This window comes from Bufo bufo, chromosome 5 (assembly GCF_905171765.1).
Source record: "Bufo bufo chromosome 5, aBufBuf1.1, whole genome shotgun sequence".
Taxonomy (NCBI): Eukaryota; Metazoa; Chordata; class Amphibia; order Anura; family Bufonidae; genus Bufo; species Bufo bufo.
Window position 1 is genome coordinate 66988384 of NC_053393.1, and position 143596 is coordinate 67131979.

At 45.0% G+C, this 143596-nt stretch overlaps 1 protein-coding gene across 1 annotated transcript; it reads left to right on the forward strand.

Moving 5' to 3' along the window:
* The first annotated feature begins 8601 nt into the window (after positions 1-8601).
* Positions 8602-93096, forward strand: COLEC10 (collectin subfamily member 10). The gene is made up of 7 exons (XM_040433051.1): positions 8602-8719; positions 43494-43660; positions 52995-53066; positions 56706-56777; positions 64855-64908; positions 66422-66517; positions 92621-93096. Exons 2-7 carry the CDS (start codon positions 43531-43533, stop codon positions 93010-93012), a joined length of 816 nt encoding a protein of 271 aa, XP_040288985.1. The 5' UTR covers positions 8602-8719; positions 43494-43530; the 3' UTR covers positions 93013-93096.
* The last annotated feature ends 50500 nt before the right edge of the window (positions 93097-143596 follow it).

Below are 143596 nucleotides of genomic sequence, written 5' to 3' on the forward strand. Positions count from 1 at the left end.
GGGCCCTTACACTCACAGCTGCAGCAAACCTCTCCTTTTACCTGGGACAAAGTGCATATTGTACTTCGCCACATCTTTGGGCGATTTGCGCTTTGCACATTGTCCCATGGGGAAGGAGAGGTTTGTCCTATAAAGGTAAAAAAAAAAAAAAAAAATCACCGGTAAGCAAAAAATGTAACGTTCTGTTCAAAAAGTTAAATAAAGTTTATATGTTCCATTCAAATTTTATTATAAAGTTAATAAATTTATTGCGTTGCGGCCTGGTTTTTTCTTTTTTGTTTTGTTTTTTTTACCTTCCAGGTGGACCAACCGATCGACTAGCTGCAGCACTGATGTGCATTCTGACAGAAGCATTGCGCTGCTGTCAGATTACACAAAAGTCGGTGTATGCGGCGCTGCAAGACGAGATTTCTCCTCTGCAGTAAAAGATACGTTTGCCGAGGCATATGAGCTGAGGAGGCTGCGGTGTTCATATACTTTAGCAAACACTTTGTATATAAAAAAAATCAAAAAAAATCCCGGCAATGATTTATTCATTCACATCGATTGATGTGAATGGAGAAATCTGGTTTGCCAGGGCATACGGGCTAAGTGGGTTTGGATGTTGGGCGGAGCTCCTATGTCCTGGCAGACGCCTTTCCCCTCCTATTTTTTTTTGGCAGAGATTTTTTCATCCACATTGATCGATGCGAATGAAGAAATCTGTGCCGTTCATTTTTTCTTTCAGCCCAGAGGCTGAACGAAAAAAAAAAATCTCATTACCCTTATGCTCAATATAAGGAGAATAGCAGAAACTCCTAATGCTGGCCATACATGTAATGATTGCGGAGACCCTCAAATGCCAGGGCAGTACAAACACCCCACAAATGACCCCATTTTGGAAAGAAGACACCCCAAGGTATTCGCTGAGGGGCATATTGAGTCCATGAAAGATTGAAATTTTTGTTCCAAGTTAGCGGAAAGGGAGACTTTGTGAGAAAAAACTAAAAAAAATCTTCCGCTAACTTGTGCCCAAAAATAAAAAATTCTATGAACTCGCCATGCACCTCATTGAATACCTTGGGGTGTCTTATTTCCAAAATGGGGTCACATGTCGGTTATTTATACTGCCCTGGCATTTTAGGAGCCCTAAAGTGTGTGCATCTAGGCTGCAAAAAAGTGTCACACATCTGGTATCGCCGTACTCAGGAGAAGTTGGGGAATGTGTTTTGGGGTGTCATTTTACATATACCCATGCTGGGTGAGATAAATATCTTGATCAAATGCTAACTTTGTATAAAAAAATTGGAAAAGTTGTCTTTTGCCGAGATATTTCTCTCACCCAGCATAGGTATATGTAAAAAGACACCCCAAAACACATTGCCCAACTTCTCCTGAGTACGGCGATACCAGATGTGTGACACTTTTTTGTAGCCTAGGTGGGCAAAGGGGCCCACATTCCAAAGAGCACCTTTCGGATTTCACAGGGCATTTTTTACACATTTTGATTTCAAACTACTTCTCACACATTAGGGCCCCTAAAAGGCCAGGGCAGTATAACTACCCCACAAGTGACCCCATTTTGGAAAGAAGACACCCCAAGGTATTCCGTGAGGGGCATGGCGAGTTCCTAAAATTTTTTATTTTTTGTCACAAGTTAGCGGAAAATGATGATTTTTTCATATTTTTTCTTACAAAGTCTCATATTCCACTAACTTGTGACAAAAAATAAAAACTTCCATGAACTCACTATGCCCATCAGGAAATACCTTGGGGTGTCTTCTTTCCAAAATGGGGTCACTTGTGGGGTAGTTATACTGCCCTGGCATTTTAGGGGCACGAATGCTTGAGAAGTAGTTTGAAATCAAAATGTGTAAAATATGCCCTGTGAAATCCGAAAGGTGCTCTTTGGAATGTGGGCCCCTTTGCCCACCTAGGCTGCAAAAAAGTGTCACACATGTGGTATCGCCGTACTCAGAAGAAGTAGGGCAATGTGTTTTGGGGTGTCTTTTTACATATACCCATGCTGGGTGAGAGAAATATCTCGGCAAATGACAACTTTTCCCATTTTTTTATACAAAGTTTGCATTTTACCGAGATATTTATCTTACCCAGCATGGGTATATGTAAAATGACACCCCAAAACACATTGCCCAACTTCTCCTGAGTACGGCAATACCACATGTGTGACACTTTTTTGCAGCCCAGGTGGGCAAAGGGGCCCACATGCCAAAGAGCACCTTTAGGATTTCACAGGGCATTTTTTACACATTTTGATTTCAAACTACTTCTCACGCATTCGGGCCCCTAAAATGCCAGGGCAGTATAACTACCCCACAAGTGACCACATTTTGGAAAGAAGAGACCCCAAGGTATTTCGTGATGGGCATAGTGAGTTCATGGAAGCTTTTATTTTTTGTCACAAGTTAGTGGAATATGACTTTGTAAGGAAAAAAAAATAAAAACTCATCATTTTCCGCTAACTTGTGACAAAAAATAAAAAGCTCTATGAACTCACTATGCCCATCAGCGAATACCTTAGGGTGTCTACTTTCCGAAATGGGGTCATTTGTGGGGGTTTTCTACTGTCTGGGCATTGTAGAACCTCAGGAAACATGACAGGTGCTCAGAAAGTCAGAGCTGCTTCAAAAAGCGGAAATTCACATTTTTGTACCATAGTTTGTAAACGCTATAACTTTTACCCAAACCATTTTTTTTTTACCCAAACATTTTTTTTTATCAAAGACATGTAGAACAATAAATTTAGAGAAAAATTTATATATAGATGTTGTTTTTTTTAAAAAAAAATTACAACTGAAAGTGAAAAATATAATTTTTTTGCAAAAATTTCGTTAAATTTCGATTAATAACAAAAAAAGTAAAAATGTCAGCAGCAATGAAATACCACCAAATGAAAGCTCTATTAGTGAGAAAAAAAGGAGGTAAAATTAATTTAGGTGGTAAGTTGCATGACCGAGCAATAAACGGTGAAAATAGTGTAGTGCAGAAGTGTAAAAAGTGGCCTGGTCATTAAGGGTGTTTAAGCTGGGGGGGTGAGGTGGTTATCAAAATGCAAAGTGAATGAAAAAGAGAAATCTAAATCAGATCAATATTGGGTGTGACCACCCAGCATCAGTTGTTGCGGCAACTGAGGGGTTAATTGTGCGGATCACAGCCCCCTGTAAGAGATCGGGTGCTGCCAGGCAGGAGGGGGCACACCCTCCTCCCTCCCCAGTTTCAAATTCATTGGTGGCCAGTGCGGCCCCCCTCCCTCCCCTGTATTACTGTACATTCATTGGTGGCCAGTGGGCCCCCCCTCCCTCCCCTGTATTACTGTACATTCATTGGTGGCCAGTGGGCCCCCTCCTCCCTCCCCTGTATTACTGTACATTCATTGGTGGCCAGTGGGCCCCCCCTCCCTCCCCCAGTCATGTACACAGTTCGTAGTATATTCTAACTTGAAGCGTCCCCATCACTATGGGAACGCATCTGTGTTAGAATATACTGTCGGATATGAGTTTTTACGATCTAACTCAAATCCGATGGTATATTCTAACATAGAGGCGTTCCCATGGTGATGGGGACACTTCAAGTTAAAATATACCATCGGATTGGAGAAAACTCTGATCCGATGGTATAATAGGGACTCCTGACTTTACATTGAAAGTCAATGGGGACGGATCCGCTTGCAATTGCACCATATTGTGTCAATGTCAAATGGATCCGTCCCCATTGACTTGCATTGTAAATCAGGACGGATCCGTTTGGCTCCGCACGGCCAGGCGGACACCAAAACAACTTTTTCCTTCATGTTCGTGGATCCTCCAAAAATCAAGGAAGACCCACGGAAGAAAAAACGGACACGGATCACAGACCTACGGACCCCGTTTTTGCGGACCGCAAAAAAAAAAATGGTTGTGTGCATGAGGCCTAAGGCTGAGGTTTCCTCAGTTCTGTGTCAGCTCTCATGGTGTGTGTTGTCTTGTCCTGCTCCTTGTTTGTACTCACTCTCCCATGCTGCTGACCCATGGGATCCGTGTCTGTCTGTGCTCTGTGGGTTTCCTACTTGTTCATTCCCGTCCTCTTTCCTGTCTTTCTGTTATCTGTTCTGCCAGTTATGTTTTAGTTACCTTGTGTGTATTCATATGTCTCTGTTCAGCAAGCCCTTGCTGCACCTTTCTTTGCAGCAGAGTGCCATGGGCAAGGCCATGCAGTTTACTACTGGTGGAGCAAGTCCTTCTCTGGTCATTGTCACTCCTGTTTCCTTGCTATGTACTCCTGCTTGTGTTATTAGTTGCCCTGTTTGTATTTGCCTGTCTGTTATGTTTGCCTATGTGCCGTCGGTACCTTCTGGTACCTGTTGTCCATTTGTTTTTGCGGTCACTGTCTAGTTCACGCTCTGGAGTGGACCCTGGCAACTTCCTGCTGCAAAGTCTAACCCTACCATCTGGGGCCCTAGTGAATACCAGGAGTTGCTTAGTCACGCCCCTCTGGAGTATTACTAGACAGTGGCGCAGTGGGGGTTTTCTCCCACTGTGCTGACAGTACATAGAGCTCATGTTTTGTCTGTGCTGCCTTCCCTGGTTTTTGTTTGTGCAATAAACTCTTGTGTGTCTGTACCTGATTTCCATTTGTTTATTGCTTGACGACGCGGAGGTCTCTCCTGGGACCTCCAACGCGTGACAGAATGAACAAGTAAACTTTCACAGAGTTTTTGTGTTCTGTTTTCTGCTTATCTGTGGTGTGTGCTTTCTGTTTTTGTTTCCCTCTTCATGGTGCCTTTAGGTATCGGATTTAGTTGCCTTGGTGTACTGGCTGCGGTGTTTTCCGTGTATGCTGGTTGCCAGGGGCGACGTCCGGTCTAGCCTTTTAGCTTGCAGTTCTGCCTACGGCCGTGTTTTCCGTTATTCGCGCAGGTATCTGCTTCTGGTCCTCCGGAAGGGGGTGTCAGCATGTCTGACCAATTAGTCTTTGGCAGACATGTCATTCTCCAGAGGGGGAGGTATTGGCACGCTGCAGTCCACCTCGACATGTGAGGCCGTGTAGGCTGGCTGCATTCCTCTTGGCGTACTGGCTGCGTTTACCGTGTAGGCTGGTTGCTAGGGGCTGCCACTCCTGTTCCCTTGCGTGAACTCCTGCTTGTGTTTTTAGTTGCCTGCTTGTATTTGCCTGTTTGTTATGTTATATGTCTCTGTTCAGCAAGCCCTTGCTGCAGCATGCCTTGCTGCAGAGTGCTATGGGCAAGGCCACGCAGTATACCACTGGTGGAGCTAGTCCTTCTCTGCTCATTGCCACTCTTGTTCCCTTGCGTGAACTCCTGCTTGTATTTTTAGTTGCCTGTTTGTTTATGTTTGCCTATGTACCGTCGGTACCTTCTGGTACCTGTTGTCCATTTGCTCCTGTTTTCACTGTCTAGTTCACGCTCCAGAGTGGACCCTGGCAACTCCCTGCGGCAAAGCCTAACCCTACCATCTGGGGCCCTAGTGAATACCAGGAGTTGCTTAGTCAAGCCCCTCTGGAGTATTACTAGACAGTGGCACAGTGGGGGTTTTCCTCCCACTGTGCGGACGGTACATAGAGCTCTCAATTTCTCTGTGTTTCCCTTCTTGGAATCTGTTTGTGCAATATACTCTGTTGTGACTGTACCGTATTGCTGTATGTCTTTGCTTGACGACGCGGAGGTCTCTCCTGGGACCTCCAACTTGTGACATTATCATTTGCCACAACGCATTGTGATAACCTTCAGCATGACAGGAAGATGTGCATTAAGGAATTAAGGCATTAAGGAATTCAATGTATGGCTTGGTGAATGGTGAATGGTGTCTGAACCAAGGGTTTGGCTTTGTGTCTCATGTTAGCTCTCGTTGGAATGGAAAAGAACTGTACTAGAAAGATGGTTTGCCTCTTTCTCTCAAGGGAACGAATGTCCTCAGTGAACAGTTCAAAGTATTTGCTAAGGAGCATTTAAACTAGGAAAGTGGTAAAAGGGTGATAATTCAGCAGTCCGACTGCCCCCCGGAACAATGCCAGAAGATGCCAGTAGCACAGAGGTTAAGAAATGACAAGCTCAGTCTTGTCTACAAATGCTCGCAGTTTAGGGAATAAGATCAATGAACTTGAGTCTGTAATGGCATCTGAGAATATAGATTTAGTGGCTGTGACTGAGACATGGTTCAATGGGAGTAATGACTGGGATATAACAATACCAGGGTTCTCTCTATATCCCCCAGAAGAAGGCATCCTAGCTGAAACGCGCGTGGCTCTCCTGAGTTTGGACTGTCTTTATTATATGGGTACGCAATGTTATAGTGTGAGGCTCCTCTTTTCTTTTTTAGCTTATAGTTCTGCCGCATGATTCAGCTATGTCTTTTTTAGTGCAGGAATCGATCTTAGTGACTGTTTCTGATATCTTGATTGTATCTATCTAGATATGGTCACTCAATTGATTGATTTCTAGGGTGCATATATTTGTATGTGCGTGTCTTTGCATTGCTCCACTTTGGCACTAGTAGTTATTTTCATCTGCCCCTGAGGCGACATGCACATGCACATTCATGCATCCTTATGGGACTCTGTTACTATTCTTTATAATAGATGATAACATGCACACATGTACTTTTTTGCTGAGTTTAAGGCACAAGTCCCCTTTTCCCATGAGGGTCTGGGTCTGTGCGCTATACACATGTATGTCCTAATTTGATGCACAGGCAGTGGAGATACATGTGTATATATCAGCATAAATTGTGAATATTTGTGAATATTTGTGATATATGTGGAGAACTTTTTTGTATGTGAAACAGGTCCTATATATGTATATATATGTTACAAGCTTTGAGATATGCACTTGCACTTTCTCTAGCTATTTGTGAATCTTAGCTGAGGTATAGCTGAGCGTTGACCTCCTTGCCCCCTTCTTTGTATGTAATCATATTATGTCCCCTCAGGTGTAGTCCACCTTTTTATCTGATGTGATATATCACCCAATTAAATAATGATTTTTTATGTATTGCTTAATAAAGTATATGTATATTTTTTCTACTATACCCGTCTAGTCTCAGTTTATCCTTTGTTTGTGTATGCTTATGTACACTGAGTGGGTATCTCACTATATAGGGCACTTCCCATCACATAGGATCACTAAATAGTGAACGCAAATCTATGTGTTTTCTGTGACTGTTGTTTTCTAACTTCTCTCTATATAGGAAAGACAGAGAGGGCAAGAAAGGGGAGGGGTGGCCCTGTATGTGAAAGATAGCATAAAATCTAATTTAATACAAGTTAGCGAGACCAATTTAGAGTCAGTTTGGGTTACCTTGCAGCTTGATAATCATAAGGTAACTCGTCTTTGGGCTTGGACTCCCATATTGTTGAATGGATTAGGCAGTGGCTGAGGGACAGACAACAGAGGGTTGTAGTCAATGGAGTATATTCAGACCATGGTCTTGTTACCAGTGGGGTACCTCAGAGATCTGTTCTGGGACCCATATTGTTTAATATCTTTATCAGCAAAATTGCAGAAGGCCTCGATGGTAAGGTGTGTCTTTTTGCTGATGACACAAAGATTTGTAACAGGGTTGATGTTCCTGGAGGGATACACCAAATGGAAAAGGATTTAGGAAAACTATAGGAATGGTCAAAAATCTGGCAACTAAAATTGAATGTTGTTAAGTGCAAGATAATGCACCTGGGGCGTAAAAACCCAAGAGCAGAATATAAAATCAGTGATAGAGTCCTAACCTCAGTATCTGAGGAAAGGGATTTAGGGGTCATTATTTCAGAAGACTTAAAGGTAGGCAGACAATGTCATAGAGCAGCAGGAGATGCTAGCAGAATGCTTGGGTGTATAGGGAGAGGAATTACCAGTAGAAAGAGGGAGGTGCTCATGCCGCTCTACAGAGCATTAGTGAGTCCTCATTTGGAGTATTGTGCGCAGTACTGGAGACCATATCTCCAGAAGGATATTGATACTTTGGAGAGAGTTCAGAGAAGAGCTACTAAACTAGTACATGGATTGCAGGATAAAACTTACCAGGAAAGATTAAAGGACCTTAACATGTATAGCTTGGAAGAAAGACGAGACAGAGGGGATATGATAGAAACTTTTAAATACATAAAGAGAATCAACAAGGTAAAAGAGGAGAGAATATTTAAAAGAAGAAAAACTGCTACAAGAGGACATAGTTTAAATTAGAGGGGCAAAGGTTTAAAAGTAATATCAGGAAGTTTTACTTTACTGAGAGAGTAGTGGATTCATGGAATAGCCTTCCTGCAGAAGTGGTAGCTGCAAATACAGTGAAGGAGTTTAAGCATGCATGGGATAGGCATAAGGCCATCCTTCATATAAGATATCCATAGTATTCAGTATATTGGGCAGACTAGATGGGCCAAATGGTTCTTATCTGCCGACACATTCTATGTTTCTATAGCAAACGCATTACCTATTTTATGTAGGATTGCAAACCTACTGTATTGTCTTATGTGTGCTGAAAGAGTTAAATGACAAGCTCTTCTCTGCTATCTCTGGATGTTAAAAGCTCAGATGCTTCAGATGCTGAAATGGCTGAACTTTTTTTTCCCAAAAGAACAAATCTCTGCCAGACAATTTCTGCTTGTTTAACAAATGACTGCTCAGAGAAATGAAAGGAGCTCTTTTCCGATGTCTGGCAAGGAGAAAGGTGTCAACATTGCAGGGAGCAACCAGCTGAAGTTCACTGCCGGAGCTGACAGCAGACATCTGATGGTAAGTCTTCTAGAACTTCTCCAACTTTCAGAATGTTGCAGGATAAATAAGTATAACCTTGGTGTTATAACGAAGATACTCCGCTATATAACACCCTGTACATGCAGAAACATCCGAAACTCAGATCCGGGTATAGGAAAATACACACCTGTGACTACAGACTATTATGGGAAAGGGATAAGTACCTTATATTGTTGTTGTTGTGGAGCTAATGGGAAAGGGACCCATAGGGATCATGAACGTACCGACAGGTCATTGGTTTCAGATTAGTTCTGCATATGTGTCCACCTCTACTATTAATAAATGCAATCTTGTGATGTCCTTGCAAAACCCTTTACAGACTGTAGCTCACAAAACAACCACTGGGTGGCCACACATAGACATATAGGATAGACATTTTGTGACACAACATCGACAAATCGTATTGTTTTGAATAGCTGGTTATATCATGACACACATTTCGGGACATGACCAGCCAAGAGGAAAGGTAAGGAAGGACACAATATGAAAGTCTAGGCTACCAATGTGTGAATGGTGGAGGTCCAACTCCCAAGCACCTATCAGCAATGGGATGAGACCACATAATTTCCCTGAGAGCTGCAGGTGGTTCACTATAGCAACCTAAACAGCAGTTTCCATGTGACAGCTTAAAGGGAATGTGTCACCTTCACCTATATTTTATTTTACCAGTTAAATCCAGATATCTGGGCATTTTAATCCTGTCTGTAATGATAAGGAGGTGACTGCTGAGCAGTGATGTATAGTGCCTAATATTAGTCTCAATGACCAGTGCCAGAACTGTTGGATTTTAGGATTTTAAAAAAATATATAGATAGTGACATGGCAAATTAATGCAAAGGGCAGGGGTGTGGACTTTAGGCTAGTCCTAAGGGCATTTTTCTAGCGGTCCCCTGGTTTTCACCCTTTACCTGTATACAGATATCTGGCTTTCAGTGAAGGGGACCCACCAGGATGTTGCCTCTTGGAATAGTTTCAATGTGATTGACATCTCACCCATGGGGATCAGAGACCTCAGTGCAAAGCACCACGGGATTAGTCAATACTCATAGTCAGTAGACATACAGAGGTCAGGGAAGGCAGAGTTTGTGCAAGTCTGTGAAACTAATCCAATGGGTCAGTACGATAGACAGGCTAAGTTCAGGTCAGGTAGCAGAGTATCAGAGTCAGTTAACAGGAATAGGTTCAGTACATGGGAAGACAATTAGAACAGTACTCCTTCACTGATTAAACTAGTAAACTAGAAACCTAGCCTCAGGGAAGGAGTGAGAGGTTAGCCCAGCATTTACAGCAGAAGCTGATTAACAATTAGAAGCAGCCATGCAACTGCACAAAGAGCAAGTAGAAGAGGGTAGTGGTTAGGCTTTAGCAAATCGAGCTTCAGATCATAGATCCAAAGTCGATTCGTTCAAAAACTTCTATGTTAATACTGTTTCTGTACAGCATTAAAATGTATTGGCTCCATGGAGCCAAACTTTGTCTCACCCAAAGCCACACGAGACTTCAGTGAATGAATACGATATTCCTATCTGCGTATTTAAAAGCATTTTAAAATAGGTATCCAAATTGGGCTTTGGTACTGGCTGGTACCTCAGTACCAAAGTCCACTTCAGATTCCTATTTTAAAATGTTTTTAAATACCCAGATAGGAATATCGTATTCATTCACTGAAGTCTCGTGTGGCTTTGGGTAAGACAAAGTTTGGCCCCATGGAGCCAATACATTTTAAAGCTGTACAGAAACAGTATTAACACCGAAGTTTTTGAACGAATCGACTTCGGATCTATGATCTGAAGCTCGATTCACTCAAGCCTAGTAGTGGTGGTGACAGCAAAAATAGGAGTAGTCGTTCAGTGAATAATGTTTCTAATAGAAGTACCAGGGGGCAGGGATGGACATGGGCCACCATCAATTAAAAATAACATCACCAAAAATTCTTTAAAAATATGTTTAACATAAAAACTTGGGGGCATATTTGGACGCCGGTCTTAATAAACCCCTAAACTGGCCCTAATAAACCCCTAAACCTAAATCTAAATCTGCCGAAGCTATGAAGAGGCGCCGATTGATATCCTAAGGCTTGCTAGAAAATGTCTGTGAAGGATGTAGCTTGCTAGAAAACTCTTTTGAAGCTCTTATAATTGTACTGTAACTGTAATGAGCTACTCACTGTGTATCCATCATGTGCCCAGGAAAGATTTTTATTCCCTACAAATAAATAATAAAAGTTCCTATTAAAACACAGCAAGCAGAGAGAATTGATAGACAAAGAATAATCTTTATCTCCTAAAACTGGAATACCCCTTTAACGGTTTGTTATTAATTCAATTCCCTATTATACAAGTGATGTAAATGAAATGAAATTATATGAAAGTACAGTGACTCTTTAAGCTCTCAGTAATGCTGCAAAGTACAATGTAGGATTTGGTCTGGTATAAGCATCAGCTGAGCACTATGCACTCATGTCATCATGGATAATACAGAGCTGGGCATTGAGCTCCTTAAAATTCCTTTAATGTGCCGTGCGATAATCCAGAAAGTCTTATAATCTAGCATAGAATTGCAATTGAATGTAGAATTTCACAAGACCAAAAACAGAGTACTGAACAGAGATTGCCTATTAGAAAATTGATATTACTGAAGAAATTGAGGACAAGCCCAAAAGAGAGAACTGCTAGTGATCATACTGTAGGTCTAGCAGCTAAATTCCTCCATGGTCAACTGTTTTTGCTAGGGAAGCAGCAGCCACACATTTTTCCTGCAGCAGCCTCTAGTGGAGAAGTGTGGTATTACTTGGTGTCCATTCAAATGAGGTCTGAATTCCCCTGATGGTTCTCCACTGGCTAATAATGATTGACAGAGGTGGCTCAGAGCATGGGGCATATGTACAGCGGCTATCCTGATGGAACAACTTCTTTAAGGATGGGGCTGCATGGAGACATGAAGTTGCATGTACTTACATCAATGTAAAAACCCACTATGCAAATCCAATTATTCCTAATGAGGAAATGAATTACAAGCACCCTTGCAACCTATTGCAAAATTTCCGACTGTGTTGATGTCATTTTGTATACCCAGCCATAAAATTAAATTTATAGTGCGAGATTGTCAAGGCCTCGGTGTTGTGCGCTGTGACGTGTTTGTCGTACATGCCGGTTGCCAGGGGTAACGCGTGGTTGTCTGCATGTGTGTGCTTTGCTCCCCTTCTCCTGGTACCTCCTCGGTCTGGTGCTGGAGGGGTTAACTACCTTGCTGGGTGTTGTCACTAGGTACTTCTTATACCTGTGGCTTAAGGCCAGGAGTCAGTTGTACTCCAGCCTTGGTGTGTGCTGGAGTTATGCTCCTTGTCTGGATGTTCCATCTTCCAGTCTGAGGGCCACCTAGTGGGACATAGATGTTTCCAGCGATGTCTTCCTTATTTCTCCTCCTTTTTCCCCTACCTTCCCTGTTTTGGTGTTTGGTGAGGGTTTATGTTTTGGGTGTGGTGTCTTGTCTTGTTGTTGTTACATGTCTGGTCAGTTGGTGTTATATGTCCAGCATGTATGCAAGTCGTACCCTGTTTGTTACTTGACATTTTCCCTGTCTGTTGTGTCCTCCGGAAGAGGGTCTCATGGTTCCCCGGAGGGGAAACAAAAAGTCTAGTTTGTGAGCTGTTGCTGGAGTGCTGGTTCCTTGGTGTGTCAGTACGTACTGAGTCCGCTATGTTGTTCGGATTGCAGTAGGTTTGCATGGGTTCCAGTTCTCCTTGGTGTGTCTTCTGTTGTGCCGTCCAGCAGCTGCGGCAGGTAAGTTACCTTGTATTCTGGGTTTCTTGGTTCAGTGTTTTTTTCCACCACTAGATACTTACCTGCCATTCCACTTGGCTTTTCTCTGCAACTAGGCCGTTTGAGACTCCTATTCATCCGTGTCTTGGAAGAACAGGTCGTATCTCCCCTGCTCTTATGTGAGGGATTATCAGGGCGACTCAGGGTCCTAGGTATCCTGGGTATGAGCCGTCTTACCATCCAGGTCCGCTCATACGGTGAGGAGTTAGGGCGAGGATTAGGGACACTTTAGGAGGTGACCTGCTCCCTGATCCCGGCATCCTGGCCTAGCTGCTTCCCCGAATACCCATTATCGTACTCCCCACCGTGACACAGACTGTATTATAGTCCTTCTTTCTGAAAATTCTCTACCAACCCCAACCCAAGTGAGTGTGTGTGTGTATATATATACATACATATAAACAAAAAGGTAGGTGGGCCCGACATATTTTTGATCAATAATATGCGCTAAGAGCTTCTTCCGTAAGTATTGGCGTCATGTATTTGACCCTGTTCACACATTCACCTGTTCGCTCAGTCTTAGTGCATTTAGTGGTGTGCTGCTGCTTTATTTGTTTGCTGTATTTTTGCGGGGTAGCTTGCACCTGCGATTTGTCTCAGGAGGTGCTGTTCCGTTTTTTTGTTTATATGTATATTATAGAGAACTAGGCATCCTCTTTGGAACTTAGCACTCCCCGCCCATCCCCCACCCCTTGGTATTTTTAATCAGAGTAACAATGGAGCTGGACCCTCCGTGTTAGAGTAGGTCCCATCTGACAAGAAGCTACCTTGTCGTCTGGTAGGTCGGCCCGACATATTTTTGATCAATAATATGCGCTAAGAGCTTCTTCCGTAAGTATTGACGTCATGTATTTGACCCTATTCACACATTCACCTGTTCGCTCAGTCTTAGTGCATTTCAGGAGAAATAGAAGCGTAAGGTATTGCCTAAATGAGTGCCCTTTTGTAAAATGGCTGAATAGACTTGTGACGTGGCGCGGGCGACTGTTGCGGCGCACAGGCGCGCGTATGACGCGCGTGTTGGGCGCTAACACAGTCGATCGGACGTCACGACGCTGGGTCTCCGCCTATGGATGACGCATGGTGGTTATGTACTGCGTCACAAGGGGGGAAGGACTGACACATGCGCACTGAGGAGGAATAGACGCGGAAGAGTGGCGTGCCTCCATAGAAGTTAAGACGCCTTCTCCTTCTATTTCTATTTCTATACAGAAACCCCCAGCAAGGTATTACTGCACTTAAGTTTTTATTGCACTATGCACTTTATTTTATGCACTTGTATACACCTATTATTGTTATGAATTATCACGATCGGAAGTATGAATAAACACACTGAGTCCTCGGCATCTATCTTAACATGTGGAGTTAATTCTATGAATTGTAGCTTATCCGAGGAGGGGAGTGCACTGTTGTTTAATTGGTAACAATGTGGAGATGTATTTATACATGCACGTATGCACTTTATGTTCACCTGACTTAAGAAAGGTTCTGTGAGAGAACCGAAACGTTGTCAATTTTCGACATGTGTGAATAAAACTACACGTTTTTTACTTCAAGGAGTGCTGCGGATTTTCTTCTGTTGTTTCATCGTCCTGTATCGAGGGACCACCGCGGGCACCTTACAGCTATAGCTGCATGAGAAGGAGTGCTGCCTGACCTTTTCTATGGATCTATATATATATATATATATATATATATATATATTTATTTATATAGTGAGGAATAGAAGTATTTGAACACCATTCAATTTTGCAAGTTCTCCCACTTAGAAATCATGGAGGGGTCTGAAATTCACATAGTCGGTGCATTCCCACTCTGAAAGACAGAATAAAAAAAATATTCAGGAAATCACATTGTATGATTTTTAAAGAATGTATTTGTCTTCCACTGCTGAACATAAGTATTTGAACACCTGAGAAAATCAGTGTTAAATTTTTGCACAGAAGCCTTTGTTTTCAATTACAGAGGTCAAACGTTTCCTGTAGTTCTTGACCAGGTTTGCACACACTGCAACAGGGATTTTGGCCCACTCCTCCACACAGATCTCCTCTAGATCTGCCAGGTTTCAGGAAGACTGACAGTCGTCTTTAGCCTCTTCCATTTTCTAACAATTGCTCCAACAGTTGATCTATTTTCACCAAGCTGCTTGGCATTTGCCCCGTAGCCCTTTCCAGCCTTGTGGAGGCCCACAATTTTGTCTTTGGTGTCTTTTGACAGCTCTTTGGTCTTGGCCATGGTAGTAGTTGGCGTCTGACTGACTGTGGGGTGGACAGGTGTCTTTAAAGAGCTCAGACAGGTGCTACTAAGTTACATTAATGAGTGGAGTAGAGTTAGACTTTTTAACGGCACAGTAACAGGTCTTTGAGAGCCAGAATTATTGCTGTTTCTCAGGTGTTAAAATACTTATGTTCAGCAGTGCAAGACAAATAAATTCTTAAAAAATCATACAATGTGATTTCCTGAATTTTCTCTTTAAATTCTGTCTCTCAGAGTGGGAATGCACCTACAATGTGAATTCCAGACCCCTCCATGATTTCTAAGTGGTAGAACTTGCAAAATCGCAGGGTGTTCAAATACTTCTGTTCCTCACTGTGTATATATCAATCACCGGCCCATAATCTAAGACAACTGATAATCCAACACCAATAGGGACCCATTAATCCCACTTAAAATAAATTTTACTGTATAAGGAAAATTATTTATATTATATATTTTGTGTGTGACATCGTAATGTCCCCCATATATTTACAATAACGTAGCAAATTTGAGACAATATAATAGACAGTAGTGTAGAAGAAAAATCTGCATATTTTATGTGATGACTTTGACATACGTAGATGTCTTAATTTGCTGTCAGCTTTGCTTTATTTATTTTTTTGCTTTGCTTTACTGAACAACTGTTGCAACACTTAAGAAATTTGCAGTACTGTATATAAGAAGATCACATCAGCAAATCTATAACTGACTCAAAAAGAGCTAAACACTAAATTACGAAGGAAACTATACCAAACACTATTTCCATTAGAAACTGAAATATACAAACTGCGGAGGCATTTTCCTTGGGTCATGTGTTTAAAGCTAACTTTCAGGCAAATGCAGACTTTACTGTTCTTCTGAATCTTTAGATGCAGTAACTGTGTGCGGTCTATTTTCACCTGTGACAACTTAGTAGACATTGCCCATATAAATAGCACATAATGCCCAGATAAATATCACACAATGCCTAGATAAATAGCACACAATGCCCAGACTAATTGTAGACATTGCTCGGATAAATAGCACACATTGCCCAGATAAATAATAGATATTGTCCAGATAAATAGTACACATTGTTCTACACTGTCCAGCTAACTCGTACATATTGCCAAAATAAATAGTGTTAGACAGCAGGTGTAGAACCACTGTGTTGACCAAACTGATTTGGCTTGGGACTACCACTAAGACCATTATCCTGGCAGTCCCCTGGTCTTCACGCTTTTTACAAGGATCTGGACTCTGCTGCAGGAAACCACCAGACCTCTACCTCCTGGAGTAGTTTCTGTTTGATTGACTGTTGACCAACGGGGATCAAGAGACACCAGTGTTTAACACCAAAGAGAGGCTACATCCTAGTCAGTAACAGGCTAAGGTCAGGGTAGGCAGAGTTTGTGAAAGTCCAGAAAAAAACATGAGGTCAGGGCAGGTGGCTCAGGGTCAAAACTGAAATCAGGCAAAGGGCAAGGGTCAGGTAAGGAAGTGAAGGGTCGATAATATCCATAACACAGGCAGAGGTCGGTTCATGGGAAATCTAAACAGCTTAAGACACCTTTGCAGAAACTTACCAAGTAGAACCTGCTGCTCAAACACCCTCCACTGGGGACACTGCCTTATTTACTCTATAAAGGTTTGTTATAGGTGCTCAAATATGCAATCTTTCAACTGTAGTTGTACTCAGATTTTGGACGTTCCCTGGGCTGTGCAGGGAGGGGAAGGAGACACCTCTTCTTCCTTTTGGGGCACACCTTGGTGTTGGGGCTTTCTTGCCTGGTAGTGTTTTAGGGTGACTTTGATGTTGAGGGGTGCTGTGAAGTGCAAGGCAGGGTACCTGGCAGGTGCTGGTTGCTGCGGATGTTCTGGTAGTGTGTCGGTGCAGGCAAAAATGGCACTCGGTTAACAGAAGAACTGTTCTTTACTGAAGAATCAAGTTCAAGTAGATTAGTCACAGTTCTCATCATGCATGGACTGGCAGTTCTTACACAATGTGTAATTTCCAAAGTTTTCCCAGGTTACATGGCTGCAGCAGTAGTTAGTAGGGCAATATGTCTTTTTAAAGCAATTCTGCTCACACTGCACTTCTCTAGCTGACTTTAGCATAAGTATCCAGAAATAGTGGTGCGTAATAATCTTTCTACTATGCAACCATGGGGTGGTCCCCGTGCACATCAGTTCTGTACTTTTTCTAGGTTGCTGTACTCACGTTTGAATCCATACTCTCCTCTGTCCCGGATACCCAGGCAACTGATGTTCCTATTCTGCTAGACCAGTGGTCCCCAACCTTTTTTGCACCAAGGACCAGTTTCATGCAAGACAATTTTCCCAGGGACCGGGTGGGGGGGGTTCTGGGGCGGGGGTTCTGGGGCGGGGCTTAGGGGCTGGCCGGGTCTGCCTGATTCACGCGCATAACAAAACACAAGGTGCATATTAAAACATATAACACTATATAACGACTATATAAACTGACACTGGTCTCTGCTGCACTGGTCTCTGCTGCACTGTGCCGTATTTTTCGCCCTATAAGATGCACCTAGTTTTAGAGGAGAACAATAAGAAAAAAATATTTTTCATTACACCTCAGGTCAGACCAGCAATCAGACCCCCAATGTTAATCAGACCTCAGATCAGACCCCCAAACCTTTAGCCATCTATCAGCCCCCAATGTCAGCCATAAACCCCTCCAATGTCAGCCATAAACCTCCCCAATGTCAGCCATAAACCCCCCCAATGTCAGCCATAAGCCCCCCATTAGCCCCCCAATGTCAGCCATAAGCCCCCCATTAGCCCCTCATGTCAACCATAAGCCCCCCATTAGCCCCTCATGTCAGCCATAAGCCCCCCATTAGCCCCTCATGTCAGCCATAAGCCCCCCATTAGCCCCTCATGTCAGCCATAAGCCCCCCATTATCCCCTCATGTCAGCCATAAGCCCCCATTAGCCCCTCATGTCAGCCATAAGCCCCCCATTAGCCCCTCATGTCAGCCATAAGCCCCCCATTAGCCCCTCATGTCAGCCATAAGCCCCCGATTAGCCCCTCATGTCAGCCATAAGCCCCCCATTAGCCCCTCATGTCAGCCATAAGCCCCCATTAGCCCCTCATGTCAGCCATAAGCCCCCATTAGCCCCTCATGTCAGCCATAAGCCCCCATTAGCCCCTCATGTCAGCCATAAGCCCCCATTAGCCCCTCATGTCAGCCATAAGCCCCCATTAGCCCCTCATGTCAGCCATAAGCCCCCATTAGCCCCTCATGTCTGCCCCATGTCCCCCAGGTCAGCCATAAGCCCCCAGTGCAAATAAAAAAAAAAAAAAAAAAACACTTACCTCTCCAGCTCCTGGTCACCATCGCGATCCTCTTCATTCTTCATTCTGCTGTCGGCTGGCTGTGTATAGCGGCGCACAGCGTGAGGTCACAGAGAGACCTCACGCTGTCTGCAGCCCTGCACAGCCGATAGCTGAGCCGAGGACCAGGAAGTGGTGAGAACAGATCCTTCACCACTTCCTGGTCCTTCTGTACTAATGAAGCGCTTCAATAATGGAAGCGCTTCATTAGTACAGCGTTAAAGACGGCCCTGATTGCCGCGGCCCGGCAAACCATCCTCCAGGGCCCGGTCCTGGGCCGCGGCCCGGCGGTTGGGGGCCGCTGTGCTAGACAACTTGGCTATGAAGTCTATAAAGTTATTTTCAGAAAACTTATCTCCACAGTCTTTAGTTTCCTTCACACCTCCTCTCAACACTGGAATGCTTTCCAAGTTCTCTTTTTCTCTACTTTTCTCTGCTGGTTTACTATGCAGGGCAGTGTCTTCTCTCCTTCTCTCTCATTTCATTGTCTAGAAGACGTCTACCGTCTAGCTCTAGACTGACTCCTGCCATTCTGATCAAACTCCTCCTCCCTATGGGAGGGAACGCACAGCCCCACCTAGCAACTGGTTGCTACGGCCTGTTAAATCTTACCTCTCCTTACATTGAAAAATGCATGGATACACAATAAAGCATATTTTAACCCTTTTGCAGCACACGTGCAGGAAATGCACATAAAACCCTTTAGCGGAGGACCACTGCCGTAGCAGCGGGACACTGCACATTCATCTGTGGGCATGTCAAAATTTCTCCTGTCTTGAGTTTCTTGGACAGCTCTTATGGGGTTAATTTATCTGTCTCATAGAAGATCCTCTCTCAACTCTATCTGGCAGTAAGTCATATTCAAATAACTCTCCTTTCTGACAAGGAGGTAACTATAACTCAATGGAGACATCTATGAGTGAGGCAAAACCTACCTTTTCCTCTTGGGTTTAAATACAAATCAATACAGCTGCAGCATGGGGCATGGTAATTTTAACAAACATACAGTGCCTTCAAAAAGCATTCATACCCCTTGAACTTTTCCGCATTTTTTTTAAGTTACACCCACAAACTTATATTTATTTTTTGTGATATGTGATAGTCGAACACAAAGTAACAAGTATGTGTGAAGTGAAAAGAAAATGATACGTTGTTTTAAAAAATTTTGATAAATACAAATGTGTAGCATTTCCTCGTGCTTCTTGGTAACAAAACTATTTTCCTTGAAATGGGTCAAAAAAATAAAAACTGCCTTATGTCATCCATTTGAGAGTGAAGAGCCGGCCACTGCCATCTTAAATGAAGATCCTATGCGTGGTGATGTATGACCACGCTGGACAACATTGTGACGTCATTACGGGCCTCACGAGATTTCGCGCTGGATCTTCAATCAAGATGGCGGTCGGCACTTCGCGATCAAATGGATGAAGTATGATTTTATTTTTTTTATTATTTTTATTATACACTCTAATATTAAACTCAGATGCCGCGATCAGCGATGAACGCGACATCTGAGGGGTACAATGTCGGGGAGCAGCGTCTGTGAACAGCAATTTTCAAGTCTTGCCACAATGGGATTTAGGTCTGGACTTAGACTAGGTCATTCTAAGGGCTGTATTACAGCAACAGATTTTCTGACCAATCATTGGTCAGATGGCCGTTTACACACACAGATCCTTTGTTCTACACACCAACAATTGGTCTGATTGGACAGAAATTGGTTAGATAATCTGTTGGTCTAATACAGCCCTAACCCATGAATATGCTTTGATTAGTGTTGATTGAGCACCAAAGTGCTCGGGTGCTTCAATAGAACACTTTGGGATTCTCGGGTGCTCTACCGAGCACCCGAGCACAATGGAAGTCAATGGGAGAACCAGAGCATTAAACCAGGCACCCCCTGCACTAAAAAGGGGAGGGTGTCTGGTTCACAGGAAAAGGTCAGAAATTGATGGAAACACCACCGAAATGGTTCGGGAACAGCATGGGGAGGATGTCTGGATGCATCTTGGACTCCCAGGTCGCTACTGGGAACGATGTTGTCCGATTAGTACGCCACTTTTACAGACTGACAATAATACGCACAAAACCGAAGATAAAATCAATTTTAGAGGAAAAATTGTTAGGAAACATTCTTTCCTGTATATTTACTTGTATATAAAGTGCAAGTGCTGCCAAAATTACAAGGAAGAGGTACTCCAATACAACCTGTATATCACATAAAAGAGGGCCTCATTCATATTGTGGTACAATTGTTCAGGTAGTGGGACTCCTACACTCAAACTGAATGTCACAGATATTTAGGATGTGCAAACGTTATACAGGAGATGTAGCGCAGGTAATGTCACTGCCACCAGCGTCAAAAAAATTCAACTGAATGTCAGATATTTAGGATGCGCAAACGTTATAAAGGAGATGTAGCGCAGGTAATGTCGCTGTCACCAGCGGCGAAAATTTTTAAACTGAATGTCAGATATTTAGGATGCGCAAACGTTATACAGGAGATGTAGCGCAGGTAATGTCACGGCCAAACAATTGCGCTGAATTTCATAGATATTTAGGACGCGCAAATGTAACACAACAGATGTTGCAGTTTGCGCTAATAATATACATTGCAGCCAGATAAAACAACACCTTTTAAGTCTAAACCCTGCCTAAAAAAAAATTAAAAATTCCTGTCCCTACACTATCTGTCCCTTCTGCTGCAGCTCTCCCTGACTAAGACTGAGCCGAACCACGTGTCATCGGGTGCTATATAGCACCCGATGACGCGTTCCGGCAAGCCAGTCACTGTAATGCCAGTAACCAACATGGCTACGGCATTACAGTGAGTGCCAGTACTTCCCTGCACGTTTATTGACTGCGTAGCAGCCAACAAGTGTGCGGGGAGTAGAGTCAAAATGGTGTTTGGACAAGCATGCTCGCCCAACACTAGCTTTGATCTAATCCAATCCATTCCATTGTAGCTCTGGCTGTATGTTTAGGGTCGTTGTCTTGCTGAAAAGTGAATTTCTGCCCCAGTCTCAAGTCTTTTGCAGCCTCTAACAGATTTTCCTTCAGGATTGCCCTGTATTTAGCTCCATCCATCTTTCCATCAACTCTGACCAGCTTCCCTGCCCCTGCTGAACAAAAGCATCCCCACAGCATGATGCTGCCACCACAATGATTCACAGTGGTGATGGTGTGTTCAGGGTGATGTGCACACCATCGAATTTTGCATTTAGGCCAAAAAGTTCAACTTTGGATTCATCTGTCCATGTCACCATCTTCCACATGTTTGTTGTGTCCCCTACATGGCTTGTGGAAAACTGAAAATGGGCCTTCTGATGGCTTGCTTTCTTCTTGCAACTCTTCCATAAAGGCCAGATTTGTGGAGTACAAGACTAATAGTTGTCCTGTAGACAAATTCTCCCACCTGAGCTGTGGATCTCTGCAGCTCCTCCAGAGTGACCTCTTTGCTGCTTCTCTAATTAGTGCTCTTCTTGCCTGGGCTGTCAGTTTAGGTGGACGGCCATGTCTTGGTAGGTTTGCAGTTGTGCCATACTCGTTCCATTTTCAGATGATGGATTGAACAGTGCTCCGTGAGATGTTTAGAGCTTGTGATATTTTTTTATAACCTAACCCTGCTTTACACTTCTCCACAACTTTATGCCTGACCTGTCTGGTGTGTTCCTTGGTTTTCATGATGCTGTTTGATCACTAACGTTCTTCAACAAACCTCTGAGGCCATCACAGAACAGCTATAGTTATAGCTAGAATAAATTATAATTCGCACATACTTGCAACATCACATAAAATCCCAATTAAATACATTTAAGTTTGTCGGTGTGGTGTGAAAAAATGCGGAAGAGTTCAAGGTGTTTTATCGAGTACTTGAGATACACACCCCAACATTTTTGTTGCCATTTTTCTGTCCATTTTTTTTTTTGGGGGGGGGGGGGATCTCCACTCTTTTATGGGAGAATTTGGCAATGTTTATTGGAGGCACTCTTTTGGCATTGTTTGTGGTGTGCACTGTCATAGTTTTGTTTATGGGGTCACTCTAATGGTACTATTAATGAAGACACTGTGGCCGTGGCCAGTACTCATGAATGGGCTTTAGTAAAAATGTCTGTGCTGTGCATTATGGAAAATATTCACCATACAGTAATTCTCTTTTAAGATTCATTTGGCAGGATTTAGGATGCAAGGAGACAAATACTAGGTTTTGTATATTTTTCCCACATGGTAGGGATTGGATTCTGGAAATGGTAAACACTTCAGAGAACACCCTGCACTTTCATCTGTATTTAGAATGACCAGCAGGGAGTTCCCTCCAGTGGTCACCAGCAGATTGTTTGGGTTACATGCGGCCAAGGCTCCCCGGCCAGAGCTATTGCAAAAGTGTGTACCTTGAAGTGAAGCATTTAACTCCTTGGTATAAAGTACAAAGGCTTTTTTTCCTGCATCTGCCCACATGAAAAACACTTTAGCTTGTTATTTTGCATCACGTCATCTTTTTCCTACTAAAGGGAACGTTTTGGTGTCTGTAATAATGAAACTACAGCTACGGTATTTAGTCACCAAATTGCAAGTTAAATTTGTGAGCAATCTACCTTCAGTAGCATAGAGCAAGATAGGTATGTAGTGGACCGTTATTGCCTAAATATAGTCCAGCACCTCCATAATCAATATTGATGGAAGTGCAGCAGGGGTTAAATGGCCAGGATAGGCAGATTATTTTTTCTGCCCTCGCGGCTGTTAACTAAATTCCCCCATTAATGGGTTAAATTATGATAATCCATAATGGGCTCATGATGAATTACTGAACTTGGACATTAAATGGAGTGGCTGCTTATTGTCTCTGTTTATTCACTCCGTTTTACTACTTCAAGGGTAAGACCACACAAGGAGACATTAAGTGACGAGGATGAAACCCACTGCTGGAGCATATATTGAATATATCAATAGGGTCCTAAAGACCTGGTGGATGCCAAAATGGTCCACCGGTCATCATCATCATATCTTTTTTTCAGGTGTAAAGGAAAGCATAGGCTTCTGCACTTTCCTATATGGAGGCATCCCACAAAAATTGTGCACAGTATACATTCTCTTATAATGTTACCAGACCTCATAATTCAGACCCCAAAGAAGACCCACAATTCACAGCCACTAATTCAGACTCACGGCCAGACTCCATAGCTCAGAGGTCAGACCAGCCCCTATAGTTGAGACAGAAGACCAGATCCCAGACCAGGCCCTTGAATTAAATTTGTGCTCCACAGTGCTCTTTCATCTTTAGCTGAAGACAGGAGAAGCTTAACCTCCCTTGTCAGATATTTAGGTTGACGGGATGAGTGGATCTCTATATCTTAGAACAAGGTCTAAGGCTTTATTCAAACCGTGTTTTTCCCTTATGATTGGAATATGCACCGGATAAGTCCCTGGTGCATAAACTGAATGTATCCATAAAGGCCTATCAATCCAGTAAATGCAACAAAAAAAAAATGTCCTTGTGGCATGTGCTGGGCATTTACCTCAGCATCCATTGTTTTTTACTGTATAGGAAAATGTATACATAGAGGGGGTCATTTATGAATAGATATACGCCATTTTTTGGTGTATATCTGTTTCAGATTCTGCGACTTCTTCCCCTTCCACGCAACGTACGCCAGTTCTAAAAAAGGGGCTGTGGCGTGGAAGCGGGCGGCCGGCCCGTCTGTTTTAGGCGTAGAAAATTATCTAAAACTATGCCATCAAGGGAGCTTGCATAGATTTAGGATGGGGATGGATGCGCCTAAGTTATGTAGAGGCCGGCACCTCTACAACTGCAAAAAAAGGGGGTCAGTCAGCACTTCCCAATGCGCAGGTGCACGCTGCCATGGCTAGAAACACAAAGAAAAAAAGAAACTGCAACAGCGCTCTGCAAACACAAATAAAGTACAATAATGCCATAATTATAGAAAACATTCTGGTGCTAATGCTACGCTTATTTAGCAAATTTGAGATTCTTGGCAAATACATTTGTACAAAATTATTTGGACCCGTCTGCCAAACGTCAAGGCGATCTCTGTAAGATGGAAACCTAACACTAAATCCTACCTGTTATGTGCCAAAATGGCCACCACAGAATTTAGGGAGTGCGGGTTCCACATGCATGCTGGGTCCACTCTGCTTTTTTTTTTACCATTTTTGGTGCCATAACGGCCTCCATTAAATCCAGGGATGCAGGTACCAACATGCATGCTGAGCCCACTCTATACTCTATACTTCTCCTGGTGCCAAATGGCTTCCAATAAATATAATGAGAGCAGGCGGGCACCTCTACATAACTTACTGTAGGTGCATCAAGCACCAGTGCAGGGTTATTAAGACTGGCATCTAAAATGCCAGTCTTAATAAATTATCCCAAAAGCAGTCTTTAGAACTCAGAAGTAAATTAGGTAGCCACTGTTAGATACCTTCGACACACTGCAAACGCAACACGATCAGAGCATCAAACTCACAAGCTTGATTCATTTGCCATTTTGTGCCATAATTGTGTTCTGGTTGTACAGACAATGATTGGACTTTCTTCATTTTAAATTGGGGCTAAGATCTGCTTCACATCAGCACACAAACCCCATCACCCACATCCCAACACACAGACAACTCAGTAGACCCCATCCACTCATCTTCTGCCCTTGCCACAAACTCTTCCCTGCCAAATCTATAACATAGTCCGAGTCCCCATCTTGCACCACATTGCTGCCCATGTGCGGAAGAACAGTCTACCCTTCTTGGAGGTCTCCTATTTTTTCCTTGGGGTCCCCAGACATTTACAGAGGCACTCTTCTGTGAACATCTGAATCAGAGAACAAGGAGAAATCACTTTTATTAAAGTAAGAATGGCCACATAAGAGCCCACGTGCCTCCTGGGAGCCAACAATGCAAACATTTCCTCTTCTAGCATACAGTACATACATTCCAAAAAAAGGAACCATAAAGGCATAAACGGCTTAAATGTCAATAAGAAATTACAGTAAACTGACTAAGCCCACTATTTGTGTATTGTTTATGAAGTATATATTGGTAGATCTGTGGATACATGGTGGTTGTCTTTCTTCGTGGAGCATTTATTTCGACCTTTATACAGAAGATAAAAAAAGACTTAAGTAAACTCAAGAATGTTGGGAACTAATATGAATCATCTTCTAAAAATGATCTTTACTACCTGTACGATGTGACATATGGTTGCTTACATAGATCATATGGTTCTCGGGTCTGCACAGAGCCCTGTATTTAGATCTTGAGAGTCTGAGTCACAATTAACTTGGATGAAGATCACGCAAGTCAGCAATGAGTGGGAGTTGCCAAGACTTTGATCTCATTTCTTACAAGTTAAAATGCTTTCTAGTTCGAGTGACTGGAAAGACGCAGAATTAGTAAAAAGTTATTTAGGACACATAAAATTAAACAGGCATTTTACTGGTCCAATACGTCATACTGTACCAACAGGTGACTAAGAATTTTTGTAACAAACACTTGTATGTCCAGTATTGGATATTTCAGAAGTAATTTTATTAAAGACCTTAGTTGGGACTAAAATAAACATTTTCTTTTGTAGAGGTTTTCCAAGTTGTAGTGACCAACATTCAGCTTTGAGAGGGCATGGCCTGCCATTGGGTTGGGTTTGTCTAGACGTGGCTTTTCATGAAGCATTTTTTCCTAATTATCTGTGTATACTATAAGGACCTTAAACTAAGGACAGTAAAGAGTGATGGGATGGTCCAATGGTAGACACAGACAGTAGAGGGCCCCTATGCAAAACCAGTATGTGTTTTCCTTCCTACTTAACAGTTAAATTATCAATAATGAAGGTACATCATGAATAGAGAGGAACGAAAAATTTGATTAGTTCCGAAGTCAAATTTCCTTGCACATGTTAGAACAAGGAAGTAAGAATCCCAGGAACGAGGGAGCACCCACAATGCCTTGCAGACAGCCAATCAGCAGCTAGCCAGCCCCTGCGATGTCACAGCCCTATAAAACGTCTCAGCCTGCTCGGTCTCCGCCATTTTACAGTGAACTTAGTGCAGGGAGAGATGTTTCAGGCGCTAGGGACAGTGTTTAGGAAAGACTATTCATGAAAAAAATCTATTTAGCAGTTCAGGGAAAGATTATTCATAGTATAGGGAAAGGATAGGGAGGCATTATCCACACTGTAGGGAGAGATCAGGGACCAATAGGAGAGTGTACAGCCTGGGTAATAGGAGCAATTCTGTTACACCTTGCTGCACTCATTGGGGTTACTAAAAGTGATCTAATACTACAGATTTTAGGTTATTTGCATTCTTTGATACATCAGTAATTGCAGTTATCCTCTGTTCTATTTGAGTAAAACTGTGGTCTGATACAAACAGTTTTAGGGTGTTTTTATTTTTTATATAATTACATCAATTCCTCCTCGATTCTGGTGTGAAAGTGCAATGGGCGCCCCCCCCCCCCCCCCCCAGGGCCCTCTATCACTTCCCAGGTGTAGTAGGAATTCCGAGTGGTGTAGTGTGGCCTAAATGTCTCTTTATGTGTGTCACGGTGCTCCTACCTGGATACCGCTAGAGGCTTTGGCTCCAAAGCAATAAAAAGGGGGAATAATTGAGGAATTTGAAAGAATAACTTGAGTCCAGACCAGCTTTAATTGAATAAACTTTTCTCCAGTTTTCAGGCTTTGTCTCGGTTTCAGCAGGCTTTAGCATGACCTGGCAGGCAAACTCAACTCCGCTTTATCTCTTTCTTTCTGCTTTCTTTCTGCTGTACTGATGGAGTAGCTTAATAACTTTGATTCCATTGTTATGCTGCACTCTATTCTTTGGTCTGACTTAGTTTTAGCAAAGGAATAGGTTAGTGTCCTGTCCGCTCCAAAATGGAGTCTAAACCGGAACCAACAAGAACTTCCACCCCTCCTTCTGGTAGCAAGCAGGACTAGCCCACTTCTGCCCCACCATTCCGGCAGGAAGCAGGACTCACTCACTTCAGCCCAAAGGGGGGAGAATGGAATGATAAGTTCCTGTCACGAACCAGCGGGTGTGAACCCACTGTGCCATGTGTCCTACCTCCTCTAAGGGCATTGTCTAAGTGAACCCCTGGATCTTCACAGTACCCCTGATGGTGGGGATAGACTTTCCAGAGGGGAACACCAGGTCGCTACCTCTTGAGGATAGGCACACGAGGCAGCTGGTCCAGGCGGACCAGGAGGTACCTGAGAAAGGTACCAGAGGTGCAGGACCAAAGGATGAGGCAGAGGCATAGTCAGACAGGCAAAAGGTCAGGACAGGCGGCACAGGTACAGGTGTCGGGATTCGAACCCGTGACCAGCCACATCCCAGGCGGTAGCCCTGCTTACTAGGCTACCATCCTCTCTGGACATTCCTCCCTGAAGCCTATTAGTTAACCTCAGTCTTGCCAAGCCTTGCTCATTACCCTTGATTCCCCACACCTGGTACTTCCCTATATAAGTCCAGCCCCTTGCACTCCAGTTTGCTGATTATTGAGCTCCTGAGCCTTGATCAAGCTTCTCCTCATCTGCTGCTCTTGCTACTGCTGGAAGTCCACTGCTGACCATGAATTGCCTACCGACTACTCTTCTGCCTTATCCCTACCTACTGAGCTGCTACCACCGTTGCCATCCGGATTGTCTGACCACGCTTACTGCCGCCTGCCCTGACCCACCGCCTGCCTACCGACTACGCCTCTGCCAGACTTCCTGCACCTACTACCTGCCTGCGGTCCTTGCCACTGGGCTCCACTCCTACCCCCAGCAAGCGGTCCTCTGACTCAGGTGAGCCTGTAGGACTGTTACAACAGGTCATGCAATCCGGATCGGCAACAGGAGAGTCAAGGCAAGCAGATATGGATATAACAGGTAGCAGAGTCCAGGAATACAGATATGAGTCAGAAACACAAGAACACAAGCTGAAACCAGGAACCTTACCAGGACACAAGGACCGTGACACTGAGACACTTATATATGCACAGGAGGGCTTGGATAGGTCAGCGAGGTCACAGATATGACCAAACCCATAAAGCCCAGGAAGTGACACGCGCCGGCCCTTAAGGAAGTGCTGCAGGAACAAGCCAGGGCTGAGAGCAAACTGTGGAGCGGATCCCAGAACAACAGCACCCACACAGACAGAGCCCAGGACTGCAGCAGTGAATGGGAAGCACCGGCCGCAGATCACCGTTGGACACGGCGCCCGGGACAGCAGCGAATAGCAGCCGCTGTTACAGTTCCATTATCTCTAACTATAGCTCTGCCATATTTGCTGCCACCTGCTGGTGAACCATGCACATGTATAACAGTTGCATACCAATATTATAGATGAACATTGTGGTGAACCTGGAACAGATTACATAGATGACATTTATGTTAGACCATTAAAAGACAGTAGCAGGGTGCAGGGTGTAACACTCTGCAGTGTTACAAAAGTGCAGTCTGATACAACCTGTTTTGGGATGTATTTAGTTGATATAAAAGTACTTCCATTCCTCCTTGATTCTGAGGTGAAAGTGCAGTCTGGCATGCTGCATGGGTGAAGAAAGCATGCTCCTCCGGATAAAAAAAAAAGGATACTAGAGGTGATCACACCATAAAGGCCGTGAACAGATAACCCGAAAAGGGATAGCTGCCGAGGCTGCCGTTCGCCGAAGCAGAACACTTCTCTACACACTTTTAGGATGTTCAATTTATTTTACACTTAATTTGATGTGTCAATCCCTAGTTGAGGAGTTGGTGTGAAATGGTTGCATTATACACACTTTTAGGGTGTTCGCATTCTTTTTACTTAATTTGTTGCGTCACGTAACAGTAGTTACGGAGTTGGTGTGAAATTGCAGCCTGACACTATTTCTCTTTTACCCTTGCAATTAATGTTACAGTTCAGTATGTCTGACAGACAGGTGAGGAGGAGAGACCCGCTGCTTCCTCCAGTAGGCAGGCCAGTAGCGTCGATAAGAGTCTCGTGGGAACTGGTGTTGTGAGCGGTCAGGCTCATGGCCCTGAGACTGGTGAGGGTGACATCAGTGATGTGCAGACAGTAGTGGATGATGATAATGTAGCCAATTGCACGTGTGAGCCGGGTGAAGAGGGGGCTTCCTTATCATCAGGAGAAGAGGGTGGCAACTTGCGCGTGAGGCAGCAGCTGAGCCAGCAGGGTGGTAGCGTGGCCTTGAGTCAGCAGGATGGCAGCAGTGTGAGATCTGTAGCCAAACATGCCTTGGGTAGACTGCCTGCTACGCAGGAGCCTACCTGTCCGGAAAGAAGTAACGGTGCACGGGTTCATGGAGGCAGTGGTAGCAGGCAGTCAGCACAGAGTGGTGGGGGGAAAATGCCACACTCGGCAGAGTGGGAATTTTTTCTCAAGCTGCCGGAGGACGTCAGCATGGCCCACTCTGTGACTGGGCCACTGTGTTGACTCCTCAGGCGATTCCTCATGCGATTCCCACCCTCACCACTCTGTGACTGGGCCACTGTGTTGACTCCTCAGGCGATTCCTCATGCAATTCCCACCCTCACCACTCTGTGACTGGGCCACTGTCTTGACTCCTCATACGGTTGCCACTCTCACTACTGTGTCACTGGGCCACTGTGTTGACTCCTCATGCGATTCCCACCCTCACCACTCTGTAACTGACCACTGTGTTGACTCCTCATGCTTTTGCTACCTCCCCACTCTGTCACTGGGCCACTGTCTTGACTCCTCATTCGGTTGCCACCTCACCACTGTGTCACTGGGCCACTGTGTTGACTCCTCATGTGATTCCCATCCTCACCACTCTGTGACTGGTCCACTGTGTTGACTCCTCATGCTGTTGCCACCCTCTCCACTTGGTCATGAGGGCACTAATTGTTTCAGCGTGTAACAGAACAAGTTTTGAAGAAATCTATGGGGAATCAGCTGACAACCATGTAAAAGGTGTGCGCTTCTTCACTCTATAGTAGAATCTTCAGGCGATTCCTCATGCAATTCCCACCCTCACCACTCTGTGACTGGGCCACTGTCTTGACTCCTCATACGGTTGCCACTCTCACTACTGTGTCACTGGGCCACTGTGTTGACTCCTCATGCGATTCCCACCCTCACCACTCTGTAACTGACCACTGTGTTGACTCCTCATGCTTTTGCTACCTCCCCACTCTGTCACTGGGCCACTGTCTTGACTCCTCATTCGGTTGCCACCTCACCACTGTGTCACTGGGCCACTGTGTTGACTCCTCATGTGATTCCCATCCTCACCACTCTGTGACTGGTCCACTGTGTTGACTCCTCATGCTGTTGCCACCCTCTCCACTTGGTCATGAGGGCACTAATTGTTTCAGCGTGTAACAGAACAAGTTTTGAAGAAATCTATGGGGAATCAGCTGACAACCATGTAAAAGGTGTGCGCTTCTTCACTCTATAGTAGAATCTTGGGCCATTGCATGGTTCTTTATACCTGACGCTAACATTCACCTGCAAGTCTGAGTTCACACTTCAGTTATTTAGTCAGTTTTGGCCCTGTAACTGACCCCTGTCATCTGCATGCAATACTGACTCACAGTACTGTTTCACTACCACAGCGGATTCCCTATGCATGTTTCTGCAGTGCACAGTGTTCTACACCACTATACAGGCTTTCTGCAGGCAGGAAATAGCTGTTTTTTAATGCGATTCGTCACAAATAAATTCAGATCAAAGCAAATCTTTTTGGGAAATTTGGGGAGCCGTCCGAATCAAATTTTTTAGAAATTTGCTCATTTCTAATCATGTACATCATTGCTTCTTGTTCCTCACTATGACTCTCTAGTCAATCCTTTACCTAATGCATCATAATAATCTATCAATAATTTTAAGCCAAGGGAATCTTGTTGGCCTATTTTATAGTGGTATGCCCCCCACCCCTGCCTATAGGGCCCCTGTACAGCTGCACAGGCTACACCAGTTGTATGTTCACCCGTGGAATGGTCTTCAAAGAAATCTCCGAGGCCATTTGAAGTTAAAGCTACAATTTTTATAATGCCTGGATAACCTTTTTTTTAAATCTAGAACTCCTGATTGGGAACCTAGACTAGACTCCAAAATCAGACTCCAAAATTCAGACATCAGACCTCATAACTCAGACCCCAGACCAGACTCCATAATTCAGACCCAAGAGCAGACCGCATAATTCAAATCAGTTACCCACGAATTCAGATCCAAGAATTCTAAACCCAGATCAGACCCCTCTAATTACCTACCTCTCCTCACACCTGGCTCCCCTTCAGCAGATGCAGCTCTTCTTTGGCCACTGCCACACACAGAGTACTGATGTTAGTGTGCAGCCGCACTCAAAAACAAAGAGTGACAACTGCTGAGGTGGAGACCGAAGAATCCATATGATGCTGTGAGATTGGGTCAGTTAAACCCAAAGTTGGGCCATGGCACACATAAAAAATACAGATGCATTAACACGGACTTGTGAATCTGGCTTACTAATTTCTGATACAAAGCTCCAAATCGCCTGCTTAGGCATAAAGATAGCGCAATGTTCTGGCCACCTGTAGCTGCCACGAGGGGATTGGGATCTTACTAAATACTATTTTTAATGTAACAACAATATGCAATAAGCTCCTTGGCTCCATCTAGTGGTAAATGCAAGAAGACAGAATGTGATGTTTTTATATACTTAATGGGCTTTTTGGGACTGTTATTTAGATAAACTATCCTTAGTGTAGGTCATCGGTAGCAGAATGGTGGGGGTCTGATTCCTGACATCCCAACTAAGCAGTTGTTTGAATGGGCTGATGCACTCTGGAACAGGCCCCAAAATAGCCCAGCCCTATTCAGTACGCAGTGATCATGAATGGCAATGCAACACTGCCCTTATTTAAGAAAGTGGGCTCAGCAGTCCATTTAAACAGCTGATTGTAGCGGGTACCGAGAGTTGGCCCCTACTAATCTGAAAATTCAGGATAGGTCATCAATATTACAGTCTCGGACAAACCCTTTATGTCAATGTAGGTGTTTGTGGGCTTTGTATGAGAAAATGGAGTTCTAGCTGCTATGCATGTATTTAAAAATTAATCAGCGCAGATTTTTTAACTTCTTTAGATTAAGATTCTTAAAGGGATTATCCAAGTTCTCCAACAGCCCCCCCCCCCCCCAATGTGCCGGGCCCCTCACATGTCATATACTTACCCCGCTCCCTGCGCCGCTCCTAGTCCCCCTCACCAGTTGCATCTCCCTTTAGACAGATGAAAACATCCGGTGTCTGTGGGGAGCAGCCAATGGCAGACGGGGACTGGGACAAGCCGCCCTAGCGTCACCCGATGGGGTGACATCCCCGTCCAGACATGCCATCGGCTGCTCCCCCCAACACCGGATGTTTACATCCGTGTACAGGGAGAAGCAGCGGCGGCGGTGCGGGGACCAGGAGCGGCGCTGGGAGCGGGGTAAGTATATTACCTGTGAGCGGCCCGGCACATGGGGGGGGAGCTGTTGGATAACCCCTTTAAGAACAAAATGTCATTCACTTAATAGAGGTTGTCCAGAATTTTATTATTAATGGCCTATCTTCAGGATAGGCCAACACTATTTGATCAACGGGGTTCCAACAACTCAAGACCCCTGCCGATCAGCTGTGCTACAGTAGCTACGGCGCAGGGAGTTGGCACCAGAACTACACAGCTCCGTCCATTGTGCAGTGCAGCGGATGAAGCGGTGCTGCTCCCACGGAAGTAAATGCTGTCACTAGCTCCATCCACTATTACTCTGAAACAGTTGATTGTTGGGGATGTGGGGTGTCAGACCCTGAACGACCACATATTGATGGCCTATTGTGAGGATAATACATCAATGGTAAAATCTTGGACTACCCCTTTATGGCTATGTTAACAGAAAAGCTGAAAGTGAAATACTTTCAGTAACTTTTACATAATTATTGTTCTATAACTTAATACAGTATGCTATAGAAACTAAATCATTGGGAGTTCAACCTCTAGGACCAAACTGATTACAAGAATTGGGGTAACCATTCCCTATTCCCAGCTGGAGAATGGTCACAGATGTCCAGTCACAGCCATGATAGGGCTGGATGTACTATACCAGGAAAGCTCTGAAAGATTTATTTTTTAATTATTATTATTATTTTAAGTACGGTATTTCAAACTTTTCCTCACTGTGCTATAATCATCAACATAATAATAATAATAATAAAAAAACAAAGCCCTTGTACTAGATGTCCTAATACATTTACATATGTCTAATTCATTCAATAAATTACATTATAATTTTGTCTCTTTCCATCTGACATTAGATTTTTCTGGATGAATTATTCAGTAAGATTTTGTTTCTTGAAAATGTTTTCTTTTAATTAATTATTGTGAAACCAGTAGTTGTGGTGATTCATTACCATGAAATAATACAACCCCCCCCTTTCCCCCCCCCCCAAAAAAGAGGAAAAAAACATCTAAATTTTTTAGATAAGTAAAGTAAACAACAGAGGCTGAGGAATGTCTTCATATATTATGTGGATCTGTGCGGAGCGGTGAGAGCTCCAACCAACAAACTGAAGAGACTGGAGCCTCTGCGATGCATTAATTGTAGGAATTCTATTGTTTTAGAGGTATTGAAGGATACAAAGACCCTGGATATGGACTTTGCTTCAGCCCAGACTTTAAAGGGGTTGTCTCATCACAGACAATGGGGACATATCGCTAGGATATGCCCCTATTGTCTTATAGGTGCAGGTCCCACCGCTATATCGAGAATGGAGCCCCGCAAGGTGGTGGCTGGAGGACTCCGGTCCGGCCACCACCAAGGGCGCTCCCCATAGAAGTGAATGGGAGCGCACCGCGCATGACCGGCCACCGCTCCCATTCACTTCTATAGGCCCTATGGAAATAGTCGAACCAGTGCTCGGCTATTTTCAGCGGCCCCATAGAAAATGAATGGAGGGAGGCTGCGCATGCACAGTGCACCCTCCAACACTAGTTATATGCCCCCATTGTCTGTGATGAGACAACCCCTTTAAATTATGTTTAAAAAGAAAGCATCTTATATGTAATGAATTATACAACTTAAATAAAAAAATAATGGCTGCACACACATATAAGCAGTAAAGCTGAGAAATGGGGATCATTCTAAATTCAAGTGGTACCATACCTACTATTTGGATCAATGGAAGCTCTTAGCGCACATTTTGATCAAACTTGTGTCGGGGCCCATCTACCAAACGTCAAGGTGCCTTCTCAGCTTTACTGCTTATATGTGTGTGCAGCCATTATTTTTATTTATTTATTATGTTTTCCTTATGGATGTGCACCCATGACTATGACTAAGATTATGAATAAGAATATGCCAGTCTAAATTTTATTGTAATATTTTCTTGGAATTATACAACTTGTAGCATCTCAAAGAAGACCAGTCTTTTCTCAGAAATCGATAGCCGGAATCAGATTTGCAATATCTGTTGTGGTTCAAAAGTTATCAACACGAAAAGTTCAAAACTTCAAAGTTCTGTGTTCAGCACCAGGGAGAAGACATTGAACACGTCAAATAGTTGTGCATCACAGGGAACGTTCCAGGTTGGTGCAACTTTCTGTGTTAATAACTTTTGAACTACAAGAGATATTGCAAATCTGCAATGGATTTCTGAGAAAATTTTGGTCTTCTTTGATATGCTACATGACCCCCTTGCCATTGGAAAAATTTGCCCTTGATCCAATATGGCAGCTTTCAAGATGGTGGCCATGTTCCGAACAAAGCCTAAAAGATAGGCCCCCTCACCCATTACTTGCTGAGGTATTCAGATATTTTATTTTCCCTTTTGTTTCTGAAATTAAAGGGTGTCCTGCGACTACTAATGGTATGTCTTTATTTACATTTTATTTATAGTTTTTTTATTTATATATTTAACATATTTTTTAATTATTTATATTTATCTATAAGGCCTCCTGCACACTAGCTTTTTTTTTTCCCCCGTTTACTGGCCGTTTTTTGCGTTTCGTATACGGTCTGTATACGGAACCATTCATTTCAATGGTTCCCTTAAAAAAAAACGGAATGTACTCCGTATGCATTCCGTTTCCGTATTTCCGTTTTTCCATTCCGTTTAGGGTCCAGTCACACGTCCGTAATTTGGGTCCGCATTCGTTCCGCAATTTGCGGAACCCATTCACTTTCAATGGGGCTGGAACGGATGCAAATCCACATTTCCTGGATCCGCATCCATTTTTTCGGGATCCGCATCCGTTTTTTCGGGATCCGCAATTTTGTTCCTGGAAAAAATAGAACATGTCCTATTCTTGTCCGCAATTGCGGACCAGAAAAGGCAATTTCCATTATAGTGTCTGTGATGTGCGGATCCGCAAATTGCGGATCGCACATTGCAGGTGTCCGTGTATTGTGGATCCGCAATTTGCGAATCCGCAAAACACTTACGGACGTGTGAATGGACCCTTAAAGTTAGAACATGTCCTATTATTGCCCGCAAATCACGTTCCGTGGCTCCATTCAAGTCAATAGGTCCGCAAAAAAACAGAACACATACGGAAATGCATCCGTATGTCTTCCGTTTCCGTTCCGTTTTTTGCGGAACCATCTATTGAAAGTGTTATGCCCAGCCCAATTTTATCTATGTAATTACTGTATACTGTATATGCCATACGGAAAAACGGAACAGAAATGGAAACACAACGAAAACAAAAAACGGAACAACGGATCCGTGAAAAACGGACCGCAAAACACTGAAAAAGCCATATGGTCGTGTGCAGGAGGCCTAATACTATAAATGTGCAAGTATGACATATAACATGCATCGGGGAGTACCAAGTAATTGTGTCCCATAGCAAACCCGGTCATGGGTCTTCAATCCATTAAGGCTACATTTAGCAGCAAGTTCACAACATGAAAGCTAATGATTATTTTTATCTCCTAGGTATAGGGACAATAAACACAGTGATGTCACAGTACAGGGGTAATAAACACAGTGATGTCACAGTACAGGGACAATAAACACAGTGATGTCACAGTATACGGATAATAAGCACAGTGATGTAACAGTACAGAGATAATAAACACAGTGATGTCACAGTACAGGGATAATAAACACAGTGATGTCACAGTATACGGATAATAAACACAGTGATGTAACAGTATACGGATAATAAACACAGTGATGTCACAGTACAGGGATGATAAACACAGTGATGTCACAGTACAGAGATAATAAACACAGTGATGTCACAGTACAGGGACAATAAACACAGTGATGTCACAGTATACGGATAATAAACACAGTGATGTCACAGTACAGGGATAATAAACACAGTGATGTAACAGTACAGAGATAATAAACACAGTGATGTCACTGTACAGAGATAATAAACACAGTGATGTCACTGTACAGAGATAATAAACACAGTGATGTCACTGTACAGAGATAATAAACACAGTGATGTCACTGTACAGAGATAATAAACACAGCGATGTCACAGTACAGAGATAATAAACACAGCGATGTCACAGTACAGAGATAATAAACACAGCGATGTCACAGTACAGGGATAATAAACACAGTGATGTCACAGTACAGGGATAATAAATACAGTGATGTCACAGTACAGGGATAATAAACACAGTGATGTCACAGTACAGGGATAATAAACACAGTGATGTCACAGTACAGGGATAATAAATACAGTGATGTCACAGTACAGAGATAATAAACACAGTGATGTCACAGTACAGGGATAATAAACACAGTGATGTCACAGTACAGAGATAATAAACACAGTGATGTCACAGTACAGGGATAATAAATACAGTGATGTCACAGTACAGGGATAATAAACACAGTGATGTCACAGTACAGGGATAATAAACACAGTGATGTCACAGTACAGAGATAATAAACACAGCGATGTCACAGTACAGAGATAATAAACACAGCGATGTCACAGTACAGGGACAATAAACACAGTGATGTCACAGTACAGAGATAATAAACACAGTGATGTAACAGTACAGAGATAATAAACACAGTGATGTAACAGTACAGAGATAATAAACACAGTGATGTCACAGTACAGGGATAATAAACACAGTGATGTCACAGTACAGGGATAATAAACACAGTGATGTCACAGTATACGGATAATAAACACAGTGATGTAACAGTATACGGATAATAAACACAGTGATGTCACAGTACAGGGATGATAAACACAGTGATGTCACAGTACAGAGATAATAAACACAGTGATGTCACAGTACAGGGACAATAAACACAGTGATGTCACAGTATACGGATAATAAACACAGTGATGTCACAGTACAGGGATAATAAACACAGTGATGTAACAGTACAGAGATAATAAACACAGTGATGTCACTGTACAGAGATAATAAACACAGTGATGTCACTGTACAGAGATAATAAACACAGTGATGTCACTGTACAGAGATAATAAACACAGCGATGTCACAGTACAGAGATAATAAACACAGCGATGTCACAGTACAGGGATAATAAACACAGTGATGTAACAGTACAGAGATAATAAACACAGTGATGTCACTGTACAGAGATAATAAACACAGTGATGTCACTGTACAGAGATAATAAACACAGCGATGTCACAGTACAGGGATAATAAACACAGTGATGTCACAGTACAGGGATAATAAATACAGTGATGTCACAGTACAGGGATAATAAACACAGTGATGTCACAGTACAGGGATAATAAACACAGTGATGTCACAGTACAGGGATAATAAATACAGTGATGTCACAGTACAGGGATAATAACCACAGTGATGTCACAGTACAGGGATAATAAACACAGTGATGTCACAGTACAGAGATAATAAACACAGCGATGTCACAGTACAGAGATAATAAACACAGCGATGTCACAGTACAGAGATAATAAACACAGTGATGTCACAGTACAGGGACAATAAACACAGTGATGTCACGGTATACGGATAATAAACACAGCGATGTCACAGTACAGGGACAATAAACACAGTGATGTCACTAGTGATGGACGAACATCTGCCGGGATGGTTCGCGAACGCGATCAAATGTTTGCGAACCGCAAGTTCGCGGCGGGTCCCATTCATTTTAATGGCAGACGAACCTGAAAAACCTTCAGCTCATATTTGCAGCCAAGAAATAATTACTAGAAGTGCACAAATAGTCCCACAACATGGACAGTGACAAACCAGATGTATTATTAGAATTTGCGATTTCCATTCATAATTTATTTAAATGCGAAATATCGGCAATATAATTTTCGCGTACGCACATGCGCAACTGCACTATACTGTACCCAAATGCACTATAAAGAAAGTATATTGGTATATAACACCCCCGCTTCAATCAGTTTTTTTGGGGGGCGACTGGTAGATCACACCAGTAGAAATGATTTGTTCCAATAACGCTTGTCCCTCTATATACCTTCAGTATCGCAGCAGAACCGCACACAACTGCTGCACAATACAAATGCACTATAATATACCTTCTAACATAGAAAGTATATTATAACATTGTGCAAGGAAGGCAAACCATTAGAATATGCATAAAGATAAAACGTAACCTTTAATAATGTTACTATGAGGGTCCATTCACACATCCGTAAGTGTTTTGCGGATCCGCAAAACACGGACACCAGCAATGTGCATTCCGCAATTTGCGGACTGCACATTGCCGGCACTATAAGGCTCCATTCACACGTCCGCAACATGTTTTGCGGATCCACGGATCCGCAAAACACGGACAGCGGCAATGTGCGTTCCGCATTTTGCGGACCGCACATTGCCGGCACTAATAGAATATGCCTGTTCTTGTCCGCAATTGCGGACAACAATAGGACATGTTCTATTTTTTTGCGGACCCAGAAGTGCGGACCCACATCGTGCTGCCCCATAGAAACGAATGGGTCCGCAATTCCGTTCCGCAAAATGCGGAACGAAATTGCGGACGTGTGAATGGAGCCTAATAGAAAATGCCTAATCTTGTCTGCAATTGCGGACAAGAATGGGACATGTTCTATTTTTTGGCGGAAACGGAAGCACGGATGCGGAAGTGCGGATCCGCAAATGCGTATGCGGAACAGCACATTCCGGCCCCCTTGAAAATGAATGGGTCTGCACCCGTTCCGCAAAATTGCGGAACGGATGCGGACCCATTTTGCGGACGTGTGAATGGAAAAGATATCCCTCAAAATTACAATATAAATTAAATGATTAAAGTTAAGCAAAAAGCATAGATGTGGTCGGCAATAACAAGTGCTCGGGGGCACTAAATCAGAAACCATATGTCCTACCACAATCCGGGGGGTTCCAATGCACATCAATGAATCCTGGAGGGAAAGCAAAAACCATATATCCCTGGGCTAGATGATGATGTTTTATTGAAGGACAGGGTGGGCAAAGAACTGTCCCTGATATTGCCCTACAGGGGGTGCTATTCTGGCCCTGATAGCCTAACCACAGACCACCCGCCCTGATAAGAGCGACCTCATCCGGAACCTTACCCTATATAAAAATGGCCCTAGTAAGCCCCTAGCCCCCTGACTTCCAGGTGATCACTATATAGATCTATGTGTTTTTTTTTATAAAAGTATATTATAAGTATATCACACCCCTCTGTGTATCACACCTATCGATAGCACACCTATACCAGTCCTTAAAAGGACTTTTGTGGCCCTATTAGCTAGCGTTTGGTGTCCCTATCAGTCTGTCCCTGCTCCACACAGCAACCTCTCCCTACACTGGCAAAACACTGAATGTAAAATGGCGGCCAGATCAGGTTTATTTATAAGGTAGGGGGTGTGTCCATGTGCTGAAACGTCTCAATTGGCTGTCCTGTACCACCTGATGGATGTGTCATGGGTCAAAGTTCTTCACAATGTAAAAGAATAAGGCGGGCGCGAATATCGCCATATGTTCCCATGTTCGGTGAATCGCGAACAAGCAAAGTTTGCCACGAAACGACCGCCGGGCGAACCACAAGGCCATCTCTAGATGTCACAATACAGGTATTATAAACACAGTGATGTCACAGTACTGTCCTAACCGCCCTGGGTCAAGTGGGACAGTTCCAGATTTTGGCGCCGGTCTTGCAGTCCTGGGACAGCGGAGATACTGTATGTACTGATTTTAGCTGTATCTGTATCCTAAGGACGCAGATACAGTTGAATGCGAATGTGAAGCAGGGAGCTGTGCAGGAGAAAGCAGGATGTTCTTCGTTTGGAGAACAGGGCTAGGAGAGTATTAGTTTTTTTGTATTTTTTTTACATTTTGTACTTATGACTATAACTACTATGTATGGGCATAACTACTGTGTAGGGTACTATGGGCATAACTACTGTGTAGGGTACTATGGGCATAACTACTGTGTGCAGCATCAGACTGAAGTCTCTTGGGCCAACCAGAGGAAATTATTATGAGGGCCCACCCTCTGTGTATATAGGACCTGTTTTATTAGAGGTCCATTGCTGTAAGAGCTTGGGCCTGACTGTGTGGGGGCATACATGGGCTCGGTGGGGTTGGGCATGTATAGATATGTATTGGGTAGAGTTAGAAATGTGTCTTAGTGTCAAAAACGCTGCTGATAATGCCCCTCCTTGTGAGGTATGCATGGGGGTAATTTACACCATGATGTTACAATACTGTACACAAGAAAGATTATCATCATAATCATCTCACACACAGATATAATGCACAGTAAATGAATAATGCAAAATGTACGGTTGCAGAGAAGAAATAAGGCACACAATAGGAGTAACCATGGCGTCCCATAATAAAACTCAGAATGAGGCTGAGTTCAGTTTTCCCTGCTCTCTGGCATTGTGCACCGTATGTCTGGGTACATATGGGCCCTGGGAATTATTGGTCCTAAGAGCAGCTGCTATGCCTGCTAGTCTGGTCCAACCATGTTATACTGTACATGTATACTGCCCCAGGTTTGACACAGGTGAAAAGGCTATACCCTATTGTAACTTTTGTCTGCAGAGACATAACTTAAAGATCCTGGTGACCATGCTGGACCATACAGGGGGGGGGGGGGGGGCATAAGAGGGAAGGGGATAGAAGTGGTAGCTGAGGCAATGAGGGGGGTTGTAGTACTTACAGTGGCTAATGGAAGGGCACAGCTCTTCTACGTCTTGGCGCACAACCTGGACTTCTGAGATCTCCTGCCAGGGGATGGCTAGGGTGGCATGGATGATGAGCAAAAATGAGCAGGAGGAAGATGGCAATGACCACAGACCAGGCTGGCTTGATTATGGCGAAATAAAATCTCTCTTGTACTGAGTAGATGATAGTGGTTACAGTACAAGTAAATGCCGCAGGCAAAGACCTAAATTATTTCATGGAATAGGCTTTTCACAAATAAGCCATGTAAGTGTAAGGCCCCTTGCAGACGAGCATATCCGGATGCGTCCCGAAGCATTGCGGCAAATCCGTGCGAGTAGGAACGCAATTGCTGTCAGTTTTGACTGCGATTGCGTTCCGATGTTCAGTTTTTATCGCGCGGGTGCAATGCATTTTGCACGCGCGTGATAAAAAACAGACTGTGGTACCCAGACCCGAACTTCTTTACAGAAGTTCAGGTTTGGGTTAGTTGTAGTGTAGATTGTATTATTTTCCCTTATAACATGGTTATAAGAGAAAATAATAGCATTCTGAGGGGTTAAAAAAAAATAATAATAATTTAACTCACCTTAATCCACTTGTTCGTGCATCTCTTCTGCCTTCATCTGTGAGCAATAGGACCTTTGATGACGTCACTGCGTTCATCACATGGTCCATCACATGATCCATCACCATGGTGATGGATCATGTGATGAGCGTAGTGATGTGATCAAAGGTCCTATTCCTCACAAAAGAAGACAGAAGAGATGCCGGGCTGCGCGAACAAGTGGATTAAGGTGAGTTAAATTTTTTATTTATTTTTTTAACCCCTCCAGCCCTATTTTACTTTGCATTCTGTATTCAGAATGCTATTATTTTCCCTTATAACCATGTTATAAGGGGAAATAATAATGATTGGGTCCCCATCCCGATCGTCACCTAGCAACCGTGCGTGAAAATTGCACCGCATCCGCACTTGCTTGCGGATGCTTGCGATTTTCACGCAACCCCATTCATTTCTATGGGGCCTGCGTTACGTGAAAAACGCACAAAGAGGAGCATGCTGCGATTTTCACGCAACGCACAAGTGATGCGTGAAAATCGCAGCTCATGTGAACAGCCCCATAGAAATGAATGGGTCAGGATTCAGTGCGGGTGCAATGCGTTCAACTCACGCATCGCATCCGCGCGGAATACTCGCCCGTGTGAAAGGGGCCTTACTTTTATTGACTCAGTCCAAGCATGGCCTTCTTAGTTCTCAACCATCTGCAAGATTCAATGTTTCGTTCTCTCAGAGGTTAATCCTTAGCAAAGTTGCTTTTCTGGCAGCTTTTACTCGCAAGGAATAGTGTTTTCATGGAGCAGGATTCTGATAAGGACCACTTGGTAGCAGCAAACACCAAACTGGTCTTCACTCTAGCTTGACTTGCTACGAGCTTTCTACTACTCTGGAAAGCGGGAAATGGGACAGGATATTACCTGACCACTGTTACCAAGGCTGCCAGCTTAACTATTTCCTACCTGTACATAGCTATTTTGGGTTACATAGTGCATAGATCATAGTCAGTATAACGATGAACATTTGAATCACTTTAGTAATGAATTTGGTATTAACCTTTTAGCAATGAACCAGACATTAACCTTTTAGCAGTGAACCAGCAAGTAACTACACTGGGCCCTAGTGATCTGTAACAGGGCCCCCCATCTACCATTGGAAACAAATCTTATGCATTAGATGTGCCTTTGCCCCCATTTGCACCCCGTATATTTATGGTCATGTCTAATCTTCTATGTGCATTTAGGTTATACAGTACGTTACAGTAGAAATTTCAAAATTTTTTATTTTATTTTGTTGACTTTTTCTTAATCAAACAATTTGATAAATTCTTGAAAATACAAAGAATTCATCTAATTCTGCCGAAAGCTACAGTATATCTTATTACCTGATGTCCAAATTGCCTTTTTTCTAAAAGGCTTCCAGGCCCCCTACAAATACCATGTTCCAAAAAATCTGAATGTTGAAGTTAATCAGGAGAGAAGCAATTAACTTATTTTTCCCACGTACTTGTATTCTTAGCACTGAACGCGCCATCATGTACAGATTAATGAATATAAACATCTGTCAGGCAGAGATAACTACTCCTGACACTGAGCAGACTGCTGGAAGATAATGTGTCGGCCATAATTGGAGAACACTAATTACTTGTCTCCCTTACAAACAGCCATTTGGAAGGTACACATCTCAGAAGCGTCTTCAACATGTTGTGTCGAGTGATTCTATGCGTTACTTTGCTTGTTTTCCTCCCGCGGGACATCTGCTCTTCTGAGGCCGAGAACCGATCTGCTTCAGACGTCTGTTCAATGCACACAATCCTACCTGGACCCAAAGGTGAGATATCGACTTTTCTGTTTGATTGCGGCATATATTGTATGTGGTAGGTTACATTAAAGGGGTTGTCTCACTTCAGTAAATGACATTTATCATGTAGACAAAGATAATACAAGGCACTTACTAATGTATTGTCCATATTGCCTCCTTTGCTGGCTGGATTCGTTTTTCCATCACTTTATACACTGCTCGTATCCAGGGGTGACGACCACCCTGCAGTCGCAGCAGCGGTGGTCGTGCTTGCACACTATAGGAAAATGCATTGGCCTCTCTGGTGCCCGTAACCGTTGGAGTGCGCATAGACATGCATTTGCTTGTATTTGTGCTGCAGCGGTGGTCCGTAAACCCTGGATACGAGCAGTGTATAATGCAATGGAAAAATGAATCAAGCCAGCAAAGGAGGCAAAATCGACAATACCAATACATTAGTAAGTGGCTCGTATTATCTTTGTCTACATGATAAATGCCATTTGTGGAAGTGAGAGACAACCCCTTAAAATGGAACCTGTCATCAACGTTATGCTAATCTCACTGAGGGCAGCATAAAATAGTGACAGAAATGCTGATGTCAGCGGTGTGTCACTGATGAGCTAAAAGTCAGTGGTTGCTGAGAACCAGCATCATTATCATTGGAGCCCAGGCCTTGAAAAGAGTCAAATCTACCTGAGAAGAGTCCTGGTTATTATAATCTCCTGCTCTCGCCCATCTGCTGATGGTTGGCAGTTCTCTCCTAGAGAAAAAGTGAGAAAACTAGGTAGAAGACTGTCAGCCATCAGCAGGTGGGCAGGAGAGCAGGAATTCATGAATAACCAGGACTCTTCTCAGGGGGTCGGGACTCTTTTCCAGGCCTAGTCTGCAATGATTGTGATGTTGGTTCTCAGCAACCACTTACTTTTAACTTTTAAATGACAGACCTCTGAAATCAACTCACCTGTGTCTACTTTATAATGCCGTTAGTATGGGCAGCACAAAGTTAATGACAGGTTCCCTTTAAGCTGAAAGAAGCCAACTTTAGGGCTCCTACACACATAAACTTGTTTTTTTACCACAAAAAAAGTTTTTATGACCAACTGCGCTGTTTTGCATGTTCTCTTTTTTTCTTTGCATCTTACATTAGTTTTTTAGCAGCATTTTTTTTTTTTACAACATGTGATTTCTGTTATTTTCAGGCGTTTGTTACATTATACTAAGACACAAAAAACACAACTCAACTGAAAAAAATCACTTTCAAAAAAAAATTCTGTACTGTGTTTCATAATTCCCATAGGCTTTCAGCTAACGTGGAGCTGGAGTTTTTCCTGCAAAAACTATCAAAAATGTATGAAAAAAGGCATAAAAACAGCAAAAAACGCCATAGAAAATGTGCGAATCCAGCCGATTACCTAAATTGGTTAGCAAAATTGATAATTTCTAAAATATTTGTAAAATATTTTATGACCATCTGCTACGGCAGGCATCCTCAAACTGCGGCCCTCCAGCTGTTGCAAAACTACAACTCCCAGCCTACAGGTATCAGCCTACAGCAGGGCATTGTGGGAGTTGTAGTTTTACAACAGCTGGAGGGCCGCAGTTTCAGGATGCCTGTGCTATGCCTTCCATATACAAAGATGGAGTACAGCTCAGATTTGCATAATCGTCATCAGTCGTTTTGCATAATCATGTTATCACGTCCTATGACAAACATAATTGTGGGGCCCAAATCTGAATCTTTGCCCAAGGTGAAGTAAAGCTGAGGTACGACTCTGATCCCAGCTGATGTCACTGATGCCATCTTCTAACATATGTACAGTAGATGTGTCTCCCTTTAACTATCTCTAATGGGAGGTGAGACTCCACAAAGCCTCACTCCTTGCCCTAAAATGATGAGTCTGTTGTCCTCACTGGAGACCATGATACATTGTGCCACCAATACTTTTAGACTAGGAACCAAAGCTGTGTAAATATTTTGTAAAAAATGAGATGTTTTTGTAAAAGGCGATCCAGCACATGAGTGCATAACTACTTGTGCCAACTCACATATCAGCCGATGCCCTGCAGGACTTCCTCAGCACCAATGGGAGATGCAGAACGCAAGTTCCCCGGGCGAGTGGATTGTTGTCTTAGTTTTCATAATGAGGACATAGCTTTGTTTTTTTAGGTTTTAGGTTTCCCCTGTTTTGTAAGTGGTTGGACTGGCACTTGGTGTTTGTTTGTTTTCTGAGGGAGAACAATATCTCGGTTATCCTTTATTTTTATATTGGCTGCCCAGACCGATATACTCGCTGAACAAAAAATTGTAGTAAATATAGTTGTGATTAAAGATGTACAACGCTTTAAAATTAAAAATATAATCACAATTTAGGCTAGGACAAAAAGTTAAATTGTGGGTCACCTTGACCCACAAGTGCTGATTCAGGGCTGCGCCGCTCCACTGTTTTTTCGCGCACAGCAATGCTCCTGGTCCCGGCGGTTCAGAGAACTGCAGCACAGCCCCATTCATTTGCATGGAATTAGGTGGCAGATTCCCAGCTGGGTCGAGGTGCTAGAAAACACAGTGAAGGGACACAGCACTGAATCTGCACTGCGTCCCCATCGTTCTCAGGATCTCTGGGATCCCAGAGGTCAGACCCCTAATAGTCCTTGCGACAATGCATCACATTATGAGATGAGGACATTTTCTGGGCATAGTAGGAGTGCAGGCATATTGGTCATCATACTGTATCTCTCCACAAAGAAACGGCTCCATATCAACATTTTTATATTGTTGGATGGTCACTAAAAGCTTATCTAACTCCCATGTCCTGCCTGTGAAGCACTGGTAGGTGAACCCCTATATGGTGAAGGCCCCAGCCAACTGACTCTTATGCCTTGCTTATCATCAGGTCCTGTCTTCATTTCTGATTCATTAGCACAACCTCGGCTTGTTATGATTGAACCAATTAGACTACTATAGTGATACTGGGAATATTTCTTCTTAATACCACAAGGATTCAGAGCCATGACTCCAGTATTCTGATGTAAATGAGAAAGCAGTCCTACATTATTATAGACCTCTTGCAGTAGCATAACTCCAGAGGTTGCAGTCACATCCAGGCCCACTGACTCCTATACCACGAGTGGGGACAGCAGCAACCAGCACAGGTACAGATTTTGCATCAGAGCCCAGAATGTTCATGCTACGCCTTACATTTTCTAGTCCTCCAAGTATATAATTTATACCTGTTTTTGTTATTGGATAATCTGCTATTGAAGTAATGTCATCAATATATATCGGTCACTGACCATCTATACAGGATTCCTTAGAGAATAGGACCGGATGTTCCTCTGGCCAAGGTGAGGAACATAGCTTCACCCTGCTTTTTATCAAGTCCAGTTCCACTTTAAACAAAAATATTATTACTCTTCAGTCTCCAAACATCCCATACTGTGAGAGGAGGAACGTGCCAGCCAGCCCACACTTCCTGGAGAATATGTGATTCTGTTTCCCACATCCCGCAGAATTGTCAACCACCGTTCCTGTTCTATGTCCTCTTTTATTCTTTCATCTGAGGAAAACCTATAATTTATTGAATTTTTGAATTTCCAGAATCAACCTATCCCCCAATTAACTCATTGCTTCTCTTACCTCATAACGTTTCCAGTAAACCTACTGATATCTGTTTTGGGATAGTAACGTAGGAGATATAATGGTCATAATCCTTACAGAGTTCACCGGCCACAATTGAAAATAGATTAAGATAATAAAGTGACAGCCCGAGTCCATGGGCAGATACACAGACAGGGAAATAATCGGGCATGCTTACACGGGGCTATTATTGGGGATGCGGCTCAGTACAAATGCCCATCCTGATAATTGGCTTGTAATCTGCTCTATTAATACAATTTCTTTTGAACATTTTGACTCACAGAGATAGGGTACAAAGAAATTTAACATTTTCCAAATCAGTTCCTTTAGAGATCCCATTTTAGCAGTCATCTCATTATCATGACAGGCGTGATTACAATGTCAGCTCTCCCATCCCCTCCTGACCATTGTGTCTATGGCCCATGGTGGCTGCTGTAAATCATATCTCTAAATGCCAAATCACAGGAAGTTTTGACATACTATTAGGCCTAATGACCAATGCAAAAATTGCACAATTTCTTTATATATATTTTTTAAATACAGTGACATGGAATGTATTTTCAAAAAAATCTAAAGTTCTAATATAATGAACTGTACATAAACACTTGGGGCACATTTTTTAAAACCGGCGTTTCTAAATTTTAGACCATTTTCTGCGCCCACACCAGGAGTAGAAAATGGTAAATGAGACAGGCCTGTCTCCTTCCCCGCCACTTCTTTAGACCTGGCGTGAGCAGGGAGAAGCCGCAGATTGCGGTGCAAAGGACCTTTGCACCGCAATCTGCGCCAGAAATAAGCCTAATTTAGGCACATTTCTGTTTATTAAATAACCCCTTTGATTTTAACAATTGGTCATTTTCTGATGACACATTCTCTTTCAGGCGCCTATAAGCCGTCAATAGTTGTCACCCGAAAGCTCTCCCAACTCCCCCATACATGCTCAGTTTGGCTGAGCAGTGAGCACGTATGTGTTTTCACACAAAAAAAAACACTTTATAAAACTGGTGTAAAGTAGAACTGGCCTAGCTGCAAATAGCAACTAATCAGATTTCGCCATTTTCGAGCTGTCAAAAATGAAAAAAGCCACTGTCAGTCCCAGGAGAACAAAAGAGTCAGGAAAAAATAAATCAGTTTGCCCGATCTTTCTGTAACCTAACATCATCTTTCAGGAGCTCCTGATACAAACTAGATGGGCAGCTGGTCCTACTGAAAATGGCTGGTTTGGTGGATAATGCACTCGTGATGGATCCAACAGTACATTCTTTCCTGCGTTTCTGCTCCTCCGACAGAATCGAAGAATTTGCCCTACAATTAGCCCTCCAGGCTCTCTTACTAGGTTCATTCCCCTCAATATAGGCAGCAATTACCTGCTAATCTTCTTTTTCTTTCTGGCTCTTGAGTAATCTGTACTTTATAATTATTCTTCCCTTCCTATGACGTAAGTAAGTCATCCATGCACTGACTTCCTGCAGAACCTGTGGTAGAATTGTGTTTATACAAACCAGACAATCAAAAGAGGCAAAGCTGCAGGGGGAGGGAGAGAGCGGTAGCCTGAACCAATGATGAGACAGGGGGTGTGTTTCAGACTGCCCCAGACTCCCTGTAGGTTCTGCAGCCAAACTGTAGTCACAGATCACAGCTCTGCCCTAATGGAGCTCAGCTAAGAAAAAAAATCTGCAAGATCTGAACATGTCTGTGTATGCAATGGGGACAGCGGAGAAAACCATTGCCAGACAGTTCTGGTGGCAGCTTATCTTCCCAGAGAACAAAAGGATCGGGTGAAAATATTCATCTCGCCTTATCCATCCTCTTTTGGGGGATAGTCGGAAGCTCTACCACACACATTAGTATATCGGCTGAACATGCGGAGAATAATGTGAATGGCCAGCATAATCTTTCAGATTCTAACAGGATAGTCACATTGAGGACATGGCCTATTTTGGGCCTTTGGGCGATTTTTTAAATTTTTTTTTACTATTTTTTTGTATGTCGTTCTATAACTCTAATTTACTTTTTACGTATGAGAGTTTGGTTTTTGTGGGGTGAGTTGTATTTTTCAAGCCCACCACTTTGGGACACCTATACCTACAATGTATTGATTAGTGCTATTTATTTTTAGATGCGATAGGTAAAAATCCACTATTATTTTGGGGGATTTCTTAAGCCATGCACCCTGCAATGTACTGTCCATTACAATTGTGGCTATGCCAAATATGTGTATCCTAGTAAATCCTCCAAGAAATGGCTAAAAATAAATTGGAGGAGGGTTCTTGAATGGAGTATTTAAAAAAAAAATGCAATCTGAATCTAATCAAGATTCTTTGGGGGATATAAAACGGCCTGTGTATGCAAGAAACCCCTCGAATATCACACAGTCAAGGTCGGACTGGCCCACCAGAGTACCAAAGGATCCTACAGTGGACCCAGGCTCTAATACCATAGTGGGCCCCAAAGGTCCAGGAGAAAAAAAAACGTTTGACTGCCTTTGTAGCCAATCTCTTGCCACTATGGTCTGTTTCTTTTGGGATTGTCTCACTTCCCCACCCATCCCTTGGTTGAACTTGATTTTCAACTGTATTAACTATATAACTATGTAAAAACCTGTTAGACTTTATTAATGATATAGGGGTTGAGCCTCAAGAATAATTTCTTTTGGTGGGCTTAAGGAACCCCAGATCGACACTGGACACAACGGGGGGGGGGGACTCCATGTGGCTATGAGGTGAAATGTCTCTTATTCAATTACTGAGATTGGAAGACACTTAGAAATGCCTGCTGGAGAATGATTCTGCCAAAGGGGACCTATCTGTGCAAGGCTCTGTTGATATCATATTTGATCCTTCGGGTGTCGAATTTCGATTTCCTAGTGTTTACCCCCAACGGAAAGTTCAGTGTTTGTAACTGTGTAGGCATACACTGGCATATGTTGCCTATAGGCTGGGGTGTCCTTACGTTTTGACTGTATATGTGATCACACTATCAGTTATAACAGCCAGGCATGTCCAGCATGTCCCTGTCCAGGTGGGCACTGACCTCTCATTCCAAGAGACAGCTAAGTCAGACGGCTGCCGACAGACAATACTAGAAAATAACTCCTGGAATGACTGTTTTACCAGAAATACATTCTTAGAATTTCTATCCGATTTCATTAATCCATTGTTTTCAGCTTTTGAATAAAGATTTCAGGGGAAAAAAATCCCCAAACCTTTAGATGACTCCATCCATCAGAAAAATAGAACATTCCAGGTACTTTCCTTCTACAATAACAACATCTCCAACAAAGTGAATGTTTCTGTAACAAAGGAGAAGAGCACGTTTGATGATTCACAGCATAGCATGGTGTCTAGACAAAGGTGCGACTGGGAACCGAGGGCACATGGTGCTGCTACAGACTTTAAGGGAATGTATAAACTTGTACACTACTTATTTAATTAGATATGTTTTACTTATTTGTATCTTCATTGCAGTTAAAAAATTTACTTTTCTCATATACTGAGTTCCAAAATCCCTGCATACAAACAGATTTAAAAGTTAACATGTTGACTACCTACAGGAGCCACTAGAGGGAGCTTAGGAGCTTACTATATTTATACAAGTCAATAATAACAGTCTACAGTAAGCTCCTCTGTTGCACCTTGTGGCAGGTGCAGGTAGCAAGCATGTTACATTTTAATCCTGTCTATGTAGAGGACCTGGTGCTCGAATATATGAAAAAAAGGCTTTTGCATATAGAGATGCCAGCCCTTTGCTCTCTCTTTCTCTCTCTCTCTCTCTCTCTCTCTCACTCTTGACTGACAGGGTCAGGTTACTTCATAGTCATTTCCTGTTCCTGTCAATCAAGGAGGAGCTAACAGAGGAAATAGGAGGAGCAAGGGCACACAGGGTGGCTTGGCCCCCCTTGGTGCAATTTAGTGCTCATTTGCATGTGGATTAAAGGTTATTTTTTTCCAGAATGAAGCAGCGGATCACTAAGTGAAAGGTATCAATACATTCAGCTGAGCGAGGCCTACAAGGCACTGTGCCGTGTTTGCCTAAATTTCCTAGTGACAGATCCCTTTAAGGACTGTACCTGTCTTTTCTTTGTCACATTCCAAGAGCGATAACTTTTTTACTATACTATTGCCTTAGCTGTATGGGGTTTGCCCCCATTTTGGAGTATGTGTAACTAATTGATTAACTTTTTCTAATCCTGTCGTTGCTTTTATGGGGTCCCATTCCTGGGTTAAAGCAGCCCACCGTGTGGTGCTCGAGAGATTTGCCAACTTTTGTGGGAGTTCAAGAGGTCTCTCCATACACAGTATACATCTGTATGCAGTAAGCTCCCCCTAGTGTTAGATGTAAGCAGCTAGTATTTCATTATTTAACATTCAGAGCTTTGTAACTGCACTGAACTGTTCTCAGAACTCCCAAAGAAGTGAATAGAGAGCGCGGCACATGAGCAACCACCTCTCTATACACTGCAGCCAGCAAACAATGGCTCGAATAAATATATACCTCCTTACAGCTTACCCAGCACAGCGCTGACCCTTGGATGGCATCTGTGCTTGGTATTGAAGCTCAGCCCAATTCACTTGAATGGGACTGAGCTGCGCCTAGACCACATGATCAATGAATGTGAGGCCACTTGGCCTAGGAAGAGGCCTAGGCCTAAGGACTTTTCATATAGCTGATCAGCAGGGGTGTCGGGAGTAGGACCCCCGTTGACTGAACCGCAAGCGGGTCCATGGCATTTCCAGTGGCCAGGTTTGGGGTGGCCCCAACACTACACTGGGTACCCTGGACACCGTCGAGGTGTCACCATGTCTGTCTTGCTGATCTCCGTAGGGGATGGTTAGGCGTCTTGCACCCCAATGAGAAATAAGTCCAGAGTCCGAGTCTGCAGTAAACCAATTCAGGTGCAAAACAATACAGGCAAGGCATAGGGCTGGCAGAAGAAGAGCTTGATGCTGAGGAAAGGCCTGAGCTAACTGTCCCTCTCTTTCTCTCTCAGAAGGCTGGTACCATGGCCAAAGGCTGGTGGTCCAGGGTCTGCAATAGAGTATCCACATCTCAGAGTCTTCTTCTGGTAGAGTCTCCTCTTCCAGGCGCTGTTCCCTAACTGCAGAACGCTGCTGTTTCTAGCTGATCTAGAACCTTCTAGTGGGAGGGGTGGAGTGGAGAAACTCAGCACAAACAGATACATTGTTACAACTCTCGTCTGTCATAGACATATCAGAGCTTCAATGATACTCAATGACAATAACACAGCAATTTTTCTAGACACAAACAGGTTTCCTGACATAACAACAGAGCTAAACTAGACATTCAAAAGGTCAACCTGTCTGGTTTTGGTGGTAAACAAGTCTAGCTTTTGCCCTCCTTCTGTAAACCCTATGGCAGCTGTGGAAAATTCCCAGCTTCTCATTTAAAAGTCTCTCAGTATTCATTAACCCTTTTCACAAAGCTCCACAAATACAGTGCAAATGAACAAGATATATATCACGGCAAACATATAAAATGTGGTTACACAGTATTGAACAGTCCAAGTTAACCATTTTAAGTGAAATAAAGTAAGAAGTTTATCACTTTGCATAGGAGAAACAGTGGCAAATGTCCAAACTTCACAGTACACCGGCTCCAGGGCACTACACATTCAAAGCGAAAAACCATGGCAGTTTCTGCCGTGGAATATGTGGCAGATTTTGCACCTAGTGTGCTCAGCTTTTTCTTAATTCTCTCCCCATGTTATAGGTGACAATGGTGAAAAAGGTGGTACAGGCGAGACTGGAAAACAAGGAAAGGAAGGTCCCAAGGGTTTAAGGGGTAAGTGGCTGTTTTAATCTATTGTATCAGATTTCATATACTTTTGTAACAACACTTATTAACAAAAAATGAATGCACCAAGATGGAGATGTTGGAATGAAGCTTTCTGTGTGTGAATATAATTATGATATAATAATTACAATAAGGAGAAGTTTATTGGGTAATACTGTACAATTGAAAGGAGGCTCTAGGACCCTGGTGGACCTCCTCTAGCTTAGATATAAGATGAGATATGGTTGGGCATGGCGGCATAAAGGTTCTGTATGGTATCCTATGGCACATTTTTCCACATATGTTACAGCTGGGTCTGTAGATCCTGCACACTTATAGGTGGTCAAAGCTGGTGTCCCAGCTGGTCCCATAATTACTCAATTGGTGATAAATCTGGTGACCAGGCAGGCCAAGCAAGTGATGCAATCTGGCACCAAGAGGTACACTACCCAAAAGTAGCCTCTGATAGCCTTTTTATATGGCAGCGGGGGAAGCACCTTTACGCCCTCTTGTGGCAATAACCAGTGTCTAAAAAGACCACACCTGTAATCATTCCCATACCATATGTGCCTGAGACATAACTGCATGCCCAGTTTTGCAGCAATCTGACATTTCTGGGAACAGTCGTTATTTCGATCAGTCGTCCCTATTCGGATTTATTGCTTGTCAGCAGCATATCCCTGTTTACACAGCAGAATTTACTGCCAATTAGTTTAGGTATCACATAAATTATGGATCACTAAACAACCAGAGTCTTGGCACACTTATTGGGATTGGGAATGAGCATCCATAGGGACGTTCGTTCCCGATAACCTAATCCTTGGCCCATGCAAAATGAACTTTAATGATACAGCAGCAGAGGACAAGTGTGCTGGCCTTGAGGGAGGCAGTGATCTGTCTACTGCTGTGATTATGTAATTCAGGGATGCTCAACCTGCGACCCTCCAGCTGTTGCAAAACTACAATTCCCAGCATGCCCGGACAACCTTCAGCTATCAGCCTACAGTAGAGCATGATGGGATTTGTAGTTTTACAACAGCTGGAGGGCCGCAGGTTGAGCATGTCTGATGTAATTATACTCTATAGTTATACCTCGTTGATTTAGACATGCTACAGGGCACAGGGGCAGTGTCCATTTCCAGTAGCTTATCAGATAATGGGAATGATGACAGCACCAGGAGAGGAGTGTGCTGGTCTTGAGTAAGGCAGTGACTTGTTCACTTTTGCAATTATGTACACTTTAAATAAACCTCTTCAATGTACACGTGTTTCGGGAGGATGGCCATCATCATGAAGAAAGAGGGACAGAAAACCCAGTAGCATATCAGATAAAGCGAATGATGACAGCAGGAAGGGAGGGGTATGCTGATTTTGTGGGAGGCAGTGACCAGTCAATTCCTGTGAATTCGCCAATGTTAGCATTGATTACATGTAGATTTTAGCAGGGGATATGCACTGTGTATAAAACAAATGATGTCAGCAGCAGGGGAGGACTGCGCTGATCTTGTAGGAGGCAGTAACCCGTGCCTGTCATTTTATGAGTGGCCTGTAGGTGACCTTTCTGGAAAATAATTTTAAAATATCTGTAGAAATGTTGTTGATGTTCTGAAATCAAACCTGTGAATGTTCCCTTCTGCCTGAATGAAGCAATTCACTGCAGCCTCATGTGAATGGTTGGAAGTTATCCAAAACTACGAACCAACCCACATTCTCAAAAACACTGAAGCAAAGTCAGGCTTTCGGCTCTTACTACAGATTTTATTACAAAGTTGTTGAGATTTTTGCTGCTACAGCTTAGAAAAGAGATTAGTATAGAACATTCCTCCTGCAAAGGTCAAGTGGGCAAAATCCTTCCAGACCACCAACACGCACATTGCCCATTCTTGAGGCAGAAATACTACAGATGTATCCTATTAATGGTAGTAGCATCCTTCTCAAGTCTATCTCCTTTTAAAGGGTTGTCCCATCAAGACAAACCCCGTCCCTATGCCTTGTTGGGGTCTACGGGTGTTATGGAAGGGCTCCCCTACCATACCCTGCCGTTAACAAGCATCATCTCCCACTCTACTGGACTTTGGCTCTTCATTTATTGCAGAATGTAGATTTTATGAAAAGTATAGCCAGCAGCAGGGGAAATGCATTCCCACAACAAAATCAACTGAGATTTGGACTCGTATTAAAGCCGTTGTCTGCAATTTGAAGCCGGTACTATTTCTGCTCGGTTCATGCCTTACAGAGTGTTTCATTCTTTATTTCTCTCTACCCACTAAACCTATCTCTGCCACCACTAGAGGGAGCTCACTACATAAAGATTTTTACATCTTTTATTCATTTATGTAAGGAGCTCCCTCTAGTGGTGGCTATGAGATGAAAGAATTTATCTTTATTTACTTTACTCACTTATATAATGCTACTATATTCCACAGCGCTTTACAGACATTATCATCACTTGCTGTCTCCAGTGAGGCTGACAATATGTCTATGGAGTGTGGGAGGAAACTGGAGTACCCGGAGAAAACCCACATAAACATGGGGTGAACATACATCATGGGGCCCCGGTGCTAACTACTGAGCCACCACCCCTTTCTTAATGCCGGGCTGTAGAGGGTGACTAAGCTTTATATTGACAATGCCCTGCAATGACTGCTTCAGGCTGTCCCTGGAATTACTGGTGTCTAGCCAACCTGGATGTAGGTCTTTCCTATGGTGGCACAGGTATCATGCAGGCTGCACATCCATATTTGCCAACAGTCTCAAATTTGCATTCTCTGTCCCTAATTTTCAGACACAATCCCAACAAACTCGGCCCGTCCCGGGCTGAAAATTGGGCAAGGTTCATGTAAGAAATGGGCATTCCCAGGTGGGTTTTGGGTGCTCTGAGAGGCAAGGCTTAAATGCCCTGAATTTACCAGATGTACACATCCCATACACAACTCGTCCATGCGCAAATCAAAACTCACCGCCCCTTCCCCCAAGTTCAGTCCGGGCTGAGTCTCCTGATGTGCACTGAAAATGAGTAACGGGGTCAGTGATGTCCTAAGCTCATTGAAACGCATGCAGAGCGAAGGCTAGCCTATCCAGCCTGATCCCACAGAAAGCACCGCTTGGTAAAAGAGTTACTACTGACTGTGATAGAAAAGTCAGGATACACAGGGCATCGCAGCTCGTTTTGTATGGAGCAGTCCAGTATCTGATCCGTGGGGGTCCGACAACCGGGACCCCCACTAATCAGCTGCTTGGGAAGGCTCCGGCCTTCTCTCAGCTCACCACGCACTGTGCTGTACATTGTATAGCGGCTGAGTTTGGTATCGCAGCTCAGGACCATTCACTTGAATGGGACTGAGCTGTGCCCAGACCACGTGACTGATGAATGTGACGTCACCGGCCTAGGAAAAGCTGGAGAAGGCCACGGTGCTACTGTGAGTGCCGGTGCCTTCTCAAACAACTGGTTGACGGGAGGGGTCCCAGGTGTCGGACCCCCACAAATCAGATACTGATGACCTATTCTGAGGATAGGTCGTCAGTATAAAAGTCGCGTAAAATCCCTTTAATCAACACATTCCTAATATTCTGATGTAATGGCTGTGTAGTCGGCTGGGACTCCGGTCAGATGAACGTTGGGACTCATCTTGTCTGCTTTACTTACAGGTAATAAAGGAATACCTGGTGATGGAGGTGATCACGGCCTTATAGGTAAAATTGGTCCAATTGGGAATAAAGGTAAGTTGGGGAATTTCCATGTGAATAAATAAGCTGCTGCGGTCTGACTAAATACCAGGACTGCTGCAGTCCTGGGTCCTGTCCGGCTGCTCTGCGCTCTATCATCTTTTCCTTCTTGTAGCCACAAAATATCTTTCAATCCTTATAATGGGTAACTGGCTCCACCTGCTGACTGCTTGTGGTATTTTCCCAAACTGTATTTAAAAAAAAGAAAAATAATCTATCTACCTACCTATCTATCTATCTATCTATCTATCTATCTCAGACCTCCCACGTTTCCCTCTTTTGGAGGGACAGTCCTTATTTTGGACCCAAGTCCCTCTGTCCCTTTTTTTCTCCTTAAACCCTTAGTGACCGCTGTAAAAAAAAAAAAGAAAGGAAAAAAAACGTATTTGTGGTCACTAAGGGGTTAAATGTCCCTCTTTTTGATCAGAGGTATAGATTTGCATTGTTAAATTTACAATATTGATTCAGAATGAGTCTGGTTCCTATCTGTCTATCAGACCCCACTTTTGGATATTTTTCAATTATTTGATGCAATTTGGATTTTAGAAATTTCTATATTCAGATAATTTTTGCGCTATTGTTTGTTTAGAAAATTATTAAAGTGTATAGATATGCAGGAAAAATGGTCTTTCACACAATGAACCATAAGGCCCCTTTCACACGGGCGAGTATTCCGCGCGGATGCGATGCGTGAGTTGAACGCATTGCACCCGCACTGAATCCTGACCCATTAATTTCTATGGGGCTGTGCACATGAGCGGTGATTTTCACGCATCACTTGTGCGTTGCATGAAAATCGCAGCATGCTCTATATCAGGGCTGGCCAACCTGTGGCTCTCCAGCTGTTGTAAAACTACAATTCCCACCATGCCTTGCTGTAGGCTGATAGCTGTAGGCTGTCTGGGCATGCTGGGAGTTGTAGTTTTGCGACAGCTGGAGAGCCGCAGGTTGGCCATCCCTGCTCTATATTGTGCGTTTTCCACGCAACGCAGGCCCCATAGAAGTGAATGGGGCTGCGTGAAAATCGCAAGCATCCGCAAGCAAGTGCGGATGCGGTGCGATTTTCACGCACGGTTGCTAGGAGACCATCGGGATGGAGACCCGATCATTATTATTTTCCTTTATAACATGGTTATAAGGGAAAATAATAGCATTCTGAATAAAGAATGCATAGTACAATAGGGCTGGAGGGGTTAAAAAAATAAAAAATAATTTAACTCGCCTTCATCCACTTGATCGTGCAGCCGGCATCGCTTCTGTCTTCTTCTTTGCTGTGTGCAGGAAAAGGACCTGTGGTGGCGTCACTCCGGTCATCACATGATCCATCACCATGGTAAAAGATCATGTGACGGACCATGTGATGACCGGAGTGACGTCACCACAGGTCCTTTTCCTGCACACCGCAAAGAAGAAGACAGAAGAGATGCCGGCTGCGCGATCAAGTGGATTAAGGTGAGTTAAATTATTTATTTATTTTTAACCCCTCCAGCGCTATTGTACTATGCATTCTGTATTCAGAATGCTATTATTTTCCCTTATAATCATGTTATAAGGGAAAATAATACAATCTACAGAACACCGATCCCAAACCCGAACTTCTGTGAAGAAGTTCGGGTTTGGGTACCAAACATGCCGATTTTTCTCACGCACGTGCAAAACGCATTACAATGTTTTGCACTCGCGCGGAAAAATCGTGCATGTTCCTGCAACGCACCCGCACATTTTCCCGCAACGCCCGTGTGAAAGAGGCCTAAGTGTCCCTTTTTGACTGTCTAAAAAGGTGGGAGGTATGATGTATCTATAAGCAAACAGTATACGTAGCAACACATTACTCCGGTGCAAACACTGGAAACAAGGATACCTTACATTACTGCTATACTTGCTATTGAAAATTAGAAGGTTTGTCCACATTAGTGATCACAATTGTGTCGAGCCCATGTAGGAGCATCAAGGAGGCTTCCAGATGGGACTCAATCACAGACTTGCCTCTCCTGGGTGTAAAGCTAGTTTCACATTAGCGCTAAGCATCCAGCAGGTTCTGGAAGCTTGAATGTCTCTGTCCGGCTCCATTAACAGCGGTTTTCTTCCGGTATATTCTCTGTATGTCTGCCGGAATGTGGCCAGATCTCCGCTGGTCTCCATTATAGTGAACTGGGCCAGACGGGGATGTTCAAGCTTCTGGCAATGGCGGAATGCAGAGAAATCCGGCAGGCTGTTCCCTGATGGATACATAGCACTAGTGTGAAACAAACCTTGTAGGATCCAGCCATATTATACTCTGATTACAAGCACCAGGCAGACGGACGGGAGTGTACGATCCAAATAGGGGCAGCCACTGCACCAAATGTACAATGCAAAAAAAGTTAGACCAGACCCTCCAAACCATATGAAATACAGTACAGGTGCATGCTACCACGGCTGCAATACAAAAGCAAACAAACACTATGGGGGTCATTTACAAACAGATATACGCCACTTTTGGTGTATATCTGTCTCAGATTGCGGCGCCAAGGTTATTGGCGCTGCAATCTGCAACTTCTTCCCCTTTTCCGCTGCTAACACAGGTCTAAAAAAGGGGGGGGCATGGCATGGCCGGGGAAAAGGGTAGGCCGTCAGGCCCGTCTCATTTATCATTTTCTACGCCTGTTTTAGACAATAGTAAAGTCCACCTAAGTTATGTAGAGGCCGGCGCCTCCACATAACTTAGGCGGATGAACCGCCAACGCTTAAGGGTCGAAGACCGGCAACTAAATGGCTGGTCTTCATAAATGTCTCCCTATGTGCAGCAGCACACTGCTCCATGAGCAAAAACACTGGAAACATGGGTAAACCTGAATTGTTTGGAGGTGCTGCGGTAGTGGATGGAGCAGCGGCATAGGACATCATTGCAGACAGGTTTTTTACAGGCTAGGAGCATTGGAGTTACTGGCTCCTAGGCCAGACAACCCACTTAACCACTTACTGACCTGCACCATACATGTACGGTGAATGTTGGGTCTTCAAAGAAAAAAAAAAAGAAAAATGGGCAATTCGCTGTCGCTTCACCGCCCCCAAAAAATTGCATAAAAAATTATGAAAAAGTTGCACACGCTCCATCAATAAAAATTGCCTAGCAAAATATGAGCCCTCATATATCTCCATAGAAAAGTTATGGGGGTCAGAATATGGCGATATATTTTTTCCAAAGCTTTTTTTTATTATTATTATTATTATTATTATTATTATTATTATTATTATTATTACACAAGCAAAACTATATAAATGTGGCATCACTGCTAACCTGGAGAACAAATTGCACAGAAAAGGCATAAAAACAAAACTCATAAAACTATGGCAGAATTCCAGTTTTTTTTCCCATTTGGAATTTTTTTTCCAGCTTCCCACTATCCTATGCAATATTAAATGGTGGCATTAGAAAGTACAACTTGTCCTACAAAAAAACAAGCTCACTTACGGAAACATAAAAATTTAATTTGTATATGTTAAATGTGATGTGAACCTAACCTAACTCTTGCGTAGTTCTTCCATTGTACGTGGTCTCTGGGTATGATGTTAGATGCTGTCTCTTGTGTTCTCCATCTTGATGATGGTACAGAAGGTTGCTGAGGGCTGTTCCTAAAAGCTGCAACACGCTCTAGGTCATATCACAGCACAATCCTGTTTTAGGAGGAAATCTTACTGCCAACATAACCAGAATAAAATCAGGAGTTATTAGCTACTTAGAGAGGTATTCTAACCACAGGGGATGTCTCAAATGTCTGAGAGCTGGTGGTCTTATCTCTAGAATGGGAATCCCCCAATCTCCATTCTGCCTAGTAGCCACGCCCTTCTATATTAGCCACACCCCTGAAAGGCCACTTCCATATTTGCCTTGACCTACTATGAGCCTGTGTAGGGTTCTCTTAGGTCAGTGGTGGCGAACCCATGGCACGGGTGCCAGAGGCGGCACTCAGAGCCCTCTCTGTGGGTGCCCAAACCCTGGAAAATGTCTGTGTTGTACCAATATGCCTTAGACTTTTCCTTCCATTCATCAGCGCAGGGTTCGCTATGAACGGCACAGGCAGCGCACTGAATGTAGGCAGGCTATTATAGCTAAATGATAAAGTATGTGGAAGATCTACTATACTGGACTGTAGTATTCAGGTTACATTGCCGTGTTGGCACGTTGCGATAAATAAGTTGGCTTTGGGCAGCAGTTTGGGCACTCTGCCTCTAAACGGTTCGCCACCACTGTCCTAGGTCAGTGGTCGGCAAAGTGCGGCTCGCGAGCCACAAGCGGCTCTTTAGACCCTTCAATGCGGCTCTTTGGTGCGGACTGGCGGGTGGGCGGCCGCGCAGCCATATCGCACCGCTCAAGCTGCTTGCAAAATGTCCGTCATGCGCCTCCTGCCCCGTCTGTCTGCTCCTTCCACTGCTATGAATGAAGCAGGCAGGCGGGACAGGAGGCGCATGACGGAGGGAGAGATGTCACGCTGCGCACAGCAGCAGAAGGGCGGGCAGCGGCGCTCTAGTTCGGCTGCCCACTGCCGGCCATGTGAGGAGGGGTGGAGTGGTGAAGAGGCCGCCGCTCAGGAGACTTGGAGCGAAATGTCCTGCAGCAGAAAGGTAGGAGCTGCCCCCGGTGTGTGCACAGCGCCGGGCACTGCACCGGCCCCGCCGCAAGTGTCCCTGCCGCCTCCCTTCCCCCCACTAATACATTACTTTACTTACTAGAAGGCACTTATGGGGGATATCTGTGGATGACGCACTTATGGGGGATATCTGTGGAGGGCACTTATGGGGGATATTTTTGGATGACACATATATAGCATCTTATGCTATATATGTGTCATCCACAGATATCCCCCATAAGTGCGTCATCCACAGATATCCCCCATAAGTGCGTCATCCACAGATATCCCCCATAAGTGCGTCATCCACAGATATCCCCCATAAGTGCGTCATCCACAGATATCCCCCATAAGTGCATCATCCACAGATATCCCCCATAAGTGCGTCATCCACAGATATCCCCCATAAGTGCGTCATCCACAGATATTCCCCATAAGTGCGTCATCCACATCTGCAGACAAGTTTAATAAAAGTAAAAAATAATAAAGATAAAATTAAATAATAATCAAGATCCAAATAAAAGAAAGTACATATAAAAGTATATAAAAACACACTCTGGGCTCATGCCCACGAATGTAAGGGCGCCGTGCCTGTGCTGCGGTCCGCAAATAGCGGTCCGCAATGCACGGACACAGCCCATGGGGCAGCTGCATGAGGATCGTGGACCCATTCACTTGAATGGGGTTCGCGATCCGCATCTGACTGCCCGCACCGCAAAAAAGTAGCGCATGCTGAAGTGAATGGGTCCATGATGCGGGCTGCACACGGCCGTGTGCAGCCCGCATCATGGACCCATTCACTTCAATGGGTCCAGGATCCGGGATATGAGTGCTACAGAGTGCTTCCGTGGTGCTTCTGGCTGTGCCTCTGCACCGCAAAAAAGTTGTGCATGCGCTGCTTTTTTGCGGTGCGGAGGCACAGCCAGAAGCACCACGGAAGCACTCTGTAGCAGTCATATCCCGGATCCTGGACCCATTGAAGTGAATGGGTCCTTGATGCGGGCTGCACACGGCCAGTGCCCATGTATTGCGGACCCGCCGTATGCGGCCTGCAATATGGCAACAGCGGGCACACGGTCGTGTGCATGAGCCCTAATAGTCCTCACTGGTACTGTTGACGCAATATTTTAGGTTTTAAAAATGTGTCTCTCAAAAGAAATTTCAATCGTGGTTTTGGCGATATTTGGCTCAGTTAACAAAAAAGTTTGCCCACCACTGTCCTAGGACGGTTGTCATCTCTGAAATGTTACTGCTACAATTGCAGTTTTACAAATACACCACTAGATGGCAGAGCAGGACAAACTATTCAGTGGCTTCTCTTCAGATATTAGTTGTTGTTCCCCCTCCCCCTAACAAAAATAATATCAGGATATACCAATGTTTCCTACAAATACAGACCACTGTATATGTGCAAGATTAGATTGTGAGCCTCTGGGACCAGGAATTACTGGGAATGTAATGAAGGTACAGTGCAACAGAATATGCACTGATACAAGGAATCTGTACAGTAACCAGTCCAAGCACATAGCAGGACGGATGGGGGGCATAGGTCTTTGGACAGGTACCTGGGGGGGTGGGTTATGGGTAATGGGGATACTTGCTAGTTCACTTTACATATTGGAAGAATGAGACTCCAGTAATATACACGGCACATGGTAGGTGGGGGACCTGTGACAGATTTGGCATTGTCCCAGGAGCGTCATGCTACTACTCAGTCCTACTATTTGGTTGTCGTTGCCCCCATTATAAGCCTTTGCACTTACAACAATGCAAGAAAAAACACATCCACATACTTTTTGTCGGCATCTCATGGTCTAGTGAGCAGTCAAAGCAAAAACGTGTCGGGCGTATTTATAACCAGCAAACTAAGCGCTCGTCTCCCCCCCACAACATGCTCTGTATTGTAGTCTGCAAATCACGGGTCCACAAAATAAGGATGTGCCCCGTGTGCCGTCCACGTTTTATTTGCAGACTCATTGTTTTCAGTGGGGCCGTGGTCTGCATTGTGCAGATACGGTTTCTCTTTTTGCAGAACGGACATACGGATGCGGAAACCGCACAGATGATCCGTGTGCTTTCCGCATCCACATGTCTATTCAACAAAGGGATAGACCATGTCCTATACTTGTCACGTGGACCGTGAGCCCACTGAAGTCAACAAACGCGGATGTAACGAGGACAAATTCCGTATTTTTCATATCCGCAATTTGCAGACTGCAAAACGGATACGGTCATGTGCATGGGCCTAAGTCTAACTAATGTAGGATATAAAAGGGTCGTGCCATGAATTCAACTAACCCCCTGTCCACAGAAGAGGGGCTAAGCATCTGATCGCAAGAATGGGGGTCCCGTATCACCGTATGGATGGAGCAGCAGATCAAACGTGTGCGCTGCCCCTCCATTCATTCTCTAAGGCGGGCTTCACATCTGCACTTTTAATTCCGGCAGTCTGATCCGGCCGAGGAACAGACTGCCGGAGTTCAGGGTATCCGGCATAGCATAGCTGGATACCGCCGCGTACCGCCGGCCGGATCCCCATTCACTGTAATGGTATCCAGCCACTTTCTGGAAGCTAGTTCTGTGAAAGAGCTGCATGTTAATATTAGTGGGCTGTCGGCCTAATAAAAGTGCAGTCGCCACTAGGAAGAGCTCACTGCCAGCCGCCGTAAAGATGTGCTAAAGCCTCATTCAAAATACAGTGTTCCACGTACGTCTGCTGTACAGTACGTGTTCTCCACAGACAGCACACGTCCCCATTCATTTTAATGTGTGTATTCACACATCAGTTTTTTAGCACAGAAGCATGCTCTATTTTGTCCGCGTTCACGGATCCATCACGCCCATTATAGTCTATGGGTCCGTGAAAACCACAGATTCAACACGGATGGCATCCATGTTTCACGGATCATTGAAAATAATTTTTCAGCTGCCATGTCCATGAAACACGGATAACACACAGACAGCAAAAAATGGACACTCGGACCCAACACGTTTTCACGGATTTGAGCACGGACACGGATGTGTAAAAGAGGCTTAAGAAATTCACCAGTGCAGGATTTTGGTTCTAAAGTGACATGAAGTTAAAAAGTCTGCACCGCACAGACTATCTCAGGATCAGCCACGGACGCCTACATGTGCGCTTTATAACAACTATATACAGTGTCGGACTGGGGTACCTAGGGCCCACCATACGGATACATTCAAATATAATAAATAATTTAACAAGTTTGTTCTATGAACATAGGCTGGTTGAGGTGCTGTACATTGAATACATGTATGTAGTGCAGTAAATCTAATGTGTTATGTGCCACTTGTGTAGGGTGTGGGAAACTAGGGGCCCACCTTGCTCAGGGGCCCACCTTGCTCAGGGGCCCACCGGGGATTCACCTGTACCCCTGTGGGCCAGTCCGAGCCTGACTATACATATATATGTTTATTAATGCATTGGACATGTATTGCAGGTGACAAGGGATACAAAGGTTTACCTGGACTAGCAGGAGGGAAGGGGAAACCAGGTACAGTACCCATGTCATATATACAGATGCAGCAGAGTTTAGTGCACGTCGCTGTCCTGGCTCTGAGCTACACTGACAGTATTCTACACTTGGTTCATATCGGTTCCCTGTGAAGTGCTGGATCATGGGGACGAGAATATAGAATATAATAAACACCTATAAATAACATTTCAATGTCCTTTTAGGAACTCTGTGCGAGAAATGATGTAAAAAATATACATTTCTAAGGTGCTTGAAATTCTTTGAACCCTCCAGAATTTTCTTTATTTCTTCATAAATCGGAGCTAAAACTACATCAATCCTTAAAGGGATTATCCCAGAATAATGACTTTTTTTATGTAATGCTCCGTAAACAGAGGATTCATACTTGCCCGGTCCTCCTGCATGACCATGGTCTGGTCCCTGGACTGTTTACATCGCTGAATGGGTATGGTCACCTGGTCTTCTGCAACCAATGACCCTTGTGGCCCTGTTACCACTGAAACCAGTTATTGGCTGCAGCAGAGCTTGTGTGACCATGTCAATGCAGAGATATAAACAGTCCGGGAACCAGAACATGGATGTGCAGGAGCCAGCACGGAGGACCGGGAGCAGGTAAGTATGAATTCTCTGTTTACGGAGGCAGGCTGCTGAGAACCCCTTTAAAGTAGAAAAAGATAACCAAATCAAACACAAGTTATATTATAATATATATATATACATAAAGTGACAAGAAAGGAACACACTTACTGTACCTGTAGTCCACCCGGATCACCGAATAGTATAGATATCACGTTGTCAATGATCCTCGGTGTAGAGTCGGTGTGACCTTACAATAAAACACAGGGTTGTCCATAAAACGTAGGGTTTGTTTTTCACATCATAAAATTTAAAGGCCGCCTATAACTTTTATGATGTGAAAAAACGAACCCTTTACTTTCAAGGGAACTGCGGTGTCTTTGCCTTCTTCTCTCCTATGTATCATACAGTGTCCCACATGGTCTGTGGACGTCATAACTATACAAACACGACTATCAGAAACAACCCACAAAGAAGATCCTTCCAGAATGTGATGGCCTCCAAAGTCTTCTTCAAAAAGATCTGAGGTTCCCCATTATATTATGGGCCCGTCGGAGGATTCTCCGGTGCCCTGATGATATCATCATATTCCTCCAAACAATCAAATCAAAATGAGAAACGCAATTTGGTACTTTCTTTTTTGGGGTGTCAATTTGTGATATGGTTGTTGTCCAGCTGAAACCCAGCATTTATGCCGGAAATGGTTCGGATCACCTCCAGACCTCACTGCAGTCAGAGGGGATCCGGCAGTGAAGTAGATGGAGATGAACGAGGCCCAACCTGTCCTCGCACAGCTCCACAGCCCTGCTTTCAAGCATTCCACCTGTGTAGCTGTCACATGGCCAGGACAGGGGAAGGTTGCTATTGAGTCAAAGCAAGCAGAGATATGGAAAACTGTGAGGAATTGATGCAGAAAATATAATGATGAATATGCTTCATATATTGAATCTCTTAGGCACCTTCTGTGACTGCGGAAGATATCGCAGAGCTGTTGGCCACCTGGATGTAAAAGTCACTCAGCTCAAGTCCTCCTTACAATTTGTGAAAAATGGTGAGTGTATAGAAAAGGATGCAATTGTGGGGTTTATTTTGTGCATTTAAAGCACTGAGGCTAAAGCTGCACAGGCCCTGCTTAGGATATCCTGGATTTTGGGGCTACACTGCAGGACATAATAGGTACTGAACCCAGTAGCAATGGATGTAATGTGTAAAAAAAAAACGCTTTATTAGCCAGTCCCTACAAAGAGTGTCTCCCTCTCTGAAGGACATGTTGTGACCATATATTCCATGTGAAAGAATGCCAGAGGATGGTTGTGGTTGTTGAGGCAATGGGAGTGGTTGTAGTCTTCACGGTGGCAGATCCTACTACAACACTCTCTCAGGCCAGTGCATGGAGGGACGCAACCCTTCTTACCCTGGAGTGGTGGGGTCTCCTGTCTGGTGGTGGCTGGATCTCCTTAAAGGGAACCTGTCACCTCCTAAATGCATGTAAACCCGCCAGCAGTACCTCAGGGTAGCCCGCAGTGTGATACTAATCATAGTTTTCATCCTGCAGTCCGATGCTGCCTAAGGTCAGAAAACGATCTCTTATCCTCCGTCCGCGCTAATTTGCATATCAGCTTGAAGTCAAGGGGGCAGCGGCCTCCTTGCTTCAAGTCAAGGTAACCACGCCCCCTCTTGCCTTTGAGTGACATCCCTGACATGGGATCGCGCAGTAAAACAGAGGGCACCGCACATGCGCGAGACTTGGGAAAGCAAAGCCGAATTGCGGGATGTCACTCAAAGGCAAGAGGGGGCGTGGTTACCTTGACTTGAAGCAAGGAGGCCGCTGCCCCCTTGACTTCAAGCTGATATGCAAATTAGCGCGGACGGAGGATAAGAGATCGTTTTCTGACCTTAGGCAGCATCGGACTGCAGGATGAAAACTATGATTAGTATCACACTGCGGGCTACCCTGAGGTACTGCTGGCGGGTTTACATGCATTTAGGAGGTGACAGGTTCCCTTTAAGGAGATCCAGCTGTCTGATCCGGCGCAAACACCGGTTGTCAGTCAGTTAAAAAACCATTGCATGCAACTGTTTTTGTCTGGCCAAAGCCCAGCACTTATGCTGGAAATTAGCTGAATCCCCAACGGACCGCATTGCAGTCAATGGGGATCCAGCGGTGAAATATAGGATCTGCAAAGCCGGATCCTGTGAAATCCAGCAGGAGGCTGCTCTGTGCCAGAACAGCCTGCCGGATCTCCTAACGGAGATGTGAACCAAGCCTTAGAATGAATAATTGAATATATTTCATTATTGGGACGCATGCGTGTACAAGTTTCTGGAACAATTTCCAGGAGGATAATAGTTTTAGGTTTTTCCCCATAGGTGCTGAGATTAATAAAAGGTAAAACAGCCAGGATTAGAGCCTTCTCCAATCCTGGCTGTTGTCCTGGTAGTGTGGCTTTCAGTCATATGCGTGATTCTATGCTAAAAGGGTTAAAGTGATTTTCCACCCAAAACATACAACTGGTCATATATCTGTAAATCAGAAGTTAAAGCAGTCGCCGATGTTTGGCTTCATTTAGTTACAGAGATATTGGCTTTTTTTCTGTTTTGTTCTGGCTGCCATTTTAGCAAAACTTCAAAAAGCAATATCTCTGTAAGCAAAAGTGATCTAATTACAAAATGAACTATCATTCTACACATAGAGTGCCTTAAAGTATTCAAACCCCTTGAACTTTTCCAAATTTTTTCACTTTACACTAACAAACTTAAATGCATTTTATTGGAATTTTACGTGATAGACCAACACAAATTAGCAAGTATGTGTGAAGTGAAAAGAAAATGATGCACGGTTCTAAAATTTATATATACTGTATAAAGATCTGAAAAGTGTGTGGTGCATTTGTATTCAGTCCCTGTACTCTGAAACCACTAAATAAAATCCAGTGTGAGCAATTGCCTTCAGAAGTCGCCTAATTAGTAAATAGAGTCCACCTGTGCAGCGAGCCGGACCGCAGGGGAAACACGTGAGGCTCACGGTGGGCCGATGGGGGTAGTAGTTCATGTACTCACGGTTAGCAGAGCTTCCCTGGGCCAGCTGTGCAGTGGATGGGAAGACAGCACTAAATCCTCTGGGGCACCCTCTATTGCAGGGAACACCATCCAGATGGAAGTTGAGGTGCCCTTGATGGTATAGGTGTTTAAGGCGCTTTGGTGGCTGGGCCCTTGTATTCGTGACGCCAGCACCGTAAGGTGCAAATGTTGAGTGTAGCAGTAGAAATGATGAGGAGGCAGTTGTAATCAAACAGTTGAACATTTACTGAATCAATTGTCTTCAGGTAGTCAGTACAGATACAGATCATTTGTATGGCATAAGTGATGACTCAGAAATAGGTTCAGTAGTAATCCTTTTATTAGGCTTAGGCAATTTTCAGTTGAGGAGTTCTCTTTAAGGCTGACACTTTACAGGCAAGACTTCTGTAATTATTCTAAGTCCAAACTATAGCACACTGGCACTAAATCTGCTGTTTTCTACTTATCTAGCTATTCAAAAAGGGAGTTCTTCCTTGTGGCAGGCATCAGTCTTCTGCTACATTATTTGCAGGATGCTATCCTGAAGGATTCAGGTTTTTAGGTTTCCACTATATCCCGGAAGGCTTCTAGTGAATAAGGACAATTCTGCGCATCAGTTATCCATTAGTGTCCCGACACCCCTAGATTTGCTCTCAGGCACTTGTGCTTGTGAAGTCCATAGGCTGGATTCAGCTCTAACCCTCACTAGGCTTGCTTCATATTTAGACATAGACTTACTGTCTTGTGCTTTGCTGCTGTAGATAAATGTTCGCTGTACTCCCTTAGCCTGGCCAGAACCAAGGGATAGAAATAGCAGACTACATGGTGGACGATGCCTGTTTCTCTCCTCCATACACTTGTTTTCCTCCAACAACACTTCAATACACTTTACTCTACATTCTGCTCTCTCTGCTCTAAGCTACACACACCCAAGCTATATAAATGAGTGGCACCACCACCACCTAGGGGTGAATGGGTGCAATGACAATGCCAGCCTGATAAATAGGAAATACCATACATTGCAAATACATTAGATAAATAGGCAGATGTTTAAAGTTTCCCTTTTACACACATATGTGGCATCTGTATAATTTATTCTCAGCATAACTACAGCTATTCTGTGAAGTGGTTTGCCAGAGAACATTAGTGATCAAACAGCATCATGAAAACCAAGAAACACACCAGACAGGTCAGGGATAAAATTGTGGAGAAGTTTAAAGCAGGGTTAGGTTATAAAAAAATATCCCAAGCTCTGAACATCTGACGGACCACTGTTTAATCCATCATACGAAAATGGAAGGAGCATAGCACAACTGCAAACCTACCAAGACATGGCCGTCCATCTAAACTGAACACTCAGGCAAGGAGAGCACTAATTAGAGATGCAGTTAAGAGGTCCATGGTCACTCTGGAGGAGCTGCAGAGATCCACAGCTCAGGTGGGAGAATCTGTCCACAGGACAACTATTAGTCGTGTACTCCACTAATCTGGCCTTTATGGAAAAAGCCATTTTTGAAAGCAAGCCATAAGAAGTCTCGTTTGCATCTAAGGGACACAGCAAACGTGTGGAAGAAGGTGGTCTGATCAGATGAGACTAATGTGGAACTTTTTGGTCTAAATGTAAAACGCTATGTGTGGCGGAAAACTGACACTGCACATTACCCTAAACACACCATCACCACCATGAAACATTGTGGTGGCAGCATCATGCTGTGGGGATGCTTTTCTTCAGCAGGGACAGGGAAGCTGGTCAGAGTTGAAGGGAAGATGAATGGAGCTAAATACAGGGCAATCCCGGAGGAAAAGCTGGTAGAGGCTGCAAAAGACGAGACTCGTTCACCTTCCAGCAGGACAACAACCCTAAACATACAGCCAAAGCTACAATAGAATGGTTTAGATAAAACAGGGGCAGACTGGGAACTTAAAGTGGCCCTGAAAAAAAAATACGTAAAAGTGGCCCCAATGTTGTAGGTGGGTCCAAATTGACACAAGGAGGGGCAACACAGGTAGATGGTGCCAATACATGCTGGCATGGTCAGCAATACCACAGTGCAACGCAAAATCTACCTAGAATCTTGTCCCTCTGTGGTAGTCATTAATAGCTGTGCCACATTCTGTTCTTCCCCTCCCTAATTGTCTCTAATAAAGATATGGAGCCCGGGACTTTGGAGGTGAGATCCAGCCACAGCACCAAGCCAACCCTACCTTGCTGCCTTGACTTCCTCTAATAATAACTCCTATAGTGCCCCCGGTAGTATATACCAGCCAGCAGCAGTGAGGAGGGCCTTTGTGGCCCTATGGGCATCGACCCTCCGGGAACATTTTCTGTAATGTCTATGGCCAGTCCGTCCCTGAGATCAAAGCATATTCATGTGTTAGAATGGCCCAGTCAAAGTCCAGACCTAAATCCCATTGAGAATCTGTGGCAAGAAAATTGCTGTTCACAGACGCTTTCAACTTCCAACCTGACTGAGCTTAAGCTATTTTGCAAAGAATAAAGGGTAAAAATTTCAGCCTCTAGATTTCCAAAGCTGGTAGAGACATGCCCCAAAAGACTTACAGATGTAATTGTAGTGAAAGGTGGTCCTACAAAGTATTGACTCAGGGGGGCTGAATACGAATGCACGCAACACTTTCTAGATTTTTATTTGTTGAAAACTATACATTTTCTTTTCCCTTCACACATACTTCCTACTTTGTGTTGGTCTATCACATGGCTGGCCAACCTGTGGCTCTCCAGCTGTTGTAAAGCTACAACTCCCACCATGCTTTGCTGTAGGCTGATACCTGTAGGCAGTCTGGGCATGCTGGGAGTTGTAGTTTTGCAACAGCTGGAGAGCCTCAGGTTGGCCATCCCTGGTCTATCACATAAAATCCCAATCAAATACATTTAGGTTTGTTGGTGTCATGTAAAAAAAATGTGGAAAAGTTTTAGGGGTATGAATACTTTTTCAATTCACTCTATATGGACATTTTTAGAGTGTGGGTGGAAATGTGCTTTAAGGGATTGTCCCCTTTGTATCCCTTTAAGTTGAACATGACCATTAGTCCTCCAGTGCATTTGCTGCTCTGCTGAGCCTCAATGCTCTGGCTATAAGGGTAGAGGGACCTCTCGCAGTATCTAATCTGAGTATTACTGCCAACAATGATCCCTACTTATCAACCTTTGAATGACAAAGCATGTGACCTTTATGATTCCTGCCCCATTCCATCTGGAAACACCCACAACAACTGCCAGAAAGGGACCATTTAATGCAAACTTTGCGTAAATCCCACCTCTTCTGTGATCCGGGGATGGGACTATTAGCCAGTATGAATGATCATAATTTCCATGCCATTTACTGATGTGATATCTATACTTTCACACGTGCCACCTGTCATCTGCTCCCAATCTCTGCACCAGCTGTAACTGCCTGCAGTGTTTGCTGCTCCTGTAATTTCCCATATGCTTATTATGGCCTGTTCTAGAAGATTAGGTTACAGGCAGGCGCATCATGCAGTAATGATACAGCTGTCAGCCTCAGACGGGTAAATAACACACTCTACGCAAAGGGAGGCCCCGATAAAATACAGCAATAGATTTAGCCTTAATGTTTAGCCTTAATGTACTGTTTTTGTGGGTGCATAAAATATACACTGCTCAAAAAAATAAAGGGAACACAAAAATAACACATCCTAGATCTGAGTTAATTAAATATTCTTCTGAAATACTTTGTTCTTTACATAGTTGAATGTGCTGACAACAAAATCACACAAAAATAAAAAAATGGAAATCAAATTTTTTAACCCATGGAGGTCTGGATTTGGAGTCACACTCAAAATTAAAGTGGAAAAACACACTACAGGCTGATCCAACTTTGATGTAATGTCCTTAAAACGAGTCAAAATGAGGCTCAGTAGTGTGTGTGGCCTCCACGTGCCTATATGACCTCCCTACAACGCCTGTGCATGCTCCTGATGAGGTGGCGGACGGTCTCCTGAGGGATCTCCTCCCAGACCTGGACTAAAGCATCTGCCAACTCCTGGACAGTCTGTGGTGCAACGTGACTTTGGTGGATAGAGCGAGACATGATGTCCCAGATGTGCTCAATTGGATTCAGGTCTGGGGAACGGGCAGACCAGTCCATAGCATCAATGCCTTCGTCTTGCAGGAACTGCTGACACACTCCAGCCACATGAGGTCTAGCATTGTCTTGCATTAGGAGGAACCCAGGGCCAACTGCACCAGCATATGGTCTCACAAGGGGTCGGAGGATCTCATTTCGGTACCTAATGGCAGTCAGGCTACCTCTGACGAGCACATGGAGGGCCCTCCAAAGAAATGCCACCCCACACCATTACTGACCCAATGCCAAACCGGTCATGCTGGAGGATGTTGCAGGCAACAGAACGTTCTCCACGGCGTCTCCAGACTCTGTCACGTCTGTCACATGTGCTCAGTGTGAACCTGCTTTCATCTGTGAAGAGCACAGGGCGCCAGTGGCGAATTTGCCAATCTTGGTGTTCTCTGGCAAATGCCAAACGTCCTGCACGGTGTTGGGCTGTAAGCACAACCCCCACCTGTGGTCGTCGGGCCCTCATATCACTCTCATGGAGTCTGTTTCTGACCGTTTGAGCAGACACATGCACATTTGTGGCCTGCTGGAGGTCATTTTGCAGGTCTCTGGCAGTGCTCCTCCTGTTCCTCCTTGCACAAAGGTGGAGGTAGCGGTCCTGCTGCTGGGTTGTTGCCCTCCTACGGCCTCCTCCACGTCTCCTGATGTACTGGCCTGTCTCCTGGTAGCGCCTCCATGCTCTGGACACTACGCTGACAGACACAGCAAACCTTCTTGCAACAGCTCGCATTGATGTGCCATCCTGGATAAGCTGCACTACCTGAGCCACTTGTGTGGGTTGTAGACTCCGTCTCATGCTACCACTAGAGTGAAAGCACCGCCAGCATTCAAAAGTGACCAAAACATCAGCCAGGAAGCATAGGAACTGCGAAGTGGTCTGTGGTCACCACCTGCAGAACCACTCCTTTATTGGGGGTGTCTTGCTAATTGCCTATAATTTCCACCTGTTGTCTATCCCATTTGCACAACAGCATGTGAAATTGATTGTCACTCAGTGTTGCTTCTTAAGTGGACAGTTTGATTTCACAGAAGTGTGATTGACTTGGAGTTACATTGTGTTGTTTAAGTGTTCCCTTTATTTTTTTGAGCAGTGTATAACAAAATACATAACATTTGGATTTCACATTAATGATGTTTTGTGAATCCATAACAGTAATATCTATTTATTTATCTATCTATCTATCTATCTATCTATCTATCTATCTATCCTTATCCATCTTGTGTCTATCTATCTATTATCTATCTATCTGTCTGTCTATCATCTATCTATCTAAAAAAAAAAAAGTAGCAAAAAGGCAGCAAAATCTGAAGACAATGCTTTTATTCATCCATGTGGATATACGACATTTCGGCTCAACATTAGAGCCTTTCTCAAGCTCTTGTGTTGAGCCAAAATGTTGCGTATCCACATGGATGAATAAAAGCATTTTCTTAATTTTTTACTGATTTTGGAGTGCTGCCTTTTTGCTACTTTATGTACTGGGCAATAGTCTAGTCCCTTCGGGGTGCACCCTTTTTTGTTAAGGGCTACTTTCACACTTGCGTTTGGAGCAGATCCGTCTGGTGTCTGCACAGACGGATCCACTCCTATAATGCAAACGCTTGCATCCGTTCAGAACGGATCCTTCTGCATAACTGGTTTTTACAGATCTGATTTTTCACTTCGTGAAAACTCAGATCCGACAGTATATTCTAACACAGAGGCGTTCCCATGGTGATGGGGACGCTTAAAGTTAGAATATACTAAAAGAACTGTGTACATGACTGCCCCCTGCTGCCTGGCAGCACCCGATCTCTTACAGGGGGCTGTAATCCGCACAATTATTGTGCGAATCATAGCCCCCTGTAAGAGATCAGGTGCTGCCAGGCAGGAGGGGGCAGACCCCCTCCCTCCCCTGTATTAAATGTGACCAGTGCGGCTCCCCTCCCTCTATATTCATTGGTGGCCAGTGCGGCCCCCCCTCCCTCCCTCCCCAGTATTAAATGTGACCAGTGCGGCCCCCCTCCCTCTATATTCATTGGTGGCCAGTGCGGCCCCCCCCCTCCCTCCCTCCCCCGTTTTAAATGTGACCAGTGCGGGCCCCCTCCCTCTATATTCATTGGTGGCCAGTGCGGCCCCCCTCCCTCCCTCCCCAGTATTAAATGTGACCAGTGCGGCCCCCCTCCCTCTATATTTATTGGTGGCCAGTGCGGATTCCCAGTATTAAATGTGACCAGTGCGGCCTCCCCTCTTCACCCCCCCCCAATTAAAATCACCCCCCCATCATTGGTGGCAGCGGAGAGTTCCGATCGGAGTCCCAGTTTATTCGCTGGGGCTCCGATCGGTTACCATGGCAGCCAAGACGCTATTGCAGTCTTGGCTTCCATGGTTACTTAGCAATAAATAGAAGCATTATACTTACCTGCGATGTCTGTGACCGGCCGGGAGCTCCTCTTACTGGTAAGTGAAAGGTCTGTGCGGCGCATTGCTTATAGCACAGACCTGTCACTTACCAGTAGGAGGAGCGCCCCCGGCCGGTCACAGACATCGCAGCTCGCAGGTAAGTATTATGCTTCTAAAAATTGCTAAGTAACCATGGCAACCAGGAGTGCAGTAGCGTCCTGGTTGCCATGGTTACCGATCGGAGCCTCAGCGATTAAACTGGGACTCCGATCGGTACTCTCCGCTGCCACCAATGTTGGGGGGGTGATTTTAATTAGGGGGGGGAGAGGGGAGGCCGCACTGGTCACATTTAATACTGGGAATCCGCACTGGCCACCAATGAATATAGAGGGAGGGGGGCCGCACTGGTCACATTTAATACTGGGGAGGGAGGGAGGGGGGGCCGCACTGGCCACCAATAAATATAGAGGGAGGGGGGCCGCACTGGTCACATTTAATACTGGGGAAGGAGGGGGGGGCCGCACTGGCCACCAATGAGTTAAATACAGGGGGGGAGAGGGGGGGTCTGCCCCCTGCTGCCTGGCAGCACCTGCCAGGCAGCAGGGGGCAGTCATGTTCACAGTTCTCAGTATATTCTAACTTGAAGCGTCCCCATCACCATGGGAACGCCTCTGTGTTAGAATATACTGTCGGATCTGAGTTTCACGATCTAGCTCAAATCCGATGGTATATTCTAACATAGAGGCGTTCCCATAGTGATGGGGACACTTCAAGTTAAAATATACCATCGGATTGGAGAAAACAACGATCTGATGGTATATTAATAGGGGACTTCTGACTTTACATTGAAAGTCAATGGGGGACGGATCCGTTTGAAATTGCACCATATTGTGTCAACGTCAAACGGATCCGTTCCCATTGACTTGCATTGTAAGTCTGGACGGATCCGTTTGGCTCCGCACGGCCAGGCGGACACAAAAACGCTGCAAGCTGCGTTCGGGCGTCCGCCTGCTGAGCGGAACGTAGGCCAAACGGTGCCAAACTGATGCATTCTGAGAGGATCCGCATCCACTCAGAATGCATTGGGGCTGTATGGATCTGTTCGGGGCCGCTTGTGAGAGCCTTCAAACGGAGCTCACAAGCGGAACCCCGAACGCAAGTGTGAAAGTAGCCTAGTTGGACGTAGTGCTGCCAGATTTTTGCTTTATATCTATCTATCTATCTATCTATCTATCTATCTATCTATCTATCTATCTATCTATCTATCTATATCGTGTCTATTATATATCTGTCTATTATATATCTATCTATCTTTCTATTTATGAATCATCTATCTATCTAGACCCTCCCTTGCCAGAGCAGCGAGGGAGGGTCTGGCCGCAAAAATGAGTAGAGCTTAGGGGCAAAAAGTGCAACGGTGATGCCTTCATTGCACCAAAGGCCTAATTTGCATAGTAAGACAAAGTATCATAATTCGGGAACGGAGCCTCGGATCAACAAAAGAAAAACAGCGTTTTAATCAGGTGAACCGCACCTATGTGTCTATGCAAACAGCTGGATAGGGAGGCCGCTGGTGACAGAGTCCCTTTAAGTTGCTTAGATAAGATTAGTTACATTACATTATTTTTCCTGTATTGATCCTGAGTTATATCTTGCATTATACTTCAGAGCTGTACTCACTATTCTGCTGGTGGAGTCACTGTGTACATATATTACTTATCCTGTACTGATCCCGAGTAACATCCTGTATTATACTAATACCAACTTCTATGCTGGCTCTTGGCACATGTGCGGGCCTCTTTTTAACTTTATATATTTACAGATGGTCCATAGGACCAATAATAGCCCTATTATTTCATGTGCCAATTACTAAAACATAACGTTTAATGAATCCATTGTTAAAAGTATCCAAAGGAAAACAAAAAATATTTAAAACTACAGGTGAAACTCGAAAAATTAGAATATCGTGCAAAAGTATTTATTTCAGTAATGCAACTTAAAATTAGAATTTTGTGAAAAGGTTCAATATTCTAGGCTCAAAGTGTCACACTCTAGTCAGGTAATTCATCCATACCCCCTGAGCAAAGGGTACCTCAAAATTGTGACTTTGGGGTTCCATAAGCTGTAAGCCATAATCATCCAAATTATAACAAATAAAGGCTTGAGATATCTCACTTTGCATGTAATGAGTCTATCTCATGTGTTAGTTTCACCTTTTAAGCTGCATTACTGAAATAAATGAACTTTGCACGATATTCGAATTTTCCGAGTTTCACCTGTATCAGCTGTGTCACATGGTTTTCATATATCTCTTTATCTCTTATGGATGTTGCTTTTCCACTACTCAGAGCTGCCAGCTATTTGAGCAGGGAGCCGGTATCTGCGCGCTGATTGATGGCTCATGCTATTCCTGCACAGTAGCGCTTCTTATCTCACTGTACATACTCAGTGAATACCTATGTGCACATACTGTGTTAAAACTCTCAAACAATGCCCCCAAACATGTTTCACCAGTTACACTGGCGTCTTCAGGGGAATCGGACAGAGTATGTTCGAAAGGGGCGGGGATGACTCTATGAACCCTCCGCTGATGACATCATTGGTATCGCTAGTGAATCGCTAGTCTCAATATTGCCATGTAGGCTTTAGACTTCAGCTAGACGGGCTCCAATTTGACCAAGCCCGGCCTATCCCCTCCTCTTTTTACCTGGCTGTGACGCTACGCACACCTCCTATTGCTTCTATGCGCTGCTGCTCATGAGCGTGGACTTAGTCTTTATATCGCCAGCATATGTCCTCTGCGCATGTCAGAGGACTTAGGGCTCTTTCACATGAGCGGATCCCGTGCGTGGAATCCGCTGCGTGAAAGAGAGCTAAGCCCCGTTCCGGACAGCAGAGACACGGAGCAGTAACATGACTGATAATGCTCCGCGCCTCTCTGTGATCTTTTTACTACAAAATCACAGTGAGATAAAGTTGTGATTTTGTAGTATAAAGGTCACAGAGAGGCGCGGAGCATTATCAATCATGTTACTGCTCCGTGTCTCTGCTGTCCGGAACGGGGCTTGGCTGTCATTCACGCTGCGGATTCCACGCACAGCATCCGCTCGTGTGTAAGAGCCCTTAGTCTCTCATCCCCATGGTTTGGCCGGACTACGCATGGCACAGCACTTAGTCTCTGTTCTCTCATCACATATTGTGGAACTTAGTCTCTTTTCCGTCTCTTTCAGCTGTGTTCTTTGCGCATGCCCTAGTGCTTCATTTCCTACTAGTCTCTTAAGGAGAAGAGGGATCACTTGGATCTATTTTCCTCTCTATTTATTTTGCTTAAAGGGGTTATCCGACTTAAATAAATCTATTCTAATTGCATTTATTGTAGACCAGTGAAAGATTCTTAAAATCACTTTCATCACCTATCTATCACTGTTTGGCCAGTTCAGTTCAGGGTCATGTTACACCTGACGTCAGTAGCACTGACGTCCCGTTTACAAGCTTCTCCCTGCTTGAGGGAGTGTCCAGGCTCTGTAAACGGAACGTCAGAGCCTCTGGTGCCCTCCCCCCTCCAGCTCTCCTCACACTGCCCGGCTCTGCTCTGCTCTGCTGCTGATGACGTCCCGTTTACAAGCTTCTCCCTGCTTGAGGGAGTGTCCAGGCTGTGTAAACGGAACGTCAGAGCCTCTGGTGCCCTTCCCCCTCCAGCTCTTGTCACTGCCTCAGCTCTGCTATACGATCGAGGCAGTACAAACCAGAGGAGATCTCCAGCAGCACAGGGTATGTTTGTCCATCCTGCATTCACTGGGGCTAGAGGTGGCAGTTTGTAAACGTTCCCCTCTGCATCTGGGGATCGTTATTACAGCCCTGCCCCCCCCCCCCCCCCCCCACACACACACACACACACACACACACACACACACACACACTAGTACACATTCAACACCCCCTGGGAAATATAAATAAATTATTGGCCATCATTATTATCATCATCATCATCATTATTCAGCTATATAAAATCCTTATCTGCCACCAATATATGGATTTATCTAAGCAATATCCATATTGAATATATATTTGAATAATATAGATATTGCTTAGATACAGATAATGCTAATGATATTTTCACACTAGCGGCAGGGCGTATCCGACAGGCTGTTCACCCTGTCGGATCCGCCCTGCCGCTATTTGACGGTGCCGCTGGACGGATCCATTATTGCAATTCATTTCTAGACGGATCCGCACCTGGATCCGTCTACAAATGCTGTCACTTGTCACACTGATCGGCGGATCCAGCAGGCACGCAGCTCCGACGACGGAGCTGCCGTGCGGATCCAGCGTTGCAAAACAACTGAAGGACGGATCCGCCCTTCCGGTCTGCGCATGCGCAGAACATGAAAAATGTGAAAAAGACTGACAGAGGGATCCGTCCATCCACATGACAAGCGGATAGACGGATCCGTTATTGCAATGCATTTCTAGATGGATCCGCACCTGGATCCGTCTACAAATGCTGTCACTTGTCACACTGATTGGCGGATCCAGCAGGCATGCAGCTCCGACGACGGAGCTGCCGTGCGGATCCGGCGTTGCAAAACAACTGAAGGACGGATCCGCCCTTCCGGTCTGCGCATGCGCAGAACATGAAAAATGTGAAAAAGACTGACAGAGGGATCCGTCCATCCGCATGACAAGCGGATAGACGGATCCGTTATTGCAATGCATTTCTAGATGGATCCGCACCTGGATCCGTCTACAAATGCTGTCAGTTGTCACACTGATTGGCGGATCCAGCAGGCACGCAGCTCCGACGACGGAGCTGCCTTGCGGATCCGGCGTTGCAAAACAACTGAAGGACGGATCTGCCCTTCCGGTCTGCGCATGCGCAGAACATGAAAAATGAGGGATCCGTCCATCCGCATGACAAGCGGATAGACGGATCCGTTATTGCAATGCATTTCTAGACGGATCCGCACCTGGATCCGTCTACAAATGCTGTCAGTTGTCACACTGAATGGCGGATCCGGCGGGCAGCTCCGACGATGGAACTGCCTGCCGGATCACACTAACGCTAGTGTGAAAGTACCATAAAAAGTCGAAAATCCATAGCTCCACCACCGTCCCCTTTATAGTCAAGGGGACAGAGCGGCAGTCCAGCGGCACGGCAAAATAGCGGCAGGGCGGATCCGACAGGGTGAACAGCCTGTTGGATCGATCCTGCCTCTAGTGTGAAAGTAGCCTTAGGCTCCATTCACACATCCGCAAATGGGTCCGCATTTGTTCTGCAATTTTGCGGAACGGGTGCGGACCCATTCATTTTCTATGGTGACGGAATTTGGAATTAGTGCAAATACATCCTCCTTGATATACTGTAATAACAGAAAGAAAATTTTTAGACTAGAAACTAAACCAAACATGAAAGAAATGTATGTAAAATAACATAACTTACACTGTGCAGCTGCAATGTGACAGGGAGGTCTTCTGCCCGGTGTGTGTATTTATTTATTTTTATGCAAAGTGCAGAGCAGGGGGCGGGAAAGGTCAGGTTGTTCACGCCCAGAAATATTCATGAGGCAGAGCTCAGGCTTTGTTGTTATACGCCCCCTCACCTTGTACTGCAGCATGTAAACAAACAATGACAGGACCATGAAAAGGTGCAAATATGGGTTTTAACTTGATGAAATCAAGCTTAACCAAATTATATGTATATCCTGATGGATTTTAAGTGTTTTATTTTTTTTATTAACTCGGATAACCCCTTTAAGGTTCATTCATTATTTTAGCTGCTAGATATTCCCTTATTTAATCATGGCATATTAATTTACTGAATAAATAAATAAATATAGTTATTATACAGGATTATACAGGATCGTGGTTTCTTAATTTAATATATAACATTATTTCATCATGTTTAATAGCATTTGGCCGCATTTCTCCTTGATAGTATTTAGAGATGAGTAAATTTCTTGAAAATTCGATTTGGCTGATTTGTCGAATTTCACAAAAAATTTTGCTTCGTGACGAATTACTTCACCACGAAGCGCATTTTTTTTTTGTAAGTAGCGGGTGCAATGCCAGGGAGCTGCGATAGCGCCGCCCCTGTCACTGTACCCTTCAGATGCTGCGTTCATTCATGATCGCGAAATCTGAGTGTACAAACAGTGTGAAATTAACATTAAAAAAAATTACATCAAACTTACCGCATCCATTTGCACGCTATGGGACGGCCGCCATCTTGCTTGAAGATCTAGGCAGAAATCACATGCGGCGCGAGTTTACGTCATCACGCCAGCTGAGATCTTCAAGCAAGATGGAGGCTGGCGGCCCTTCACGCGCAAATGGAGGCGGTAAGTTTGAATTTCAGGAATAATCGATTCACTGACACGAAGCACGAGTAAATTCGGCTTCTAGGCGAATCGAATAATTCCTGAAATTCGGATTGAATTCCACTTTGTGGGATTCAATTCGCTCATCTCTAATAGTATTCATTACAAATGTTGCATCATGTTCATACATTCTTTGAGTTATTAGGATGATCATGTTTTCTTTCGCACTTGATTATTAGATGTAAATTAATCTCATTGTTAATACTGTCCTTCATTGATGATCCTCTCAAATTAATTATTTGGACCTTCTCACAGCAATTATTGCAGTCTATCTTTCTTATATTATCTTTATTTTACATGATTCATACAATTTTTGTAATTTTATTATTATTATTACTACTCTTGATCATGATTGTTTATAATCATGATCCTGTCGGAGAATTACTAGAGCATTCTTATTACTTTTATCTCTTATTTTATTATTTTTAGTGTTTTGGATTTTTTGATTCTTGATCCTAATTATTTACCCTTTTCTATACAGATCATGAGGAAATATCCTGACATTCTAGGGCTCTACATGGAAGAGACATTTTTAAGGGTGTGGGGGGGGGGAGGAATAGTTGTTATTTAAGGTCATATCCCTACCATCAGTTATACTTATTCTTTCTCTTTAATCTATAGTAGTATTTCCATCTGTATACCTCTTATTTGAGCCACTAGAGTCAGAGGAATGACACATACGGTATGTGAATCCTTCATTAAGTCCCAACGGAGATAAGCTTTTCAGGCGATATATCCATTTTGTTTCTTCTTGTAACTTTCTGTCAATGTCTCCTTGTCTAGGACCCATTTTCATTTTCTTTATGATCCAAAACATCAGATTTTTAGTATTGCCTCTATGTTTATCCTGAATGTGTCTTGCAAGGGCTGTATCAGAGTCTGTATTAATACAGCTTAAATGTTTTGAGCTACGTCTTCTCAGTTGTTGTATGGTCTTTCCTATATAGAGCTTAGGACATCCACATTCAATAGCAACAATTAATATACTCCTTAATCTGATACTTTTTATTATCCACTGGATTGGTAAACTCTTTCTTGGGGACCATCTTGTTGCAGAATATACAGTCTCCACAAGGGTATGAACCCCTCGTGGATAACCTCATGGTTTTCTGCTCTTTTCGATTCTGCTGATAGTGACTATGTACTCGACTTTCTTTAAGGTTTTTGCCCCTTCTATATGTGATTGTTGGATTAGGGGGAATTACTGACTTATTAGGATGCAAGATTCTTTCGGCTACCAACCCATTCAATACCCAACCCAATAATACTCAGAGACTTTTTCTTGGTATATGGCTGTAGCAGCCGATTTATTAAATAAAATACAACAGTATAAAACCTCTTTAATGATAAGGCTTAACACACATAATAACGTGCAATAACATAATACCGCAACATAATCCAACCTACCCATCAGTATAACCTCCTAATTTTAAAGGATCCTGGAAGGCAACCAAAGTAAACTGCCATCCATCAATCACCACCTCCACTTGTATTACAACCTTACCCTTGGCCGCACTCACCGACCCTAGGGCACTAAATCCTCCAATATATAAACATATACCCCTGTGGGCCTTTTAGCCCAAACAGGAGCTTCATTTACCAAGCCTCATTAGATGCACGCTCAAACGTGCACCTATTAACCCTTGTTTTGCCTCTCAGGATCCCCAGATTCCTGCCACTGGCGAACATTGGTGACACCTCACCGATGTACGTCCTGCGACACCTTAAGGGCTGTCTCCAAACCTTCCTGAAGCCCCAAGGCCCACAGATCCATTCCGACATCATTCAAGTGCACCATCAGCATGCAAAAATTGAGGCGACGCCGCCTCCAATTCTCTGTGTCTTACCACAAAAATCCCTTGTCTGCGCACAAAACAGCCCACTTCCTTATTCAATTTTACCCAACCCTTATTAATCCGCTCTACTGACCGTGCAAATCTCCGAGACTGATGAGCTACCACGTTGGACCAGACTACCAACAAGTCAGGGAATTCCTCCAGCAACCGCAACAAATCTAATTTTATGTCACGAATGACATCTCTAGATCGGCGGATCCCCAAGTCGTTACCACCTACATGCAACACAAAAATATCAGGTGGCCGATCAAGAGAAGCATACACGTGAAACGCCGGTAACACCCTACCCCATAAAAGACCATGCAAGCCAATCCACTTGACTTGCAACACTTCATGATGGAAACCTAATTGACGGCCATTCCGTCACACATCAGCTCACAAGGCCCCCCAATAAACATAGGAATGTCCAAAAATCCATGTCAAACACGAGGTAGACCCTGAAAGCAAATAAAACTAAATTTATATGTGTTTAAGCCTACACCCGCTTAACCCCCAAACACCTCACAACAGGTGAGTATGAATATAGGACCGAAAGCATGCCGATACCCAGCGGCCAATACGCTTAATTGCGTCATCCCCCAAACCCCACCTAGCAGCCTCCGTTGCTGCACCAATCCGAAAGGAGTAAGACGCAAACTCGCCGCCCCCAATCTGAAAGGAGTAACTCACTGCCCCCAAACACCTCCTAAAAACCGCCACAAACTGGTATCGCGACAAGGCCGTACCATCATGATGCGTCAACAAAGAACCCACCACATCACATATAAACATACGCCCATAAATTCCTCAAAACAACGCACCGGACACAGCACCGACCCAGCTAAAGGATGTAGTAATTTACATACGCCTCTACCTTCTGGATCGGTTTTCAACCTACTTAACACACACCGCAAACCATCCTCACAAACACAGACATCCTCCCGCAACAAACCCCCGCCTCAAACTCGACTACTGGCAACCAGTCCAGAAAGCCTAAAGGCTCCAAAAAATGCCAATGAAAACGCTGCTCTAAACAAACAAATTTCATAATTTGATGTGCACACAAGCCCCACCTGTCCCCACAGCATTTGCAACACCGAAAAAGATGGGTATCCTTGCTACTCCCACTACGACGATACTCCTTCAACGCCTGGCGTACCAAAAAACTCTTGGACACATCCGCCAAACCACGTAGCTGTCATGGTGCACTATGTACGGAGGCGGCAAAAAACATAATTGTGCAATCACCCCCGCTGTAGCCATGGCCAGGCGACGACAAAAAACACGCCTCATCTGCAAAATGCGACAAACAAAATTTTACTTACCTAAACCGGACTGCATCTTCTTAGCCTTCCGCAAAAAAGCCACCGCCGAATGCAAATCTGCCACCTTATCCTCCGGCAGTCTACATTCCATGGCCACACTGTCTATCACTATCCCCAAAAACTTAACGGACGTTTCAGGCCCCTCAGTCTTTTCTGGGGCCAAAGGAACTCCGAATTTCGCCGCCACCCATTCCATTGTATGCAGCAGAACCGAGCATACATGAGACACCGCCGGTCCCAGAAACAGGAAGTGATCAAGGTAATGCAGCATCAAAGTCCAACCAGCCTCCTGTTTCACTACCCATTCAATAAAAGAGCTAAAAGTCTCGAACAAAGAACACAAAATCGCATAACCCATCAGCAAACAACAATCTACGTAAAACTGACCTTCCCATTTAAAACCCAACAAGTGGAAACTGTCTGGATGAATCGGCAACAAACAAAACGCCGCCTCAATATCCATTTTCGCCAACTGGGCCCCGCATCCAAAACGGCACACCCACCTAATCGCTGCGTCGAACGACGTATACGAGATGGAACATAAATCCCTCTCTATACCATAATTTATTGAGCTTCCCACCGGAAACGAAAGGTGATTTTGTTCGGCTCCTTCTTTGGCACCAGACCCAATGGCGAAACCCTCAAATCTAGCAAAGGACACTCTCTAAACGGGCCCACAACACGTCCCACCTGTACTTCTTTTACAATCTTCTCCGAAACAATCTCTGGTCGTTGTAGCGCAGAAATCTAATTACTGACAACCCAGCACCCTCCGAAGTACAACGAATCCTAAAACCATCCCTGAAACCAGCTAACAGCAATTCCGCCGCCTCCCTATTTGGGTACCTCCTTAAAAATGGCTCCATCTCGTCCACCCTCACAGGAGTCACCCCTCTTCTGTGAAGCCTCGTGTCCCTTCCCTTTTCCCCGCTTAAAACACTGTGAAAAACTGTGGGCGCCACCGCAACCGGAGCACTCATGTTTGTATTGGCAATCAGAAAGGAACTTAGAGTATCCTTCGTTAAATTGCCAACAGCCTTTCCTGCTCCCACTGCCCGATTCCGTTGCCGGGGACCCCCGGCTATCCCACGAAAGGGCTGCACACCCCCTATTGGCGCCGCCATTAAATGTATCCATAGGCCAATATCTTTATGGTCCCACCTAATACTAGGCCTAACCGCCTTCCTCTGCCGAAACTGCTCATTATATCTAAGCCAACCAACACCCCATACACCCAATAAGCCTCCCCAATGGCCTCCATATAACTAAATAAAGCCTAAAAATGCTCTGGTCATTTCTCCCCTACCACACTAGCTAAAATAGCAAACGCCTGTAACCAATTCATAAACGTGCGCGGAATCAGCTGATACTGCCTCTTCTCCTCTCCCTCCTTTTTGCTTTCATCCGGCTTAACCCAATCCAAATTGAACTTAACGGAAGCAACGAAAATATCTCAACATATTCGTCCCTCCAAATCTTTTCCCTAACCTCAGGCTTCAAGTGAGCCCCTAAATGGCCCTCAAAGTAAACATATCCTTCTCCCCTTGCCGCATCAGCAAGCCTAACCTCTTCTCCAGCTGACCCTTTTCTGCCGCCACTAGCCGTCACCCCCACGACCGATGCACCAGCCACTTTAACGACCGGCACAGTCGACGCACTTCCCGAACTAGGTAAATTAACCTGGTCCACAGCCCCTATGGACATATAAGGGGTCCACACCACTGCTGGTGACGCCGCTGAGCTAGATTTGTATCGCGTCAGTGTTAGCATCCCCGGTAGAAATTCCTGTGTCAGGCCCTCCGTCCCATTACCGTCCATCTGCCCGAATGAAACCCCCTTCCTAGAAACAACCGCCTGACTCAACGTTCTCTCACCTGGCTGTCCGTGGGAAGTACTCCTAGTAGCTGCCGACCACTGCAAACATCCTCCAGGCGCTATCACAGCCGGTTCTGTAGCTGAAGGACTGACTCTGGTTGCCTCCACATCTTCAGCCCTGTCTGCCGCACACCAAGACTACGGGCTCAGCTCGCCTTCTTCCGCAGATCGGACCGCCGGCGACCCACAACTAGGCTCCAAGGGGGTAGGGTGAAGCACTGGAGGTGATCTAGACGCCTGGCCACGGACCGACGGCCGCTGGTCACTGGATCCACTTCCCTTTCCAGCCCGGCTCCTCCCATGTCCCACAAATGCCCTGACTGCCCGGCCAGGAGCTGCATCGTCACCCTCCTCTTGGGAGTATCAAGACAGAAGTGTACAGGAAGGCCACTTCAACTAATAATCTACTCCATTGGGAGAGCTACCATCCACCAGCTTTGAAGAAAGGTATTCCGATAAGCCAATACCTACGAGCAAGGAGAAACTGCTCCACTAAAGAAGGTTTTGAGGAGGAAAGTATGCTTTTGTATAGAAGATTTAGAGCCAGAGGCTATCCTGAAAAGGTCCTGCACAAGGAATATAATAGAGCTAAAAACATTGAAAGAACTACTCTATTGCAGAATCAAAAGCAAGCAAGAGAAGATAAGAAAATAATACGATGTATTGGAACATACGATGTGCAACATAAAAACGTTAGGAACATTTTAAGGCGTCATTGGTACATTTTGATGACAGATGATGATCTAAAAGAAATAATTCCCCTAATCCAACAATCACATATAGAAGGGGCAAAAACCTTAAAGAAAGTCGAGTATATAGTCACTATCAGCAGAATCGAAAAGAGCAGAAAACCATGAGGTTATCCACGAGGGGTTCATACCCTTGTGGAGACTGTATATTCTGCAACAAGATGGTCCCCAAGAAAGAGTTTACCAATCCAGTGGATAATAAAAAGTATCAGATTAAGGGCTCATTCAGACGGCCGTATGCTGTCCGCAAAAATACTGAATGCTATCCGTTTTTTTGCGGATCCGCAAAAAAAATGAAACATGTCCTATACTTGTCCGTGAAAATCAGGACATGGCCCCATTGAAGTCTATGGGTCCGCAAAAATACTGAATGCTATCCGTTTTTTTGCAGATCCGTTTTTTTGCGGATCCGCAAAAAAACGGATAGCATTCAGTATTTTTGCGGGCAGCATACGGCCGTCTGAATGAGCCCTAAGGAGTATATTAATTGTTGCTATTGAATGTGGATGTCCTAAGCTCTATATAGGAAAGACCATACAACAACTGAGAAGACGTAGCTCAAAACATTTAAGCTGTATTAATACAGACTCTGATACAGCCCTTGCAAGACACATTCAGGATAAACATAGAGGCAATACTAAAAATCTGATGTTTTGGATCATAAAGAAAATGAAAATGGGTCCTAGACAAGGAGACATTGACAGAAAGTTACAAGAAGAAACAAAATGGATATATCGCCTGAAAAGCTTATCTCCGTTGGGACTTAATGAAGGATTCACATACCGTATGTGTCATTCCTCTGACTCTAGTGGCTCAAATAAGAGGTATACAGATGGAAATACTACTATAGATTAAAGAGTAAGAATAAGTATAACTGATTGTAGGGGTATGACTTTAAATAACAACTATTCCTCCTCCCCCCCCCCCCCCCCTTTAAAATGTCTCTCCCATGTAGAGCCCTAGAATGTCAGGATATTTCCTCATGATCCGTATAGAAAAGGGTAAATAATTGGGACCAAGAATAAAAGAAAATCCAAAACACTAAAAATAATAAAATAAGAGATAAAAGTAATAAGAATGCTCTAGTAGTTATATAACTATTATAAACAATCATGATCAAGAGTAATAAGAATAATAAAATTTAAAAAAATGATATGAATCATGTAAAATAGAGATAATATAGAAAAGATAAGCTGCAAGAATCGCTGTGAGAAGGTCCAAATAATGATTTGAGAGGATCATCAATGAAGGACAGTATTAACAATGAGATTAGTCTACATCTAATAATCAAGGGCTAAAGAAAACATGATCATCCTAATAACTCAAATAATTTTTTTTAAGATGATGCAACATATGTAATGAATACTATCGAGAAGAAATGCGGCCAAATGCTATTAAACATGATGAAATGATGTTATGTAATAAATTAAGAAACCACGATCCTGTATAATCCTGTATAATAACTATTTATTTATTCAGTAAATTAATATGCCATGATTAAATAAGGGAATATCTAGTAGTGTTGGGCGCGAATATTCGAATAGCGAATATTAATCGCGAATATCGGCACTTCAAGAATTAGTGAATATTTAGAATATAGTGATATATATTTGTAATTTCGAATATTCTAGATTTTTTTTTCATCGGTAACCTCCCTTCTTGCTTGTGGGCCAATGAGAAGGCTACAATGTCTTTGTCTGAGCTTAGCAACATCCCTAGCAACCAATAGGAAAGTTGCCTGCCCCTTACTATATAAGAACCTCCCCAGCAGCCATTTTCTGTAGTATTATGGAGTTCTGAGAGAGAGAGCAGTGACATTGCTGTGCTCTCTGCTTTACTGTGTCGTTATATTAGATAGTTAGTTAGCTTATATATATAATACAGATAGTTAGTGGGAGATAGTCAGGGTAGGTTAGATAGTGATATAGTGTAGCTGTAGGTTCTGCTGTCCATACATACATACATATATACATACATACATACTGTACATACATACATAGTGCTGTGATGTCACAAGTTCACAACAATAATTAGTGCACCAATCACTAATATAAGTCCTGTTAAAATGTGAAGTTGCACGTATTGCGCCAAAATACTCGCATCATTAGTGCCGATTTCGCAATCGCAAATATATTGGAGCACTCTATCTGCATATAAAGCTATTGTAATGTTCTGCCGTGCCAACCATTTTCTCCAGTCTCAGGAAACTTCTAGCAACTTGGAAAATGTTGCTATAGTGACCCACGCCTGTATTTAGCATGCATTACGCGAATATTACATTGCCGATTTTTTGCGTTCAAGTAAATCTCGAATTCGCTAATATATGACGAATACTGTGCTGTGTCATGGGGATGAGAGAGTAAGTCCTCTGACAGGACATATGCTGGCGATATGAAGACTAAGTCCACGCTCATGCGCAGCAGCGCATAGAAGTAATAGGAGGTGTTATATCCTGTTCTGCTGGTGGAGTCAGTGTGTATATACACTGCTCAAAAAAATAAAGGGAACACAAAAATAACACATCCTAGATCTGAATTAATTAAATATTCTTCTGAAATACTTTGTTTTTTACATAGTTGAATGTGCTGACAACAAAATCACACAAAAAAAAAAAATGGAAATCAAATTTTTCAACCCATGGAGGTCTGGATTTGGAGTCACCCTCAAAATTAAAGTGGAAAAACACACTACAGGCTGATCCAATTTTGATGTAATGTCCTTAAAACAAGTCAAAATGAGGCTCAGTAGTGTGTGTGGCCTCCACGTGCCTGTATGACCTCCCTACAACGCCTGTGCATGCTCCTGATGAGGTGGCGGATGGTCTCCTGAGGGATCTCCTCCCAGACCTGGACTAAAGCATCTGCCAACTCCTGGACAGTCTGTGGTGCAACGTGACGTTGGTGGATAGAGACATGATGTTCCAGATGTGCTCAATTGGATTCAGGTCTGGGGAACGGGCGGGCCAGTCCATAGCATCAATGCCTTCGTCTTGCAGGAACTGCTGACACACTCCAGCCACATGAGGTCTAGCATTGTCTTGCATTAGGAGGAACCCAGGGCCAACCGCACCAGCATATGGTCAGACAAGGGGTCTGAGGATCTCATCTCGGTACCTAATGGCAGTCAGGCTACTTCTGGCGAGCACATGGAGGGCTGTGCGGCCCTCCAAAGAAATGCCACCCCACACCATTACTGACCCAATGCCAAACCGGTCATGCTGGAGGATGTTGCAGGCAGCAGAATGTTCTCCACGGCGTCTCAAGACTCTGTCACATGTGCTCAGTGTGAACCTGCTTTTATCTGTGAAGAGCACAGGGCGCCAGTGGCGTATTTGCCAATCTTGGTGTTCTCTGGCAAATGCCAAACGTCCTGCACGGTGTTGGGCTGTAAGCACAACCCCCACCTGTGAACGTCGGGCCCTCATATCACCCTCATGGAGTCTGTTTCTGACCGTTTGAGCAGACACATGCACATTTGTGGCTTGCTGGAGGTCATTTTGCAGGGCTCTGGCAGTGCTCCTCCTGTTCCTCCTTGCACAAAGGCGGAGGTAGCGGTCCTGCTGCTGGGTTGTTGCCCTCCTACGGCCTCCTCCACGTCTCCCGATGTACTGGCCTGTCTCCTGGTAGCGCCTCCATGCTCTGGACACTACGCTGACAGACACAGCAAACCTTCTTGCCACAGCTCGTATTGATGTGCCATCCTGGATAAGCTGCACTACCTGAGCCACTTGTGTGGGTTGTAGACTCCGTCTCATGCTACCACTAGAGTGAAAGCACCGCTAGCATTCAAAAGTGACCAAAACATCAGCCAGGAAGCATAGGAACTGAGAAGTGGTCTGTGATCACCACCTGCAGAACCACTCCTTTATTGGGGGTGTCTTGCTAATTGCCTATAATTTCCACCTGTTGTCTATCCCATTTGCACAACAGCATGTGGAATTGATTGTCACTCAGTGTTGCTTCCTAAGTGGACAGTTTGATTTCACAGAAGTGTGATTGACTTGGAGTTACATTGTGTTGTTTAAGTGTTCCCTTTATTTTTTTGAGCAGCGTACATTACATTATGTATCCTGTACTGATCCATCCTGTATTATACTCCAGAGCTGAACTCACTATTCTGCTGGTGAAGTAACTGTGTACATATATTACTTATCCTGTACTGATCCTGTATTATACTCCAGAGCTGCACTCACTGTTCTGCTGGTGCAGTCACTGTGTACATACATTACATTACTTATCCTGTACTGATCCTGAGTTACATTCTGTATTATACTCTAGAGCCGCACTAACTAAAATGTATGCTTGAGAGCTGAAAACTCCTAGTATCCCCTGCTGATTCAGTGTCTGTACAGATCTTGCACTATTGCTTTGCATTTTGAGTAGTATAATCTTTACAGTGACCACAAACCGAGCCAATATTAATGATCTATCCATGTGTTGTGGATTTTGCTGCAGATTTCACCCTATGTATGCCATGGTGCAAACCCGCAGGTCAATTTAGGCTACTTTCACACTAGCGTCGGGGCTCCGCTTGTGAGTTCCGTTTGAAGGGTCTCACAAGCGGCCCCGAACGCATCCGTCCAGCTACCAATGCATTCTGAGTGGATGCGGATCCGCTCAGAATGCATCAGTGTGGCAGCGTTCGGGTGTCCGCCTGGCCGTGCGGAGGCAAACGGATCCGTCCAGACTTACAATGTAAGTCAATGGGGACAGATCCGTTTGAAGTTGACACAATATGGCTCAATTTTCAAACGGATCCGTCCCCCATTGACTTTCAATGTAAAGTCTGGACGGATCTGTCTGAACTACTTTCAGACTGAGAAATTTTTCTAAACTATAATGCAGACGGATCCGTTCTGAACGGATCCAAACGTCTGCATTATAGGAGAGGATCCGTCTGTGCAGACACCAGACGGATCCTCTCTGAACGCAAGTGTGAAAGTAGCCTTACACTGCAGATTTTTATTAGCAGAGTGTGGATGGGATTTCTTAAAATTCCATCCACTTTGCTGACACTGTAACAAGCTGTGGATTTGCCACATGCAAATTCATGGTGTCAAATCTGCAGCATGTCCGCCTCATGTGAACATACCCTCTGAGCCATCACGTAGGACGCAGGAGACAGTGGGAGGATTAAAATTTTCGCCATGCTACATGTGTCAAATTTGCTGGATAACTTACTGGAACTGCAGTGTTTGTGTGTGTAGTTGTGCACTGATCACAAACCACAGATAATGCAAACACAGCACCGCTGCACCTGACAAACACAGCCCTGTTACATATGCACAGATGTAGTAAAGTTGAGTTATCATTAGTGCACTAAAACTAAGCTTTTCATGTGGCACAGCTAATGGTGATATCATGAAATGTCCTGAGTAGTTTTACATAAAACTGCAGCAAAATGAAGTGATGGCAGCCTGTTTCTGTCTCCAATAGTCATCGCTGGCATCCGGGAAACAGAAGAGAAGTTCTATTACATTGTAAAAGAAGCGAGCAGTTACAGGGACGCCCTGACGCAGTGTCGGATCAGAGGGGGCACCCTGGCAATGCCAAAGGACCAAAGCACCAACTCACTGATGGCGGAGTACCTCTCCAGCCTGGGATTGTTACGGGTCTTCATTGGCATCAATGACTTTGACAGAGAGAAGCAGTTCATGTACGTGGACAGAACTCCAGTGCAGGACTACAGCAACTGGAAGGACGGGGAGCCTAACGATGCCTCGGGCCACGAGGACTGCGTGGAGATGCTGAGCAGCGGCGCCTGGAATGATGTCGACTGTCAGCTGACTATTTACTTTGTCTGTGAGTTCCTGAAAAAGGCCAAATAATCGCCATAGGAAATGGCCTTATGTCCTTATAATATCATACATGTGTAAAACCAGTATAACCGTGCAATTACAGCTATAACATGGGCTTTGTCAAAGGTTTTTCATAGAGACGTATATGGGTGCCTACATTTATCAGTCATAGTCTGTGACACTATAATATTACCAGCCATAGCCAATGGGCTCATAACCGCCCCAGAGTTCCAGTCATAGCGATGTCAGTCGGAGCACTACATAGGAGTGCCAGCCATCGTTTCGCTATAGTGACCTCTATCAATACCAATGATGACATCCCCCCCAAAAAAGTGGTGGTAAGGGCGCCAAATAACAGTTTCAAGCACTGTATCTGGGCTTGTTCACATCACCATTATGGACTTTGTTTTCCGTACTGCACGGCAGAAACCGGATGGATCCGTTATGTTTGGCCATAGACTTCTATTATGATGGATGGAAACAGAAAGCCTCTTAAAGGGAATCGGTCGCCTAGTTTGAGCATATTAAGCTGTTAACATCGAAATGTTCAATAAACTACCTTCATTCCAACAAGGGTCTTCTTTCTTTTATTCAAGTTTTCATTTTGATCAAAAAGCAATTTTTCAAATATGCTAATTAAGCTTCAAGGTGCCCAGAGGGGCGTTATTCCTCTCCTCTAGTGCCCAGTAACGCCCCCCTGCAGTGCCCAGCCCGCCTTTATTTCAAGCCCAGCACGCCTCCTCATAAATTTATTTACTCCCACATCGGAGCCGAACGGCGCCGCCCCCTCCGCTACGTCATGTAATTTATTCACCCCGCGATCCTTGCGTCCTACATTCTTTCCCCAGAGATCTCGGGCAGCTGCTGTATCGCCGACTGCCTGCGCCTGTTTTATACTACGGCTCCTTGCGATTGCGCAAAAATGTGCGACTTTTATTGGCTCTGCACTATGCTCGCCAGTTTTCTGAAAGTGGGCGTGTTTTATTATGTAAATGAATCTCTAGACAGATTTACTATTGCGACAATTTAAAAAGTCGCAAAAAAGTCGCAAAAAAATTCGCAAAATCACTCTAGTGAGGACCATGCTTATCTTATGAGACTTTTTACGAAAAAGTCGCATGTTCTATTAAAGATGTGCGACTTTTGTAAAGCTGCTTACTGACGGATAAACTGCTACCGTCAAACCACATTTATTACAGTCTTAAAGGGCCGATCATAAATCTGAATTGGCTAAAACTGACTTTCGCCATATGTGAAAGTGGAGTGAGCTGTCAGAGTCATGATACATCTGGCCCATAGTGTCCAGTGCTCAATAACATTGCCAGGCACAGCAGCACTAGCCACAATCACCCCCTTTAGGCTACCTGCACACGTTGCAGATTACATGCCATTTTTTTCTGTGCAGATTTTCATGCAGTAAAACTACAGCATAAGGCCTCATGCACATGACCGTTCCGTTTTCTGCTGTCCCCAAACCGCGGATCCGCAAAAAACGGAAGCCGCCCGTGTGCCTTCCGCAATTTGCGGAACTGGCGGCCCATTGTAGAAATGCCTATTCTTGTCCGCAAAACGGACAAGAATAGGACATGCTATATATTTTTTTACGGGGCCACAGAACAGTGCAACAGATGCGGACCACAAAAAACAGTCGTGTGCATGGGGCCTAATACAGTAAACACTTTGGGGTCATTTATTAAGGGACTTAAAAATAGTCCTAAAAAATAGTTTCACAACCTGTTTTACGCCGTGTTTGGCAGTTGGGTGGGATGGGGGAATGTCAGGGGAGTAAATGTTGGCTAAAAAAATATTTTAGCCAGGGGCTGGAGTCGTTTTTCACTCCAGGCGGATGGACTGCCTTAGAATCACCTAATTTATGATGATGGAACACGCCTCGTCATAAATTAGCTGAATTTTATGTCGGTGTACAAAAGCCGGTCTTTCAACCCCTTTGGTTTTTCTTTTCCATGCCGAAATTCACCTGCCATGTGGATGTACAAATCTGCAGCATGTCGATTGTTTGCGTGTTTTTTTTGAGTGGATTTGACCCTTTTCTGCAGAAAAAAAGCATCTAATTCGCAACAAAAAATACAAGTAAGACGTCAGGTTTTTGGTGCAGAAACGCACAGAAATCCACACGAAAATCCGTACGGAAATTCTGTTACACGACCCCGCACCCGTGTGCAGGTACCCTGAAGTGTCAGATACAGTGCCCCGAACATTATCATCCACCCTGCCCCATAACAGTACCAGCCACAGTGCCACAAGAGTGTCCATCGTCCCTATAAAAGTATCAGCCACAGTAGCCTATAGCATAACAGGAAACATAGCCCTAAAAAATGTATTGTCACAGTGCATCGTAACAGGACCTAAGCATTTCTATCATGGGCCATCCGTTCCTTTTCGCAAACTGCAGAACGCACATGGCCTGCATACGTGTTTTGCGGACCGCAAAACACGGCTCGGTCGTAAAACTGTGTTGAAGTTGTACAAAAAAATGTGGCGTGAACAGAACCTAGGCCCAGTTTCAGAAAGCCATAATATGGCCACATTTTGGGAGACTCAGAATCCCTGGACGTAGATTGCAATAGGCGAGTATGGTGATGTAAGACGGGGTCAGTAAACCTGTGGGGGGCTGAAGAGATGGTAAAATATGGCTGTACTACAGCCATGTGACACTGACCTTACGTGACGAATACTGCTCTGCTATTTGTATATCATTATGAATATATTTTATGTATACATTATAAATGTATTGCTGTATAAAAGAAACGTGCCTCGTCCGGTCTGCTCGTGAACTAAAATGACATTTGTTAATGATTTATCATCAGGACGAACCGGTTCTTGCCTATACTGTACATATGCAATGTTATGAGGTGACCTTCAAGGATACCTGGTGACAGCTGTGATGAGCAGATTGTCTGTATTTATAACAAGCATCATGTCACACAGTCACTTACCTAAATATGCACCATAGTGACTCTGCCGCCCACCAGAACGCCATACCCGAGGTAAACAGGTCTCACGGGGCATCTCTCACTCTTGACGTTACACGGACAGCTGTCTGATTTCAATAAGAGCTGTGTAATACTTCATTTCTCCTGTAGAGGTGCTGCAGGGAAATCCAGGGGCCGACATACCGCATGTGCAGCTGGTTCAACGCCAGCAGAGGCGTTAATTTTTTTATCTTATGATATTTTTCATTCCCTACCTCCGCCAACAGGGTAACCTGGGCACCTTGGTGTGGAGGTTGGGAGGGGGCGGAGTTTTTTTTTTTTGGGGGGGGGGGGTGGAGGGGCCTGATTAGAACTTACTGCGAATCTGCTGCCCATTAGTGTCTACACTCCATAGCTGAAGGACCTTCGATGACATCATAGTCATGTGATCTTTTCAGCAGTGGAAGTGGAGGTAGGACCTGTGATGAGGTCACCGTCATGTGACCAGTGCAGAAAGAGGCAGCATGGAATGAATGTAAGTGCCAGAGAAATGCTGGGAGATGTGGTTCTCCCTATTATACCTCCTCCCTGCTTAGTGGGAGGGAAATATGTTATTTAACTGGGACTGTATGTTATAGAGAACTGTAAGGAAGAGAAGTTATTTACATGGGACTGTAGGGAGAGGACTGGTGTTATTTACATGGGACTGCATGGTATAGAAGACTGTAAGGAAGATAGGTTATTTACATGGGACTGTATCATATAGAAGGCTGGTGGGAGACGACTGGTGTTATTTACATGGGACTGCATGGTATAGAAGACCGGAGGGAGAGAACGGGCATTATAATTCATGGGGGCACTACAGAGATGATTATAACTCCAGGGGGTATTATAATTACAGGGGGCACTGCAGGGAACAATATAAATACTGTGGGCAGTGGTGGAGGGCATTACTACTAATGAGGGCTCTATAGAAGTGCCTTATAGATTATAATAAGAGGTGCCCTATAGGGAGGCCTTATTAGTAGTGATGGATGAACATCGGCCGGGAAGGTTCGCGAACGCGATCAAATGTTCGCGAACCGCAAGTTCGCGGCGGGCCCTATTCACTTTAAAGGCGGGCGAACCTGGAAAACCTTCAGGTCATATTTGCAGCCACCAAATACTTACTAGAAGTGCACAAATAGTCCCACAACATGGACAGTGACATACCAGATGTACAGTATTTTTCGAATTTGCGATTTCCATTCATTATTTTTTTCAATGCGAAAAATATCGGCAATGTAATTTTCACTTATGCGCATGCGCAAAATAGGTGTGGCATACTACAGCAACTGGTTTCCACCAGACCGAAGTTGAATGCGATCAGAAAAGATGGTCAGCAACAATTTTCGCGACGTTGAGGTAGAATTTCTAATCACTGTAAGTAATTTGACATTAAAGCAGTGTATTTGATTACATTTCACATGCATGTTTTAACAATCGCTGCATATGCAGATCGGGTGTTTAAAAAAAGGCGCCATTGCGAAAATCCCTAATGATGCTATTTTTTTTTTTTTCGCGCTACACACAACTTCACATTTTATAAGGTCTCATGAGATATTAGTGATTGGTGCACTAAGTATTGTTGTGAGAACTTGTGATATCACAGCAATTTTTTTGGGGAGCAACTGGTATATCACACCAGTAGAAATTATTGTTTCCAATAGCGTTTGTCACTCTGTGCAGCTGCGTTAACTCAGCAAAACCGCAAACAAATGCTGCACTACCCAAATGCACTATATAGAAAGTATATAATTGGTATATAACACCCCTACTTCAATCTGTTTTTTTGGGGGACAACTGGTAAATCACACCAGTAGAAATTATTTGTTCCAATAGCGTTTGGCACTCTGTGTGGCTGCAGTATCACAGCAGAACCGCACACAACTGCTGCACAATACAATTGCACTATAATTAACTATCTATGTTAGAAAGTATATTATAAGTATATCGCACCCCTCTGTGTATCACACCTATCGATAGCACACCTATACCGGTCCTTAAAAGGACATTTGTGGCCCTATTAGCTAGCGTTTTGTGTCCCTAACAGTCTGTCCCTGCTCCACACAGCAACCTCTCCCTACACTGGCAAAAGACTGAATGTAAAATGGTGTCCAGATCGTTTTTTTTTTAGAGGGTGGGGGTGTGTCCATGTGCTGAAACATCTCAATTGGCTGTCCTGTCCCACCTTATGGATGTGTCATGGGTCAAAGTTCTTCACAAGGTAAAAGAATATGGCGGGCGCGGGTATTTCGCCTATGTTTGCATGTTTGGCGAATCGCGAACACGCAAAGTTCACTGCGAAACATCTCTACTTATTAGCACTAAGGGCACTGTAGGGATCCTTATTACCACTGGGGATACTATTTGGGGGAGTCTTCTGCTTGGCAGTGAGCCGGTGATGTCACTGGCACTAATGGACATGCTTTAGCGCTGCCTTAGCCTGTAAAATGGCTAGGGCAGCACTAAAGCCACCCATCAGGGCGCATGTTCATATATGCCTGCATTATTGAGAAAAAAATGAATATTTGAATATATGCAAATGATCCTCTAGGAGCAACAGGAGCGTTACCATTACACCTAGAAGCTCTGCTGTCTCTGCAACTGCCGCTCCCTGTCTACTTTGACAGGGCCTGGCAGTGAAAATGTCATCCCACCGGGCCATGTTAAAGTGCAGAGAGTGCAGCGGTTACAGAGAGAGCGGAGCCTCTTGGTGTAATGGTAACACCCCCGTTTGTATATAATAAAACATCATTTTTCGCTTCTCCACACAAGCTTGAAGTCAAGGAGGCAGCGGCCTCCTTGCTTCAAGACACGATAACCACGGCCCCTTCCCTGCCCCTTCGCTGTGACTGACAGCGCTTATGCACGAGGTTCCCCTTAAAGGATGTGGTTCAGGCCCTGCAGACAGAATTGAGAGAACTTCAGCTGGAAGTGTCCCAGATTAAGGCAGGATCACCCCAGCCTCTAGAAATGACCCCAGTGCCCCTTGCCACTCCACCCAGGATAACTCAGGTGCGGGGGCTCGTCAAAAGAGGGCCCCTCTGCTGGGCTTGTCGACTGTACGGCCATATGGCCAGAAGGTACACTGCCTAGTTGATACAGGGTCGCCCTTTGGACATATGATGGAGCGGAAGACTGGAGCGTCATCAGGCTGACAGCTGCCAATAACAGAGAGATGGATGTCCGAGGGATAGTCTGGATGCGGGTCCGACTGTTTGGGCAAGACGTCGGCAAGAAGGGGGTCGTGCTGGTGGACAATTCGTCCCGGAGAGGGATGGACGTGACGTTAGGTATGAATGTGCTGAGAGACTTAGACCATCAACTCTAAGCCAAAGAAGGGCCAAAGTATTGGCAAAGGGCCACCACACACCGGCCAACCCAGAAGGTTCTACAGCAGATGGTGAGGAGCTGTAGTCTACAAAAGAGCAACATGTCCAGTCGGCCCATTGGACACGTGAAGGTGCCCCGGAGGACCCCGTTGAAGATCCCAGCTCAACAAGAACAAATATTGATGCTGCCGGTGGGGGCTGGATGACAACTGAATGGACTGGAGGTCCTGATCGAGCCTGATTACCAAGGTGAAATGCAGACTCGCCCACTGGTAGCCCAGGCCCTCGCTATTGTGAAGGATGGTTGTGTGCCTGTATGCTGCCTCAATGTTGAAGACTGCGAGTTAACCGTTCCTGGGAATACCTTGCTGGCCAAAGTTTAAGTGTCCGAAGGGGATATCCCTCGACGAAGGAGCTTCACCCTACAGCCAGATCAGCCTGGACCTATGCTGTAGAGGTCCATCAAAGGGAGACCCTGACAGCAGAGTCGAACGGTCGAGTGATCATGGCCCGGATGGGGGTGGACTGCAAGACCCTGATTCCAGGACAACAGAAGTTGCTGGAAGACACCCTTTGGGAATTTCAGGAGGCATTCTCGAGACATGATGAGGACTTTGGGCCTGCTTCCACCATCAAACATAAAATCCCCACCAGCGATGCTGCACCGATCAGGGAACGTTACCAGCAAATCCCACCTAAAATGTACCAGGAGGTGAAGGATATGGTAGCCAGCATGTTAGAAAACGATGGTAGCCAGCATGTTGGAAGAAAGATGCTAGTCTCCGGTTCTGCGTGGATTATCGGAAGCTGAATGCTCAGACCGTCCGGGATGCCTACCCCCTTCCGCGGATTGAGGAGTCGTTGTCGGCCCTAAGTCATGTGAAGTTCTTCTCGACTCTTGACCTGGCCCTTGGGTATTGGCAGGTACCGGTGGCCAAGAAGGACAAAGTGAAGACTGCCTTCTTCCTACCTATGGGACTCTACGAGTTCAACCGGATGCCATTTGGCCTGTCCAATGCACCGGGAACATTCCAGCGGTTGATGGAGCACTGTCTGGGGGATCTCAACTTCAAGTCGGTATTGATATACATGGACGACATAGTAGTGTTTGGGGCCTCCTTTGAGGATCACCTCCAGAAGCTGCGACAGGTCCTAGGACGGCTGCGAGACCATGGGCTCAAGATCAAGCCCAAGAAGTGCCAACTGTTTAGACAGCAGATAGAGTATTTGGGACATTTGGTCACCCAGGAGGAGGTAAAGCCAGCCCCCAGCAAGGTGGAGGCCGTCCAGAAGTGGCCCCAACCGCGTACAATACGAGAGGTGCGGGTATTAGTGGGACTGGTCGGCTACTAGAGGAGGTTTATACCCAAATTTGCTCATTTGGTGGGCCCGATAAATGAGTTATCAAGGAGCACTGTGGGGGGCCCAAAGAATCGTCCCATCGAGTGGGGACCCCGGCAACAAGAAGCAGTGAAGGAGGTGCTGACCAGTGCCCCGATTCTGGCTTATGCGCGGTTCGACACCCCATTCCTGCTGTACACTGACGGAAGTCTAAATTGTCTGTGGGCCGTGTTATCCCAAGTCCAGGATGGACGTGAGAGAGTCATTGTCTATGGCAGACGGTCTCTGAGGGAGTCAGGGCGCAACCCTGACAACTATAGCTCCTTTAAATTGGAACTACTGGCACTGGTGTGGGCCATGACCGAAAGGTTCGCAGAGTACCTGACAGATGCAGAGGTGACTGTCATGACTGACAACAACCTGTTAGCACATCTGGAGAATGCCAAGCTCGGTGCGCTTGAGCAGAGGTGGTTGGCTCGCATTTCTAAGTACCAATACCGCATTAACTTCTGGTCAGGTAGGGAGAACGGCAACGCCAATGCACTCTCCCGAGTCCCTGTAGGGTTAGGAGAGTGCCGATGAGGAGCTAGAGGACACTGAAACTCCTGACCTTGGTCGATTACCCATGTTCCAGTATGTGGCACATTCAAGTGGGGTTGCGTCCGGGATGCCCATGGTGCTGGGAAAGACATTGGCTGAGTTCAGAATGGCTGCCCAGACCTATGGAAAGTGAAAGAATGGGTCCAGACCAAGATCTGGCCTCGGCCAGAAGAGCGGGCCCGTCTGACCCAGAGGGCCAAAAGTTGTTGAGGCAGTGGGATAAGCTGATTGTTACCCAGGGCCTCCTGTGTTGGACCATATACTTACAGTCAGAGCTGCAGTACTGGCAACAGATTGTCATCCCCATGTCATTGGGACCGGATGAGAGAGGTGCCCATTTCGGGAGCGACAAAACGTTCAAGTGGCTCCAACGGCTGGTATACTGTCCAGATTTAGTAGACATGAAGGCCGAGGTATGTCTTAAGTGTCGACCCTGCGGGCTGAGTAAGAGTACTGAACAGCGGGCTCCTGTCCAGGCCATCCGGACCTCAGTGCCCCTAGAGCTTCTTATGATCGATTATGTACAGATTGGGTACTCTACCTCGGGACACTCATACTGTCTAGTCATGACAGATCATTTCACAAAGTATGCGGTGGCTGTACCCACCAGAGACCAGACGGCAGAGTCGGCCACTGAAGAGGTCTGCAAACAATTTATACAGGTGTTCGGGTGTCCACGGAGGATACATTCAGACCAGGGGGCATGTTTTCAGAGTACTCTAATTCAGCGGTCCCCAACCGCCGGGACGCGGCCCAGGATCGGGACCTGGAAGATTGTTTGCTGGGCCGCGGCAATCAGGGCCGTCTTTAACGTGGTACTATGGAAGCACTTCATTAGTCCCGGAGGACCAGGAAGTGGTGAAGGATCCTGGTTCTTGGCTGTTGGCTGTGCAGGGCTGCGTGCAGCGTGAGGGCGCACTGTGACCTGACACTGTGCGCCGCGCCCGCGATACACAGCTGACAACAGGATGAAGAGGATGTGAGGAGCGGTGGCGTCCAGGAGCAGGGGAGGTAAGTGGGTTTTTTTTTGGGTTTTTTATTTGCGCTGGGGGCTGAATCCTGACATTAGGGGGTGATGGCTGTCTGACATGGGGGCTGATGGCTGGCTGACATGGGGGGCTGATTTCTGGCTGACATGGGGGGCTGATGGCTGGCTGATATGGGGGCTCATGGTTGGCTGATATGGGGGCTCATGGCTGGCTGACATGGGGTCTGATGGCTGGCTGACATGGGGTCTGATGGCTGGCTGACATGGGGGGCTGATGGCTGGCTGATATGGGGGCTCATGGCTGGCTGATATGGGGGCTCATGGCTGGCTGACATGGGGGGCTGATGGCTGGCTGACATGGGGTCTGATGGCTGGCTGACATGGGGGGCTGATGGCTGGCTGACATGGGGGCTGATGGCTGGCTGACATGGGGGCTGATAGATGGCTGAAGGTTGGGGGGTTGATCTGAGGCATTGGGGGTCTGAACTGAGGTCTGATTAACATTGGGGGTCTGATTGCTGGTCTGACCTGAGGTGTATTGGAAAATATTAGGTGCGTCTTATGGGCCGGTGCGTCTTATAGGGTTAAATACGGTACAGTGCAGCAGAGACCCTAGTCAGTTTATATAGTCGTTATATAGACGCAAAAACACAAATGCAATAGCACTCTGCAACCAGCACTCTGCTCTGCATCTATGCTGGATGTTGAATGAGGCATTGGTGTACATTTTGGCCAAAGCGTAATAAGCCACTCACCACGTCAAGGTCGCCTCTATGAGTGGTCCCTAACACTAGTTCCTACCTATTTATGGGCCATGATAGCTACACAAAGTCCAGGGAGCGCATGTACAGCATGCACGCCAGGCACACTCTGCTTTTAACCCCGTCCGGTGCCGGGACAGCTTTCACCGGATCCAGGGATGCAAGTACCAACATGCATGCTGAGCCCACTATATACTTCTCCTGGAGCCAAATGGCTACTGGTAGGCGCTGTAAAAGTAGACTCAGTTTTATACTGACTTTAAAACCAGCCTCCAAGGCAGACTAACTGGTCAGGTGTGCATGACTGCATGGAGATCGCCACGCCTCCAATATATACTACAAAGAAAAAATGTGGGGGATTCAGTCAGCACAACCCTGTATGCAGGTGCACATCGCTATGGCGAAATACACATACAAACGCAAAAACACAAATGCAATAGCACTCTGCCCTGCCTTTATGCTAGATGTTGAATGAGGCATTGGTGTACATTTTGGCCAAAGCGTAATAAGCCACTCACCACGTCAAGGTCGGGGTTAAAAGCAGAGTGTGCCTGGCGTGCATGCTGTACCTGCGCTCCCTGGACTTTGTGTGGCTATCATGGCCCATAAACAGATAGGAACTAGTGTTAGGGACCACTCATAGAGGCGACAACAATGCCTCATTCAACATCCAGCATAGAGGCAGGGCAGAGTGCTGGTTGCAGAGTGCTATTGCATTTGTGTCTTGCGTTTGTATGTGTATTTCGCCATAGCGATGTGCACCTGCATACAGGGTTGTGCTGACTGAATCCCTCACATTTTTTCTTTGTAGTAGATATTGGAGGCGTGGCGATCTCCATGCAGTCATGCACACCTGACCAGTTAGTCTGCCCTGGAGGCTGTTTTAAAGTCAGCATAAAACTGAGTCTACTTTTACAGTGCCTACCAGTAGCCATTTGGCTCCAGGAGAAGTATATAGTGGGCTCAGCATGCATGTTGGTACTTGCATCCCTGGATCCGATGAAAGCTGTCACGGCACCGGACGGGGTTAAAAGCAGAGTGTGCCTGGCGTGCATGTTGTACCTGCGCTCCCTGGACTTTGTGTAGCTATCATGGCCCATAAACAGGTAGGAACTAGTGTTAGGGACCACTCATAGAGGCGACCTTGACGTGGTGAGTGGCTTATTACGCTTTGGCCAAAATGTACACCAATGCCTCATTCAACATCCAGCATAGAGGCAGGGCAGAGTGCTGGTTGCCGAGTGCTATTGCATTTGTGTTTTGCGTTTGTATGTGTATTTTGCCATAGCGATGTGCACCTGCATACAGGGTTGTGCTGACTGAATCCCCCACATTTTTTGTTATATAGTGTTATATATTTTAATATGCACCTTGTGTTTTGTTATGCGCATGAATCAATCAGCGCCGACCAGCACCCCCTAAGCTCCGCCCACCCCTATACTACAGACTCTGGAGGACAGCCAAAAGGCTCAGTGGCCCGAGTACGTACCTGAACTGATGTGGGCCTATAACAACAGGGTACACAGCACCACCGGATACTCCCCACATATGCTCATGTTTGGGAGAGTCTGTGAACAGGTTAGCTTTTTGCACCTGTTCACATTTTGCGGTGCTGCGAGGTGGCCATTGCTGCTTTTGTGCTGTGCTGGTGGAGTGATGGGGCCCAGGGCCAGGGTGACTTTGCCGCACAAAGGGGGTGCTGTGTGGCTACTGGGTCCCGTCGCCTGCTGGTGCGGTCCGGAGGTGCCGGTGGACGCCGGGCAGCACCGCGCCAAAGTTAGAGTAGGTCCCCACTTGAAGAGGCAACCTTGTCGTGGTAAGTAGGCCTATGCTCTTTAATCAAACTGTATACTAATGCCTCCTTTTAGTGCATAGCAAAGGGTTATATTTATTATAAATTGTGCTGAGAAGCCATGTTTTATTATGCTGTAAAACAGTTGTCATATCAAAAGCATAGCATTGAGGATGTGCGATCTAGATTCACTTTCACATGTTATATACTCATGTTTGGGAGAGCCGAACAGGACATTGAAGACCTCCCCATGCCTGATCCGATGGAGCCACCACCGAGAAGTACCACCGCATGGGTGCAAAAGCCCCGCCGCTGGCTGACAGCGATCCACAAAGTTGTCGGGGAACACCTGGGACCCTAACCCAAGACCAGTGCAGAGGGATGGGTATGCCCCGGGTGATTGAGTCATGGTCAAAGCCAAACTGCCGTCTGGGAAGTTGGGAGGTGGGATGCGGTCCCATACACGGTGAAGAGGCGGGTAGACCCTGCCATCCTGGGGGGCCCTCACGAAACTTGCACCGTAACATGTTGAGGCGGTGTAATTTTGATGAGTCGTGTGCGTGGAGGAGATGCCTCCTCCTGCTCAGAGTACAGAGGAAATCCCTTTAAAGGAGGAGGAGGAGAAATGGTGGGTTGTCCCTGCCCGGGTATCCACAGAGGCTCCAGCGTGGCAAGTTTGCCACCCAGGGAAAGTGTTGAGCAGTCAGCAGCTCCTCTCCCATTAGATGTGCCTGACGTCCCCAGTGCTCCTGAGCCTATCACTCTGCGAAGGTCAACCAGGCCCAATGCTGGTGTGCCCCCACAGCGCTATGCCCAGGATAAGTTTGTATGGGAGGGTTGCCGAGAACGACAACTTCTAGTGGGGTGGCATGTGAGATGGGGAAACAGCTCTCCTTGTCCGAACACTGTTTGTGTACAGTCGTGGCCAAAAGTTTTGAGAATGACACAAATATTAGTTTTCACAAAGTTTGCTGCTAAACTGCTTTTAGATCTTTGTTTCAGTTGTTTCTGTGATGTAGTGAAATATAATTACACGCACTTCATACGTTTCAAAGGCTTTTATCGATAATTACATGACATTTATGCAAAGAGTCAGTATTTGCAGTGTTGGCCCTTCTTTTTCAGGACCTCTGCAACTCGACTGGGCATGCTCTCAATCAACTTCTGGGCCAATTCCTGACTGATAGCAACCCATTCTTTCATAATCACTTCTTGGAGTTTGTCAGAATTAGTGGGTTTTTGTTTGTCCACCCGCCTCTTGAGGATTGACCACAAGTTCTCAATGGGATTAAGATCTGGGGAGTTTCCAGGCCATGGACCCAAAATGTCAACGTTTTGGTCCCCGAGCCACTTAGTTATCACTTTTGCCTTATGGCACGGTGCTCCATCATGCTGGAAAACGCATTGTTCTTCACCAAACTGTTGTTGGATTGTTGGAAGAAGTTGCTGTTGGAGGGTGTTTTGGTACCATTCTTTATTCATGGCTGTGTTTTTGGGCAAAATTGTGAGTGAGCCCACTCCCTTGGATGAGAAGCAACCCCACACATGAATGGTCTCAGGATGCTTTACTGTTGGCATGACACAGGACTGATGGTAGCGCTCACCTTTTCTTCTCCGGACAAGCCTTTTTCCAGATGCCCCAAACAATCGGAAAGAGGCTTCATCGGAGAATATGACTTTGCCCCAGTCCTCAGCAGTCCATTCACCATACTTTCTGCAGAAGATCAATCTGTCCCTGATGTGTTTTTTTTTTTTAGAGAAGTGGCTTCTTTGTTGCCCTTCTTGACACCAGGCCATCTTCCAAAAGTCTTCGCCTCACTGTGCGTGCAGATGCGCTCACACCTGCCTGCTGCCATTCCTGAGCAAGCTCTGCACTGGTGACACTCCGATCCCGCAGCTGAATCCTCTTTAGGAGACGATCCTGGCGCTTGCTGGACTTTCTTGGACACCCTGAAGCCTTCTTAACAAGAATTTAACCTCTTTCCTTGAAGTTCTTGATGATCCTATAAATTGTTGATTGAGGTGCAATCTTAGTAGCCACAATATCCTTGCCTGTGAAGCCATTTTTATGCAACGCAATGATGGCTGCACGCGTTTCTTTGCAGGTCACCATGGTTAACAATGGAAGAACAATGATTTCAAGCATCACCCTCCTTTTAACATGTCAAGTCTGCCATTTTAACCCAATCAGCCTGACATAATGATCTCCAGCCTTGTGCTCGTCAACATTCTCACCTGAGTTAACAAGACGATTACTGAAATGATCTCAGCAGGTCCTTTAATGACAGCAATGAAATTCAGTGGAAAGTTTTTTTGGGGATTAAGTTAATTTTCATGGCAAAGAAGGACTATGCAATTCATCTGATCACTCTTCATAACATTCTGGAGTATATGCAAATTGCTATTATAAAAACTTAAGCAGCAACTTTTCCAATTTCCAATATCTATGTAATTCTCAAAACTTTTGGCCACGACTATAGATTAAATTAAATGATCTAGACTGACATTCTGCTGTTTGGCCACAAGATGCCGCTGTTTCCTAAACATAGCTACAGACTGCATATATGTCCATATTTATGAGAGGTGGGGTCAGTGGCATAGCGTGGGTTGCCAGCACCTGGGGCTTTCTTTAATTGGCTTAATTATTGTGCACTTCCTCCCCCGTCCTATGACGAATCTCAATAGCGGAATTGAAAACGCTAGTGTGATAACTCTCTGAGTACAGATAATCTAGTTCATGGATGAGAGGCCCTAGAATTTAGAACATTGCCTGAAGTCTGCCGCCCCCCCCCCCCAACCGTACCATGAAATAAATATGTGGATGGTGTGGTAAGGTGAACAGAAAAGTGTATGGTAAAGTCCTGGAAGGGGTGTATATCCCACCCAGCTTCCTCAACTGGGTGAGGTAAATAAAATCCAGGACAGGTTTTCCCCTAGCCTGAGGGGATCCCAGCTGAAGCCAGCTGGGATCATCAAGGGGAAATAAAGCACAGTCCAGGCTGTCAGTCTGGGGAGAGGAATGCCTGGAGAAAGCCTGGGAAGCTGGCTGCCCTGCTGGCTAGAGAAGCCGAGTTCTTTGTGTGACCTGTGTTCAATAGGTGAGCTAGGATCTTCACTGTATTAGCCAGGGCCCAGACAGGCAGGTGTTTATTTCAGTTTGATTTATGTTTTGTGGTGCTGGACCTTCACCTTACCCAGTGAATTATAACTGGGATTGCCTGTATTGCCAGAGTGTGATAAATAAAGCAGCATTTAACCCTGTGGTCTGCAAGAGAATCTGTCATCGCCGCCCAGCCTGAGAGTGTAACCCCTTACAATGGACATTACATATATTGGTACAAAAAATACAGGAGAATACAGCAGCACATACCTTTTACATCCAGTCCTGTCTCCTCTGAGGTACACTCTTTCCTCAACGTCTTCATTCGTAGATAAGACCGCCATGCCCAGCAACAACAGTTTAAAGGGAACCTGTCACCTCAAAAATGCATCTACAACCGCCAGCAGTATCTCGTAGTAGCCCGCAGCCTGTTAATAATTATATGTTTCATCCTGTTGTCTGATGCGCAAGACTTGGGGAATCGTGGCTGCACTGCAGGCTGTCACTCTCAGGAAAGAGGGGACAATTAGGGGGCGTGGTTACCTTGACTTGAAGCAAGGAAGCCGCTGCCCCTTTGACTTCAAGCTGGCCGGCACTATAGCGCTGATGGAGAATAAAACTGCGTTTTCTGAACTTACGCAGCATCGGACAACAGGATAAACTATATGATTATTAACAGGCTGCGGGCTACTATGAGGTACTGCTGGCGGGTGTAGATGCATTTTTGAGGTGACAGGTTCCCTTTAAACTGTTGTTGCTGGGCAAGAGTCTTGACCAATCACAGCCAGCCTGACATACAGCAAGAGTTTTGACCAATCACAGCCAGCTTCACACACAGCCTGTGTGGGAAATTCCCCTAGCAGGAGCTGCTAGAATCATTACACTAGAGGAGAGAAGCTGGACAGACATTCACTCCACTAAGAGCTGTGTTTTAAGGAAGCAGAGAGGCTAAAATAGGTATTTAAAACAGTTATATAATGTTCCTAGTGTTAATATAGTGATAAGAACTGTATACTGAACCAGTTATATGTGTGTTTACTTACAGTTCCATCAATTGCAAACTACAAAGTTCACATACAAACGAACTACTGAGCTATACAATCATACAATCCAAAAAATTCAAATGAAAGGCAAAATCCAGCTCAGTCTCACAGAGGTAAAATCGATACTTTATTAACGCGGTATAAAAATACATCCAGGAAAAACAATCTTAGTCTACATGTTTCGGGCTACTTAGAATGCGAGCCCTTACTCATGACATAGTAAGATACAAATGAATGCAGCAGATATAGTGGACTCCCACCTGTGCTCTTGATTGGGTTATCACATGACCTAAATTCCATGCTGCCATTCACATGTGTCAATCTTTAAATAAAAAAGCAGTTTACATTGTGTTAAAAACATAACATTATTCAACCATATATCGGAAATGGAAAGCATATTCTACAAATTTATTATCTCACAATTGCAGGATTAAATCCAATCTTTTATTAAGTCCCTCAGGGTGACGGGTGCTCAGCTGAAATATCCAGAAGGATTCCCTATTCAGGAGTTTTCTCCTGTGATCGCCTCCTCTCATGGGTACTTTAACCCTCTCAATGCCTTGAATCAACATGCCTCACACACAGCCTGTGTGGGAAATTCCCCTAGCAGGAGCTGCTAGAATCATTACACTAGAGGAGAGAAGATGGACAGACATTCACTCCACTAAGAGCTATGTTTTAAGGAAGCAGAGAGGCCAAAATAGGTATTAATAACAGTTATATCATGTTCCTACTGTTAATATAGTGATTACAACTGTATACTGAACCAGTTATATGTGTGTTTACTTACAGTTCCATCAATTGCAAACTACAAAGTTCACATATTAAAACAAACTACTGAGCTATAGAATCATACGATCTAAACAAATTGCATACAAATGCGAACTGCTCATACCAGATCATAAGCAATTGTATAGAGCAAACTGCAAACCAAGTAGAGCAAGTGAACTATTGGTTAACCTCAGATTTACCTCTGAGAGAGATCATAAAGTGCTTAAATAACTTAAAGTGAGAGTACAGATACTCACAAGAGAAATATATCCACCATTTTATGTTGAATGACAAGATTAAACAGTTGAACCACCATCTTATGCATACCGCCATTTTGTGATACTTCATTCAACACGTGTTTTGTACATGGACTATCTGCTGCGGAGGCAGCAGTGTTATATGAAGAAAAGTTGAAGTTAATAAAGAAGTTATTTCAAGCATTTGATGTGCTCTTTAAACCTATTGTTTCAATAGAACGACACTAGAGGAATTACAGAGTAATAGACAGTCTGGTTAGACTAAAAGTCAGAGATATCAAAATTCTTCTAATGCCACAGCGCAAAAGGCACTTCATAGTGCCGCGCCTGCCACAGTGCTGCCAGAGTCACTGCACTCCCTACCTAACTGCGACACTGGTAGTGTGGCACTGATTATTTTGAAATTGAGCCTTATCCGCTGACTCGCTTGCTTCACTCAGGGGCAGTCTGTAACTTGACTGAGAGGCTCAGTCAGGCAGCACGGCAGGCTGAACACTTAGCTGTGGCGTGCGGCAGCCATCTTCTTCTTATTGCTCCGCACTGCAGTGTTCTTCCCGCCTGTAAGAGCACGCACATCAGAGCATGCACGCTCAGTTCGGCTGATACCGCTCCTCAGCATTGTGAAGTCCACCGGCTGCGCTGCGCAGCGGCCACAGCCTGCGCTTATCAGCTAGATTCAGCAGACACAGTTCATACAGCACATACTACTTAGCAATAAAATTAAAAGTTAGTTGACGGCCACGCCAGCCCCCCCTGCAGTCTAGCGCCCGGGGCAATGGCCCCACCCCCATGCTACTCCACTAGGTGGGGTTACACAGAGCCTGGAGAGGAAGAGAAAGAGAGCAGCCATTTTAGAGGGAGCTGAGACTGAGGAACTGTGTGAGCAGAGGATCCGACGTCATCCAGGTGTGAGAGCATCCCTCAGTGACCAGAGTGGCAGCTAAGTGAAGCTGATTGTGTCCAAGATACTGATCCTGTCCAGAGGAACGAGGATCGCTTCCAGGAACACTGATGAGAGCTGAGGAGCAAAGCCACATACACTGCGGCATCGCATACTTGTTGGAGAGGCATTTGTTCAGTTCCGAGTCACCAGTGGAGGCAGAGCGGACCCGGGTTGGTAAGATCGTGCACGCACATCATCACAGTGTTGGCGCCTAAAGACTGAGACCAGGCCTGTAGTAAGTTAGTTAGGGTCTCTGTTTGTGTCAGGCCACAAGTGTTGCTATTGTTCATTGAAAGGACTCCATAACTTAACCACCTCAGCCCCCTTAGCTTAAACACCTTTAATGACCAGGCCACTTTTTACACTTCTGCACTACACTACTTTATTGCTCGGTCATGCAACTTACCACCCAAATAAATTTTACCTACTTTTCTTCTCACTAATAGAGCTTTCATTTGGTGGTATTTCATTGCTGCTGACATTTTTACTTTTTTTGTTATTAATCGAAATTTAACGATTTTTTTTGCAAAAAAATGAAATTTTTCACTTTCAGTTGTAAAATTTAGCAAAAAAAACGACATCCATATATAAATTTTTCTCTAAATTTATTGTTCTACATGTCTTTGATAAAAAAAAATGTTTGGGTAAAAAAAAAAAAATGGTTTGGGTAAAAGTTATAGCGTTTACAAACTATGGTACAAAAATGTGAATTTCCGCTTTTTGAAGCAGCTCTGACTTTCTGAGCACCTGTCATTTTTCCTGAGGTTCTACAATGGCCAGACAGTACAAACACCCCACAAATGACCCCATTTCGGAAAGTAGACACCCTAAGGTATTCACTGATGGACATAGTGAGTTCATAGAACTTTTTATTTTTTGTCACAAGTTAGCGGAAAATTATGATTTATTTTTTATTTATTTTTTTCCTTACAAAGTCTCATATTCCACTAACTTGTGACAAAAAATAAAAACTTCTATGAACTCACTATGCCCATCACGAAATACCTTGGGGTGTCTTCTTTCCAAAATGGGGTCACTTGTGGGGTAGTTATACTGCCCTGGCATTTTAGGGGCCCAAATGCGTGCGAAGTAGTTTGAAATCAAAATCTGTAAAAAATGGCTGGTGAAATCCGAAAGGTGCTCTTTGGAATGTGGGCCCCTTTGCCCACCTAGGCTGCAAAAAAGTGTCACACATGTGGTATTGCCGTACTCAGGAGAAGTTGGGCAATGTTTTTTAGGGTGTCATTTTACATATACCCATGCTGGGTGAGAGAAATATCTTGGCAAAAGACAACATTTCCCATTTTTTTATACAAAGTTGGCATTTGACCAAGATATTTATCTCACCCAGCATGGGTATATGTAAAATGACACTCCAAAACACATTTCCCAACTTCTCCTGAGTACGGTGATACCAGATGTGTGACACTTTTTTGCAGCCTAGGTGGGCAAAGGGGCCCACATTCCAAAGAGCACCTTTCGGATTTCACCGGCCATTTTTTACAGATTTTGATTTCAAACCACTTCTCACGCATTCGGGCCCCTAAAATGCCAGGGCAGTATAACTACCCCACAAGTGACCCCATTTTGGAAAGAAGACACCCCAAGGTATTTCGTGATAAGCATAGTGAGTTCATGGAAGTTTTTATTTTTTGTCACAAGTTAGTGGAATATGAGACTTTGAATCAAAAAATGCACCAAACGGATATGCCACTGACTATACTGGCTAGTCATAAATACAGATATTAAAAGCTGAGACTTTCGCCAATATATTCCTGTCAGGAAAATATCGGAGCCCTTCATGCACCACGTCACGGTCACTCAGCATGGCAAAGGGTCCTACCACTACGCTAACTATGGTGTGAACAAGGTCTGAAGGTGATGTAATCCAGCTCACAGCCAGGCTTCCACACAAACGCCTAGCAGGACAACTAGTGCAATGCGAACAAAGCCAGGCTGCAAGCCACACCCATATCAGACCCTGTGATGGAGGTCACCACGTGCAAAAGAGTGTTTAAATGCCAGGTGAAGGCACATACACTGCATATAAAACAAGACAAAAACACAGAAATATAGTGGCAATACTGGAGGAGCTGCTCAACCCCTAACACTGTAGCGTGTTTTTCATTGGGGGAGCAGCCCCACCGCATGTGGACCGCAGCGAACGACTATCCCCAGCAAAAAATGCATACGGTGGAGGATGTCGGCGCGGTCCACATGCACCACAAGAGCATCCTACACAAAACGGAGCATTGTGCGGATGTAAATACAATCATATAAATCAAAAAATGCACCAAACGGATATGCCACTGACTATACTGGCTAGTCATAAATACAGATATTAAAAGCTGAGACTTTCGCCTATATATTCCTCTCAGGAAAATATCGGAGCCCTTCATGCACCTTGTTCACACCATAGTTAGCGTAGTGGTAGGACCCTTTGCCATGCTGAGTGACCATGACGTGGTGCATGAAGGGCTCCGATATTTTCCTGACAGGAATATATTGGCGAAAGTCTCAGCTTTTAATATCTGTATTTATGACTAGCCAGTATAGTCAGTGGCATATCCGTTTGGTGCATTTTTTGATTTATATGATTGTATTTACATCCGCACAATGCTCCGTTTTGTGTAGGATGCTCTTGTGGCGCATGTGGACCGCGCCGACATCCTCCACCGTATGCATTTTTTGCTGGGGATAGTCGTTCGCTGCGGTCCACATGCGGTGGGGCTGCTCCCCCAATGAAAAACACGCTACAGTGTTAGGGGTTGAGCAGCTCCTCCAGTATTGCCACTATATTTCTGTGTTTTTGAATATGAGTCTTTGTAAGAAAAAAAAATTATAATAATAAATCATCATTTTCCGCTAACTTATGACAAAAAATAAAAAATTCTAGGAACTCGCCATGCCCCTCACGGAATACCTTGGGGTGTCTTCTTTCCAAAATGGGGTCACTTGTGGGGTAGTTATACTGCCCTGGCATTCTAGGGGCCCTAATGTGTGGTAAGTAGTTTGAAATCAAAATGTGTAAAAAATGACCTGTGAAATCCTAAAGGTGCTCTTTGGAATGTGGGCCCCTTTGCCCACCTAGGCTGCAAAAAAGTGTCACACATGTGGTATCGCCGTACTCAGGAGAAGTTGGGCAATGTGTTTTGGGGTGTCTTTTTACATATACTCATGCTGGGTGAGAGAAATATCTCGTCAAAAGACAACTTTTCCCATTTTTTATACAAAGTTGGCATTTGACCAAGATATTTATCTCACCCAGCATGGGTATATGTAAAATGACACCCCAAAACACATTGCCCAACTTCTCCTGAGTACGGCGATACCAGATGTGTGACACTTTTTTGCATCCTAGATGCGCAAAGGGGCCCACATTCCTTTTATGAAGGCATTTTTAGACATTTGGATCCCAGACTTCTTCTCACGCTTTAGGGCCCCTAAAATGCCAGGGCAGAATAAAAACTCCACATGTGACCCCATTTTGGAAAGAAGACACCCCAAGGTATTCAATGAGGGGCATGGCGAGTTCATAGAATTTTATTTTTTTTGGCACAAGTTAGCGGAAATTGTTTTTTTTTTTTTTTTCTCACAAAGTCTCCCTTTCCACTAACTTGAGACACAAATTTCAATCTTTCATGGACTTAATATGCCCCTCACGGAATACCTTGGGGTGTCTTCTTTCCGAAATGGGGTCACATGTGGGGTATTTATACTGCCCTGGCATTTTAGGGTCCCTAAAGCGTGAGAAGAAGTCTGGAATATAAATGTCTAAAAGTTTTTACGCATTTGGATTCCGTGAGGGGTATGGTGAGTTCATGTGAGATTTTATTTTTTGACACAAGTTAGTGGAATATGAGACTTTGTAAGAAAAAAATAAATAAATAAATTTCCGCTAACTTGGGCCAAAAAAATGTCTGAATGGAGCCTTACAGGGGGGTGATCAATGACAGGGGGGTGATCAGGGAGTCTATATGGGGTGATCACCCCCCTGTCATTGATCACCCCCCTATAAGGCTCCATTCAGATGTCCGTATGTGTTTTGCGGATCCGATCCATGTATCCGTGGATCCGTAAAAAAACATACGGACGTCTGAATGGAGCCTTACAGGGGGGTGATCAGGGAGTCTATATGGGGTGATCACCCCCCTGTCATTGATCACCCCCCTATAAGGCTCCATTCAGATGTCCGTATGTGTTTTGCGGATCCGATCCATGTATCCGTGGATCCGTAAAAAACATACGGACGTCTGAATGGAGCCTTGCAGGTGGGTGATCAATGACAGGGGGGTGATCAATGACAGGGGGGTGATCAGGGAGTCTATATGGGGTGATCACCCCCCTGTCATTGATCACCCCCCTATAAGGCTCCATTCAGATGTCCATATGTGTTTTGCGGATCCGATCCATGTATCCGTGGATCCGTAAAAAACATACGGACGTCTAAATGGAGCCTTACAAGGGGGTGATCAATGACAGGGGGGTGATCAATGACAGGGGGGTGATCAGGGAGTCTATATGGGGTGATCAGGGGTTAATAAGGGGTTAATAAGTGACGGGGGGTGTAGTGTAGTGGTGTTTGGTGCTACTTATTACTGAGCTGCCTGTGTCCTCTGGTGGTCGATCCAAACAAAAGGGACCACCAGAGGACCAGGTAGCAGGTATATTAGACGCTGTTATCAAAACAGCGTCTAATATACCTGTTAGGGGTTTAAAAAATCGCATCTCCAGCCTACCAGCGAACGATCGCCGCTGGCAGACTGGAGATCCACTCGCTTACCTTCCGATCCTGTGAACGTGCGCGCCTGTGTACGCGCGTTCACAGGAAATCTCGCGTCTCGCGAGATGACGCGTATATGCGTGACTCTGTGCAGGGCTGCCGCCTCCGGAACGCGATCCTGCGTTAGGCGGTCCGGAGGCGGTTAAGTGATCGCCGATCACGATCATTCAGGATTTTTTTCCCACCACATTTCTTCCTCGTATACGATGGGTTTCCACTATCCTTCCAGTTTTAAATAATGCGTTGGACAGTTCTTAACCCAATTTTAGTAGCTTCTGCAATGTCCTTAGATGTTTTCTCTGCTTGATGCATGCCAATGATTTGACCCTTCTCAAACAGACGAACATCTTTTCCACGACCACGAGATGTGTCTTTCGACATGGTTGTTTAAGAAATGAGAAGCAACTCATTGCACCAGTTGCGGTTAAATAACTTGTTGCCGGCTGAAAGATAATCGTCCATGCAGTAATTATCCAATAGGAGGCTCATAACTATTTGCTTAGTTAAATCCAGGTGGCGACTTTTTTTTTGGACAGGCAGTGAATATATATAGGGAAAAGTAGACAGTATGGGTACAACAACACCGTCGGGCTTCCTGATGCAGTTTTGGAAGCCAAAACCAAGAGTGAATTCAAAGAAGAAGAGAAGTTGTATCCGTCCTTCATACTTTCCTTTTACGATCCACTCCTGATTTTGGCTTTCTGATTGTGTGGCCATACCCTAATACGATAAAGTTCCAGCTCTGCTACCACAGGTAATCACCTTGCATAATCTACATTTCCCACGGAGAGCAGGTAGGCATTCTGCAGGCCCCACACCCACTGCCCCTCCCTGCATGAGTGCTCGAGCAGCTATAATATAGTGCCGTCACACCTGCCAGCCAACTCGAGGAACGCTGTGTGTACTCAGCATTTATCTCTCTGCAACCAAGTATTAATGGAAATATCCAAACCTCTCTCGTGTTATGTTTGGGAAACACCCGGGACACACAAGAAGCCGCATTGTGTGAGGAACCTGAAATTGAAATATTTTAGATGTTTATAATAACACTCCCAGAAATAGAAAGATTGATTTTGGGGAAGTCCAGCCTCACCGGGCAAGATGCGGGCACATTGGCACACATGCTATTCCCTGTTTTATACTTGTCACCATGAAAATGCAATGTAACCTACAGGCAGCAGGTTATAGAGCAGAAGGAGCTGGGCAGAATGATATATAGATTTATGGGAAAAGATTCAGTAAACTATACATTTATATCCACGCTGGTTCTGGGTTTCAAAGTACAGGCGGACCTATCAGTGATTGACAGGCTTCCCTCTATGAGGATGCGGTCCTATCAGTGATTGACATCCTTCCCTTTATGAGGAGGAGGTCCTATCAGTGACTGGCAGCCTTCCCTCTATGAGGAGGAGGTCCTATCAGTGATTAACAGCCTTCCCTCTATGAGGAGGTGGTCCTATCAGTGATTGACAGCTTTCCCTCTATGAGGAGGAGGTCCTATCAGTGACTGACAGCCTTCCCTCTATGAGGAGGAGGTCCTATCAGTGATTAACAGCCTTCTCTCTATGAGGAGGAAGTCCTATCAGTGATTGACAGGCTTCCCTCTATGAGGAGGAGTCCTATTAGTGATTGACAGGCTTCTCTCTATGAGGAGGAGGTCCTATCAGTGATTTACAGCCTTCTCCCTATGAGGAGGTGGTCCTATCAGTGATTGACAGCTTTCCCTCTATGAGAAGGAGGTCCTATCAGTGATTGACAACCTTCCATCTATGAGGAGGAGGTCCAATCAGTGACTGACAGCCTTCCCTCTATGAGGAGGAGGTCCTATCAGTGACTGACAGCTTTCCCTCTATGAGGAGGAGGTCCTATCAGTGATTGACAGCCTTCCATCTATGAGGAGGAGGTCCTATCAGTGACTGACAGCCTTCCCTCTATGAGGAGGAGGTCCTATCAGTGACTGACAGCTTTCCCTCTATGAGGAGGAGGTCCTATCAGTGACTGACAGCCTTCCCTCTATGAGGAGGAGGTCCTATCAGTGATTAACAGCCTTCCACCTATGACTGCGTTTACTCAGATAGCTGTCAATCACTGATAGGACCGCCTCCTCATAGAGGGAAGGCTGTCAATAACTGATGGGACCGCCTCCTCATAGAGGGAAGGCTGTCAATCACTGATAGGACCGTCTCCTCATAGAGGGAAGGCTGTCAATCACTGATAGGACCACCTCCTCATAGAGGCAAAGCTGTCAATCACTGATAGGACCTCCTCCTCATAGAGGGAAGGCTGTCAATCACTGATAGGACCGCCTCCTCATAGAGGCAAGGCTGTCAATCACTGTTAGGACCGCCACCTCATAGAGGGAAAGCTGTCAATCACTGATAAGACCGCCTCCTCATAGAGGGAAAGCTGTCAATCACTGATAAGACCGCCTCCTCATAGAGGGAAAGCTGTCAATCACTGATAAGACCGCCTCCTCATAGAGGGAAAGCTGTCAATCACACAATATTTTGCAAAAAACGCCTTAAAAAAAGCTACGAAAAACACTGCACAAGTCAGACATTTGAATGCCTTTTTTTTTATTTACACTAAGGACTCATTCACACGACCGTATTTATGTGTCCGCAAAATTGCAGAACTGATGCAGACCCATTCATTTCAATGAGACCGCAAAAGGTGAGGACAACACTCCGGGTGCTGTCCCCATCCATACCTCCATTCCGCGGCCCCGCAAAAAAGATAGAGCATGTCCTATTCTTGTCCGCAATTGTGGACAACAATAGGCATTTCTATCATAGGGCTGGCCGTTCCGTTCCGCACACGGCTGGTATCCATGCTTTGAGGATCCACAATTTGTGGACTGCAAAACACATACAGTCATCTGAATGAGCTCTAAAAGACTGTGGGGGAGACTTGTTAAGGCTCTATGTCAATTTTCTGGCTTTCAAAAGTTGAAAACGTTGGCGCAAATGCCAATTTGCGACAAAAGGTTGCAGCATTTTAGGTTTTCCTGACAACCTTGCCACTTTTCCAAAAAGTGGGTGGCAGGCGAGGCCTGTGCATTTTGACTGATTGAAGAACATATCAGAAACCGTCTCCAGTTCCTGGCTGGAGTAGGTTTCAGTTCTGGCGCACGGACTGCCTCCTGATAATTTTAGTGCAGGACAATGTAAGAGCAGCGTAAACAACACCCGTCTCAATAAATCTCCCCCTATGTTTGGCAGCACCTTAAAACAAGTTGACTACCTTTGTAGATACATTACTTATCTTGTACTGATTCTTGAGTTGTAGTTTGTACGTTACTCCAGAGCTGCAGATTCTGCTGGTAACTTCATCCACAAGTGGTTGTTATATGTGTTGGCCCTTCAGGACGGGGCCCGTACATAAAGCTACGTTATCTGTTTTCTACAAAGCCGTAACAGAAAATTCATAGGGATAAACAGCAGCTTCGTCAGGTCACCAAGGGCCGGATTATAGGGAGGGCATCCGGGGAGAAAGCCCTGGGGCCTCCACCACTAGTGGACTAAGGGGCCTCCACCAACTAGTTTTTGTAGCCTACCAGCGCTGATGCTACTAGTACCACAACCAGCAAGATACTGTAAACATTCAGGAACTCTGTGCGACTGGGATAGGTACAGCCACTCACAGGGCAGCCTCAGCAGAACAAGGGTTACTGCAGGCAGAGACCGGTAGCAGGGCAGGAGGCACATGAGAAAGGATTGGAAAAGGTCCTGCACTGGTAACCGCACACATCCTCGTGTATGGTAAAATGATCTAACTAAAAAAATCTTCTTCACCTCAGGCTATATGATTCTTGTGCCGACACATGTCATGTCATGAAGGTCTGTTAGTTATTGTGCAGAAAGTAAGGCGCTGGCACAGAACCCACAGTATGGCCTCTTTCACACGGTCAGTATTTGGTCAGTATTTTGCGTCAGTATTTGTAAGCCATAACCAGGAGTGGGTCCAATACACAGAAGAGGCACACATATTTCTATTATAACTTTTCTTTGTAGGTTCCACTCCTGATTTTAGGTTACAAATACTGATCAAATACTGATGCAAAATACTGACCGTGTGAATAAGGCCCGAGTGTGTGTCCTGATTTTTACTGTTCCGGACTTCATAGTTTCGAGTATGAGGAGTGCAGCAAGGATTTTAAATTGTTAGGGTTTATACACACGACCGTATGTATTTTGCAGTTCCACAAAACAAAAAACGGATGATATCCATGTGACGTCTGTGTTACATCCGTTTTTTTTGCTGATCCATTGTAACAATGCCTGTCTTTGTCTGCAAAACAGACAAGCATAGGACATGTTCTATTTTTTTGTGGAATGGACTTGTGGACATACGGAATACACACTGAGTCATTTCTGAAATGAATGAACCACTTATGGGCCGCAAAAAAAAAACGGAACGGACACGGACAAAAAATATGTTTGTGTGCATGAGCCCTTAAGCAGAGGTCACTGGGGCACATTTACTAAGACCGTCTTTTTGCACCGGTCTTAGTTTCCCCCTTGCACTGCAGTAAGAATCGTCTAAGGGTACTTTCACACTAGTGTTGTCCGGATCCGGCAGGCAGTTCCAGCCACTGTTTCTACACTCCTGCCTTGCACACTACCAAAATACTTAACACCAAGGGCACCCCAACACCAAGCAGAAGACCCAAGACCATGGTGTGCCCCAAGGGATGAAAGGGTGTGCTCTCCTGTCACTGCACAGCCCTAGTGGTTTTGGAGTAAGGATTGCCACTGTGATCCGTGTACACAACTATCATTGCAGTATGCACTTGGAGGTTTGGCTGTCTCCATTTTGGTTGTGCACCCATTAGTGCCCCCAGTATATATATTTGCTCCCCATTTTACCCCCCAATATATATATATATATATATATATATACAGTACAGACCAAGGGGACTACCTCTTGAAGCTCATCAAGAGAATGCCAAGAGTGTGCAAAGCAGTAATCAAAGCAAAAGGTGGCTACTTTGAAGAACCTAGAATATGACATATTTTCAGTTGTTTCACACTTGTTTGTTATGTATATAATTCCACATGTGTTAATTCATAGTTTTGATGCCTTCATAGTCATGAAAATAAAGAAAACTCTTTGAATGAGAAGGTGTGTCCAAACTTTTGGTCTGTACTGTACGTTTTCACAAATGGTTCACAATATCAAAGATGGCCGCGCCTGTACATTGATATGCAGGAGTGTGAAATAAGGCATCATAATAGAAAATAACGAGCAATTGAACATAAAATACATAACAAAATAACATATTTGCACATGTCCGCATTCCCATATTCCGACTCCCCTCTTCTATCCCTATACTGTCTGTAAGTCAGATATGCACGTCACCCTCTCCCAGGCTGCCTAGCGTGCCTTTAAGCTGTTCCCTCAAGTACCAGGAAGTTAGTCGATATGGTCGGATTAGGTCTTGTAGTTCGTCCCCATTAAACACTCGTGTGATGATGCTTCTCCACTTTTTCATGAGCCCACCTATCAGTTTTTCCTTCCTATATTCAGCTGCCAAAAATTTTCACCTGATCCAAGACCTCTCTTAATTTCGGGATGCTTGGCTGAAGCCAATGTCGTAGTAGACAGCGTTTGGCTGCCAAGATACTGATATGTGTGGCTTGTGACAACAACCATTGTGAGGTTTATAGTGAAACAGGATTGTCTCATGGGTGAATCCTTCATCATGGCACTACTGTGCCACTGGATGAAGGACTCCCAAAACTCCCCAACTTTTGGGCAGGACCACAGGCCGTGGTATAAATCTGCATTGGATTCGTCACATTTCGGGCATCTACTTAAGTGATCACTGCGTGTAACATTTCGTGAGTCATAGAAGCCATATATGGCTTTGTGTATGATCTTGTATTGAATCTCTCTCCATACCTCATTTGGCACTGCTTGTCTCACAACCACCCACCCTTTAAGTATTCCCTCCTGCATGTTAGGGACTCCAAGCGTCTTCTCCCAGGGCCTTCCTATTTTACCGTTTAGCCAAATAGTACACTGCTCAAAAAAATAAAGGGAACACTTAAACAACACAATGTAACGCCAAGTCAATCACACTTCTGTGAAATCAAACTGTCCACTTAGGAAGCAACACTGAGTGACAATCAATTTCACATGCTGTTGTGCAAATGGGATAGACAACAGGTGGAAATTATAGGCAATTAGCAAGACACCCCCAATAAAGGAGTGGTTCTGCAGGTGGTTACCACAGACCACTTCTCAGTTCCTATGCTTCCTGGCTGATGTTTTGGTCACTTTTGAATGCTGGCGGTGCTTTCAGCCTAGTGGTAGCATGAGACGGAGTCTACAACCCACACAAGTGGCTCAGGTAGTGCAGCTTATCCAGGATGGCACATCAATGCGAGCTGGGGCAAGAAGGTTTGCTGTGTCTGTCAGCGTAGTGTCCAGAGCATGGAGGCGCTACCAGGAGACAGGCCAGTACACCAGGAGACGTGGAGGAGGCCGTAGGAGGGCAACAACCCAGCAGCAGGACCGCTACCTCCGCCTTTGTGCAAGGAGGAACAGGAGGAGCACTGCCAGTCCTGCAAAATGACCTCCAGCAGGCCACAAATATGCATGTGTCTGCTCAAACGGTCAGAAACAGACTCCATGAGGGTGATATGAGGGCCCGACGTCCACAGGTGGGGGTTGTGCTTACATCCCAACACCGTGCAGGACGTTTGGCATTTGCCAGAGAACACCTGAAAGCAGGTTCACACTGAGCACATGTGACAGACGTGACAGAGTCTGGAGACGCCGTGGAGAACGTTCTGCTGCCTGCAACATCCTCCAGCATGACCGGTTTGGCATTGGGTCAGTAATGGTGTGGGGTCGCATTTCTTTGGAGGGCCGCACAGCCCTCCATGTGCTCGCCAGAGGTAGCCTGACTGCCATTAGGTACCGAGATGAGATCCTCAGACCCCTTGTGAGACCATATGCTGGTGCGGTTGGCCCTGGGTTCCTCCTAATGCAAGACAATGCTAGATCTCATGTGGCTGGAGTGTGTCAGCAGTTCCTTCAAGACGAAGGCATTGATGCTATGGACTGGCCCGCCTGTTCCCCAGACCTGAATCCAATTGAGCACATCTGGGACATCATGTCTCGCTCTATCCACCACAGACTGTCCAGGAGTTGGCAGATGCTTTAGTCCAGGTTTGGGAAGAGATCCCTCAGGAGACCGTCCGCCACCTCATCAGGAGCATGCACAGGCGTTGTAGGGAGGTCATACAGGCACGTGGAGGCCACACACACTACTGAGCCTCATTTTGACTTGTTTTAAGGACATTACATCAAAGTTGGATCAGCCTGTAGTGTGTTTTTCCACTTTAATTTTGAGTGTGACTCCAAATCCAGACCTCCATGGGTTGAAAAATTTGATTTCCATTTTTTAATTTTTGTGTGATTTTGTTGTCAGCACATTCAACTATGTAAAGAACAAAGTATTTCAGAAGAATATTTAATTAATTCAGATCTAGGATGTGTTATTTTTGTGTTCCCTTTATTTTTTTGAGCAGTGAAGTTTACGACTACATATGGGGTGTTTATGCAAATTACAGAATCAGGCCAACCCATATTGAGTTTTGTTTGGCTGTTAACCCATTTTTTCCAGTAATAAAGTAAGGGTTAAAATGGAAAATTTTCCAAAAAATAGAAATTCCAAAATTGTTTCTCCATCTGCCATTAACTCTTGTGGAACACCTAAAGGGTTAACAAAGTTTGTAAACCCAGTTTTGAATACCTTGAGGGGTGTAGTTTCTTAGATGGAGTCACTTTTTGGGAATTTCTATTCTAGGGGTGCAACGGGGGGCTTGAAATGGGACATGGTATAAACAAAACCAGTCCTGCAAAATCTGCCTTGCAAAACCCATATGGCATTCCCCTCCTTCTATGTCCTCCCGTTTGGCCAAACAGTAGTTTAGGACCACATATGGGATGTTTCTGCAAACTACAGAATCAGGGCAACCCATATTGAGTTTTGTTTGGCAGTTAACCCTTGCTTTGTTCCTGGAAAAAATGGATTATATTGGAAAATGTTCCAAAAAATCAAAATTCTTAAATTTTATGTCCATTTGCCATGAAGTCTTGTGGAAGACCTAAAGGGTTAACAAAGTTAGTAAAATCAGTTTTGTATACCTTGAGGGGTGTAGTTTCTAAAATGGGGTAATTTTTGGGTGGTTTCTATTACGCAAGCCTCACAAAGTGACTTCAGACCTGAACTGGTCCATAAAAAGTGGGATTTGGAGAATTTCAGAAAAATTTCAAAATTTGCTTCTAAACTTTTAAGCTATGTAACATCCCCAAAAAATAAAATGACATTCCCAAAATGATACAAACATGAAATAGACATATGGGGAATGTAAAGTCATCACCATTTTTGGGGGTATTGCTACAGAAGTCGAGAAACTGAAGCTTTGAAATTAGCAAATTTTTCAAAATTTTTGGTAAATTTGGTATTTTTTATGCAAAAATATTTAACTTCTTTGACCCAATTTCAGCAGTGTCATGAAGTACAATATGTGACGAAAAACTATCTCAGAACGGCCTGGGTAAGTAAAAGCGTTTTAAAGTTATCAGCACATTATTCACTGCTCGAACGCACATTGCCGGTGTCCGTGTTTTGCGGATCCGCAAAACACACACGGATGTGTGAATGGACCCTTAATAAATTAGTAGCACCTCTGGCACTCCATGCACCAGAAACTCAAGTTACATTAGCCAGAAGCTGGAGTAGACTTGAACTATAACTTACACCAGTTTGTGTTACAAGTTATAGTAAATCGGGTGGGTGTCTGGAATCTCCGCCCCTGAGGATCCATCCCTTTTCTTACTTTAGAAAAGTGTTAAGAAGCTGAAAAAGTCCGAAATTATGGTGCAAATATGGTGTGTGCCATAATTTGTGACTTTTTAACGAAAGCTTTAATAAATGTTTCCCACTGTACTGGTTTAACTTGGAATAATTATGTAATTAACATAATTGCTAATGAGGGGTGTAATCATTCACTATGCCGTGGGCATCATCAGACTGCAGATCTGATGTGGCTGTATGGCAGATACTGAAGCTTACTAGCAATGACATCATAAGATCCTGAATTCTCCAGCCTTTGCATATCAGGAAACGATTCTTCAGAAAATATTCCGCCTCTATTGGTTTTCTGTCCTGCATGCTCCATGTAATACAGTAAACATTTTTTGCATTTATTTTTTCCTCATCAGACGTCCTGATACGTTGTGAAATCAAAGGTTACAGAATAAAGAGTTAAACTGAACAGAACATGGCGAATTAAGAAGCCCTGGGACCTAATAGGGCAAACAATACCCTCCTGCCCCATATGAGGAGCCCAGTACTATAAAAAGCACATGGTAGATGGGGGCCTTTTTACAGATTTTGCATTGGATCAGAGAAGGTTCACATTAGGAATACATTAAAAATAATCTATCACCACAGAAAGCAGTGCAATCTGCAGGCAGCAGGTTATAGATCGGGAGGAGCTGAGCAGATTAATATACAGTATAGTTTTGTGGGGAAAGATTCTGTAAAAGGTGTAATTTATACTTTTAAATCCCTGTGTAAGTGTGTATACAGAGTTAGCTGTCAGTGACTGATAGCATTCTCTGTGTGTGTATACAGACTTAAGACTTACACAGGGAATGCTATCAATCTCCCTGTGTACAACTATCAGTGACTGACAGCTATCTCTGTATACACACTTACACAGAGAATGCTATCAATCACTGATAAAGCCTTCCCTTTGCAGAATTGGAGTAGTAGTTCAACCAACGGTATCTAGACACGTTTCCAGGGCATATGACACAGTGCAATCCTTTCTCAATAGCAATATATAGATGGCAGCAATGATGGGGGTTATGGTACTCCTCTCTGTCTTTCTAAAGTCTTTCTGCAAAACCTTAGGCTGGCTATGAGGTTCTTGTAAATATTCTGAAATTCCCATGCTGAAGCGTAAAGACTTAAGATATGACTGGCCAGGCCATCTCAAAGTGTAGAAGGGTGTGCTAAGTCTATTACCAGCCTTATCCCCCACAATGCCTGGGCCCCTCCTATAGACTATATTTACCCGTTCTCCGGAACCCACGTCCCTCCGGGTCCCTGCATGGCCATCGCTCCATCTCCCTGTCGCTCAGATCAAAACATCCGGCGACGGGGGGAGCAGCCAATAGCAAGCTGTGAAGGTGACCAACCTTCCTAGCATTGCACATTTTCTCTGGTCCTCATCAGGTTCTCTGGAGCACTTTGGATAAAGCTGCAATTGTCTTACAGATAATGGTCCTCTGTGTCTTAGGCCTGAGACTAAGGAGCACAGCTAGACTAAAACTCCCTTTACTCAATAGGGCAGACCCAGGTTCAGTCTCTTTTGGTTGCTAGATGGGTCAAGCTTTCAAATGCCACCTACTAAAACCTGAAGTCAAGTACCTGGGACATGTCAGCTCTGAAGGCATGAGAACTGATCCAAAGAATACTGATGTGGTCAAGAATTGGCCTACTTCCACTACAGTGAAAGACGTGAGAAGTTTCTTAAGTTTGATGGGTTAATACCGACGCCTCATCCTGCACTTTTTCCAGAATGCCGAAACAGTGCAAGAGCTTCTGAAGTGACATCACAAGAAGTACCTGAAGACTCGAATATTCCTAGAGTGGAATGAAGACTAAGAATTTGCCTTTCAGCTTTTGAAGCAGAAGTTGATTAAACCTAACATTCTATTCTACCCGGACTACAATCAACCCTGCCTCTACATTGACACTAATTAGAAGGGTCTTGGAGCTATGATGTCTCAGATGCAGGATGGAAAAAAAGGGTGACCGCCTTTAGTAACATCGTTTATAAGGCCGTAAAAAGACATCTGTCCATCCAGTTCGGCCTGTTATCCTGCAGGTCGTCTTTTTTCTAAAGTGAATAACCCTAATTTTGGTAATCTTTCAGGGTACTGTAGTTCCACCGTTCAAGTTATTACTTTAGTTGCCCTCCTCTGAACCCTCTACAGCTCTGCTATGTCTGCCTTGTTCACAGGAGCCCAAAACTGTACACAGTACTCCATGTGTGGTCTGACTAGTGATTTGTAAAGTGGTAGGACTATGTTCTCATCACGGGCATCTATGCCCCTTTTGATTCAACCTATTATCTTTTTGGCCTTGGCAGCAGCTGCCTGACACTGGTTTCTACAACTTAGTTTGCTGTTCACTAAAATTCCTAGGTCCTTTTCCATGTCAGTGTTACCTAGTGTTTTACCATTTAGTATGTACGGGTGACTTGCATTATTCCTTCCCATGTGCATAACCTTACATTTGTCAGTGTTAAACCAAGTCTCCAATCTATCCAGAGCCATCTGTAGCAGTATACTTTCTTCTTCCGTGTCAATTACTTTACACAGTTTAGTGTCATCTGCAAAAATTTATATTTTACTGTGCAAGCCTTCTACAAGATCATTAAAGCGAACCTTTCACCTGGATTTTACTTAATAAACTATTACCAGTACCTTATAGATTATCCTCATTCTGTTTCAATGCATTCTTGTACCGCTTTCCTGGGATGTATAGTCATGAAAAAAACGACTTATAAAGTCCTCGTCTCCAGCTCCTGAAGTCACGCTAGAAGTCAAGGGGGTAGCCCTTCCCTCACTCCAGGCTGTAACTCCCCTGCCCTAACCCCTCCTCTAAGCCATGTAACTGACACCCGGCTCAGTCGCCGGGACCGCGCTTGTACAGGCGGCGCATGCGCCGTCGGACTCAAGCATGATCCTGTAACTGAATCGCGCGTGAGGAAGAGAAGACAAGCAGGCATCGGGGACGGCGCATGCGCGATTCAGTTACAGGATCGCGCTTGAGTCCGACGGCGCATGCGCCGCCTGTACAAGCGCGGTCCCGGCGACTGAGCCGGGTGTCAGTTACACTGCTTAGAGGAGGGGTTAGGGCAGGGGAGTTACAGCCTGGAGTGAGGGAAGAGCTTTCTCTGAGGCACAAGGCACAAAGATCCGGCAGAAAGCTGTGGGAGGAGAAGGTATAAATGGGCAGTGCACAGGTGCAGCCTAATTAAGTCAGCACTGCCTCTCACAACCTTAACCCTTAATAACCCCTTTGGACCAGGCACCAATCACTGGTGCACTGGTCCTTTGAATCTAAGAGTCCCGGCGCGCGCGCGCCCTAGAGAGCGAGGACGCACACGCCGAGACGCAGGAGTGCTGCCTGGGGGCATACGCTGTGAGCGCTCCGAGGCCAGCAGGGGACCCGGAGCGCTCAGTGTAACAGTACCCCCCCCCCCCTTTGGTCTCCCTCCCTTTTTGGTACCGAAGAACTTGCGGATGAGACTGCGGTCCAGGATGTTCTCCTCCGGCTCCCATGACCTCTCCTCAGGACCGCAGCCCTCCCAGTCGACCAAAAAAAATCTTTTCCCCCGGAAGATCTTGGCTCTCCTTGACAGAGAATATATCGGAGGTACCGGCGACAGGGGTGGGAGAAACAAGCTTGGGAGAAAAACGGTTAAAGACAGCAGGTTTAAGAAGGGAGACATGGAAGGAGTTATGGATTCGGAGGGAGGGAGGAAGATGGAGTTGATAAGAAACTTGATTGATACGACTCTTGATTTTATAGGGTCCCAAGAAACGAGGGCCCAACTTGTAACTTGGGACCCTAAATCGGATGTACCTAGAGGAGAGCCACACCTGGTCACCCGGACGAAATTCCGGTGGAGATCTGCGTCTCTTGTCAGCTTGAACCTTCATACGGGCGGAAGCCCTGAGGAGAGCAGCGTGGGTTTCTCGCCAGATGGAGGAAAAATCCTGTACAAGACTGTCAACGGCAGGTACAGAAGAAGAAGTGGGAGACTGCGGCAGAGGTGGAAGAGGATGACGGCCAAAAACTACAAGGAAAGGAGACTTGTTAGAGGCAGAGGATTGTTTGTAGTTGTAGGAGAACTCCGCCCAGGAAAGTAGATCAGCCCAGTCGTCATGGCGTGAGGATACAAAGTGGCGCAGATAGTCACCCAAAATCTGGTTCACCCGTTCTACTTGGCCGTTAGACTGAGGGTGGTACGAAGAAGAAAAGTCCAATTTGATCCCGAGCTGAGCACATAGAGCCCTCCAGAATTTGGAGACGAATTGTACCCCACGATCCGAGACAATATGTTTGGGAAGGCCATGGAGACGGAAGATGTGTTGTAAAAATTGTTTGGCCAACATGGGTGCAGAGGGTAGACCGGGCAGGGGTACAAAGTGAGCCATCTTGGAGAAGCGATCCACCACGACCCAAATAACGGACTTGCCATGGGAGGGGGGAAGATCTATAATAAAGTCCATGGCGATGTGAGACCAGGGAACTTCAGGAACAGGTAGAGGCAAGAGGAGACCCGCTGGTTTCTGGCGAGGCGATTTATCCCGGGCGCAAATCGTACAGACCTGGACGAAGTCCGAGACATCTTTCTCCAGAGAAGACCACCAGTACCTTTGGGAGATTAGTTGGAGAGACTTTAGCACCCCTGGATGACCGGCAAAAGGGAAGGCGTGGCCCCACTTGAGAATTCGCAGCCGCTAACGTGGAGGTACGTAGGATTTGCCAGGAGGAAGAAGGCGCAGGTCCACGGGAGCGACTGTAATAAGGCGTTCTGGAGGGATAATATATCGAGGTGTTAACTCGTCGCCCACCGCATCAGAGGAGCGAGACAGAGCATCTGCCCTAATGTTTTTACAAGCCGGACGGAAATGGATCTCAAAGTTAAAGCGGGAGAAGAACAGAGACCAACGAGCCTGACGGGGATTTAATCTCTGAGCAGACTGGAGATAAGCCAGGTTCTTGTGGTCCGTGAAGATGTACACAGGATGTGTGGCGCCCTCGAGTAAATGTCTCCATTCCTCCAGTGCCAATTTAATAGCCAGCAGTTCCCTGTCCCCAATGGAGTAATTTCTCTCTGCGGAAGAGAATGTTTTAGAAAAGAAGCCACAAGTTGAAGTCTTGCCCCGGGAAGACTTCTGGGTGAGGACAGGTCCGGCTCCAACCGAAGAGGCATCCACTTCAAGAGAGAAGGGCTTGGTGGAATCTGGTCTAGAGAGAACGGGTGCAGAGGCAAAGGCGGATTTCAGGGACTGGAAGGCTTCCTCGGCTTGGGAAGGCCAGGATTTGGGGTTAGCTCCTTTTCTAGTGAGGGCCACGATAGGAGCTACCAGAGTAGAATAGTGAGGGATGAATTGCCTGTAGTAATTCGCAAAGCCCAGAAATCTTTGTATGGCTCGGAGACCAGAGGGACGTGGCCAATCCAGAACCGCCGAGAGTTTGGCTGGGTCCATTTAAAGTCCTTGGGCTGAGATGTTGTATCCCAGGAAAGGCAGGGAGGTCCGTTCAAAAAGACATTTTTCAAGTTTAGCGTACAGACGATTTCTCCTAAGACGAGTAAGAACTTGTTGGACATGGACCCGGTGTTGATCCAAATTGGAGGAAAAGATGAGGATATCATCCAGGTATACGACGACGCAGGTGTAAAGTAAGTCCCTGAAAATATCATTGACGAATTCCTGGAAGACAGCAGGTGCGTTGCAAAGGCCGAAGGGCATCACCAAATACTCGAAATGGCCGTCCCTTGTGTTAAAGGCGGTCTTCCATTCGTCTCCCTCACGGATACGGATCAGATTATAGGCCCCTCGAAGGTCCAATTTAGTGAAGATCTTAGCCCCTCGGAGACGATCAAATAGCTCAGAGATTAGAGGCAGAGGGTAACGGTTCTTGATGGTAATTTTAAGACCTCTGTAGTCAATGCAGGGGCGGAGGGAGCCGTCTTTTTTAGTCACGAAGAAAAAACCGGCCCCCAGCAGGAGAAGAAGATTTTCTTATGAATCCTCTCTGTAGGTTCTCACGTATATAGTCGGACATGGCAAGAGTCTCAGGAGGTGAGAGAGGATAAATTCTGCCCCGAGGTGGAGTAGAACCGAGTATCAGGTCGATCGGGCAATCATAGGATCGGTGAGGAGGAAGAACCTCAGCTTGTTTCTTGCAGAAGACATCCGTGAAGGAATGGTATGGCTTGGGCAGCCCAGAAGGCGGAGAAACTTGCGGGTTATGTTTGACCAGAGCAGGCTTGAGACAGCGGTCCGAACAGGAGAAGCTCCAACGCAGGATCTCACCGGTGGACCAATTCAGGACAGGGCTATGACGTTGAAGCCGCGGCAGACCCAGGAGGAGTTCGGAGGAACAGAAGGGAAGGACAAAGAACTCTAAAGTCTCGGTATGAAATATTCCGATGTCCATCTGCAGAGGCTGGGTACGGAACTGCACGGTGGCTGAGAGTCTCTCACCGTTAACAGTAGAGATGAAAAACGGCTTGGGTAGATGGATTACTGGAATACGGTACTTGTCAACCAAGGAGGCGTGAATGAAGTTGCCAGCTGAACCGGAATCCAAGAAGGCGGCTGCGGAGAAAGAGGACTTGGAAGAGATGATCAACTGCACGGGTATGATGAGGCGTGGAGAGGAAGAATCCACACCTAGCAACGCCTCTCCCACGCTTACTAGGTGCGAGCGTTTCCCGAACGCGGTGGATGGAGAGGACAATCTCTAAGGAAGTGCTCAGTACTGGCACAGTACAGACACAGGTTCTCGTTTCTGCGGCGGCTTTGTTCTTGCGGAGTCAAGCGTGACCGATCCACCTGCATGGCTTCCACGGCGGAAAACCCAGTAGCGGGTTGAGGTGGATGCGGAAAAACAGGAGCCAGACGAGGAAAGCGTCTAGGACGAGCTTTTTCCTTTTCAAGGAGGAGTTCCTCTTGTCTTTCGGCGAAACGTTTGTCTATCCTAGTGGCCAGCAAGATGAGGTCACTAAGAGTGGAAGGAAGCTCACGTGCAGCCAGAACGTCCTTTACTTCACTGTTAAGTCCTTTCTTGAAGGTGGCGCAAAGGGCTTCATTGTTCCAGTTCAGCTCAGAGGCCAGGGTGCGGAACTGAATGGCATAGTCACCCACGGAAGAACCTCCTTGGGTCAAATTTAGTAAGGCAGTCTCTGCAGAGGTAACCCGGGCAGGCTCCTCAAAAACATTCCGGAAATCTAGGCAGAAGCTCTGGACGGAAGCGGTGGCAGGATCTGCGCGGTCCCATAGTGGTGTAGCCCAGGCCAGGGCCTTCCCGGACAGTAAACTGAGAATAAAGGCTACCTTGGCTCGCTCAGAAGGAAACTGGTCGGACAGAAGCTTGAGGTGGAGAGAGCACTGCGACAAGAACCCACGGCACTGCTTAGGATCTCCGTCATATTTGTCTGGTAAGGACAAACGGATTCTGGAATCGGTGGTAACTGCAAGCGGAGGTGATGCCTCAGGAGCAGATGGAGGAGCTGGCTGTTGCAGAGAAGGCAGGAGCTGCTGCAACATAGCGGTCAACTGGGCCAGCTGTTGACCCTGCTGGGCCACAATGGTAGTGAGGTCCTCCAGGCTTGGCAGGGGAACATCAGCGAGATTCATGGCCGGATCTTACTGTCATGAACCGGCAGGACAGGTAGTGAATCCTCTGGACCAGAGAGGCGATGGCGCGGGTTGTACTAGAGGACCGGTTCTAAGCAGTTACTGGTCTTCACCAGAGCCCGCCGCAAGGCGGGATGGATTTGCCGCGGCGGTAACTACCAGGTCGTGTCCCCTAGTAACAACTCGACCTCTCTGGCAGCTGATAAGGCGTGGTACACAGGGAGAAGGTAAGAGCGTAGTCGGACGTAGCAGCGGTCAGGACAGGCAGCAAACGTTCAAAGGCGAGTGGACGGTAGCAACGGGTACGGCAACAGGTAAGGCAAACTAACATCGTAGGGAACGCTTTCTCTGGGGCACAAGGCACAAAGATCCGGCAGAAAGCTGTGGGAGGAGAAGGTATAAATAGGCAGTGCACAGGTGCAGCCTAATTAAGTCAGCACTGCCTCTCACAACCTTAACCCTTAATAACCCCTTTGGACCAGGCACCAATCACTGGTGCACTGGTCCTTTGAATCTAAGAGTCCCGGCGCGCGCGCGCCCTAGAGAGCGAGGACGCACACGCCGAGACGCAGGAGTGCTGCCTGGGGGCATACGCTGTGAGCGCTCCGAGGCCAGCAGGGGACCCGGAGCGCTCAGCGTAACAGTTATTACTTTATGGCCACTATTTCCCAGGTGTCCCCCAACCTGCACATCTGTTGTTCTGTCAGTTCTATTAGTTAATACTAAGTCTAGTATGGCTGTTCCTCTAGTCGGGTCCTGAACCAGTTGGGAAAAGGTAATTATCTTTGGTTATTGCTAAGAACTTGTTTCCTTTATGAGATATACAGGTTTCAGTTTCCCAGTCTATATCTGGGTAGTTGAAGTCCCCTATAATAACCACCTCATTATGATCTGCCACCTCGTCTATTTCGTTTAGTAGTAGATTTTCTGTGGACTCTGGTATATTAGGTGGTTTATAATAAACTAATATTAGTATTTTATTATATTGTATTTGCCTCCATGTATTTCTACCCACAGTGACTCCACATGTTCATGTCCCTCACTTATATCTTCTCGGAGTGTGGGCTTTAGACAGGACTTTACATAGATACAGACCCCTCCCCCTTTCCGGTTTTGGCGATCCTTTCTAAACAGACTGTAACCCTGTACAAGGGAACCTGTCATCAACTTTATGCTGATTTCATCGAGGACAGCAAAAAATAGTGACAGAAATGCTGATTTCAGCGGTGTGTCACTCATGAGCTGAAAGTAAGTGGTTGCTGAGAACCAGCATCATAATCATTGCAGCCCAGGCCTGGAAAAGAGTCAAATCTACCTGAGAAGAGTCCTGGTTATTATAACCTCCTGCACTCTCACCCATCTGCTGATGATTGGCAGTTCTCTTCTAGAGAGAAAAGGAGAAAACTAGGTAGAAGACTGTCAGTCATCAGCAGGTGGGCAGGGAGAGCAGGAATTTATAAATAACCAGGACTCTTCTCAGGTAGATTTGACGCTTTTACTGGCCCAGTCTGCAAAGATTGTGATGTTGGTTTTTGACAACCATTTAATTTTAACTTTTAAATGACAGACCGCTGAAATCAACTCACCTGTACTTTATGCTGCCGTTAGTATGGGAGGCATAAAGTTCCCTTTAACTGCCCAGTCATAGCTATCATCCAGCCATGTCTCAGTTATTCCCACTATGTCATAGTCCTCCTCACACATCACTAATTCCAGTTCACCAGTTTTATTAGTCAGGCTTCTGGCATTAGTATACAGTCGTGGCCAAAAGTTTTGAGAATTAGATAAATATTGGAAATTGGAAAAGTTGCTGCTTAAGTTTTTATAATAGAAATTTGCATATACTCCAGAATGTTATGAAGAGTGATCAGATGAATTGCATAGTCCTTCTTTGCCATGAAAATTAACTTAATCCCAAAAAAAACTTTCCACTGCATTTCATTGCTGTCATTAAAGGACCTGCTGAGATCATTTCAGTAATCGTCTTGTTAACTCAGGTGAGAATGTTGACGAGCACAAGGCTGGAGATCATTATGTCAGGCTGATTGGGTTAAAATGGCAGACTTGACATGTTAAAAGGAGGGTGATGCTTGAAATCATTGTTCTTCCATTGTTAACCATGGTGACCTGCAAAGAAACGCGTGCAGCCATCATTGCGTTGCATAAAAATGGCTTTAACAGGCAAGGATATTGTGGCTACTAAGATTGCACCTCAATCAACAATTTATAGGATCATCAAGAACTTCAAGGAAAGAGGTTCAATTCTTGTTAAGAAGGCTTCAGGGCGTCCAAGAAAGTCCAGCAAGCGCCAGGATCGTCTCCTAAAGAGGATTCAGCTGCGGGATCGGAGTGCCACCAGTGCAGAGCTTGCTCAGGAATGGCAGCAGGCAGGTGTGAGCGCATCTGCACGCACAGTGAGGCGAAGACTTTTGGAAGTTGGCCTGGTGTCAAGAAGGCCAGCAAAGAAGCCACTTCTCTCAAAAAAAACCCCACCAGGGACAGATTAATCTTCTGCAGAAAGTATGGTGAATGGACTGCTGAGGACTGGGGCAAAGTCATATTCTCTGATGAAGCCTCTTTCCGATTGTTTGGGGCATCTGGAAAAAGGTTTGTCCGGAGAAGAAAAGGTGAGCGCTACCATCAGTCCTGTGTCATGCCAACAGTAAAGCACCCTGAGACCATTCATGTGTGGGGTTGCTTCTCATCCAAGGGAGTGGGCTCACTTACAATTTTGCCCCAAAACACAGCCATGAATAAAGAATGGTACCAAAACACCCTCCAACAGCAACTTCTTCCAACAACAGTTTGGTGAAGAACAATGCATTTTCCAGCACGATGAAGCACTGTGCCATAAGGCAAAAGTGATAACTAAGTGGCTCGGGGACCAAAACGTTGACATTTTGGGTCCATGGTCTGGAAACTCCCCAGATCTCAATCCCTTTGAGAACTGGTGGTGAATCCTCAAAAGGCGGGTGGACAAACAAAAACCCACTAATTCTGACAAACTCCAAGAAGTGATTATGAAAGAATGGGTTGCTATCAGTCAGGAATTGGCCCAGAAGTTGATTGAGAGCATGCCCAGTCGAATTGCAGAGGTCCTGAAAAAGAAGGGCCAACACTGCAAATACTGACTCTTTGCATAAATGTCATGTAATTATCGATAAAAGCCTTTGAAACGTATGAAGTGCGTGTAATTATATTTCACTACATCACAGAAACAACTGAAACAAAGATCTAAAAGCAGTTTAGCAGCAAACTTTGTGAAAACGAATATTTGTGTCATTCTCAAAAATTTTGGCCACGACTGTACATACAATTAAGAGGTTTATGTATATTTTTTACTCTACACCTTTCCTTCTGAACTGTTCTAGTCCCTCCTTCCATTCCTCCCCCAGTCCCATTACCTCGCCCCCGGTCTCTATTTGCACTATCTTCCCATCCTGTAATGCAATTACCTTCCCCCCCAATTCCTAGTTTAAATACTCCTCCAATCTTCTAGCCATCTTCTCCCCCAACACAGCTGCCCCTTCCCCATTGAGGTGCAGCCCGTCTCTACGATAGAGCCTGTAGCCGATAGAGAAGTCGGCCCAGTTTTCCAGGAACCCAAACCCCTCCTTCCTACACCAGTTCTTGACCCACTTGTTAACCGCCCTAATCTCCCGCTGCCTTTCTTGTCTTGCTCGTGGTACAGGTAGTATTTCGGAAAACACTACCTTTGAGGTCCTTGCCCTAAGCTTTTGACTTAAATACCTAAAATCATTTTTAAGGACACTCCACCTACCCTTAACTTTGTTATTGGTTCCGATATGGACCATGACTGCTAGATTTTCTCCAGCCCCTCCCAGTAATCTGTCAATCCAATCAGCGATGTGTCGAACTCGAGCGCCAGTAAGACAACACACCGTTCGACAATCCCGGTCTTTGTGACAGATCGCCCTATCTGTACCTCTAATAATTGAGTCTCCCACTACCAGCACCTGTCTGACCTGCCCTGCTCTCCTGGTCCCCTGCTGACTGGCAGAGGAAGTGTCCGGCTGCAGCAGGGCTCTCACTGAACTGACATCCCCCTCATTTGCCAACCGTGCAAACTTGTTGGGGTGTGTCAGATCAGGGCTAGCCTCCCTGGCACTCTTCCCTCTACCCCGCTTTCTAACTGTTATCTAGCTAGCTACCTCACTTTCCTGAGTCTTCTCGCTACCACTCTCCCCCACATCTACCCCATAGAGTGCTTGCTCAGTGAGCAGCAAACTCTTTTCCAAATTGTCAACGCTTCTTAGTGTTGAAACTTGCCCGGTTAGATACACAATGTGCGATTCCAAATGGGCAATTTGCTCAAATTTTGAACTAAGATATGCACCCTCAAATGGCTGTTCCAGGACTGCATACATTAGACAAGATGTGCACTGGACTGCACTGTCAATAATGGAACACATACTAAATGGGGATTATGCAAGAAAAGAGAAAAATACAATATGGTGCAGTGATAAGAATGTAACTCCTAAAGTCCCTGAATCTGAAGTCACGTAATCTAAAGTCACACGCTTAATACAAACACACACTTGAAATCAAACACGCGGACACTCACAAACTCGCGTTGTTTGTCTGCTTGTATAAGTGCAGCTCTCAAACCAGGCTGTCTTTTTTCCTCTGGATTTAAACTAAACTCCAATAGAAGCCATACTAAAGTTCCTTCAAGCTGTAATTCCTGTACTAGTGTGGGTCATCATCGATAAATTCAAAGACTATCTTGCTGCAACACCATTCGTGGTCTACACCAACAATCCCTTGGCGCATCTGAGCACAGCCTGGCTCAAAGGTCCTGGAACACAGGTGGGCCTTTTACCTTGCTAACTACAACTCTGTGGTCAAATACAGAACTTGCAAATCCCAAGACAACGCAGATGCCCTATCCTTCTGGAGAAGATCCTGCTCGAGATGATGACAACTGGATAGAACTAGAGATGTCGGCTTTCTACACAAATTTGCCCAGCAGAACGCCATCACTACCAAATACAGCAACAGTCTCTGTGAAAAAAATCAACCAGACCCTCATCAAGATGCTGTGAGTTGTACCACCCCCCAAGAGGGCTGACTGCCCGAATTGGTGTACCTGTATAAGAAAACCATTCACTGCTCCACGAGATACACAGCATACTATCTCATGTTTACCCGGCAAGGTAAACTGTCCGCTGACCTCACCTTGCATGTGTGAGTTCCAAATGCCGGAAATACCTTGCTACAGATCGAATGGGTAAGTGAACATCCGAAACACTTAGCAGACGCCCAAGAGATTATCCATATTTAAATGGCAGGAGTAGGTGAGAAGCAGCAGCAGCGAGATCCTGATTAGTCTGTTAAGGCTGAACACTTCAAAATTGGTGACCACGTGTGGCTAAAACACAATCACTGTACCAAAAAGCTGGACAATAAGTGGAAAAAAGAGTCATCCCACGTCCTGGCACTTTATAAGTATGAAATTATCAAGATAGGCCGGACACCACAAATATTGCACCGTAATCGACTAAATCGACAAGTCACCATCAACATTAGAGAAGCAGCTGCTTGATTCTGATTTTCTGCATTTATTACTTGGTCCTTTGATAAATTTCTTTGTTTCAATCAGGGGTGTTTAGATCCAACAACGGCCTGAAGAGACAGAATCAGCCCCCTCATGGAAAAACATTTACCCAGAAAGTCCAGCAGAGCTAAAGCTAAAATGTTGGCCTAGTACCCTCATTACTTTCCCCAAGCCCTCTGTAATAACCTACCTCCATGTCACTATGTTACCAACTGCTTTGCCCCTCTTCACCTGTCTTTAGCCTGGCCAGACACCTTCCTATCACTTTTAATTTAATAATTTTATATGTTCTAATGTTTTGGTATGCTTTTTCCTCTTACTTGTTCTTGAGTAAGTAGACGCCTAGGACAGGTCTCTTTAAAAAGAGGGGGTATGCAGTGACCCACCGGGCACTGCTTAGAATTAGAGCTGCACTACTGTCCCTCATTACCAAACTTGATGTGTGTTATATTTCCTTATATTTGATTGTAGACTGATACTGTGCTTTCTCAATTATATATGTACCTCCTGTAGTCCCCTGGGTGTGACCTTCTTCCTGAGTCAGTGTAGAGAAATAGGTCTGGAACTGTGAAGGCTGACCAGCAGGGATCTGGAGTTGCAGACAGAAATGGAGACCTAGAAGGAGCTACAGCCACTCATCAAAACTTAGATTGCAGAAAGGCAACTATCTTGAAGGTTAAACAGCCATATCGTCCATATATACAGATGACTGTCTGTAGAGGTAACATTCGTATAAGGTTTTGGACTGTACAGCATTTTGACTAGATGCATGGACCTAAGGCCAATAGCCACATAAGAGAGAGAGAGACAGATGTTGAGAGTCTGCTAGAGAACTGCATCCCACAGAGGATATTGTAGCATTGAACTTTGGGGGAGAGTATTGCTCCTTGAGAGGGTGTTGTAACACCGGTCTGGGTCAGTTTGAAGTGCATTTTTAAAGTTTTTAGACTCTCTTTCACTTTTTTCATACTTTATGTTGCGGCATTGTGCTAAAATCCCTTATTAATCTGCACTCAATACCCCATAATGAAAAAGTTAAAACAGAATTTTAGAGATGTTTGCACACTTGTTAAAAAGTAAAAACTAAAATTTTGCATGAACATAAATATTCAGATCCTTTGCTATAACACTTGAAATTTACCTCTGGGGGCCTCCCATTTCTCTTGATCATCTTTGAGATGTTTCTACACCTTGACTTGAGTCCACCTGCGGTAATTTCAGTTGATTGTCTGCATAAGATCTCACAGCTGACAATGCATATTGGAGCAAAAACCAAGCCATGAAGAGGAAAGTACTGCCTCTAGAGCTCAAAGACAGGAATGTGTAGTGGCACAGATCTGGAGAAGGGCATAAATACTCCTTTGCTACACAGTGGCCTCCATATTTCTTAAATGGAAGAAGTTTGTAACAACCAGGACTCTTCCTAGAGTAATCAGAAAAGAAGGTCCTTGGTAAGAGAGGTGACAAAGAACCTAATGGTCACTTTTGTATGCAGATGGGAGAAACTTCCAGAAGGTCATCCATCACTGCAGCCTCAACCAATCTGGGCTTTTTGGCAGAGTGGCCAGAAAGAAGCCTCTCCTCAGTAAAAGACACATGAATGTCCACCTGGATTTTGCACCTAAAGGACTCTCAGACTGTGAAAAACAAGATTCACTGGTTTGATAAAATCAACATTTAACTTTTTGGCCTCAATTTTAAACTTCACTTCTAGTGCTCATCACCTGCCCTATACAATCCCTACAGTGAAGCATGGTTATAGCACCATAATGCTGTGGGGGTGTCATTCAGCGGCTGGGACAGGGAAAAGTGAATGTCCTTGAGTGGCCCAGCCATAGCCCTGACTTGACCACAATCACTGACATCACGCGCCTGCTTCATTCATAAAGTGGGAGGAACGGGCGCGTGACGTGAGTAAGTGACGTTACGCCGCTGCCCACTCTACCTGTTACCGGAGCTTCCTTGTAAGGTAATAAACAGGATAGCGCTGCTTTAAAGTTAAAGTTACTCGAGGTTAAGGTTTACTGTTTAGATATGAATACTGCTGTGAGCGGCGGGGCCCGGTGTAAGAATACAGCGGGGAGCCCCTCCTCCCTCCCCGCTGATACATCGCTGCGCTGTGCTGGGGGGGGGGGAAAGTGTGTCTTATGGGGCGAAAAGTACGGTACTTATTTCCTGTAGATCCTCCCCTGCAGACATTTCATGTACAGTACTTAGCTAATAATTACCTTCCTGTCCAATATCTAATCACTAATGAGGTCTCTAATCACTACCAAACCTGCCAGCTACAGATACACTGTACGTAATGCGAGACTCATGACAGTGACTCATGTAAATGCAGTATGATACGTCCTCATGGGATATGTCTGTCTTGTATTGGAACTCTGTGTTGTGCCATTCCTCTGTTATTCCTCCTGGAAATGTATAAATAAACAAATGGGTGCTACCATTCTCTTGTCAATGTGGTGTCTCTCAATACAGTCTGATACAGTGTCCTATCAATACTCACCCTATTGAGAAAAAGTATGGTAACACTGAGTTATCAATTACATTTCCAAGAGGATTACCAGAGGAACAACACCGTCCATAGTTCTAGTTGTTCCCGAATTGTTATTTCATAAAGAATTATTTACTATAACAGACATGGCAAGAGAGCCAGTGGGCCCTATTTAACCCCTTAAAGGAGTTGTCTGGGGTACAGATGATGATGTCTGATTCCAGATGTGTCCACTGGAGCTGATAGGTGAGGTTGCTGGAAATCAGACCTCCACCGATCGGATTTGACATTGGTAACCACTCTGGAGGATAGATCATCTATATCTAAAAGGTGGAGCACTCCTCTAAATCAGTTGTCCTAAGATATAAAGCTATGCCCAAACCACAGAATAGGGGATATGTTTAGTGGGGGTCTGGCCACTGGGACCCCCACCCTTTGCAACAACATTGGTACAAAATCCTCTGAAAGAATGGAATGGTGGTTGAGCAAAACTCTACCACTATATTCAATTTCTATGGAACTGTTGGAGATTTTTGCACAGTACTTGGCTATCTCCAGCAGTCTAGTGAATGAATGGAGTGGCAGAGCGAATGCTTGACTACCTCTCCACTCACTGAGCAGATTATGAAACAACCCCTACAGTATCTTTAGGGTCCATTCACACGTCCGCAATTTCGTTCCGCATTTTGAGGAATGGAATTGCGGATCCATTCATTTTTATGGGGCAGCACGATGTGCTGCCCAGACACGGAATTGCGGACCCGCACTTCCGGGTCCGTAATTCTGTTCCCGAAAAAAATAGAACATGTCCTATTCTTGTCCGCAATTGCGGACAAGAATAGGCATATTCTATTAGTGCCGGCAATGTGCGGTCCGCAAAATGCGGAACGCACATTGCCGCTGTCCGTGTTTTGCGGATTCGCAGATCCATGGATCCGCAAAGCACACACGGATGTGTGAATGGACCCTTAAAGAAGAAAACAGTGCTGAGTACTCAATGTAACTACTGCTGTTAGGCTCTGGTTTTCTTGTGTCAGTAAAGCCATTATTTGGTCACAGGGTCACCCAGGCTCCAAAACCAAAAAACATAGTCACTGCCTTCTCCTCCCCCTTCCTTCCTCTGTGGCTCCTTCTGATGCTGTAGAAACACTTGGGTCGAGAGACTGGTTGGTGTTTTTTTCTGTTAGATCAGAGAACCTTACAATGAACAACTTGCGAATAATTAACATTTGCATCTGGTTTATGAAAGAAGGTACATCTGCATTAAAGGTCCATGTGGGTGTTACCCATTGGGGGCGTGTCCCTGCACACTATAACACTATCCAATCCGTGCTGCCAGTGTCAGACTGTGCAGAGACACATCCCCATCTGGTAACGTCCATCTGGGCCTTTACAGACTCATGACCATTCATTCATAAACTTCTAGCATGATTAATAGATGAAAGGAATGACCTAGAGTCCTAAGGGTAGATGAGATGCCCCAGCCTGCCTGCAGCGAGGCATGCCATGCAGAGGTGACTGTGAGGGCATAGTGTGGAGTGTGTGAGGTGGTTGTGAGGGTTGAGATGCCGCAAACTGTGAGCGCCTGTTAGAGACAGTCCATATTGTGCGAGAACGTGGAGGAGATATCGAGGCGCCAAATGCAGATAGACATCTTCATTGCGGCCGCCTGGAAGAGACTCCAGTCGCAGTGTGAACACCCAGGTAGGAGGCTTACAACACATTGCATCCGGATGTCTTCTGTTTTTTTTACGCAAACCCTATTCACATCTATGGGCCTGGGGGTCCGCATCTTTTGCAGCCCCATTGAAATGAATGGGTCAGCATCCGATCTGCAAAAAATGTGGATCGCTTGCGGACCAAACATACAGCCGAGTTCTAAGGCTACATTCACACAACGGTGCTGCTGTGCCCGTGTTGCAGACTGCAACCCGTTGACTTCAATGTGTCCGCGATCCGCAAGACACTGCGAAGGATAGGACATGTCTTATTTTTTGCCGAATGGAGGCACAGACCTGGAAGCTCACGGAAGGGCTTCTGTTTGTTTCCGTGGACTTCCGGGTCCCGGCCTATGTTTCGCCGTATCTTGCGGATCACGGACCCATTGAAGTCAATGGGTCCTCACCAACACGCGGAGTTCACATGGCCGGCGGTTTGCAGTCCTCAACATGGGCACAGCGGCAGCACGGTCGTGTGATTGGACCCTAAAGCTAACTTCACCCTTGCAGCAAACCTATCCGGCAGAGGACAGCCTGCTAGTGTTTTCTGGATGCGGCATAGCCAGATAGTGCCGCATGCCGATCGGACTAGGGCTAAAACTAACGATTACTCAAATTAATCGAGTAACTCGACACAAAAAAAGTCCTTGATGCAATTTTTGGCATTGAGGATTCGTTGGTACCATGTGACCAGAGCGAGTGAAGCGCTTGCTATTACTCACCGCTCCGTGGTCTCCTGCCGGCCCGCACCGCACTGTATCCTGACGTACACATATCGTCAGTACACACACGTAAGTGCGCTCTATGACCTGACGCTGTGTGACCTCAGGAGGACAGAAGAGCTATGGAGTGTCGGCAGTGCCCCCTACAGGAAGAATAAGTATTTGATTTCACTGGTGCTACGGCTGGGCACTGATGGCTAGGAGGGGGAGTGGGCAAACTGATTGCTTGGAATAATTTATAGCAGTGGGGGGAGCTGGCGGCACTGGAGGAGAAACTGATGACATTGGAGGGGGAACTGATGGCACTGGGGGGAATGATGGCATAGAGGGAACTGATGGCACTGGGAGGGGGGACTGATGGCACTGGGGGAAGCTGATGGCACTGGGAGGAGATGATGGCACTAGGGGAGTTCATGGCACTGGGGGGAACTGATGGCAGTAGGAGGGGGGAGCTGATGGCACTGGGGGAGTTCATGGCACTGGGGGTAGCTGGTGGCATGGAGGGGGGCTGATGAGTCTTTATAGAAAATTTTATTTTAATAAGTTTTTTCTTATTAGAGTACTCGATCAATCGTTGATTAGTAAAATATCGATAGCTGCAGCCCTAGATCGGACACCATTGACTATAATGGGATCCGGCCGCTCCCCAGCGTAAATGCAGGGATTCAGCCAAACAAAAACCGTTGGGTGATTTCTGTCCAGCTGAGTCCCAGCATTTATGCCGCAGAAAGCCCTTTAGGCCTCATTCACACTTGCGTTGTCCGGATCCGGCGTGTACTCCATTTGCCGGAATTACACGCAAGTGAACTGAAAGCATTTGAAGACTGATCCGTCTTCAAAATGCATTCAGTGTTACTATGACACCCAGGACGCTATTAAAGTCCTGGTTGCCATAGTAGGAGCGGGGGAGCAGTATACTTACAGTCCGTGCGGCTCCCGG

Bases quoted from the DNA above. Each gene is read 5' to 3' on its own strand.
- COLEC10 (XM_040433051.1), top strand. From the start codon at position 43,531: ATGTTGTGTCGAGTGATTCTATGCGTTACTTTGCTTGTTTTCCTCCCG. The intron at 53,067-56,705 runs GTAAGTGGCTGT...CTTTACTTACAG, and splicing joins AGGTCCCAAGGGTTTAAGGG to GTAATAAAGGAATACCTGGT. The intron at 56,778-64,854 runs GTAAGTTGGGGA...CATGTATTGCAG, and splicing joins TGGTCCAATTGGGAATAAAG to GTGACAAGGGATACAAAGGT.